This window comes from Bufo bufo, chromosome 10, assembly GCF_905171765.1.
Source record: "Bufo bufo chromosome 10, aBufBuf1.1, whole genome shotgun sequence".
Taxonomy (NCBI): Eukaryota; Metazoa; Chordata; class Amphibia; order Anura; family Bufonidae; genus Bufo; species Bufo bufo.
The window spans coordinates 97728147-97872325 of record NC_053398.1 but is presented as its reverse complement, the minus strand read 5'-3'; the positions used below and the strand labels follow the sequence as shown (position 1 = coordinate 97872325).

General features: G+C 44.2%; 2 protein-coding genes across 3 annotated transcripts; one reads left to right on the top strand and one right to left on the bottom strand.

Moving 5' to 3' along the window:
• Nucleotides 1–83097: 83097 nt before the first annotated feature.
• Nucleotides 83098–119642, bottom strand: C10H11orf68 (chromosome 10 C11orf68 homolog). Of its 2 annotated transcripts, XM_040409955.1 has the most exons (3): nucleotides 119592–119642; nucleotides 119362–119490; nucleotides 83098–84229 (listed from the first exon to the last, which is right to left on the bottom strand). In XM_040409955.1, exon 3 carries the CDS (start codon nucleotides 84217–84219, stop codon nucleotides 83494–83496), a length of 726 nt encoding a protein of 241 aa, XP_040265889.1. In that variant the 5' UTR covers nucleotides 84220–84229; nucleotides 119362–119490; nucleotides 119592–119642; the 3' UTR covers nucleotides 83098–83493. The 2 variants fall into 2 exon arrangements, with proteins under 2 accessions (XP_040265889.1, XP_040265890.1); XM_040409956.1 differs by lacking the exon at nucleotides 119362–119490 and having other exon boundaries at nucleotides 119592–119621.
• A 98-nt stretch (nucleotides 119643–119740) lies between these two features.
• DRAP1 (DR1 associated protein 1) lies at nucleotides 119741–143749 on the top strand. The gene is made up of 7 exons (XM_040409957.1): nucleotides 119741–119907; nucleotides 128019–128091; nucleotides 129132–129225; nucleotides 132090–132209; nucleotides 138045–138135; nucleotides 140559–140647; nucleotides 143468–143749. The coding sequence occupies exons 1-7, from the start codon at nucleotides 119866–119868 to the stop codon at nucleotides 143598–143600; spliced, it is 642 nt and encodes a 213-aa protein (XP_040265891.1). The 5' UTR covers nucleotides 119741–119865; the 3' UTR covers nucleotides 143601–143749.
• Nucleotides 143750–144179: the final 430 nt, after the last annotated feature.

The following is a 144179-nucleotide window of genomic DNA, read 5'->3' as shown; positions in this document are numbered from 1 at the left end:
AATAGATGCCAATCAAACCGTCATTTCATCCCGCAAAAAATGAGACCCTACTTAAGATAATCGCCCAAAAACTGAAAAAACTATGGCTCTTAGACTATGGAGACAGTAAAAAAAAATTTTTGTTTTAAAAATGAAATCATTGTGTAAAACTTACATAAATAAAAAAAATAGTATACATATTAGGTATCGCCGCGTCCGTGACAACCTGCTCTATAAAATTACCACATGATCTAACCTGTCAGATGAATGTTGTCAATAACAAAAAATAAAAACGTGCCAAAAAATCTATTTCTTGTTACCTTGCCGCACAAAAAGTGTAATATAGAGCAACCAAAAATCATATGTACCCTAAACTAGTACCAACAAAACTGCCACCCTATCCCGTAGTTTCTAAAATGGGGTCACTTTTTTGGAGTTTCTACTCTAGGGGTGCATCAGGGGGGCTTCAAATGGGACATGGTGTAAAAAAAAAACTGTCCAGCAAAATCTGCCTTCCAAAAACCGTATGGCGTTCCTTTCCTTCTGCGCCCTGCCGTGTGCCCGTACAGCAGTTTACGACCACATATGGGGTGTTTCTGTAAACTACAGAATCAGGGCCATAAATAATGAGTTTTGTTTGGCTGTTAACCCTTGCTTTGTAACTGGAAAAAAAATGTTAAAATGGAAAACCTGCCAAAAAAGTGAAATTTTGAAATTGTATCTCTATTTTCCATTAAATCTTGTGCAACACCTAAAGGGTTAACAAAGTTTGTAAAATCAGTTTTGAATACCTTGAGGGGTGTAGTTTCTTAGATGGGGTCACTTTTATGGAGTTTCTACTCCAGGGGTGCATCAGGGGGGCTTCAAATGGGACATGGTGCCAAAAAAACAGTCCAGCAAAATCAGCCCTCCAAAAACCAAACGGCGCACCTTTCACTCTACGCCCCGCTGTGTGCCCGTACAGTAGTTTACGGCCACATATGGGTTGTTTCTGTAAACAGCAGAGTCAGGGCAATAAAGATACAGTCTTGTTTGGCTGTTAACCCTTGCTTTGTTAGTGGAAAAAATGGGTTAAAATGGAAAATTAGGCAAAAAAATGAAATTCTTAAATTTCATCGCCATTTGCCAATAACTCCTGTGCAACACCTAAAGGGTTAACGATGTATGTAAAATCAGTTTTGAATAGCTTGAGGGGTGTAGTTTCTTAGATGGGGTCACTTTTAGGGAGTTTCTCCTCTAGGGGTGCATCAGGGGGCTTCAAATGGGACATGGTGTAAATAAACCAGTCCATAAAAATCAGCCCTCCAAAAACCATACGGCGCACCTTTCACTCTACGGCCCGCTGTGTGGCCATACAGTAGTTTACGGCCACATATTGGGTGTTTCTGTAAACGGCAGAGTCAGGGCAATAAAGATACAGTCTTGTTTGGCTGTTAACCCTTGATTTGTTAGTGGAAAAAATGGGTTAAAATGAAAAATTAGACAAAAAAATGAAATTCTCAAATTTCCTCCCCATTTGCCAATAACTCTTGTGCAACACCTAAAGGGTTAACAACGTATGCAAAATCAGTTTTGAATACCTTGAGGGGTGTAGTTTCTTAGATGGGGTCATTTTTGGGTGGTTTCTATAATGTAAGCCTCGCAAAGTGACTTGAGACCTGAACTGGTCCCTAAAAATTGAGTTTTTGTAAATTTCTGAAAAATTTCAAGATTTGCTTCTAAACTTCTAAGCCTTATAACATCCCCAAAAAATAAAATATCATTCCCAAATCAATTCTAACAAGAAGTAGACATATGGGGAATGTAAAGTCATCACAATTTTTGGGGTATTACTATGTATTACAGAAGTAGAGAAACTGAAACTTTGAAATTTGCAAATTTTTCCAAATTTTTTGTTAAATTAGGTATTTTTTGGTGCAAAAAAAATATTTTTTTTGACTTCATTTTACCAGTGTCAGGAAGTACAATATGTGACGAAAAAACAATCTCAGAACGGCCTGGATAAGTCAAAGCGTTTTAAAGTTATCAGCACTTAAAGGGACTCTGGTCAGATTTTCAAAAAATGGCCTGGTCCTAAGGTGTAAAAAGGCAGTGTCCTTAAGGGGTTAAAAAAACAAAAACAAATATCAATGTTAGGCCACATGAATAAAACAGGAACTCATTTAAAATTGGCAATAGGAACACTAAAATAAATAAATATATATGGGAAAGACACAATACAAGGAGAGGAAAGAAGCAGAGTTGCGGCACTCACCAGGATACAGTCGGTAACTTTATTGAAGCTGTTGCAGGCGGCGACGGCCGTTTCGCGCGTGGGATCGCGCTTCCTCAGGCCGCTCCTGGGAAAGACACACGCGTTCCCATAGTGACCGCAGTGCAAGAGCCGCTGGAAGCAGTGGTCACCTTTTTGTGTTTTTTGGCGCCGATTATTTGCCTATATATGGTGTATGTCTGTTTGTTACTGTTATGCAAGTTGTACCTGAAGAAGGGGAAATCTGTTCCCCAAAATGTATTGTGTATTTTGCTGAATAACCCAAAGAAGAATTCACCTACTGAAGAGTTTGTGACGGTTCTTTGCGCTGATGGGCAAATTACTTGTTACAGCCTAAACAGAAACATTGTTGCAATTTCAGAAGTCCAGTAGTTATTCTGGACATAAACAAGTCTTCAGACGTAAACAACAGAGCTAAACCAGACAAAAGGTCAGTGCGTCTGTTTTTTCTCTTCAAAACTTTGCATATTTATAGTAGCTGTGGAAGATTTGTAACTTCTCAGTGCATAGATAGAAAGTCTCAAAGTCTCTCAGTATTAGCATGCTGTACAGTAACCCTCTCATAAAGGCTAGGGCACATTGCAGTCTTGTACTCCACCCGTACCACTGTCCCTACCTACTTGCACGATCCACCCTATATGGCAGCACACAACTTGGCGACAGTCCCTGACTTGACAAAATGCAGGGGCCTAAACCTAAAGGGATAAAACATAAATCAGACAGAAAAAGGTCAAAACCAGACAAATACACAGCAGAGTGAAACCAGAAGATAATGTTAAAGACAAAGTCAGCAAGCAAAGCAAGGTAACAAACAGAGCAGAGTCAAATACCAAATAGCATCCAATATCAAGCAAGGTCAAATAACATGCAGAATCAAATACCTGGAGGTCATGTCAAAGGCAAAATCAGAATAAGAGAAACATACAAAACGCCAGCAATCCAGATGAACAAACACAAAACTAGGTAGAGAGGCAGGAATAGCAATCACAGGCACCTATGGTGAGCAGCTGCCTGTTTAAATAGCCCGCCTTCAGAAAGCATGTGAGACTAGCGCCAAGTCTGACTGGTTCAGCATCTTTGCTTCCTGTGTCACCATAGTGTAGATGGACTCACCGCAGGAGGGCAGACAAGTAAGTGTGTGACAAACTCTTTCCACAGTGCAGATATAGTGCAATAACAGTGTAAATTAATACGCTATACTACAGTAAACATATAAATGCAGTTCAACAATATAAAACAGTCCATAGTCTGAAGTACCTTGTCCCAGGTCACTACAGAATCCCATGGCAGGAGCTGGCAAAATGGCTGAAGTATGTCCAAGTACTACTGGTGTAGGATCAGGTATGATTTAGAGTGCATCAACATAGGAGGAAATCCACTGAACAAACTGGATAATGTCTTGCTGACACTTCCCTTGTTGTTTGTCTTGATCTGCTGGGTCATAAATATCTACTAGAAGATTAATTGCTTGAGCAGCCTTCATTGTTTCTGTGGCCTCGGTATACTGTTAGCTAGGCGTACCTTGAGAGATGGAAACTTGGCATTGCAATTGCGCTGGTGCAGATTAAAGTGAGGTGCAGAATCTTCTGTGATATTCCCAGGTCGCCGTCCTCGGAACAATCACCAATTGCCAGCAAGATACACCAACAATGAAGGAACAGGGCAGTAGTTGTGGGTCAGTGAGACATAACAGTTGTAGAAGGAGAAGTGACGGGGGAGTAAGAAGTCCAAGCTTAACAGAGACTACCATAAATTCCCTCCACGAACACACAGAATACAAATTGTCCTGCAGATTCACTCAGAGAAATAGTACACCAATGTGAATAATGCAAAATGTTATAATAGATATTTATGCATGACATGAAACATAGAAATTCTGGGAATACAGTATTTTTCCTACAAAGGGAGGCACCTTCCATACCCCCAAAGTTATACTTACCTGGCCCTGCTGCTCCAGAGATCCATGTGGGTCTTCACTGTGGATGCATATGCAGTTCCTATGCAGTAGTTCTCATGACCCACATGTAAACTTGTTCATAAAACATCTATCCTTATAACAGACCCCCAAGTTCATTCTCCAGAACAGCTAGGAATAGGAAACTACTCTGGAGGTGGAGTTGGGCACCTTCCCTCTAGGGGAGTAGAACACACAGCTTTTTCTCAGTAGAGCGGGGGTGTCATTTTAATGACATAATATTTTTTCTCACAGTAAAGCAGTCCAAATATGAAATGAGATTCCTCAGTGAAATGTACACTGAAGTGTTTAACACTTCGTAAGTGATGAATAATCTGCAAGACTGAATGACATTAAAGTGACTCTGGCACATTGCGCTAAATGTCAGCTTATTCAGCTTGGCCTTTCAAAGGACTGCAATCTTATTCTCTCCGGCATTCATGCAGAAATACTTTAGAGCAACAGATTTAAGCAGCTGTGACACCAGGAATTTACTCTAACTAAACATTACTTTTACAGGTCATGGAAACAAGTCATTTGTAGACAGTTTGGTTACATAAAAATCTGTAGTTAATACCATAAACTTTAGTCGGTGGATAATATTCATGGTGGAGCTCATACCCACATAGAGTCCCAGTCTGAAGGGGGAGGTTGCTTTAGTGGAGCTGCAAACCCCTAGAGTTCTAGCTGATAAATATTACCATTAGAGATCAGCAAATCGATTTTGAATTAATAGAATTTTGAATCCGAAGCTTGGGCGATTTGTTTCTGACGAATCTCGAAGAAATGTGCCAGCGCCATTTAACTGAGAAAACGGCGGGGAGGATGAAGATATAGGATCACATGACCCAAGGAGGGAGGGGGCTTGCTTTGATTGGCTCAGCGGCTGACAGACATCAGGGGCTGGATTTTGTCAGGCCTTTCAATCTCTAGGCTTGAGAGACACCACTCTGAGTGCAGCTTGCGAGCTGAGAGAATGTGTCTTGAATGTGTCAGGCAAAAAGCAATCACAGACACAAGGCAGCAATCTTAGAGTGTTGTAGGGTCCCTATAGGTACATAGTTAGATAGTAATGTAGATTGAATCAATCGGTAGATACAGTATGTCAGGGTTTTATCAGGGAAAGAATAGGGTGCTTACTCACATCTCTATTTGTGTGTTTCATACTGAGGGCAGGTGCTGGCAGCAAATAGAAAATTCATGTATGAACTGCAAATTCTGCAATCACCAAAATCCTGCACCAACCTAGTTTTTTTTTTTCTTCCTGTACATGAACAGCCAGACTTATTTTTTTTTTAAACCTCAAGTTTATATAGTTCATAAGTGTTTTATAAGCCTTTTCCCAGTACCAGTGGCATATATTTTGTTTCAAACACTGCACAATATGCACTTTTTCCCCCTAAAAACTAGGCATAGTTTTGCTACTGTATGTAGAAAGTATTGGGATGGCTCACCCTCCAAATTGCAAGGAAAGGGTGCTCCCCCTAAAAAGGTTACCCCAAACCTTTAGGGAGAAATCAAGTATGCAAATATGTAAGAGGGGCAAACCTACATCTGATTCACACCAAACTCTACTCAATATTTAATTGTTAAAATTTATTAAATACAGTTTAATAATGTGCAAATATGGTACCTTATCGCTTTAAAATCATAAAATACTTTATTTTATGATTTTAAAGCGATAAGGTACCATATTTGCACAATATTAAACTGTATTTAATACATTTTTTCAATTAAATATTGAGTAGAGTTTGGTGTGAATCAGATGTAGGTGTGCCCCTCTTACATATTTGCATAGTTTTGCTACTGTTTATAATTACTTACTATTAATTAAAATTTATTTATAAGCACTTTAGCGCATTTCAGTGAGCCAATATCAGTGTGTTCATAGAAGGGGGCGTATAATTGCGCCTCTTTTAATTCCTGAAAAAACTGCTGCAATTTTGCTTCCATGTACAGTATAATTAGGCAGTTCATCACATTTTGCAAGCGTGTTCGTAACAGATACTTTTAATTGCACCTCTATTAGTTACTGGAAAACCAGTTTCAATTTAGCTACCATTTGTACTTGATCCCCTCAGAATGGGAACTGCCTCTACACTGCCATTGATGGAAGATTGCAACGTAAAATACTTTGGAAATTTGCTTTTTCTGCCATATGTACTACTATTACTCCTACAATCAACTCAGTAAAGAGACTGTTATTTATTGTAATCTGCAGGCTTGACATTAACTCCACCATCCGCTGGCCACTTCATCTGCACTCCTGTCTTGCACCCAGCCAAATATCCTCCATCAGGGGCGCCCCAGCTACCACCAGGCAAGAGGGTGTTCCCTAAGTGAAGAAATGGTGCGCCCTGCATCCACTGCATGGCCCCAGGGAGTGCCAGAGTAAGTACTACCACTGTGAAATGTGAGTACTACTTCCACTCTCAGAGCCACAACCACCAGTCCATCCTCTGTCCTTTGCCTCCCCTCTGAGTCACTGAATACTCCACCGTGGACTCCTGGAGCAGCTGTTATGGGCAGGGACAGTACATGTCTTTCACAGCCTACTGGGTCAATGTTTTTTGTAGCAGTGGTGAGGTCAGATCCTGTTGACACCTCCACGTTTATGTTGGTCTGGTTTGCACACCAGGTGCTTATCTACCTCCTCCACATCCTCCTCAATAGACATCCTCCTGTACCCAACAGAAACAGGCCAGTGTGTTCTACTCCTCTTGCTTCCTTCCTACCTTCCTATCATATGTGTAAAGTGAAGCATTGTCATGCTGTGTTAGAGCTGATCAGCCTGTGCAGTGACCAAGTGAAATGCTGCTAAAAGTTAATTTTTTGCTTAGTGTTAAATGTTGTGATTTAATGCTAGCAACATTTGTCTCTTTATGCACTGTATATTCTAAATGGTTGTTTATGGACAACAAACAGTTAACATTTACAGTGTTAGCCTAGTTTCCAGGGTGTTGGACTGGTCCTGCTCACTGGCTAGTGAAAGTCTTAGTTGCGGCCATGGAGCGGTGGCCGTATCTATGGGTTTTCAAATATAAACAATGCTGTAAGAGGGAAGGAATTTTTCAGAATGGCTGCATTATAAATAATAGAACCTAATTGCAAAAATAGTCTATGGCACTAGGGAAATTTTTTTAGATATGATCTTAAAGATGGGAATACCCCTTTAACATGTAACTGGAGTATTGAGTAAACAGATTTTTTGGATATCCCCATTAAACATTCATCTGATGGATTTATCCAGAGAGATCTCCAAATGAAAAAGATCTGTTCAAGAAAGGAAGATTTTGCAATGGTCCAATGAATTGCAACACAAATTCATCAATTGTGGTTACATTAATAGATCTTAATCTTGATATTACCACCACAACCTAATAACAATACTGTGACTACTTCCAATTCTACATAGAAAGACATGCAAAGTTTACTTTGAAAATTTTGGTCATTCTTACATTTTGATACTATTTGACGGACGTTACCGCAACAGGTGGCAGGAGATCAGTGAGACTGGCAACACGTGGTTTGATCTGACATGTTTTCCGTTTGGATCAAATGACGTCTATGTTGTTTCTGGTGCTTGCCACACCTTCTTTCGCCAGGTGTGGCTATTAGGGTCACCTTCTCTATTTATAGTTGCTTCTCTCACAATGCTGTGCGGTTTATAGCTTCTGTTTGGACCTTTGGATAGATTGTGGTTGGATCTCGGCTGAGTTCCTGGTGCTTCCATTGCTCCTTTGAAGTTAAGTCTTTCCTTTCCCTTTTGTATTTTGTTTGGGTTCTGTGTGTTGCATTTCCCTATTGTTTGTATTAGGCCTGAAGGAGACTCCTGTTAGTCCTTCCTTTTGGAGGAACAGGTAGTCTCGTACCTGCCAATAGTATCAGGGTCCTATAGGGCTTGATAGGGCTCTAGGTATTCCTACGTATGAACTCACCTACCTTTGGGGTCTGTTCATACTCGTAGTAATTCAGGATTTTGGTTAGGGTTTTCACTAGGAGGTGTCTATTTTCCTTCCCTAGTTCTCAGGCCTGATTCCCAGTTCCCCCCTTCCCTCCTATGGCCGGTGTGGTGTTTCCCTCCCACACTGAAGTAGTTGTGGCGAGAGACAAAAATGGGGAGAGGCGCTCATAGGGTGGTGGGTATCGATAATATGGTTTAAAGAAATGGATGGAGTATGCTCACCTTTTGGTGTTGTGCGTGTGTGCGCACAACGTCCGTAGGGGAAGGTCCACAGAGAGAGGGAGGGGGGGGGATGTCGGTGCCGCCAGTACCCGTTTGGTCCCTTTGGATGGAGTTGCCAAAAACTGCTAGGGACTGTGGAGGAAGTAGTGGGTGGTTTGTGTGCTGGCACACGGTAGGGTGCAAGCACGCACCAGAAGAGGCTCCCAGCCTTCTGGCCACTCTTGCTGCCGACGCCCCTAAGACTTGAGAAAGGAGTTATAAACTCCGAAACGCGTTGTCTACTGCACAATAAACAGCTATTAAACCAAACGTTCCCCAATTGAGGTCGTCTTTTGTGCGCCAAAGAAGTACCCTACCGTGTGCCAGCACACAAACCACCCACTACTCCCACACTGAAGTGTGACATTATAAACAGCCAAAACCGTCATTTTTTGTTTTTGTGTGCAGCCATGGATCCTATTGCTGCCCTGGCAGGTCAGTTGCAAGGGCTATCTTTGGAGGTAGATGACCTCAGCACGACCGTCTCGCAGATGCAGAGATCACAGGCTGTTGGTCCAAGTGGTAGTAGTGGAGACCAGGCCTACCTGGAGCCTTAAATTGCCCTGATGGACAGATTTTTGGGGGGACGTGATATTTTCATTTTGTTTAGGGAGGCGTGCAAACTGTATTTTAGGCTACGTCCACACTCATCTGGGGATGAGAAACAGAGAGTCGGTGTGGTTATTTCCTTGCTAAAGGGGGATGTGCAGTCATGGGATTTTTCTCTGCCGACCGGATCGCAGTCTCTCTGGTCAGTAGATGAATTTTTCGAAGCTTTAGGTCTTATCTATGATGATCTGGAACAGACCTCTGTAGCCGGAACCAAGCTGTGCGGCCTTCGTCAGGGTGATCGTTCCACTGAGATTTATTGCTCTAAGTTTATGAGGTGGACTACAGATACAGAGTGGAAGGATCTTGCCCTTCGTAGCCAGTTTTGTCAGAGAGGCTGAAGGACGCTTTGGCCTTTCATGAAACTCCTGTGTCTCTGGAGGCTGCTATGTCTCTTGCCATACACATTGATAGACGCCTGAGAGAAAGATCTAGGGGCCCCCACTCTCAGGACGTACTATCACATGATGTATCGTCTTCCTCTGACACTTTGGGTGAAGAACACAGGTCCAGTGAACTGATAGCTACAAGTGAAGATACTCAAGCAAGAGCTACAACTGAAATGAGAAATATAATCCACGCCCTACAATAGGAGGAGGGGTGATTTAAAGGCAGGGAAATCAAACGCAGGAGGAACAGCTGGGAGGAAGGAGACAGAAAGTAAAGACTTCATCACAGGGGCGGAGAAACAGAGCAGTGAGAACTCCTCCAAGCTCTAGTAGTGACATCATCACAGGGGTGGAGAAACAGAGCTGTGAGAACGTCCCAAAGCTCTGGTAGTGACAGTACCCCCCCTCTACGGGTGGACTCCGGACACCCAGGACCCACCTTCTCAGGATGAGCCCTAAGAAATGCCCTGATGAGGCGAGTGGCTTTAATGTCCGACACCGGAACCCACATCCTCTCCTCAGGACCATAACCCTTCCAATGAACGAGGTACTGAAGAGAACCGCGGACAATGCGAGAGTCCACAATTCTGGAAACCTCAAACTCCAGATTGCCATCAACCAAAATCGGAGGAGGAGGCAAAGAGGAGGGTACCGTGGGCTGGACATATGGTTTTAAGAGAGATCTGTGAAATACATTATGTATCTTCCAAACCCGTGGAAGATCAAGACGGAAGGCAACAGGATTGATGACTGACAAGATTTTATAAGGCCCAATAAACTTGGGACCCAATTTCCAGGAGGGAACCTTCAGTTTAATATTTCTTGTAGACAACCACACCAGATCACCCACATTCAGGTCCGGACCAGGCACACGTCTCTTATCAGCCACACGCTTATACTTCTCACTCATCTTTTTAAGATTACTCTGAATCTTTTGCCAAATGGTAGACAAAGACGAGGAAAATCTCTCCTCCTCAGGTAAACCAGAAAGAGCCCCTCCTGAGAATGTCCCAAACTGCGGATGGAACCCATATGCACCAAAGAATGGTGACTTATCAGAAGATTCCTGACGACGGTTGTTCAGAGCAAACTCAGCAAGAGGGAGAAATGAACACCAATCCTCCTGGTTCTCTGCCACAAAACAGCGCAAATATGTCTCCAGATTCTGATTGAGGCGCTCAGTCTGACCATTCGACTGCGGGTGAAAAGCAGAAGAGAAGGACAGCCGAACCCCCAGGCGAGAACAGAAAGCCTTCCAGAATCTGGACACAAACTGCGTGCCTCTATCGGAAACAATATCAGAGGGAATGCCGTGCAATTTAACAATATGGTTGACAAAAGCTTGCGCCAACGTTTTAGCATTGGGTAAACCAGGGAAAGGTACGAAATGAGCCATCTTGCTAAAACAGTCCACCACCACCAGGATCACCGACTTCCCCGAGGAACGAGGAAGATCCGTGATAAAGTCCATGGACAGGTGTGTCCAAGGACGGGAAGGTATGGGTAACGGGAGAAGGGAACCTGAAGGCCGTGAACGAGGGACCTTAGCGCGAGCGCACGTCTCACAAGCAGCCACAAAACCCTCCACCGAATTACGAAGAGCCGGCCACCAAAATCTCCGAGCAATGAGATCTACCGTGGCTCTACTCCCGGGGTGACCAGCAAGAACCGTATCATGATGCTCCTTGAAGAGTTTGTGACGTAGCTCAGGAGGCACAAACAACTTCCCAGAAGGACAACGGGCAGGTGCCTCAGTCTGGGCAGCCTGGACCTCGGCCTCCAAATCGGAATATAGAGCAGAAACAACTACCCCCTCCGCCAAAATGGGACCCGGGTCCTCAGAGTTTCCTCCTCCCGGAAAACAGCGAGAGAGAGCATCAGCCTTCACATTTTTGATCCCAAGTCGGAATGTAACGACAAAATTGAATCTGGAGAAGAATAGAGACCATCTGGCCAGATTCTTATGGTCGGTAAAAACGGTGATAGGGTGCCTGGCCCCCTCCAACCAATGGCGCCATTCCTCGAAAGCCAACTTGATGGCCAACAACTCCCTATCTCCCACATCATAGTTTCTCTCTGCCGGGGAGAGTTTTTTAGAGAAAAATGCACAGGGTCGCCATTTGGCAGGAGAAGGGCCCTGGGACAAAACTGCACCCACACCCACCTCGGAAGCATCCACCTCAACAATAAAAGGTAAGGAAACATCGGGATGCACCAAGACGGGAGCAGACGCAAAACTCTCTTTAATCTTAGAAAAGGCTGCAAGCGCCTCCTCCGACCAAGAGGAAAAATCCGCCACCTTTTTTGTCATGTCAGTAAGGGGTTTGACAACAGAGGAATAATTCAAAATGAACTTTCTGTAATAGTTCGCAAAACCCAGAAAGCGCATCAATGCCTTCTGATTCTCAGGAAGCTCCCACTCAAGTACAGCACGGACCTTCTCCGGATCCATGCGAAAACCAGAAGCAGAGAGGAGAAAACCCAGAAATTGAATCTCCGATACCATAAAAAGACATTTCTCCAGCTTGGCGTACAATTTATTTTCCCGCAGAATCTGCAGAACCTGAAAAAGATGATCCTGATGGGTCTGAACATCAGGGGAAAAAATCAAAATATCATCAAGATACACCAATACAAATTTCCCCATTAAATGGTAGAAAATACTATTAACAAAATGCTGAAAGACAGCCGGAGCATTCATCAGGCCGAAAGGCATAACGAGATTCTCGAAATGCCCGTTAGGGGTATTAAAGGCCGTTTTCCATTCATCCCCCTCTCTGACCCTGACCAGGTTGTACGCGCCTCTCAAATCTAATTTGGAAAACACCTTGGCCCCAACAATTTGGTTGAAGAGGTCCGGGATCAGAGGAAGGGGATAGGGATCGCGAATCGTGATACGGTTCAGCTCCCTAAAATCTAGGCAAGGTCTCAGAGAGCCATCTTTTTTTTTAACAAAAAAAAACCCCGCGGCCACAGGTGACTTTGAGGGACGAATATGCCCCTTATCGAGACTCTCGGAGATATAAGTTCGCATTGCGATTCTTTCCGGTTGTGAGAGATTGTAGAGGCGTGCTTTTGGCAGCTTGGCACCGGGAATGAGGTTAATGGGACAGTCAAACTCCCGGTGAGGAGGTAGCTCCTGAACACCGCTCTCGGAAAACACGTCCGAGAAATCAGAGAGAAATGATGGCACAGTTTTAGTAGACACCTCTGCAAAAGTCGCTGTGAGACAATTCTCTCTACAAAAGTCACTCCACTCATTTATTTGCCTTCCTTGCCAATCAATAGTGGGGTTATGTCTAGTGAGCCAGGGTAACCCCAAAACTAGAGGAGAAGGCAATCCGTTAAGGACAAAACAAGATATATCCTCCACATGAGTGTCACCTACAGCTAGCCGGATATTGTGAACAATGCCCTTTAGAGATCTCTGTGAGAGTGGAGCAGAGTCAATAGCAAAAACAGGTATATCCTTTTCTAATGTGCAAACCTGAAAACCATGCATGGCTACAAATTGAGTGTCAATAAGATTGACGGCCGCTCGACTATCGACAAAAATCTCACAAGAAATGACTTTGCTCTCTAGCGCCACCCTGGCAGACAGGAGAAAACGGGAACTGCAGGTCAGAGGAAAAGCATCAATTCCTACATCAACTTTGCCCAAAGTAGAAGATGAAGCAGAATTTGATGATTTACATTTTGAGGTTTTTCTCTTATTATCGCTCTTAGTACAGTTCAAGAATCTCCTAGACGGACAAACATTTGCCAAATGACCTATGCCCCCACAACAAAAACACACCATACTGTGAGGACTAAATCCTCTTTTATCAGGGGCAAGTCGACCTAGCTGCATGGGCTCCTCCTCAGAGGGGAGCGAGACAGGATGAGGCCCCTGCACACTGAATGAGTCCGCACCATTGCCCCTAGACTGACAATGGCTGGACAGAGAGGTCTTGTTTCTTTCTCTTAGACGCCTGTCAAGGCGTACCGCCACTGACTTGGCAGACTCTAAGGACGTTGGTCTCTCATGGAAAGCAAATGCATCTTTCAATCTCTCTGAGAGACCATGACAGAACTGACTCCGGATTGCAGCATCATTCCAACCTGAATCAGCTGCCCATCTCCGAAATTCAGAACAATAAAGCTCCGCAGACAGTTTGTTCTGGCATAAAACACGTAAGTTAGATTCGGCCAGAGCAACACGATCCGGGTCATCATATATCTGCCCCAGGGCCACAAAAAATCTTTCCACGGATCGAAGGGAGGGATCCCCTGATGGCAGCGAAAAAGCCCAAGTCTGAGCAGGGAGATGACAATCCTCAACCTCTGCTCCTCCTTACCAGAGGAGTGGGGACACAAGCAAAAATGGAGTTTGCATGCCTCTCTGAAGCAAACAAAATTCTCACTGCCCCCGGAGAACGTTTCCGGAAGTGAGACCTTTGGCTCGCAACAGACTCCATGAGCCGGAGCAGAGCCCAATGCTTGAAGCTGAGTCATAGATTGACGGAGATCCGCTACTTCCAAAGAAAGACCCTGCATGCGGTCAACCAGGCCAGAAAGCGGATCCATGTCAAAAAAGGACGGTTTTGGTGGATTATAATGTCACGGCTGTATGTGAGCAACAAGAGTATACACAGTAAAAAGAGCTACTGACCGGACCCAAACTAGGGAGGATAAAGGGTGACCCCTGTCAGACCCTCAAAGCTCTCCCTATGCTGCTAAAGCACATGCCCGGATCCAAATGGCGGAACGAGGCATGCCCGCGTACCTAAGACTGATGACCACTGTAACCCCTACAATAGTGGAAGGGGCACGGCCACCGGTGCCCTGCTCAGTATATGGAGGGAACCGTGGCCACCTCAGATCCAGTCAGAAAATAACCAGGTACACAACAATGTTTGCACACTTAGCTGAAGGAGCTGCAGCCGCAGAGAAGACGGATCCATGGACAGCTGGCAATATCCGGAGTGCTTGCTGCAGCAGAACACAGGTCCAGTGAACTGATAGCTACAAGTGAAGATACTCAAGCAAGAGCTACAACTGAAATGAGAAATATAATCCACGCCCTACAATAGGAGGAGGGGTGATTTAAAGGCAGGGAAATCAAATGCAGGAGGAACAGCTGGGAGGAAGGAAACAGAAAGTAAAGACTTCATCACAGGGGCGGAGAAACAGAGCTGTGAGAACGTCCCAAAGCTCTGGTAGTGACACGGGGCTGGGGTGAACCTGATTGATGTTCAGTTCATCCGTATGCACGGGTTGTCACTGAGTGCATAAAAAAAAAACATTTTTGTTTTTGCTATTGATTCTGCACCTCTAATTTAGAAGTGTTTATCTCAAGTGGTGCATGATATCAGATTAAGAGTGGGTGACTTTCATCAAGAATTTATCTCGTATTTTGTGTTGGAGGGTCTTCCTGCTCCGGTGGTTCTGAGTTTACCGTGGTTAAGCAAGCACAATCCAACCATTGATTGGCAAGCTAGACAGATTTTGGATTGGGGTGATTATTGCATTGACAGTTGTCTGAATACATCATTTTTACATCGTTTTAACTACTTTTATATCTGATTTCGCCAATGTATTTTCTGAGAGTGAATGCCAGGATTTACCTCTGCATCGGGAATATGATTGTCCTATCAACCTTATTCCCGGCGCTAATCTAGATTGTATAACCTTTCTGGATCTGAAAGACTGGCCATGAGAGAGTATATTGGCGAGAGTTTGGCTAAAGGACACATAAGACCTTCCAAATCTCCAGTGGCAGCAGGGTTCTTTTTTGTTAAAAAAAAGGACAGAGGTCTTTGGCCATGTCTGGATTTCCGTGAACTCAATCGGATTACTGTCCATGATCCTTACCCTCTTCCTTTGATTCATGATTTGTTTAACCAGATTGTTGGTGCCAAGGTGTTCTCCAAGTTGGATTAAGGGGGGCATATAATCTGCTTAGGATCAAGGAAGGGGATGAATGGAAAATGGCTTTTAATACTCCTGAGGGGCACTTTGAGAACTGGTCATGCCTTTTGGGTTGATCAATGCTCCTGCAGTTTTCCAGCACTTTGTGAATGACATTTTTTATTACCTTCTGAGCAGGTTTGTAGTCGTGTATTTGGATGACATTCTAATTTATTATCCAGACGTGGAGATACATCAGGATCACGATAGACAGGTGCTACAGATAGAATTGAGCGGACAACTGGATGTTCGGGTTCGATGGGTTCGGCCGAACTTCACAAAAAAGTTTGAGTTCGGGACCCGAACTTGACCCCGAACCCCATTAAAGTCAATGGGGACCTGAACTTTTGAGCACTAAAATGACTGTAAAAATGTCATGGAAAGGGCTAGAGGGCTGCAAATGCCAGCAAAATGTGGTTAAGAGTGGATAGGGAAATGACTTTAAATAAATAAATAAAATACGTAAAAATAAAAAATACAAATCTTTACCTAGGAGGAAGAGGTCCATATGGAGTAGGAGGTTTAGGAGGAAGTGGATGTGGCGGTGTAGGTGGAAGCGGCGGTGGAGGAGGAAGCCTACACAGTTTTTTGGTTTTAAATTTATTTTTATTTTTTTAAATTAGGGTACACCCCAAAACATTGGGAAATATAACTTGTGATAACCCCCTCCAGTCGTGCTAAACACACGTTCAGACAATACACTGGCTGCAGGGCAGGCCAGCACCTCCAAGGCGTAAAGGGCAAGCTCAGGCCATGTGCCCAATTTGGAGACCCAGAAGTTGAAGGTGGCAGACCCATCATTCAGTACGTGTAGGCGTGTGCATACATACTGCTCCACCATGTTGGTGAAATGCTTCCTCCTGCTAAGAAGTTCCATATCAGCTGGTGGTGCTGGTTGTTGTGGTGTGCTGACAAAGCTTTTCCACATCTCGGCCATGCTAACCCTGCCTTCTGAGGTGCTGGCAGTGACCCAGCTGTGTTGGCGACCTCTTCCTCTGCCTTCGCCTTGTGCTTCCACTGTGTCCCCGCTGTCAGGTGGGAATGCCACCAGCAGCGCATCTACCAGCGTGCGCTTGTACTCGTGCATCTTACGATCACGCTGCAGGGACGGAATTAAGGACGGTACATTGTCCTTGTAACGGGGATCCAGCAACGTGGCCACCCAGTAATTGTCACCGCCAGCTCTCTGAGAAGGTCTGGCAGACGTTCTTCTGTACCTCTTGCATGATGTTCTTTGTTTTGGTTTCACTTTGTCATCTCCTTTCCTTCTCTCAGCTGTCACCTATTTACACTAATTGCCTCCCTTTATATTCCCTCCCATACTGCCTCACTTTGCGGTTTATACTACTTCCTGGATTGAAGTTTTCACTGCTGGAGACTTCTGTTACTGCTTGTTCAGATAAGTCCTTTCATGTATGTTTCCTTGCTGGCTTGATTCTAGGTGACCCTGACTCCCTCCGTATTAAGTGCAGGGAGCCGGTGGTCGTGTCCCCTCACTATTATAGGGTTTTCATGTGTCACACAGTCTAGGTACGAGGGCATGCAATCGTCTACCTCTGAGACCCTTGTATGTGCTTAGCAGTCAGGGTGAGCTCTTAGGGTTTTATAGGGGTCACCTTTATGCTCCTTAGTTTGGGATCAAGCCAGTCGGATGTTTATCCATAACTTCCAGCTATCTGCAACATCATCCGTGACATTAATCAGCACAAGTTAGAATGTAAGCAACTCGGCGGTCGTTGCGGAGACACTGCAGCATGTAATCACTCATGTGTGCCAGGCTGCCCAGAGGCATCAAAAAGCTGTCCTCTGTGGGAGGTGTATCGTCTGTGTCCCCTGTATCCCCCCAGCCACGCACCAGTAATGGCCATGAGCTGGTCTGGGTGCCACCCTGCTGTGAACAAGTTTCCTCCTCCTTCATCTCCTCCTCCTCATCCTCCACCTCGTCATCCTCCAGAACTGTGCCCCGGCTGGACAATTGTGTACCTGGTGTTTGTGGGTGCAAGAACCCACTCTCGGAGGCACTTGTGAATGAAGGGCCGGAAACCGTATGAAATGATCCCTCTTCCTCCTCCTCCTCCTGTGCCACATCCTCTTCCATCATCGCCAGCAGCGTTTTTTCAAGGAAGCATAGATGTGGGATAGTAACGCTGAGAACGGCGTTATCGGCACTGACCATGTTGGTGGAGTACTCTAAACAGCGCAACAAGGAACACAGGTTTTGCATGGAGGCCCAGTCATTGGTGGTGAAGTGGTGCTGTTCTGCAGAGCGACTCACCCGTGCGTGCTGCAACTGAAACTCCACTATCGCCTGCTGCTGCTCGCACAGTCTGGCCAGCATGTGAAAGGTGGAGTTCCACCTTGTGGGCATGTCTCATATGAGGCGTTGAGCGGGAAGGCCGAAGTTATGCTGCAGCGCTGACATGCGAGCAGCAGCAGGGTGAGAACACAGAAAGCGCGCACAGACGGCCCACACTTTGTGCAGCAGCTCTGACATATCAGGGTAATTTTTAAGGAATCTCTGCACCACCAAATTCAGCACATGCGCCAGGCAAGGGATGTGCGTCAAACCGGCTAGTCCCAGAGCTGCTACGATATTTCGCCCATTATCGCACACTACCAGGCCAGGCTTGAGGCTCACCAACCGCTCATCGGTCTGTTGTTAAAGGCCCGTCCACAGCTTCTGCGCGGTGTGGGGTTTGTCCCCCAAACAGATACGTTTTAAAACAGCCTGCTGTCCTTTACGCCTGGCTGTGCTGAAGTTGGTGGTGAAGGTGTTACGCTGACCAGATGAGGAGCCGGTAGAGGATGAGGAAGCGAAGTAGGAGGAGGAAGCAACAGGGGGCAAACTGAAGCACCCTGCAATCCTCGGTGGTGGAAGGACATGCGCCAAACTGCTATCCGCCTCAGGCCCAGCCGCCACTGCATTTACCAAGTGTGCTGTTATGGAGATATAACGTCCCTGACCGTGCTTACTGGTCCACGTATCCGTAGTGAGCTGCACCTTGCCACAGATGGCGTTGTGCAGTGCACACCTGATTTTGTCCCCCACTTGGTTTTGCAGGGAAGGAATGGCTCGCCTGGAAAAGTAGTGGCGGCTGGGCACGATGTACTGTGGGACAGCCACCGCCATAAGGCCTTTAAAACTCTCAGTCTCCACCAGACGGAATGACAGCATTTCAAAGGCCAGTAATTTTGAAATGCTGGCATTCAGGGCTAAGGATTGCGGGTGGGTAGGGGGGTACTTCCTCTTCAACTCCAGTGTTTGCGAGATGGAGAGCTGAACGCTTCCGTGGGACATTGTGGAGATACTTGGTGACCCAGGTGGTGGTGTTGCTTACAGATCCTCTGTTTGTGGGGTGGCAGGTGGCAATGTCACTCCAGAGGTGGATGAAGAGGCCGAGACTGCAGCAGGAGGAGCCAGAGACCTTTCTTGGTTATTGAGGTGTCTACTCCACTGCAGCTCGTGCTTTGCCCTTAAATACCTGGCCATGCAGGTTGTGCTCAGGTTGAGAACGTTTATGCCTCGCTTCGGGCTCTGATTGCACAGCGTGCAAACCACTTGTGTCTTGTCGTCAGCACATTGTCTAAAGAACTGCCACGCCAGGGAACTTCTAGGAGCTGGCTTTGGTGTGCTCGGTCCCTTGCTGCAGTGGGCAGTAGCAGGCGTACTGTCTAGGGGATGGCCGCTCCGCTTTTGCATCCTGCTCCCTCTATTGCTGTGCTGGTGGCTCTGTGCGACCACCGCCTCTTCCTCCAAACTACATAGGTCACTCGCATGATCTTGATTCCATGTGGGGTCGAGGACCTCATCGTCCTCCACATCATCTTCCACCCAGTCTTCACCCCTGCCCTCCTTGTCAGTCTGCACACTTTTGAAAGCCATAGCAGTTGGCACCTGTGTTTCGTCATCATCCGAGATGTGCTGCGATGGTCCTCCCATGTACTCATCTTGAAGCATAAGTGGTTGGGCATCGGTGCACTTAATCTCTTCCACTTCTGGGGCAGGGATAGGTGGATGGCCTTGGGAAACCCTGCTAACAGAGTCATCAAAAAGCAGAAGAGACTGCTGCATGACTTGGGGTTCAGACTGCTTGGCTGATTTGCAAGGGGGAGAGGTGAAAGACTGATGGACATCGGCTGCAGGTGCCAACTCTGATCTTTCAGCAGGAGACTGGGTGGGAGACAATGTGAAGGAACTGGAGGCACTGTCAGCAACCCAATCTACTATCGCCTGTACTTGTTCTGGCCTCACCATTCATAGAGCCGCATTAGGCCTGACCAAATACCGCTGCAGGTTCTGTCGCCTACTTGCACCTGAGGAAGGGGTTTCACTTGTGCGTGTAGCTGGCACAGATCGACTACGTCCTCTCCCTGCAACAGGAGCTCCACCAGCAGCACCACGACCTGGGCCGAACGTTTACTGAAATGTTCGGGTCCGGGGTCCAAAAATCCAAAAGTTCGGTACGAACCCGAACTTTACAGTTCTGGTTTGCTCAACCCTAGCTACAGATCCTAAAAAATAATAAATTGTATGCAAAATTAGAGGTGTCAATATAAACAAAAATGCACTGGGCACTCTCTGATATCTCGACCAATACTGAATTTATTAGATATACTAAGTGCTACCCTATAGTGAAGGGTACTAGGCACAATAAAATATCTAATATAACATAAAAATCGAGGACATCAACAATAAAACATCACAATAAAATCGATAACATAATCGATAATAAAATCGCTGAATAAAACAAAATGCCTAAGCTGATTTTCGAACCATAAATGCAACAGCATACACAATAGCATAACTCACAGGTGTGGAATGTTCAACCTTTGAATCTGAAGGATCGATGTTTGTTCGATCAAGATTTATAGCATAAAGATAAAAGTCTTAATCCCATATAAATCGCTTTAGAAGAACAAGGTTAGTCACTGGGAACTCAATTTCATATACAACTTGTAGTAAGCTATTCCCCAACAAAACGTCCTAGCACCGTCCCGCTATGTTGAAATCTCAGTGGCGTCCCGCTGAAACAATTAGCTTGTGTGTTCCCAACACACATAAGCCGGCATAAAAAATCGAACAGTCTTACCATTTGATGAAGCGAATGCCCATAAGTTGCTCTCGACGTTGGTCTTGCAGTAAAATCGACCGTAGTCTTACGAATTTCTTCCGTCGGGATCCCCACGCCGGCGACTGGTTTGCATGTGAACCTCGATAGTTGTGCACGGTATTTAATTCGACAAGCTATACCTATTGCGCGGCAGACGGTATTAGACGGGCAATTTCATATAATATTACTTCATCACACTTGGCAAGAAATTCTTTGGGGGGTTTAAACCGAGACGCATTTCGGGGTATTGAATAACCCCTTCCTTAGTGTGGTCTGATTCGTCTCTTCCGCCCCTTTATTGGTGCAGCCGGATGTATCACAACCTTTCATTTTTGAAGTGGACGCGTCCGAGGTGGGGCTAGGAGCAGTTTTATCGCAGGGCCCGTTACCTGGTAAATGGCGTCCATGTGCCTTTTTCTCAGAAATTATGATGTGGGGAACAGAGAGTTACTGGCCATTAGGGTGGCTTTTGAGGAATGGCGTCATTGGTTGGTAGGGATGATTCATCCGATCACGGTGTTCACAGATTACAAAAACCTTGCTTACCTGGAGGCAGCTAAACGACTGAACCCGAGGCAGGCCAGATGGTCTTTGTTTTTCACCAGATTCAATTTCACTGTCACCTATGGTCCTGGGGTTAAGAATAATGATGGATGAACATCGGCCGGGACGATTCATGAACGTGCGTTCGCGATCAAATGTTCGCGAGCCGCGTGTTTGCAGCGGGCCCTATTCACTTTAATGGCAGCCGAACCTGAAAAACCTTCAGGTCATAATTTCAGCCAGCAAACACTTACTAGAAGTACACAAATAGTCCCACAACATGGACAGTGATATACCAGAGGGGGATCATTGGCAAAAATTCCCACAAAAAATATGTATTTTAATCAGGGGCCATTTTTATACGTCTTAAAGAGAAACTCTCAAAAATGTGCCCTGCTAGAGCGTAGAAAATTTTTATTTTAGGCCACGGGAGTACGGGCCCCAAAAATTAGGCATTCACCTGACAGAAAATAACTTGTGATTATGTGGCTGGAGGTACATTAGGTGGTCACTTGCTAAAAATATTATTGTCGGCCAGTACAGGCCCTAAAAATTAGGCATTCACCTGACAGAAAAGAAATTGTGATTCTGTGGCTGGAGGTACATTAGGCGGTCACTGGATAAAAATCGAATTGTAGGCCACTGGAGTAGAGGCCCCAAAAATTTGTCATTCACCGAACAGAAAAGAACATTGGCTGATGTGGCTGGAGGTATATTAGGTGTTCACTGGATAAAAATTTTACTGTAGACCAGTACAGACTCCGCGATCAAATGTTCGCGAGCCGCGCGTTTGCAGCGGGCCCCATTCACTTTAATGGCAGCCGAACCTGAAAAACCTTCAGGTCATATTTTCAGCCAGCAAACACTTACTAGAAGTACACAAATAGTCCCACAACATGGACAGTGATATACCAGAGGGGGATCATTGGCAAAAATTCCCACAAAAAATATGTATTTTAATCAGGGGCCATTTTTATACGTCTTAAAGAGAAACTCTCAAAAATGTGCCCTGCTAGAGCGTAGAAAATTTTTATTTTAGGCCACGGGAGTATGGGCCCCAAAAATTAGGCATTCACCTGACAGAAAAGAACTTGTGATTATGTGGCTGGAGGTACATTAGGTGGTCACTTGCTAAAAATGTTATGGTCGGCCAGTACAGGCCCCAAAAATTTGGCATTCATCTGACAGAAAAGAACATTGGCTTATGTGGCTGGAGGTACATTAGGCGTTCACTGGATAAAAACTTTACTGTAGACCAGTACAGACTCAGAAAATTTGGCATTCACCGAACTAAAAAGAACTTTGGCAGATGTGGCTGGAGGTACATTAGGCGTTCACTGGATAAAAATAGAACTGTAGGCCACTGGAGGAGAGGCCACAAAAATTAGGCATTCACCTGACAGAAAAGGCCTTTTATGCCGCTGTTTATACATAAGACAGGACAGGACACTCGGCGAGGGGCAAGCCAAGAGTTCCATGGCAAATTGTGCCAGCTTTGGCCACAGGTCAAGTCTGCACACCCAGTAGTCCAGGGGTTCCTTGCTTCTCAGAGCATCCACATCGGCCGTTAACCTGATGTAGTCGGACACCTGGCGGTCTAGGCGTTCCCTGAGGCTGGATCCGGAGGGCGGCTGTTGATGGGTTGGTTGCAAGAATGATCTCATATCCATAGTGACCAACACATCTTCAAACTGCCCTTTTCTTGCAGGCGCGGTAGGATTGGTACCCGCACCTGTTTCGCTGTGGGTGGAGATTCCTCTGCCAGCACCCACAAAAGCAGAATGCAGCATCTCTCGCAGCAATGCCTAGAAATGCTGTATTCTGCCAGCCCTCTGTGATGCTGGTAACATGTCCGCCATTTCGTGTTTGTACTGGGGGTCTAAGTACGTTGCCACCCAGTACTGGTTCTTGTGCCCTTTATGCTTTTTATACTGGGGTCCCTCTGCAGACACTGAAGGCCGCCATTTGCACTAAAATGGAAGTTGTGGAGCGCCCTAGCTCCTACTCATCGCCCAGGAGAATGTTGTCCTTGGTCTCCTCCCCCCAGCCACGGACAACACCAGGGATCCTCCCCCCAAGCACCATCCTCCTCTGACTCCTCTTCAGACTCCTGCTGACTCATCTCCGATGGAGTAGTCCCCCCTGGGAATTCATTCAGCATTGTGACCACCTCATCTTCCTGCTCGATGGCTTGATCAATAACACAACGCAATGCACGCTCCAGAAAGAAGGCGTAAGGTACAATGTCACTGATGGCACCCTGGCTGCGACTGACCAGTTTGGTGATCTCATCAAATAGCTGCAGAAGTCTGCATGCGTCGCGCATGAGCAGACACTGGCGAGGTGAAAAGAAACTAATTCCCTAGAACCTGTCCTGCTGCAGAATTAGTACAGGTAGTCGTTAATGGCAAGCATATACAAGGTGGAGTTCCAGCGTGTTGGGCTGTCACAAATCAGACGTCTGACGGGCAGGTGGTGTCGCCGCTGAATGTAAGCGAGGCGAGCCATGGCCGTGTAAGATCTTCTAAAATGTCCAGAGATTTTCCTGGCCTGCCGCAAGACGTCCTGGACCCCGGGGTATTTGGCAACGAATCGCTGCACGACTAAGTTCAGGACGTGTGCCATGCACGGCACGTGTGTCCTTTTGCCCTGTTTCAGCGCGCTCAGAAGATTGGCACCGTTGTCGCACACCACTTTACCAACTGTCAAATTGAGCGGGGTTAGCCACTGATCGGTCTGTGACCGCAGAGCTGAAAGCAGTGCAGGGTCAGTGAAAGGCCTCCGAGTCCACCAGTTTATATGGCAGTAGTTGGCAGGTTAGCAGTTTGGATAAGCCAGCAGTCAGCCGTTGGGCAAGAGGGTTATCCAGCGTCATCATCTTTTTACGCACGAACATTTGGGCCATGGAAGCCTGCCTTATGCCAGATGAACGTGACAATGGCACGGTGGAAGGTGGAGTGGAGGACAAATAAGAGGAGAAGGAGAAGAGGCAGGACGTGGGGCGCTGGGAGTGTGGATTTGTGGGCTCTGACGGCGTTGCTCCCACTGGGCTCGTGTCACACCGGTGACAGGTTTGAGAAGGTCTGAAAGATTATCTGCTCATTAGTGATCTGACAGCATCTTTTGGTTTCACTTTGTCTGTGTGTTGCTTGCATGTCCACACCTCCTGTTCAGGTGTGGATCATGTGACCTTCACCTCCCCCTATTCAGTTTGACTTCACCCATCAATCCTTGATCTGGATAGCTTCATTTGGTGTTGGAAGAGCTGGAGTGTGGTTCTAGTTGAAGTCCTGATCATCCACCATCCATCATCCTTAGAAGTTAAGTGTTCCGCTTGTTGTGTTTTGTATTCCCCCCCCCCCCCCCTTCCTCTGTTTACTAGGTCTCAGTGAGATGCTGTATCCTTCACCAGGGAAGGAGCGGGTTGTCTCTGCCCTGTAATTAAGTCTAGGGAATCTGAAGGCCACCAGGGTTTTCTAGGTTCCTGTGTATGGGCATCTCTACCATCGAGAGGTGCCCATACGGATAGGAGTTAGGGCCAGGAGCAGGGTTTCATAGGTGGTGACCCTTTTCCTTCCCTAGCGGTGAGGCCTAGTGTCTTTTACCTTCTGTCTTGTTGTCTTTTGGTGTTCTCCCCTACTACATCCGTGACAGCTCGGTGATGGGAGGCGAAGTGCCTTATTAAAGCCGTCATCCCTAGGTGAGTGTTGGGCTTACCGCGACTTATGCATTGACAGCAGAGGCGGCAGATGGCAACACTATTGTCAGCAGCTGACACGTTAAGAAAAGCCCACACTGCAGAGCCATGTTCCAGCATCCTGGAAGCGCCAGAAGTGACCTTGCATGGTGGATGGCTAGCTCCAGATACATTTGCAGTCTGATTTTTGCCTAATGTGCCCTGCCAGCTGTGCCTGCTTCTCCTCCTTCTCCTCCCTCTCTGCTGCTCCATCTCTCCCTCTGAACTCCCCTCCTCTTCCTCTCTTGTGGGCACCCACGTGACGTCCATCGACACGTCCTCATCCTCACTGTAGAGGGAAGGGTGAGATTTTAATATATATATGTATATATTTCTAATATATATTGGCCCTGTATGGTTAGTATGGTCCCAGGTTTGTGGAGATAGATATATATATATATATATATATATATATATATATATAGAGATGTATGTATGCCCCTTATATGGCACACATCTGTATGTATATATATGTATCCGTGTGTATATATACTGTATATATATATATATATATATATACTTATGTAATATGGGCTACTTGCCCAGGTTTTGTGTACACAATCTGCTATGTGTGTATATATATATATATATATATATATATATATATATATATATATACACTCACCTAAAGAATTAATAGGAACACCTGTTCTATTTCTCATTAATGCAATTATCTAGTCAACCAATCACATGGCAGTTGCTTCAATGCATTTAGGGGTGTGGTCCTGGTCAAGACAATCTCCTGAACTCCAAACTGAATGTCAGAATGGGAAAGAAAGGTGATTTAAGCAATTTTGAGCGTGGCATGGTTGTTGGTGCCAGACGGGCCGGTCTGAGTATTTCACAATCTGCTCAGTTACTGGGATTTTCACGCACAACCATTTCTAGGGTTTACAAAGAATGGTGTGAAAAGGGAAAAACATCCAGTATGCGGCAGTCCTGTGGGCAAAAATGCCTTGTGGATGCTAGAGGTCAGAGGAGAATGGGCCGACTGATTTAAGCTGATAGAAGAGCAACTTTGACTGAAATAACCACTCGTTACAACCGAGGTATGCAGCAAAGCATTTGTGAAGCCACAACACGCACAACCTTGAGGCGGATGGGCTAAAACAGCAGAAGACCCCACCGGGTACCACTCATCTCCACTACAAATAGGAAAAAGAGGCTATAATTTGCACGAGCTCACCAAAATTGGACTGTTGAAGACTGGAAAAATGTTGCCTGGTCTGATGAGTCTCGATTTCTGTTGAGATATTCAAATGGTAGAGTCCGAATTTGGCGTAAACAGAATGAGAACATGTATCCATCATGCCTTGTTACCACTGTGCAGGCTGGTGGTGGTGGTGTAGTGGTGTGGGGGATGTTTTCTGGGCACACTTTAGGCCCCTTAGTGCCAATTGGGCATTGTTTAAATGCCACGGGCTACCTGAGCATTGTTTCTGACCATGTCCATCCCTTCATGACCACCATGTACCCATCCTCTGATGGCTACTTCCAGCAGGATAATGCACCATGTCACAAAGCTCGAATAATTTCAAATTGGTTTCTTGAACATGACAATGAGTTCACTGTACTAAAATGGCCCCCACAGTCACCAGATCTCAACCCAATAGAGCATCTTTGGGATGTGGTGGAACGGGAGCCTCGTGCCCTGGATGTGCATCCCTCATATCTCCATCAACTGCAAGATGCTATCCTATCAATATGGGCCAACATTTCTAAAGAATGCTATCAGCACCTTGTTGAATCAATGCCATGTAGAATTAAGGCAGTTCTGAAGGCAAAAGGGGGTCCAACACCGTATTAGTATGGTGTTCCTAATAATTCTTTAGGTGAGTGTATATATATATATATATATATATATAAAAAAGAAAAAAATGGCAGCACCGTCACAGTTGAAAAATGGATGAAGGGTGCAAAAGCCCAATATGGATATAAGCCAATCCAGTTGAATACGAGTAATGAAAAGAAGGGCAGCACTCCAATAGATAAAAATAAAAATAACTTTATTTACCCATAAGGCTGTTGCGACGTTTCGGCTCTAACACAGGAGCCTTCCTCAAGCTTGAGGAAGGCTCCTGTGTTAGAGCCGAAACGTCTCAACAGCGTTAAGGGTAAATAAAGTTATTTTTATTTTTATCTATTGGAGTGCTGCCCTTCTTTTCATTACTTATATATACACTCACCTAAAGAATTATTAGGAACACCTGTTCTATTTCTCATTAATGCAATTATCTAGTCAACCAATCACATGGCAGTTGCTTCAATGCATTTAGGGGGGTGGTCCTGGTCAAGACAATCTCCTGAACTCCAAACTGAATGTCAGAATGGGAAAGAAAGGTGATTTAAGCAATTTTGAGCGTGGCATGGTTGTTGGTGCCAGACGGGCCGGTCTGAGTATTTCACAATCTGCTTAGTTACTAGGATTTCACGCACAACCATTTCTAGGGTTTACAAAGAATGGTGTGAAAAGGGAAAAACATCCAGTATGCGGCAGTCCTGTGGGCAAAAATGCCTTGTGGATGCTAGAGGTCAGAGGAGAATGGGCCAACTGATTCAAGCTGATAGAAGAGCAACGTTGGCTGAAGTAACCACTCGTTACAACCGAGGTATGCAGCAAAGCATTTGTGAAGCCACAACACTCACAACCTTGAGGCGGATGGGCTACAACAGCAGAAGACCCCACCGGGTACCTCTCATCTCCACGACAAATAGGAAAAAGAGGCTACAATTTGCACGAGCTCACCAAAATTGGACTGTTGAAGACTGGAAAAATGTTGCCTGGTCTGATGTAAACAGAATGAGAACATGTATCCATCCTCTGATGGCTACTTCCAGCAGGATAATGCACCATGTCACAAAGCTCGAATCATTTCAAATTGGTTTCTTGAACATGACAATGAGTTCACTGTACTAAAATGGCCCCCACAGTCACCAGATCTCAACCCAATAGAGCATCTTTGGGATGTGGTGGAACGGGAGCTTCGTGCCCTGGATGTGCATCCCTCAAATCTCCATCAACTGCAAGATGCTATCCTATCAATATGGGCCAACATTTCTAAAGAATGCTATCAGCACCTTGTTGAATCAATGCCACGTAGAATTAAGGCAGTTCTGAAGGCAAAAGGGGGTCCAACACCGTATTAGTATGGTGTTCCTAATAATTCTTTAGGTTAGTGTATATATATATATATATATATATATATATATATCCTCCTACAGGCGCATTCTAGAGATCCTCTGCCCTTTGATAGCATCTCCGGGAAGGGTGGAGATGCTTTACATAACAGGGACAGGGGAACAAAGAGTTCCTCTGCCCCTGTGTGTGTCACATACGGCATTGTAATTACAGCACCAGAGGTATGCGGGCGCTTCACAGGCAGGAGATTCAAATCATCCCCCGCCTGGAAGCGCCCTCCAGGATGCGCAGGCTGGTGCGGTAATGTCAAATCACCGCGCCAGCCCACGTAGACCTATCTGCAGGCATGTGTGCGCACGCCTGCAGAGTGGGAAGTCGGGAGCGAGCGCGGCTGGGTTTAAATAACTCGGCAGCGCTGCGCTCAAGGAGGTAACCCCGATCCGCCTCCCAAGCAATTTTTACTCTGCTAACACTGATACATAGCCGGCCGGGATGCTGCACAGTGCGGCCTGCGATGTATCAGCGGTGAGGGAGGAGGGGCTGGAGGCTGGCAACTCACAGCAGGGCCCAGTGCAGTCACTGTACTCTATTACATCGGGCCCCACTCACATAAGTATTCATATGTAAAGTGTGACCAATCCATATGTAAAGTGTGGCCAATCCATATGTAAAGTGTAGGCAAGGTAGAGCAATCCACTACTCACTATGAAACTCCCGTACTAGCAGGCACTGCAGGCTGGCCGGTCACTCACTTCGTCACGGCGCACGCTCCGCCTGCTTCATTAATAAAGTGGGAGGAGCATGCGCGTGAGGAAGTGAGTGACCGGCCTACCTGCAGTGCCTGCTAGTGTGGGAGTTTCATAGTGAGTAGTGGATTGCGCTACCTTGCCTACACTTTAAATATGGATTGGCCGCAGTTTACATATGGATTGGCCAGAGTTTACATATGGATTGGCCACACTAGCCTGCCTGCTAGTACGGTAGTTTCATAGTGAGTAGTGGATTGCGCTACCTTGCCTACACTTTACATATGAATACTGGTGTCAGCGTGACTCGGTGTAATAGAGTACAGTGACACCAGTTGCCGGCCTCCACCCCTTGTATTGGGGTCACTATTTACACAGGGACACTGTTATGGGGAGGATCTGTGGATAACACTATAGCATAAGATGCTATATGTATCATCCACAGATCCCCCCATAACAGTGTAATCCACAGATCCCCCCATAACAGTGTCATCCACAGATCCCCCTATAACAGTGTCATCCACAGATGCCCCTATACCAGTGCCATCCACACCCCCAAAAACAGTGCCATCCACAGATCCCCCATAACAATGCCATCCACAGATCCCCATAACAGTGTCATCCACAGATCCCCATAACAGTGTCATCCACAGATCCCCCATAACAGTGCGTTATCCACAGATTCCCTCCATAACAGCGTCATCCACAGATCCCCCATAATAGTGTCATCCACAGACCACCATTAGTTCAAAACCCACCAAAAGCACACCTTTTGGTTCAAAATATCTTTTTTTCTTATTTTCCTCCTCAAAAACCTAGGTGCGTCTTATGGGCAGGTGCGTCTTATAGTGTGAAAAATACGGTACTTATATAAATCTAAATGTGGCCAAATCTACCCCTTTCACGGGTGCCCCCCACCCCCCCAGCCTAATCCTCCTGCAGGCACATTCCAGCGCGTCTGCAGGAGGGAAGTGACACCTAGTTGACTGGACAATCATGTCCAGTTTCGGGTCACTTCAAAGGACAGGGGATCAATAGATCTCCCAAGCAGAGGAAGGAGGGAGGAGAGCGCAGGCAGCACACAGCGCTGTGCTCAGGAAGATTCCCCCAGCGCAGGAAGCGCTCAGGAGTGAACCCCTAACAGCCCCCAGAAGAAAGAGAGCGCAGGAAGCGCTCAGGGAGTGAGGAAGAGCGCAGGCAGCGCTGCGCTCATGGAGGAACGAGTCATGGGTGGCTGAGTAACCCTCCCCTGTATCCCTGTATTGTATTTCTGCCCTGAACCCCAGCACTGCTGCCCCTCTGACAGTAACCCCTGCCCTGTACCTGCTGAACCCCTGCTGCCCATTACCCACCCCAGCCCTGTGTTCAGACCCAGCATTAACCCCTGCATTCCACCATTAACCCCTATTGCACTGTCCTGCAGGTCCTTAACCCCTGCATTTTCCCTAGGGACAGCGTATAGAGTCAGGAGGGTGGGCTGCTGGTATAAAGTGTGAGACAGAGAAGTGCCAGGACAGAGGAGTGGCAGAGGCATAAATGTTTCTGGCGCACGCAGAGGTTGCAGCAGATTAAGGGGCCGTGGCAGCAGGAGTCGCAGCGAGAGGCCTGAGCTCCCAGTGTCATCTACTGGTCTTAACTTGACCAGCAACCCAGCGGTTATTGATTGGTTAACTCGATCATCCAATTCATCCCAAATGACGCCGGACACTCCCAGCCAACAGTCGGTGGGTTCGTCAGACACAACCATTAGTTGGCATGGCCCGGAATCAGGCCCTGTGCCCTCACCTGTCCTCAAACTGCCTCTGTCCGTTGCTATTCCCTCAGCCACAGAAGTACTATCTGCAGTGGGCTCAGCTCTACTATTCAGCGAGGACGAGCTACTCGAGGACATTTAGCAGCTAATGCCCAGCCAATATTTGGAAGAGACATCCACCGCTTCCTTTACTAGGCAGGCATGTAGTGATGAGGAGATTGGCGTGGGAGGTGGTGTTGCGAGCGGTCAGGCTCCTGACCCAGAGAGCGTTGAGGACGACACCAGTGAATTGCAGGCACTACTCCATGATGATGAAGCCAATCGCACTTGGGAGCCGGGTGAAGAAGGGGCTTCATCATCATCGGGACAAGAGGGTGGCAGCTTGTCCACAAGGCAGCGGCTGAGCCAGCAACGTGGTAGCATGGCTGGGAGTCAGCAGGGTGGCAGCAGTGGGAGGTCGGCAGCCAAACGGGCCCGTGGTAGACCACACGCTTCGCAGCAGCCTAGCTGCCCAGAAAGGAGTGGTGCACGGGTTCACGCAAGCAGCGGCACTAGCAGTCAGTCAGTGCGGAGTGTTGGGGGGAAATCAGATACTTGGCGGTGTGGCAGGCTTTTGTCAAGACTCCGGAGGAGGTGAACATGGCCATATGTCGAATCTGTGGGCAGAAGGTGAGGAGTGGCCAGGGGGCCAATGTTGGCACCACTGCCCTGTGACAACATATGCAGCGACACCATAAAGTGGCCTGGGACAATCGTGGCTTTGATGTAGTGGCCCAGCATGCTGCAGCCACCACTGCGTCACCTAGTGGCACGCACCCCATTGCAGGCAGTCAAGGCTCCACCGGCTCAGCAGAAGGGAGCTGTCTGTCCGACCCATCGTCTGCTGGTCCTGAAGCTCCTGCTCCTCCTCCTTCTACTCCTCGTCAGTCATTCCGCCAGCAATCAATCACTGAAGTGATTGCCAAGTGACAGCAGTATGCATGCACGCATCCAACAGCGCAGAAGCTGAACGTGCTCCTGGCCAAGTTGCTAGTGCTGTAGTTCCTCCCTTTCCAAGTCGTGGACTCTGCACCTTTCATAGAACTGATGTCTTGTGCCGAGCCGAGGTGGAGAGTCCCAAGCCGTCATTTATTTTCACAAAAGGCAGTACCAGCCCTGTGCACGTATGTAGAACAGAAGGTGGGCCAGTCAATAAGACTATCTGTGTCTGCCAAAGTGCACGGTAGCGCCGACGTGTGGAGCTGTAATTACGGTCAGGGGCAATACATGTCCTTTACGGCACACTGGGTGAATGTGGTTCCTGCACAGCCACACCAGCAACTTGGCCAGGTGACGCCGCTTCCACCTCCACGTTGTCACACTATTTGTCCTACAACAATGTCCTCCTCATCCTCCACCATGTCCTCAGCCTCCACTGCAGGGACAAGTCACAGTGCCCCTCCAGCATTCCACATGTGCAGGGCACGGCGGTGTCGTGCGGTTCTGCACCTGGTTTGCCTGGGTGAACGTAGTCACACAGGGAAGGAACTGCTCTGTGTCCTTCAACCTGAGGAGGTGGTGATGGTGAGTACAATAAAGGGATTCAAGAGGGGCCTGGATGTATTTCTGGAGTGTAATAATATTACAGGCTATAGCTACTAGAGATGGGTCGTTGATCCAGGGAGTTAGTCTGATTGCCTGATTGGAGTCGGGAAGGAATTTTTTATTCCCTTAAAGTGGGGAAAATTGGCTTCTACCTCACAGTTTTTTTCCCCCCCTTCCTCTGGATCAACTTGCAGGATAACAGGCCGAACTGGATGGACAAAAGTCTTTTTTTGGCCTTATGTACTATGTTACTATGTTACTATGTTACTAAGAAATCGACTGCTGGCTTTCTCAGCGACAACTAAAAATCGGAACCATGGTGACCGACAACGGGAAGAACACGTCAGCGCTGCATCAAAGAAGGCTAAGCCATGCGCCCTGCATGGCACACGTGTTCAATATGGTTTTCAAGCCGTTCCTGAAGTCTTCCACCCATCTGCAAGACATCCTAAAAATGGCCAGGAAACTTTGCATGAGTTTCAGCCACTCATACACCGCAAAGCACACCCTCCTTGAGCTGCAGGGGCAGAACGGCATCCCCCAACATAGGCTGATATACGACGTTTCCACCCATTGGAATTCCACCCTTCATATGTTGGACTGACTGTACGAACAGACACAGACCATCAATGATTTTTTTGATGATCCAAGCGGATAGGAGTACTCCCCTTTGTAACTTCGATGTCAGCCAGTGTCAGCTCATGCGTGACACCTGCCATTTGCTCAGGCCCTTTGAGGAGGCCACGTTATCTGTCAGTCGCCAGGACTACAGGATGAATGCTGTCATTCCACTGCTTCATAACCTGGAACCGATGCTGGTGAATATGGCTTGTCAGGGGACTGGAGACGTGGCGCCTAGATCTCATGGCCACGTGAGCCCTGTGGGGGCTGAACTGGAAGAGGAGGAGGAGGACATTGGAGCACAGGCAATATGTAGCCAATTGAGTGTTTTTTCTACTGAGGTGACAGGAGAGGAGGAGCAGTAGCAGCCGTAGGAGCAAGAGTGTGATGAGGAAGACGAGACAGAGGACCTAGACACACCGTGGCAGTATGCAGTGGAGTCACTTGCACTAATGGCAGGCGGCTGCATGCTCACTTGTTTGCGGAGGGACAGAATTGTCACCATTCAGCAGAGGGACGACTTCGGGCTTTCCACCATGTTGGACCCTCGCTACCATTCCAAAATGGGGGCCTTTTTTAGACCCACTGAGAGGGAGAACAAACTGAAGTACTACAGAGACATCCTATGTAGTCAGTTGGCCTCTGCCTATCTGCGCCACCGTCCATCCTCTTGCAGGTCTGACCAGGGGGCCCTCTGCGCTCACATTCCACTGCCATGGCTGCTGGGGAGGGGTGCAGTGTCAGAAACAGTAGCAGCTCCATCAGCAGCAGCCTGAGTCTAGAGTCCATGATGAGCAGCTTTCTTCACCCGCATAGAGAAGAAACTACTCACCAGCAGCAGAAGGTAGACCTGGAGCAGGACCTGAACCAGCAGGGGGTGGCATACTTGGACAGCACCCTGCCACCCCACATTGAAGAGCCGCTAGACTACTGGGCAGCCAAACTGGATTTGTGGCCGCAACTGGCAGAGTTTGCCCTGGAGAAGCTGTCCTGCCCTGCCAGTAGTGTGGCATCACAGCGGGTGTTTAGTGCGGCGGGGGGAAAAGTTACCCCAAGAAGAACTCGCCTGTACAAAATGTGGAGAGACTTACTTTTGTCAAGATGAATCAGGCGTGGATCGACAAGGATTTCCACCCACGATGCCTGATGCAGCAGATTAGATCATCCATCTCCACACCATGTCACCATGCCACTATGTGGCCTCCTCATGTTGCCATCTCCACACTATGTCACCTTGCCATTTATTTTTATCATCATGCTGCTGCTGCTGCTTAAAAGGCCTTAGACTGATCACCCGCCCCACAATCTAATTTAGGTTTTGGAACCGACAAACCCAACTTTCTTTTGAGGGCTGCATTAATCTGCAGGTTACCGTTGTACAGCTCTACAGATAACTATCCATCTGCATCTTTCTCAACAATGTGTGCCCTCAGTCTTTTATCCAGACTCTGCCATTGTGCCACTCTGTGGCCTCCTCATGCTGCTGCCACCTACAGACTCTGTCATTGTGCCACTCTGTGACCTCTTCATGCTGTTGCCAACTCCAGAATCTGTCATTGAGCCACTCTGTAGCTTCCTGATGCTGTCACCAACTCCAGACTCTTTCATTGTGTCACTCTGTGGCCTCCTCATGCTGCTGCCACCTCCAGAATCTCTATCATTGAGCCATTCTGTAGCCTCCTGATGCTGTCACCAACTCCAGACTCTGTTATTGTGCCACTCTGTGGCCTTCTCATACTGCTGCGAACTTCACACTGTGTCATTGTGCCACTCTGTGGCCTCCTCATGCTGCCGCCACCTCCAGACTCTGTCATTTTGCCACTCTGTAGCCTTCTTGACGCTAACATGGACCTGTAAGACTGAGTTAATACTTAAGTTATTTGGTCAGTTTTGGCCCCGTGACTGCCCAAATAAGGGAAGTGTGCAGTGATTATAATAGCGACGCTTGTCATCTGCATGTCATCTTCACTTACAGTATTATTTCACTAACCCAGCACACTCCCTATGCATGTTACTGCAAGGCACAGTGTTCTACAGCCATATAAAGGCTCTCTGCAGCCCAGAAATAGCAATTTTTTTAACTTGATTTGCCGCGAAATTCGCTCATCTCTAATTAGCACCCTGACCACGCTTAACCTTCTTCCCACATATCCTGCATACCGCCATGCTAACATCCTCCAGCGACTTAATAAAAAATTCCCACACTGTTGAGTACAGCGTTTTACCCTCCCACTCCATTCTGACTGCCATCATTGCTAGTTGCATGCCTAAAGGAGGATGCAGTGGACCTTTCCTGTGCTGGCCTGTAGCTGCTGACTGTCCTCACTAAGCTCGTCCTTGCTGAAAAGAAGAGCACAGCCAGCAGCATACATTATTTCCTGAGCAGAAGGAGCAGCAAAACAACAAGTGAGGGCACAGAGGTTATTCCTGGGCCACACCAACTAAGTGTGGTAACAGATGAACCCACTAATTCCTGGCTGTGTGTCCAGTATCTGTTGTCACTTGAGATGATATTGAAGAGCAAGTCAACCATTCCAGTACAGCTGGATTGTTGGTCAAAATTTGACCGCTGCATGACAGTGGCAGCTCTGGCCTGTTGCTATAGTTGCTGCTACTACCACCCCTTCTTCTGCTGCTACTTGTGATGGCTACAGCAACATTTTTGCCACTGCTTGTTCCTTTTGAGGGCCCAGGCAACTGTCTGTTGGCCATAGTGTACAGTAACTGAATCAGTAATGTAACGGATTAAGTATGAATGGTGCAGCAGATGAACTAGGAAAATGCGCCTATATATTAGACCTTCTGTTGACAATGAGTCTCATGCACAGTAAGACTATGTATAACAGAACTGATTAATTATGAATTCCACAGCAGATGAACTAGATAAACAAGCCTATATATTACACAGCCTGTTGAATATGAGTCTGATGCACACTAAGTCTATGTATAACTGAACAGATTAATTAATAAAAGCGCAACAGATGAACTAGGTAAATGCGTCTATGTATTAGACCACCTGTTGACAATGAGTCTCATGCACAGTAAGTCTATGTATAACAGAACAGAGTCATTATTAAAGGCACAGCAGAGGAACTAGGTAAATGCGACTATATATTAGATCGCCTGTTGACAATGAGTCTGATTAAGTATAAATGGCAAAGCAAATGAACTAGAAAAATGTGCCTATATGTTAGACCGCCTGTTGCTTGCCCTAACCCTAGCTCATTCACTGACTATGATATTGCCTGTTTCCTTGGTGTCACTAAATAGAGACTACTCGAAGAGGATAAATTAAAAGAAAAAATTATTATTATATATATATATATATATATATATATATATATATATATACAGGGAGCGCAGAATTATTAGGCAAGTTGTATTTTTGAGGATTAATTTTATTATTGAACAACAACCATGTTCTCAATGAACCCAAAAAACTCATTAATATCAAAGCTGAATATTTTTGGAAGTAGTTTTTAGTTTGTTTTTAGTTTTAGCTATTTTAGGGGGATATCTGTGTGTGCAGGTGACTATTACTGTGCATAATTATTAGGCAACTTAACAAAAAACAAATATATACCCATTTCAATTATTTCTTTTTACCAGTGAAACCAATATAACATCTCAACATTCACAAATATACATTTCTGACATTCAAAAACAAAACAAAAACAAATCAGTGACCAATATAGCCACCTTTCTTTGCAAGGACACTCAAAAGCCTGCCATCCATGGATTCTGTCAGTGTTTTGATCTGTTCACCATCAACATTGCGTGCAGCAGCAACCACAGCCTCCCAGACACTGTTCAGAGAGGCGTACTGTTTTCCCTCCTTGTAAATCTCACATTTGATGATGGACCACAGGTTCTCAATGGGGTTCAGATCAGGTGAACAAGGAGGCCATGTCATTAGATTTTCTTCTTTTATACCCTTTCTTGCCTTCCACGCTGTGGAGTACTTGGACGCGTGTGATGGAGCATTGTCCTGCATGAAAATCATGTTTTTCTTGAAGAATGCAGACTTCTTCCTGTACCACTGCTTGAAGAAGGTGACTTCCAGAAACTGGCAGTAGGACTGGGAGTTGAGCTTGACTCCATCCTCAACCCGAAAAGGCCCCACAAGCTCATCTTTGATGATACCAGCCCAAACCAGTACTCCACCTCCACCTTGCTGGCGTCTGAGTCGGACTGGAGCTCTCTGCCCTTTACCAATCCAGCCACGGGCCCATCAATTTGGCCCATCAAGACTCACTCTCATTTCATCAGTCCATAAAACCTTAGAAAAATCAGTCTTGAGATATTTCTTGGCCCAGTCTTGACGTTTCAGCTTGTGTGTCTTGTTCAGTGGTGGTCGTCTTTCAGCCTTTCTTACCTTGGCCATGTCTCTGAGTATTGCACACCTTGTGCTTTTGGGCACTCCAGTGATGTTGCAGCTCTGAAATATGGCCAAACTGGTGGCAAGTGGCATCTTGGCAGCTGCACGCTTGACTTTTCTCAGTTCATGGGCAGTTATTTTGCGCCTTGGTTTTTCCACACGCTTCTTGCGACCCTGTTGACTATTTTGAATGAAACGCTTGATTGTTCGATGATCACGCTTCAGAAGCTTTGCAATTTTAAGAGTGCTGCATCCCTCTGCCAGATATCTCACTATTTTTGACTTTTCTGAGCCTGTCAAGTCCTTCTTTTGACCCATTTTGCCAAATGAAAGGAAGTTGCCTAATAATTATGCACACCTAATATAGGGTGTTGATGTCATTAGACCACACCCCTTCTCATTACAGAGATGCACATCACCTAATATGCTTAATTGGTAGTAGGCTTTCGAGCCTATACAACTTGGAGTAAGACAACATGCATAAAGAGGATGATGTGGTCAAAATACTCATTTGCCTAATAATTCTGCACGCAGTGTATATATAGAAAACACAAATAGTGCAGCAGGACAGTCAGATGAGGTGTACCGGGTGCAAATCCCCACAGAGGTCGGCTCTTCCTCCACGAAGTATATCAGATGAATGACGAGGCAGCACTTCCAGTATAGCGTAAACGGGTGAGGACCCCAAATTTATTAAAGCGACGTTTCGGCCTGCTCAATGAGGCCTTTCTCAAGTTACATAACAGTGCAAATAACAAGGTATATATACCCACAATCCAATACAACTCAATTACAGAATGTGGTAGGGCGTATCTTAGTCTAGTCACATGATCATTAACCATATCTTCACATGACATAAGTGCATAGTAAACATTCTCATATAAAAAACATCAAAATTGCATACGTGATCATAATAGTGTCAGGATGCTTCATAAAGTTACAATTACTGTGTCTCCATTACACTAAAGTGGGATATATCTATCCATTCCATACATAATTATACATAGCAACCACTGTGCATAAAGTGACAAGTGCATAAAGAGTTAAAATCACAGTCGCTTGTACAGCTGTACCTTATCAAAAGTTAAAAACATCAGGACGGAGCTCACCACACTTAGACTCTTGAAACACGCCGGCATTGGCGTCTCCTCGTCGACGATGCGCCTGCGTCGAGCCCGACGTCACTGGCCACGCCCCCGACACCACCGCACTCCCACGTGACCGCTCCATGGACCGCAGCGTCATCCATTGGAACGCATCGTAAAGGGGACGGCTGTGAGGGGAGGGAGGCCAGAACATGTGACTCAGCGTCACGCGCACCGCACACGGGGGTGTGTACAAGTAACCATAGTGATGTAAACATTAAGGGGAAGTGCGGACATACGCTCTGATTCCGGACAGCATAACTCTGCACACAATCCAAATGTCAGTATGCCATGAGGTGCATAAGAACATCCAAACGGGGGGGTTAATTGTACAACAGTTGCTCAAAAAAAGTGATTGCTTAGTAAACTGTGATCATCACAACACCACTTAATGTGTATGTGATTTCACCTCCCTTCTGTCTACACCCATGGCATTGATGTATGTGTGTCACCACCGGCCCACAACGGTGCAGCAGGTGAAGTAGCACACACCATCCATACTCTTAAAACCTCTCACAGGCAAATTACGCAAAGTGTGCATCACGCTATCAGTCCGGGCCATCAGTCGCAGTCCTGCAGATCTCCACACTACGGTCACACTAATGTTCAAGTGTTCAAGTTCTGTAGGCGGCTCAATCCAGTACATAGACAAAAAGCTCATCAAGTTCATCCGAAGTCATCTAGAGTAAGAAAATACATATCATTATACATTGTTGATTTTGTCAAAAACATTAACACTGTTAGGTGTCTCATACACCACACAGGGTGGTCGAGGGCCCCCCTAGCCCGCGAGCACTACACCTTTCCATCATCCACACAGCTCCCATCTACATTCAGCATTAAGACCATCAGGCTTCAATGTCTGTAACTTATGTATCCACATAATCTCACGTTGTGTAGACAGAAGGGAGGTGAAATCCATGGGTGTAGACAGAAGGGAGGTGAAATCACATACACATTAAGTGGTGTTGTGATGATCACAGTTTACTAAGCAATCACTTTTTTTTGTGCAACTGTTGTACAATTAACCCCCCCGTTTGGATGTTCTTATGCACCTCATGGCATACTGACATTTGGATTGTGTGCAGAGTTATGCTGTACGGAATCAGAGCGTATGTCCGCACTTCCCCTTAATGTTTACATCACTATGGTTACTTGTACACACCCCCGTGTGCGGTGCGCGTGACGCTGAGTCACATGTTCTGGCCTCCCTCCCCTCACAGAGAAGGATCTCAAGTTTAGGGTAATAGATCACATTCCCCCACTTAAACGGGGAGGGAACAGGGAGAGATTACTTAAACAACGTGAGATTATGTGGATACATAAGTTACAGACATTGAAGCCTGATGGTCTTAATGCTGAATGTAGATGGGAGCTGTGTGGATGATGGAAAGGTGTAGTGCTCGCGGGCTAGGGGGGCCCTCGACCACCCTGTGTGGTGTATGAGACACCTAACAGTGTTAATGTTTTTGACAAAATCAACAATGTATAATGATATGTATTTTCTTACTCTAGATGACTTCGGATGAACTTGATGAGCTTTTTGTCTATGTACTGGATTGAGCCGCCTACAGAACTTAAACACTTGAACATTAGTGTGACCGTAGTGTGGAGATCTGCAGGACTGCGACTGATGGCCCGGACTGATAGCGTGATGCACACTTTGCGTAATTTGCCTGTGAGAGGTTTTAAGAGTATGGATGGTGTGTGCTACTTCACCTGCTGCACCGTTGTGGGCCGGTGGTGACACACATACATCAATGCCATGGGTGTAGACAGAAGAGAGGTGAAATCACATACACATTAAGTGGTGTTGTGATGATCACAGTTTACTAAGCAATCACTTTTTTTGTGCAACTGTTGTACAATTAACCCCCCCGTTTGGATGTTCTTATGCACCTCATGGCATACTGACATTTGGATTGTGTGCAGAGTTATGCTGTCCGGAATCAGAGCGTATGTCCGCACTTCCCCTTAATGTTTACATCACTATGGTTACTTGTACACACCCCCGTGTGCGGTGCGCGTGACGCTGAGTCACATGTTCTGGCCTCCCTCCCCTCACAGCCGTCCCCTTTACGATGAGTTCCAATGGATGACGCTGCGGTCCATGGAGCGGTCACGTGGGAGTGCGGTGGTGTCGGGGGCGTGGCCAGTGACGTCGGGCTCGACGCAGGCGCATCGTCGACGAGGAGACGCCAATGCCGGCGTGTTTCAAGAGTCTAAGTGTGGTGAGCTCCGTCCTGATGTTTTTAACTTTTGATAAGGTACAGCTGTACAAGCGACTGTGATTTTAACTCTTTATGCACTTGTCACTTTATGCACAGTGGTTGCTCTGTATAATTATGTATGGAATGGATAGATAGAAACATAGAAACATAGAATGTGTCGGCAGATAAGAACCATTTGGCCCATCTAGTCTGCCCAATATACTGAATACTATGGATAGCCCCCGGCCCTTATCTTATATGAAGGATGGCCTTATGCCTATCCCATGCATGCTTAAACCCCTTCACTGTATTTGCAGCTACCACTTCTGCAGGAAGGCTATTCCATGCATCCACTACTCTCTCAGTAAAGTAATACTTCCTTATATTACTTTTAAACCTTTGCCCCTCTAATTTAAAACTGTGTCCTCTTGTGGTAGTTTTTCTTCTTTTAAATATGCTCTCCTCCTTTACCGAGTTGATTCCCTTTATGTATTTAAAAGTTTCTATCATATCCCCTCTGTCTCTTCTTTCTTCCAAGCTATACATATTAAGGTCCTTTAACCTTTCCTGGTAAGTTTTATCCTGCAATCCATGTACTAGTTTAGTAGCTCTTCTCTGAACTCTCTCTAGAGTATCTATATCCTTCTGGAGATATGGCCTCCAGTACTGCGCACAATACTCCAAGTGAGGTCTCACCAGTGTTCTGTACAACGGCATAAGCACTTCACTCTTTCTACTGCTTATACCTCTCCCTATACATCCAAGCATTCTGCTGGCATTTCGTGCTGCTCTATTACATTGTCTTCCCACCTTTAAGTCTTCTGAAATAATTACTCCTAAATCCCTTTCCTCAGATACTGAGGTCAGGACTGTGTCAAATATTCTATATTCTGCCCTTGGGTTTTTACGCCCCAGGTGCATTATCTTGCACTTATCCACATTAAATTTCAGTTTCCAGAGTTCTGACCATTCTTCTAGTTTTCCTAAATCCTTTTCCATTTGGGGTTTCCCTCCAGGAACATCAACCCTATTACATATCTTTGTGTCATCAGCAAAAAGACAAACCTTACCATCGAGGCCTTTTGCAATATCACTTATGAAGATATTAAACAAAATCGGTCCCAGTACAGATCCCTGTGGAACCCCACTGGTAACATGACCTTGTTTTGAATGTTCTCCATTGACTACAACCCTCTGTTGTCTGTCACTCAGCCACTGCCTAATCCACTCAACAATATGGGAGTCCATGCTCAATGACTGCAGTTTATTTATAAGTCTTCTATGTGGGACAGTGTCAAAAGCCTTACTAAAATCTAGATATGCGATGTCTACTGCACCTTCACCGTCTATTATTTTATTCACCCAGTCAAAAAAATCTATAAGATTTGTTTGACATGATCTCCCTGAAGTAAACCCATGTTGTTTTTCATCTTGCAATCCATGGGATTTTAGATGTTTCACAATCCTATCCTTTAATAGGGTTTCCATTAATTTGCCTACTATTGATGTCAGACTCACTGGTCTATAGTTGCTCGATTCCTCCCTACTACCTTTCTTGTGAATGGGCACGACATTTGCCAATTTCCAATCTTCCGGGACGACTCCTGTTACTAATGATTGGTTAAATAAATCTGTTAACGGTTTTGCCAGCTCACCACTAAGCTCTTTTAATAATTTTGGGTGTATCTCATCAGGCCCCTGTGACTTATTTGTCTTCACCTTAGACAGCAAACTTAGAACATCTTCCTCTGTAAAGATACATGCATCCAACGATTTATTAGTCATTCTTTCTAGTGGAGGTCCTTCTCCTTTTTCTTTTGTAAAAACTGAACAGAAGTATTCATTAAGGCAGTCGGCTAGCTCTTTATTCTCTTCTACATACCTTCCGTCCTTTGTTTTTAATTTAGTTATTTCTTGTTTTAATTTCCTTTTTTCATTTATATATCTGAAGAATGTCTTATCCCCTTTTTTTCATAGACTGAGCTAGTTTTTCTTCTGCCTGCGCTTTAGAAGTTCTTATAACTTGCTTGGCCTCTCTCTGCCTAATCTTGTAGATTTCCTTATCTTCATTGCTCTGGGTTTTTTTATAATTAAAAAATGCTAGCTTTTTATTTTTAATGATTTGGCCACTTCTGCTGAGTACCACAGTGGTCTCCTCCTTTTTTTTGCTTTTACTGACAAGTCTAATGCAATTTTCTGTTGCCTTCAATAATGCACCTTTTAAGTAGTCCCATTTCTACTGGACTCCATGTAATCCGTTCCAGTCTGATAAGGACTCATTTATGACTAATTTCATTTTTGAAAAGTCTGTTTTTCTAAAATCTAAAACTTTTGTTTTTGTGTGGTGGGACTCTTTCACAGTTCTTATATTAAACCACACTGACTGGTGATCACTAGATCCCAAGGTTTCGCCTACAATGACATCATATACCGAATCCCCATTTGTGAATACCAAATCCAAAATGGCCTCCCTCCAGGTTGGCTCCTCAACCACTTGTTGTAGAGATAACCCCAGTAGGGAATTTAGAATATCTGTACTCCTGGTAGAACTTGCTATTTTGGTTTTCCAGTTTATATCTGGAAGATTGAAATCTCCCATAATGATAACTTCTCCTTTCATTGTCATTTTAGCTATTTCTTCAACTAGTAGATCATCTAGTTCTTTAACTTGACCAGGTGGTCTATATATCACACCTACACGAGTTACTGCATGGTTAGCAAACTGCAACGTAACCCAAACTGACTCTATGTTGGCCTCACCAACTTGTATTAGGTTAGATTTAATGCTATCTTTCACATACAGGGCCACTCCTCCTCCTTTCTTGCCTTCTCTGTCTCTTCTGTATAAAGAGTACCCTGGTATGGTTATGTCCCAGTCATTTCTTTCATTAAACCATGTCTCCGTAACAGCCACTAAATCTACATTTTCAGATGCCATTATTGACCCAAGTTCATTGATTTTTTTACCTAAACTGCGAGCATTTGTAGACAGGACTCTGAGCTTATCATTTCTTAACCTCTATGCTTCTGACCTGTTCTGGCATTGTTTCGGGGGGCAATTGGGCTCTTTTATTTTCACTCTTTTGCCCCCCCTTCCTAGTTTAAATACTCTTTCGCAAATTCTTGGAGTTGTTCACTAAGTACATTTGTTCCTTTGAGAGAAAGATGCAAACCATCTTTTTTGTACAGTTCCTTTCTATTCCAAGTAGAGCTATCATGAGAAACAAAGCCAAATCCTTGCTCTTGACACCATTTACCAAGCCATATGTTGAACTCCTTTATGCGCCTCTGCCTATCATTCTGAACATTATGCACAGGCAGAACTTCAGAAAATGAAATGGTGGATGCAAAATCCTGTACGTCATTACCAAGTGTGATAAAAGATTTTTTCACCTCTGACACTTCATTGCAAGCCAGGTCATTTGTCCCTAGATGGACAAGAACATCCACGTCCCCTTCCTGCTTTGCTTGCTTAACAATATTAATAATACGTCTTCTATCTCTTCTAGCAGTAGCCCCAGGGAGACATCTCACAAAACCATTTTCTTTAAGCTCCACACTTCTTATGATTGAATCACCCAGCAACAGCTGCTTCCTTTGAGACTTCACTTTATCTTTTTTGTTGCATACATTAGACATAGGAGTCGATGGTTTCTCACCCTCTGTGCTTGAGTCCATATCCATGTTGTCCGTACATTCTGAGAGTGCTGCAAAGGAATTATGGAGAACCATCGACTGTGGGACATGTCTTCTATCCACCACTCTAAGACTTCCAGAACCTACATTAACCCATCTGCCATTTCTGGGGGTCCTCTGTGGCAGTGGCATTGCAGCAGTCCTAGCTGGAGTTTGTTTAACAGATAATTTAAATATTTCAGCTTTCAAAAATGCAATTTCCTGCTGCAGTAAGGAGAACTGTCTACAGATCTGACAGCATCCGAATCTCCAAAGAGTGGAACATGAAATAAATGCACAACAATTCCTGCACTGAACCAAGTCTGCCATTTTAAAGAGGAGAAAAAAAAAAAAAAAAAAATTGTAAGGCCAGCTAATGAGTCTGTCTCTATATATACACACACTCCTTCCCAAACTCCTCCCCCAGCAACAAATGTAACACCTTAGTGAGCTAGGCTCATTAGCAAACGCACAATAGCAAACAGCTGACCAAAATCCTTACCTCTTCTCAAGCAATGATCAGCAAAAACAACACAGATGAGCCAGTTGGAGACTCTAAGCCAATCTCTTGCAGTATCTCTGGAATCTCTTCAGTCTCCTGCAATATCTCTTTACTAGTACTTAATGTAGTACTTGCAGCTAATGAATTAGGCCAGCTAATGAGTCTGTCTCTATATATACACACACTCCTTCCCAAACTCCTCCCCCAGCAACAAATGTAACACCTTAGTGAGCTAGGCTCATTAGCAAACGCACAATAGCAAACAGCTGACCAAATTCCTTACCTCTTCTCAAGCAATGATCAGCAAAAACAACACAGATGAGCCAGTTGGAGACTCTAAGCCAATCTCTTGCAGTATCTCTGGAATCTCTTCAGTCTCCTGCAATATCTCTTTACTAGTACTTAATGTAGTACTTGAAGGTAGTACTTGCAGCTAATGAATTAGGCCAGCTAATGAGTCTGTCTCTATATATACACACACTCCTTCCCAAACTCCTCCCCCAGCAACAAATGTAACACCTTAGTGAGCTAGGCTCATTAGCAAACGCACAATAGCAAACAGCTGACCAAATTCCTTGCCTCTTCTCAAGCAATGATCAGCAAAAACAACACAGATGAGCCAGTTGGAGACTCTAAGCCAATCTCTTGCAGTATCTCTGGAATCTCTTCAGTCTCCCTTAGTGTAATGGAGACACAGTAATTGTAACTTTATGAAGCATCCTGACACTATTATGATCACGTATGCAATTTTGATGTTTACTATGCACTTATGTCATGTGAAGATATGGTTAATGATCATGTGACTAGACTAAGATACGCCCTACCACATTCTGTAATTGAGTTGTATTGGATTGTGGGTATATATACCTTGTTATTTGCACTGTTATGTAGCTTGAGAAAGGCCTCATTGAGCAGGCCGAAACGTCGCTTTAATAAATTTGGGGTCCTCACCCGTTTACGCTATACTGGAAGTGCTGCCTCGTCATTCATCTGATATATATATATATATATATATATATATATATATAGTTGCGGAAGTTCAGGGCAGCACTCCTGGTGACCAGTAATTGGGTGCCAGCGATAAAAACACTTTACCAAGGTGTATAACATAGAATAAATAAATGACACCCCAGCACATCCGTTGGTGAAGAAAAAGTGGGATCCTTTATTCACCTATGAGACGTTTCGGTCCACTTGCTGGGACCATTCTCAAGCAATGAGAATGGTCCCAGCAAGTGGACCGAAACGTCGCATAAGTGAATAAAGGATCCCACTTTTTCTTCACCAACGGATGTGCTGCGGTGTCATTTATTTATTATATATATATATATATTTACAGTTGCAAGAAAAAGTATGTGAACCCTTTGGAATGATATGGATTTCTGCACAAATTGGTCATAAAATGTTATCTGATCTTCATCTAAGTCACAACAATAGACAATCACAGTCTGCTTAAACTAATAACACACAAAGAATTAAACGTTACCATGTTTTTATTGAACACACCATGTAAACATTCACAGTGCAGGTGGGAAAAGTATGTGAACCCCTAGACTAATGACATCTCCAAGAGCTAATTGGAGTGAGGTGTCAGTCAACTGGAGTCCAATCAATGAGATGAGATTGGAGGTGTTGGTTACAGCTGCCCTGCCCTATAAAAAACACACACCAGTTCTGGGTTTGCTTTTCACAAGAAGCATTGCCTGATGTGAATGATGCCTCGCACAAAAGAGCTCTCAGAAGACCTACGATTAAGAATTGTTGACTTGCATAAAGCTGGAAAGGGTTATAAAAGTATCTCCAAAAGCCTTGCTGTTCATCAGTCCACGGTAAGACAAATTGTCTATAAATGGAGAAAGTTCAGCACTGCTGCTACTCTCCCTAGGAGTGGCCATCCTGTAAAGATGACTGCAAGAGCACAGAGCAAACTGCTCAATGAGGTGAAGAAGAATCCTAGAGTGTCAGCTAAAGACTTACAAAAGTCTCTGGCATATGCTAACATCCCTGTTAGCGAATATACGATACGTAAAACACTAAACAAGAATGGATTTCATGGGAGGATTCCACAGAGGAAGCCACTGCTGTCCAAAAAAAACATTGCTGCACATTTACAGTTTGCACAAGAGCATCTGAAGAGCAGTACTGGCAAAATATTCTGTGGACAGATGAAACCAAAGTTGAGTTGTTTGGAAGAAACACACAACACTATGTGTGGAGAAAAAGAAGCACAGCACATCAACATCAAAACCTCATCCCAACTGTGAAGTATGGTGGTGGGGGCATCATGGTTTGGGGCTGCTTTGCTGGGTCAGGGCCTGGACGGATTGCTATCATCGAAGGAAAAATGAATTTCCAAGTTTATCAAGACATTTTGCAGGAGAACTTAAGGCCATCTGTCCACCAGCTGAAGCTCAACAGAAGGTGGGTGTTGCAACAGGACAACGACCCAAAGCATAGAAGTAAATCAACAACAGAATGGCTTAAACAGAAGAAAATACGCCTTCTGGAGTGGCCCATTCAGAGTCCTGACATAGCTACAAACCAAATAGAGTACATAAGAGTTTTAGCGTTAGGACCCGTCTTATAGAGATCGCCTTGGCGTGCGGCAGACGGGCTCAAATGATTTTGTAGAAAATGTATTTGCTAAGCATCTCTAAGTTATTAGCATAGCATAGCATTTGCAATATAATATACTTTTGTACTCTATTTGGTTTGTAGAGTGCTGTTGCACTATGTGTTTTTCAGATATATATTTGCAGCCACAAGCAACGTGCACCTGCGCATTGGGATGTGCTGACCCCTCCCCCCTTTTTGTTTGTAGTAGTATTATATTGGAGTTGTGGCTGACTCCTATGGTTGTGCACTCCTGTAGCCCCTCTTCTGCCTCACAGGGTGATTTTAAATAGCATAAGTACATAGTTTGCTCAGCATGCATGCTGGTATTTGTAGTCCCTGGATTCAATGAAGGCCATTTTGGCACCACACAGATATAAACCAAAAGGGGCCCAGCATGCATGTGGGACCTGCACTTCCTGAATTTCATGGTCACTGTCATGGCACCCAACAGGTGAGTTTTAGTGTTAGGACCCGTCTTATAGAGATCGCCTTGGCGTGCGGCAGACGGGCTCAAATGATTTTGTACAAAATGTATTTTCTAAGCATCTCTAATTTATTAGCATAGCATTTGCAATATAATATACTTTTGTACTCTATTTGGTTTGTAGAGTGCTGTTGCACTATGTGTTTGTCAATAAAAACATGGTAACATTTCATTCTTTGTGTGTTATTAGTTTAAGCAGACTGTGATTGTCTATTGTTGTGACTTAGATGAAGATCAGATCACATTTTATGACCAATTTATGCAGAAATCCATATCATTCCAAAGGGTTCATATACTTTTTCTTGCAACTGTATATACATTTGTACTGTATTAGCCAGTAAATATAAGATGAAAGAAGATTGAGATTCCTCACTGGTTGATACCTTTATTCATTAAAAGGTATCAACCACTGAGGAATCTCAATCTTTTTTTCTACTCCAAGAGGTGGCATCCTGGTTGTATCCCTTTAGCAGAGACTAGATCCCTTTAAAGGAGTGAGAGGATGAAGACTAGGAGGCCACTTAGATAATGCCCTTAGGAGTTGACCTAAGACAGATCCGTTCAGTGGCATGGTGGGTCCAAATCTACACTTGCGGCGTAAAAGATGGTGTTTTTTTAAGTCATAACATTGTCAATTGCTCAAATCCTGATTACTAGAACACTTTCATATACCTCTATGGTGCTCTTACTTCATATTATTAGAACCGTGGAAGAGCTAGGACTTACAGCTATAATACACTTTTGTGAAACTGGCCTTGTACTGTCAATTTATTACACTCTGAACATCATAATGAAATCATCTATCATTGTGCCCTGTATGTATATATATACTGTAACTCATTTTCAGTTCTTCATTAGTGATGAGCGGCAGGAGCTATATTCGAATTCGCAATATTTCACAAATATTTTGTAGAATATTCGTCATATATTCGCGAATTTCAAAAATTCTATATTATTTTATTGAATGCGAAAAAACGGCAATGCAAAAATCGCATAATGCAAATTCGGAACGCGAAATACAGGGGTCACTTTGGCTACATTTTTCAAGCTGCTAGAAGTTTCATGAGTTTCTCCTGAGACTGGAGAAAATGGTTAGCACGGCAGAACATTACAATAGCTTTATATGCAGATAGAGTGCTCCAATATACTAATCGGCAGTGATTAGAATATTTTTTCGCACTACGTGCAACTTCACATTTTAGCAGGTCTGACTACAGATTACTGATTGGTGCACTAAGTATTGGTGTGAACTTGACATTGCTTCCTTCTCATTGGTCCACAAGTAAGAAGCAGAGAGGAATCATGTGTTCAGATGGAAAAAAAATGCTGAATATTCGATATAACGAATAACTAAATGTTTGCGAATTCTCGAAGTGGCGATATTCGCGATAAAAATTTGCTATTCGAATATTAGTGCTCAACACTATACTTCACCAAAGATGTAAAACTAAATCCACTGCTAGGCGGTGACATGCAACCTACAGTATAGAAAAATAGAGAGCTATTTAACAGGAAATATTGCCACCATGTGGTAAAATATATAGTGCAGCCTAAACATTACAATGCCATATTAACTACTGTAAGGGATACAGAGGGGAAGTAGGGCATCATATAAAACCCCTGCTTTGGGCGCGAAAAGAGCTTCTCCATCCAGTGTCGCTCTGTAATTCAATTTAGATTCAAACAATCTGAATTCTTATGCAGAATGCTACTAATAGTGTTGAGTGAATCGAATTTCATTAAGTGGACTTCGCTCTGAATTTCAGGAAAAATTAGATTAGCCGCTAAGCCGAATTTCCTCGTGCCTCATGGTAACTAATCAATTTTCCTTGAAATGTCGTTTAAAAAAAAAAACATACTTACCTCATCCATTAGAGCGTCGGCCATCTTGGTTGAAGATCTCGTTCAAAATCTTGTATGCGGTGACGCCGGACAACGTGATGACATCATCACGAGAATTTTAGTGCTGGATCTTCAACCAAGATGGCCGCAGCGGCCTCTTTGAGATCAAATGGATGAGGTTTTTAATTAGCAACTGCTAAAATCCTTTAATATGGATCACAGATGCCACAATCAGTGATGACCACAGCATTTGAAGGGTTCAATGACAGGGGGGACGGCGCAATCACCGTTTTCTGTCATTGCGCACACTATTTACAAAGAAATACGCATTGTGATGAAGTAAATAATCATGAAGCAAATTTTTTTATAAGATTCAGTGAAGCAGCCAAATTGAATTTTTGAGAACTTTGCTCATCTTTAGCTACTACATGACCCCGTGCTTTCAAATTCAGAACCTAAACTGTAAAGTGTAATGAATCATGATTAGACATTTTCTCCATGTTTTAAACAGGGAGGAAGTAAAATTGTGAGAAAAACGTAGCTGCTCAGGTAGGTGTATCACTTAAAAGCTTCCACCTGCCTTTAACTGCTTTCATACGAGCGTAATTGAAATCCGTATATGACACAAATTTTGTTTACTGGAATCCACTCCTAATGTAAATGAATAGGACTGTTCACATGGGCATATCATTTAAGTCAGTATTTGAAATCCACAGCATGCCCTAGTTTTGTGCGTATTTTATTCTAAATACGCCCATTATCGTCTATGGGAGTGCATCGAAAATGCAGGAAAGAAGTAATACGCATGTAAAACCAGATGAATTACTGAAGCAATACTGATGACAATAGGGGAAAAGTGACAGTGCAGCTTATAGTCCGAATGCCAATGACCACTTCTATTATGGGGAGGCATGAGGAGGTGAGCGCTGCGCTGGCTGTACTCACCTTCCCTGGTTTTCTTCCGGGTCCTGCTGTAGAGTCGTGACTGCGCACAGTGTCAGGACGTAGTGCATGTAGGCATGCACTATGACCTGACACCTGTGCCCTATAAGGTCACAGTGGAACCAGGATGAAGCAATGGAGTGGTGAGACCTGGATCTGCAGCACAATCTGGAGCAAGCAAGGTCAATTTATTTATTTATTTTTTGTAATGTCTGATCTGAGGTCAGATGGGGGCTGGAGGTCCGATCTGAGGCTGATTGGGTTTGATTGGAGGTCCGATCTGAGTCTAATGAGGGTTAGGGGGTCTGATTGGGGCTTATCTGAGGCTGATGGGGACTGGGAGGTCCGATAGGCTGTTTGGGGCTGGGGGGGTCTGATCTGAGGCTAATGGAGACTAGGGGTCTGAACTGAGGCTGATGGAGGTTGGGTGTCTGATCTGAGGTCTGCTAAAGAATGGGGATCTGATTTGGGGGTCTGATGAGGATTGGGGGTCTGATGAAGAATGAGGATGTGATTTAGGCGTCTGCTCTGAGGTCTGAAGGAAAATTTTTCTTTCTTATTTGCCCTCTCCAAATCATAGGTGCGTCTTATAGTCCAGTAAGTCTTGCAGTCTGAAAAATACAGTCTGTTGTGTTTATTTGCTTCATTCACTTGTAACCCAGAAAAGGGTACTTGCAAAAAAGATTATTCTTATTATGTTAATTGGTCTAATGTTCTGATTCTGAATGTTGCTGCATTGTACACTTGATGGTTTTGTATGGATAGGTTATGGTTAACAATCCTGACCCTGCTCCTTCTAGAATAGTAGGAAATGGATTTAGGTTTGCACCTAGTTCAGGGAGTTTGAGTGTAGCTGAGGAAGAGTGGGGAGCTGCATGTGCACACTTCTCAGAAGATTGGGCCTGAGTCACAGAGAACCACTGTCAAGTAAGCCAATGCTATATTAAAATGCTCCAGAGAGAGAAAGAGGAAAGGAAGTACTAGAAGGTCCAGAATCTGCAAGGCCATGCATTGGAGTCAGTCAGTAAGGTTTTGTGCTCGTTTAAGGCTGTCAGAGACTTTACTTCTGTGAATGAGGACATTGCTAATACACCCTTCTACATTTAAACACAGTTTGGTCAGCCATCTTTTAATTTTGTACCCCTCATCCTGGGAATTCTAGACAGGTTTCGCAAGACCCTTATGTAGTGCCTATGTAAATGTTATGATATATATCTTGTTCATTTGCAAGGCTCTGTGGAAAGGGTTAGTAAATAGTGAGAGACTTTTGGGACTTTGAATGAGAAGCTGGTAATTTTCCAGAGCTGCCATAGGGTTTAAAGAAGAGCATGTTTTGGAAACTTGTTTACAACCAAAACCAGACAAACTGACCTTTTTAATGTCTACTTTAGCTATGTTGTTATGGCTGAAAACCTGTTTATGTCTGTAAAAAACTGTTGTGTCATTGCCATTGAGCATCAATGAAGCTCTAATGTAAGTCTATGACAGACGGGAGTTGTAACAATGTATCTGTTTTTGCTGAGTTGCTCAACTCCACCCCTCACACTAGAAGGTTCTAGTTCAGTCATAAACTATACAGGTGAAACTCAAAAAATTAGAATATTGTGCAAAGTTCATTTATTTCAGTAAGGCAGCTTAAAAGTTGAAACTAATATATGAGATAGATTCATTACATGCAAAGCGAGATATTTCAAGCCTTTATTTATTTTAATTTGGATAATTATGGCTTACAGCTTATGAAAACCCCAAAGTCACTATCTCAGGTACCCTTTGTTCAGGGGGTATGGATTAATTACCTGACTAGAGTGTGACACTTTGAGCCTAGAATATTGAACCTTTTCATAATATTCTAATTTTAAGTTGCATTACTGAAATAAATGAACTTTTGCACGATATTCTAATTTTTCGAGTTTCACCTATAGCAGTCAGAACCCCTAGTGTTCTGAAGTTAAGAATCAGTGCTTGGAGAGGGAAACTCATGGCAGTCTGCATGAGTGACCAGAAGAAGACACTGAGATGGGGACGCTGAGCCACAGACAATTGGTCACCAGCCCTGTGACTAAGGAGCCACCTGGACTACTGAGCTACAAGTCCATGGACCTTCAGCCTTTGACCAGGGTACCAGCCTTCTGAGAGAGAGGGACAGCTAGCTCAGGCCTTTTCTCAGCATCCAACCCCTCTGCCAGGGAGGAGACTGGAGAAGCCAGCCCTATGCCTCACCTGTATTGTGTTGCAACTGACTTCCTACAGTAAAGAAGCACAATGGTTTACTGCAGACTCTGACTCTCTGGACTTATTTCCCATTGGGGTGCACCACGTCTTACCATCCCTTCTGGAGAGCAGCAACACATGGTGACTAGTGTTGGTCGAGCACCAAAGTGCTCGGGTGCTCGAGTAGAACACCTCGGGATACTCGGGTGCTCTACCGAGCACCCGAGCACAATGGAAGTCAATGGGAGAACCCGAGCATTAAACCAGGCACCCCCTGCTCTGAAGAGGGGAGGGTGTCTGGTGCATAGTAAAAGGTCAGAAATTGATGGAAACACCACTGAAATTGTTCGGAAACATCATAGCGAGGATGTCTGGATGCATATTGGACTCCCAGGTCTCTGCTGGGAACGATGTTGTCCGAGTAGTACGCCACTTTTACAGACTGACAATAATGCGCACCAAACCGAAGATAAAATCAATTTTAGAGGAAATTGTTAGGAAACATTCTTTCCTGTATATTTACTTGCATATAAAGTGCAAGTGCAGCCAAAAATTACAAGGAAGAGGCACTCCAATACAACCTGTATATCACATAAAGGAGGGCCTCATTAACATTGTGGTACAATTGTTTAGGTATTGAGAGTCCTACACTCATAAAGCCTATGCACTAAGGGAAAGGACTGCCAAAAATTACAAGGAATCGGCACTCCAATACACCCTTTATTACATATAAAGGAGGACATCATACACACCCTTGAAAAATTATGATTGCTTGCCTGCTGGTGACCTTCTAAAACATTGGGGGCGAGGGCCTGCTGTTTGTCTGACAATCTAGAACATTAGGGGTGAGGGTCTGCTGCTGAGCTGACCATCTAGAACGTTAGGGGTGAGGGCCTGTTGCCGAGCTGACCATCTAAAAAAATTTGTGGGTGAGGGCCTGCTGCCAAGCTGGCCATCTAAAACATTATGGGCGAGGGCCTGCTGCCGAGCTGACCATCTAAAATATTTTGTGGGCGGGGGCCTGCTGCCGAGCTGACCATCTAAAAAATGTTGTGGGCGAGGGCCTGCTGCCGAGCTGACCATCTAAAAATTTAGGGGTGAGGGTCTGCTGCTGAGCTGACCCTCTAAAACATTATGGTTAAGGGCCTGCTGGTGACCCTCAAAAACATTTTGGGTGAGGGCCTGCTGGTGACCCTCTAAAACATTAGGAGCGAGGGCAGCCTATTAAGCATGTTGATATGCTTGAACCATATACCCTTTTTAGTGGTGGAAGGGGTGCATGGGAAAACAGTGTATTCAATACACCATAAAAGCCACATTTAGAGTGCCTTTATGTTCAGCCGGTTTCCTCTGGTGGAGTAGAGAAGTCGGGGCAATCCAGGCCTTGTTTATTTTTATATAAGTCAACGGGTCAGCAATAGTGATGAGCAGCAGGGGCAATATTCAAATTCGCAATATTTCGTGAGGGGGGAGGGATCCGCAGCACCGCAACAGGCTGGAAGAGGCATATTTTGTAGAATATTCGTCATATATTTGCAAATTTGAGATTATATTCTTGATTGCGACAATCGGCAATGTAATATTTGCATAATGCGCGCGAAATACAAGTTGGTATTCTGAGACTGGAGAAAATGGTTGGCACGGCAGAACATTAGAATAGCCTTATAAGCAGATAGAGTGCTCCAAAATGTTCGCGCTTGCAAATTTTCTGCAATATCTGATGATTACCTGATGTGTACTGTGTTAAAAAACAAAACAAAAAAAAGAATATTCGTCATTACGAATATATAGCTCTATATTCTAAAGATTCGCGAATTCTCGAAGTGCCGATATTGGGGATAAAAATTTGCTTTTTGAATATTCGCGCTCAACACTAGTCAACATTTTCAGTTGACATGCGGATGCACTTATCAATTATTATGCCCCCAGCAGCACTAAATACACGCTCTGACAAAACGCTGGCGGCGGGGGAGGCCAGCACCTCTAAGGCGTAGAACGCCATTTCGTGCCACGTGTCCAGCTTGGACACCCAATAGTTGTAAGGCACACAGGGATCACGGAGGATGCTGACACGGTCTGCTACGTACTTCTTAACCATCTTCCAAAATTTTTCCCTCCTTGTGACACTAGGCCGAGCATCAGGTTGAGGGTGCTGGCGGGGTGTCATAAAACTGTCCCAGGCCTTGGAAAGTGTTGCCCTGACTCTGTTGGAACTGCTGTGTGTTCCGTTCGTCTTCCCTCCTCGGTTGGCCAAGGAACTACGTACTCTGCAGCCAGCGTTATCAGCTGGAAATTTTTGGAGCAATTTTTCCACAAGGAACTTCTGGTATTGCACCGTTTTGTTCGTCCTCTCCACCAGAGGAATGAGAGATGAGAAGTTCTCTTTGCAGCGGGGGTCAAGAAGGGTGAACAACCAGTAATCGGTGTTGGCCAAAATACGTACAACGCGAGGGTCACGGGAAGGGCAGCCTAACATAAAGGCGACGACCGCATTGCAGCTGGTTTTCCACTACTGCCCTCTGCTGCTCACAAAGCCTGGCCAACATGTGGAATGTGGAGTTCCAGCGTGTGCTCACGTCTCACAACAGTCAGTGAGCTGGCAATTGCAAGTGCTGCTGCAGCGTGGCCAGACCGGTGGAAGCTGTCGATGACATGCGGAAATGGGCACACACGCGGCGCACCTTCATTAGTAGCTCAGGCAAATTGAGGTAGGTTTTGAGAAACCGCTGAACCACTAGGTTGAAAACGTGGGTTAGGCATGGTATGTGTGTGAGCTTGCCGAACTCCAAAGCCGCACCAAGTTACGTCCATTATCAGACACAACCATGCCTGGTTCTAGGTTGAGTGGCGAGAGCCACAGCTCAGTCTGGTCCCTTATCCCCTGCCACAGCTCTGCGGCGGTGTGCTGTTTGTCACCTAAGCAGATCGGTTTAAGCACGGCCTGTTGCCGCTTCCCCACTGCAGTGCTACCCTGCTTCCATCTACTGACTGATGTCTGTCTGGTGCTGAAAGATGAGAATTCAGAGATGGAAGTGGAGGAGAAGGCGGAGGAGGAGAAAGGAGGCTTGCAGCCACTAATGTAGGTGGTGGCGGAAACCCTGATGTAAGTAGGGCCAGCAATCCTTGGTGTCAGTAGCACCTGTGCCATCCCAGGGTACAACTCGCTCCCAGCCTCCACAACATTTACCCAGTGTGCCGTTAGGGAAATGTAGCGTCCCTGGCCAAAAGCACTTTGTGTCAGTCGTTAAGTGGACCTTCCTAATAACTGCATTGGTCAGGGTATGGGTGATGTTACGGGACACATGCTGGTGTAAGGCTGGGACTGCACACCATGAAAAATCTTGGCGGCTGGGGGACAGAGTACCATGTGACAGCCGCCGCCATCAGGCTGCTGAAAGCCTCAGTGTCCACAAGCCTAAATGGCAACATTTCCAGGGCCAGCAATTTAGAAAGGTGTGTATGTAGTGCTGTGGTCTGAGGGTGGGTGGCTGGATATTTGCGCTTTCGTTCAAAGGCCTGGGGTATAAACATCTGTACGCTGTGCTGGGACACAGAAGTTGATGTGGTAGATGATTGTGCTTGCGAAAGTCCAGGTGCATGGCGGGAGGCATCCAGGCCTGCATCTTGGACAGGGGATTGGCCAGCACGTAACACAGGGGAAGAGGAGGCAGTGGTGTGACCCGCAAACACTGATTGTGGACCCAGGTGTTCGGCCCACCTATTAGGGTGCTTTGATGCCATGTGGCAGATCATACTGGTGGTGGTGAGGTTGCTAGTGTTCACGCCCTTGCTCATTTTGGTACGGCACAGGTTGCAAATGACAATTCTTTTATCGTCCGCACTTTCCTCAAAAAAGTGCCAGACTGCGGAACACCTAGCAAGGAAGATTGCTGCAAGGTGGTGCTCCAGGGAACAGTTGCGGGCCTGTTTGGTGTGGCCCGCCTTCTCCCTTTTGCCACCCCACTGCCTCTTCCAGCCTGTTGCGGTGCTGCGGATCCCTCCCCCTCTGTACTGCTGTCCTCGCTCGGCTTGCCACCTTCCCAGGTTGGGTCAGTGACTTTATCGTCTAGCACCTCCTCTTCCACTTCCTCACTCTGGTCATCCTTCTTGTTGATCTAACAACCTCAGTTATTGACAACTGTGTCTCATCCTCATCATGAACCTCTTAAGACACTTAAGGCCAAAATTAAGGAATGATGAAAACAGCTCCTCGGAATTTCCGAGTGTGGGATCACTTGTTTGCCAAGACTCTGCATGGTGGGTGAAAGGAGTATCAGGGTGAGGATTCTGTTGACCAGACTTTTGGCTACTGAGACTGGACTTTGTGGAAGACACGGTGGTGCTTAACCGACTGGAAGCATTATCTGCTGCAATCCTTCGAGAGTGGTGTCATGCACCACCCTGCAAACTGGGACATGAAGCTAGGTATTATGGATGAGTGTGTTTCTTGTGCTCTGGCAGCAGGCACAGTTTCGCCACGGCCTCTGCGTGCACCATCAGCAGCACGTCCACTTCCTCGTCCCTTACTGCTTGCCTTGAGCAAAAATAAATGTTATATATGCTTGCAAGTATGTCACACGTACAGTAGCACAGGTTTTGGAAGTGTGTGCGCAAATAAAGTACACAGAATGTCACAGATAATTTTAGGATGCGCACACATTAAACAGGAGGTATAGCGCAAGTATTGTCGCTGTCACCACCGCTTAATAAAAAATTACACTGAATGAATGTCACTGATATTTAGGATGCGCACACGTTAAACAGGAGGTATAGCGCAAGTAATGTCGCTGTCACCAGCAGCTAATAAAAAATTACACTGAATTAATGTCACTGATATTTTGGATGGGCAAATGTTATACTGGAGATGTAGCGCAGGTAATTTCACTGCCACCAGCAGCAAAAAGATTAGACTGAATGTCACTGATATTTCGGATACGCAAACGTTATACAGGAGATGTAGCGCAGGTAATGTAACTGTCCGCAGCAGACTCCGTCTATGGAAAAAGTACACTGGATGTCACGGATATTTTTAGGCTGTGCACATGTTACACATGAGATGTAGCGCAGATAATGTCGCTGTCTGCAGCGGCCAAACAATTGCAACCTATTTTAGCGCAGGTTCCGCTAAAAAGATATATTGCTGCCGGATACAACTATAGTCCTTAAAATTACTTTTTCGTCTCTAACAAGTTTTAGCAATTTAGTGCAGGTTGCACTAAAAATATATATTGCTGCCACACACAATAGTCCTTAAAAGAACTTTTGGGTCTATAACAAGTATAAAAACTAATATATTGCTGTTTCAATACCTACACTATCTCTCCCTTCTGCTCTCCAGCTCTCCCTAATACTGAGCCGAACACGTGTCATTGGGTACTAGCAGCCAACATGGCTACGGCATTACAGTGAATAGCAGTACTTAACTGCACGTTTATTGGCTGCATAGCAGCCAACAAACGCGCGGATAGGAGACTCGAGCATCGCACTCGAGCACACACGGTATTCGGCCAAACACCGCAATGCTCGGCACATCGCTATGCTCGAGCTGAACTAGTGTTCGGCCGAGCATGCTCGCCCAACACTAGTGGTGACACCTTAACGGTATCCAGGGGACTCAGCACAGTGTTTTAGTAGAAATAAATTACTCCCGAATCTAAAGTTCTCAGATTGCCCTGAAAAGTCACATATGACATTCTGAGGTCTCCAAGGACTCCATTCAACCCCTTTAAAGCTCAGACTTATGTCTGTGATTGTGATGTTTTCTGTAAATTAGGCTGATGTGGATGCCATTTTGAGCTATTGGTATGCACCCGAACGCTAAAGTTTTGGATTCACTGAAATCCCAAAGTTTTGGGAAATCCTAAACAAATTTGTTTAGTTAAGGATTTGCTCATCTTTACCAACAACTTTTGCTTATTGCTGTCTGTGCAGTGACCAAGTGGGGAGAACCCACACTTCATAAGGCAGTAAAATGCTGATGCAAATGGTAGTGCAGTGAGGTTTTGCGGCGACTGATCCACAGGGGTGTAGTGGTTGAGTGTGTGTACTAGTGATGAAGTGCCGAGGATAGTAGTACTCACAGTTAAGTTGTCCCCTGGGGCCGGCGTGCAGTGGATGGGAAGACAGCACTAAATCTTCCGGGGCACTCTCGATTGCCGGGAACACCAGCCAGATGGAAGTTGAGGTGCCCTTGATGGTGTAGGTGTTTAGGGTGCTTTGGTGGCTGGTCCCCTGAGTTTGTGACGCCAGCACCGTAAGGTGCAAATGTTGAGTGTAGTAGTAGAAGTAATGAAGAGTCAGTTGTTGTAAAACAATTGAACATTTACTTGAATCAATAGTCTCAAAGCAGTTGTTACAGTCTATCAATAAAGTGCATTCATATGGCACCAGTAATGATTCAGATGTTAAGGCAATTGTAATCCTTATATCAGATTTAGGCAATTGTCAATGGAGGGATTTTCAAATGCTGTTACTTGACATGCAAAGACTGAGTATATTTACTTTAAGTCCCGACTATAGCACTCTGGTACTAAATATGCTGTTTTCCACTTATCTTGAGCTATCCAATAAGGGCGTTCTCCCTTGTGGCAGGCATCAGTCTTCTGCTACATTATTTGTAGGATGCTCTCCTGACGTAATCAGGTTTTTAGGTTTTCACTATATCCTGGAAGGCTTCTAGTGAATAAGGACAATTCTGCAGATCAATTATCCATTCGAGTCCCGGCACTTGGAAAGTTGCTCTAGAGCACTTGTGCTGATGAGGTCCATAAAGCTAGATTCAGCTGTAACCCTTACTAGGCTTGCTTCATATTTAGACATACACTCATGGTCTTGTGCTTTGCTGCTGTAGATAAATGTTCACTGTACTCCGTTAGCCTGGCCATGACCAAGGGGTAGAAATAGCAGACTACATGGTGGACGATGCCCGTTTCTCTCCTCCATATACACTCTGTACTAACTAACTTCACTTCTTGTTCTACTCTCTCTAGGCTAGCACACCCCAACTATATATATTATGTGGTGCCAGCACCACCTAGGGGCGAATGGGTGACATGACATTGCCAGCCTGATAATGGGAAATACCATACAATGCAAATAAATACATAAATAAGCAGATGTTTAAAGTGTCCCATTTAAACACATATGTGGGACGCTGCAGTGTGATGATGAGACTGGGTTTAATGCAACAAGTTCACTGTACTAAGTGCAGTTCAATAGCTGGTTCAAACAGGCACTATACACATTAAATGCAGTCTTTACAGCTAGCATATGAAACTTCTCAAGGTTGTGTGTGGCATGAAGTAGGCCAAGTAAAAGTCCTCTGAGTATCTGTCTATATAACCTGCACAATCTTCTAAAATCCGGCCAGGGAGAGCAAACTTTCTCTCTTAATAACTCTGGAATACTCCACTCACAAATCTGGCACTACTACTCTTTTTTGTTCAATAAAGATTTCTGGGATTCCGACTGAGGGGCAGATTAGAAAAGATTCCCAGTGTGGGGACTGAGAGTCTGATACTTCCCTCCCTTAACACAATGCATTGAAGTTCATAACACACATATACACAGTCGAGCCACATCATTGACCACTTCCCTCTTTTGACGTTGGCTGCATGTAGCTCATGAAGGAGGTCACGTGTCGTGAGCTGACTTGGTGGGTATATAAGGTGCACGACAGGCTGAATGCAAATCCCTCTTTGATGTCATGGGTAAAAGGGTTGATTTACCAGAGTTGCAAAAAGGAATGATTATTGGCAGTATTTCTGATAGTGTGCAGTTTGTGAACTGTTTACATACTGCTCTGGTGAAAGTGTATTGTTAGTGAACAAATGGCACCACTGCACATAAGCGACATAGAAACTGTGCAGCACTACGTGGCATTATTGTGAACATGAACGACATCTGCAAAGGTGTGCAACTGCCAAAATGAGCCAGAAGGCTACTAGACATGTGTCGAAAATAACAGTTCAGTGAACCCTACTACGTAGGGGGCTCCAAAGCAAACAGATGGTCACTGCACCTCTGCTAACAAAGTTGTATCGGCAGAAAAGGTTTCAAGTTTCTCAGCAGTATTGGAATTGGACATCTGCTGATTGGCAGAGGATTGTCTTCTCTGATGAGTCACATTTTCTGCTTCATCTGAGAGGGCACTCAACAGCATTTCAACAGACGGATGTTGGTGTGTCAGGCAAGAAACATCAGAGAACAAACACCCTACAACAATTGCTGGAAGAACATAAGCTGGTTGTAGCAGCATTATGGTCTGGGGAATATTTTTTTTGGTATTCTCTGGGCCCACTCATTGAGGAAGGCACTCTCAACCAATTTAAGTATGAATCTATCCTTGCAGATCATGTACACCTATATACGCTTTTTGTTTTCCTTGGAGCAGATGGGATCTTCCAGCAAGACAATAAGATATGTCACATGGCTAGAAATGTCCGACATTGGTTGGAAAAGCATAACCAAGACTTACAAGTTCTATACTGGTCCCCTAATTCCCCAGACTTGAACCTAATTGAGCACCTTGATTGTCCTGTTCACTCTATGTATCTCTCTCTGTGCAGCCTCCATCAGCTGTGGGATACACTGGATTCAGCATGGCTCCAGATACCTGTGACAACCTACCAGGACCTTATTGAGTCACGCTCAGCCTGTGTAGCTGCTGTCCTGTCCATGCTGCAAACTGTGATTACTCTGGATATTAGCTGGTGGGCATAATAATGTGACTTGATTGTGTACTTGAGATAGGAAACCCCTTTACCCCCTTCCCATACCATAATAGTATATCAACGGCTTTAGTTCAGACACCTTGGCCCTAACACATCAAGGCAATCATACAAACATTGCTCCTGGGTACAATTTTGGCCTAACCTGTGTAAATAACAGATGCACACTTCCTGCAACTGCTGAGATCATAAATTACTCTGATCCTAGCAATTTATCCATTCAGTGTCAGATGCACCATAGAATGCACATGGAGTGTCTACACATCTGTAGAATGGAGCCACAGATACTTGTGTGCATGAAACCATGACCCTGTGAAGAAGAGTGGTAAATGACAAACATTACAGCAAGAAAAGAAATAGTCAATTGTAGCTATATGACAGAACAATATTCACGTTAGAACACAGTTAACTCAAATGAAGAGGTCTGTGAATAGTATGCAATAGACTTGGACGGTTTGAAAGCGACTGCGGCTTTAAGGGCTCTTGTAGAAAAAAAAGTGCTAAAAACGGTGTGTCATTAACAATTCCTTAATAGATGCAATTCTGGCAAGTTAAAATCATGTTAGTTCTTTGAAACAGGCCAGAGAAAGTCTATCCCACTTTCTGAATCTTCATAGGATTTTTAGTGCTCATTTTACTTTTGCCATGATCAAAGCAACTGCTCTCGGTTTGCTTGTTCCTCTGATAAGTGATAAAAGATGTCAGGGAAACTAATGAGAAATGCCTCTAGCTTCTTTCATGAACCCTGTAGAAAAGAATCTCAAAGTACTATCAAACCTACCGCCTTCTGTGGGAAGAAAAGAAGGAAGACAAAGAGATATATGCAATGGAGTCAAATTAGTCACTAAATGTAAAAAGTTTCATGCTGTAATACACAGCCTTGGATTTTCTTCTCAACCTGCTGTTCTCTAGCTTTGGCTTGACAATGCACCTTCCCACCCTAACCGATCATGTCTGATTTATCATAGAATAACACCTGAAATACTCAGTTATAATGTCATGATCAAGAATGTAAAAGCAAAACTGCAAAAGCTGCTGACAATCATATTCTAAGTTAAAACTGCCTTGGGTTCTACTAATCCTAAAATATTCAGAAATCATACTTTAACCCCCTCACAGTTACATTAAAATTGGAAAACCCTCCCAAAAATGTGACTTTTTTTATTGTAGATTTTTAATATGTGTCTGAAGTAAATCTGGTTGGCGCACAATCACATTTTTAACCCCTTAGTGACATAATTCATTTTCGCCTTAAGGACAGTAAAATGTTCCTACTTTGTGGTACAGCAGTCATAACTTTTTAATTTTTCCTTCTAATTTATTTATTTTTGCGGGATGAGTTGTAGGTTTTTTAGGAACCATTTTGGGGTATATATAGTGCATTAAATTACTTTTATCATTTAATTTTAGGGAGAAAGATAAAATAAATGTTCCATTATTTTGTGGAATTTTTTACATCGTTCACTGTGTGGTATACATAGTATCATTTTATTATGTGGGTCAGTACAATGATTATAATGACAAATTCCTGTATATTTTATTATTATTTTTTGTTTCATCCTGCAGGCTGTCGGCTCTGTAACTGTTCCCTCCTTCTCCTCCAGACTGAAGGGGAGGGGGGGCAGCTGTTTTAGCTGCACATATCTCTGGATAGGTAGCGGCTAGAGATATGGGCTTTGTATTGTTAGGGAGCTGGCATTTATAGCATTATCTTCAGTATATGTAAAGATATTGCTGTTAAAAATTGGGATGCAGTGAATGCAGCTGAAAGTAAAAGCAGATTTTACTGTGTTTATTCCCAGTGATATCTCCTGCTGATGTTCTACTAATGCTGTCATTTTGGTCTTGTATGGAAGTCTGGAATCTAGAGATATGAGCAACTTAAGTAGCCCCACCCTCTCCCTTCCCCTTCTGACGGAGCTGTACTTGGGTAAAACAGCTAAGTACTTTTAAGGCAAAACAGTTAGGTGGTTAAAAGGGTTTTTACAATCTCAATAATATATGCCATATTCACAGCATATACTATAGATCAGGGGTGGGCAACCTACGGCACAGCTGTTGTGAAACTAGAATTCCCAGCATGCTCCATTTATTTCTAAGAGAGTTCTGAGAAGGGTGAAGCAAGCATGCACGCTGGGAGTTGTAGATTCACAACAGCTGTCCTGCAGATTGCCCACTCCTGCCATAGATGATTGATAATTAGGGACTCACAACTGGGACTCCCATATTACTGGAGACCAATTGATGAAGCACACCATCTTCACAGTAATTAAGAATATGCTCTGCTCCTCTTTTAGATATAAATTAAGTAAGAGTAAGCTGACCGTTGAGATTGAAACCCCACTTTATATAAATTCTTGAGATTGAAACCTTGCTTTTACCCCCTTAAATACTGGGCCCATTTTTTGTTTTGCATTTTCAGTTTTCTTCCCCATGTCCTATAGCCATAACTTTTTACATTTTCTATATATATAGCCAAATTAGGCTTATTTTTTGCGGCATAAGTTGTATTTTTTTAAGGGCACCATTTCATTTACCATGGAAAATAGGAAAAAAAAAATATTTGTGGGTTTAATTGAAATAAATCCACAATTCCACCAAGGTTTTTGGGGTTTTGACATCACCGTTCACTGTAAACTAAAAATTACTCTGCAGCTCAATACAAATACAGTGATACCAAACTTGTATAGGTTTATTGTTTGTTTTACTACTTTTGAAAAAATAAAAACCTTTGAAAAAAAAATCTGAATTTTCTATGCATCGTCATATTCTAACAGCCATAACTTTTTTATATTTCCATCCACAGAGCTGTATTAGGGCTTGATTTTTGCACGAAGAAATGTAGCATTTATCGGTACCAGTTTTGTGGTATGTACAACTTTTAGATGACTGTTATTCAATTTTTGGGGGGGAAAGGGGAAGGTGACAAAAAACAACGAATCGTGGGTTTTTCATTTTATTCAGTTACAGCATTCACCGCACAGGAATTTTTTAAAAATATTATAATAGTTGTGGGATTTCGATTTGGTAGACAGGATTAGCGGACGCAGTATAGAGGCAACAACAAGGTCTTTGGATCAAACAGTTCAGTGTTTTATTCACACCTTGCGGTGTTCGTGGTAATTCACCCCATGCGGCAATTCTGCTTTAAAGAGTCCTTGACCATAGCAGCACCAACCTGTTTTCACACCAAACAGGTAGCAAGCTTACATCCATACACAAGGCTCCCAGATCCCAACACAGGGACCTAACTTCTGAGCCCAGCTGCCTATTTAAGGACAGTCTGGTGCTGCCAAAACCCAGATCGGCACTTAAAATCTGGTCTGGTATTTGACCATACCGGTCTGTAAATCAGTCTAGCAGCATATGCTGGGAGGAAAATACTTGCTTTCCCAGATATAACCTCTCACAGGAAAATACCTCATATAAAATTTTTTAAAACAATAAAAAAATAAACATATGTAAAATTAGGAAAGGGGAGTGATTTAAACTTTTACTATTTTAATGTTTTTTTTTTACTTTAAATTATAATAAATTTAAACCCCCTTAGGGATCTTTTGATCCCTTGTCCCATTCACCCTAACAGAGATTCTATTAGGGTGAATGGGATTTTTTTTCTTTCAGCTGCTCTGAAATTCATTGTCAAGACTACTGTGCATGCGCATATGTGTTCTCTCAATTATGTTAGCACAGTAGTTCGTCTGTGTGTAACACCCCAGAGTTGTGTTACAAAACTGTTTTACCCTGCTACAATCTCCTAAGAGCATTAACCTTGTCATCTGATGTAATTTTACCTTATATCCTCACAACTGTGCATTGTAAAGCTTGTTAAATCTAATAATTTCTGTAATTTCCATGTTCACCAGCAGGTAGCAGCAATGTGTTAGCAAGGACTTAGGTTCAGTTTAGTATTTCTAAGCTGGAATAGTTTGTTCCAGCTTAGCTCCCCCTCTGTGAGCAGAGTGGGCTGCGCCCATATCCTGCAGCATGGGGAGAGAAGGAAGTTAGTTAGTGTGCCAGCCACCCCTGTTGGGGAAGGCTGTGTGTTAGTCTTCAGGAGTCTCCCTGAATAGGGAACCAAACCAGGATCTTGTCTCAGCTGAGACATTGATCATCATCCGCAGCCTGAGCCCTGCAGCCTCGGCTGGACGAAGCAAGCGGACAACTCCAGTTACAGGAAGAAAGCATACCCTGAGATGATAACTGTGAGTAAAGTCCAGAGACCCAGGAGAAGCCATATTCCTCCTCAGCTAGTCAGTCCCCATACAGCAGAAGATAGAGAGTGCAGAAGCCAAATTCCTGCCACAGTATAGAGCTAACAAGCAGACATCTTTTGCTGCAAGCTCCAGGTTGATAGAGCAGAAGATAAATCCCTGCCAACCATTGCCAATACCTGCTGGGACCTAAGACAATAGCTGTATCTTGCTTGGATGAAAGTTACAATCAGTAAAGACAAGTTTTAACTTCACCTAAAGGTCTGGATCTCAATTTCTACTGAAAATTCCTCTATTACTCGTACTAGCACTACACTCAATTTATTGCAAGTGAGCCAGGATCCAGGAGTCCAGCCGTACCCAGGTAGGAGACATCGTTGACACAATTACCACTAACATACAGAGACATTACACCACTCTGGCATTCTAAAACTGAGACATGCATTATACCATCTTTGAAGGACCCTGTGACAGTACCCTGCCTCCTGCAATTGGCGTCACAAACAAAACTATAGACTATCACCTACACCTGACCCAGCCATTGCATAATTTGGCGTCAGAGTGCATACCCCGGTCCTGCTCACTGCATGTGTATTTCAGAACAGCTTTGAGCATTAACAGTGGGTTAACCAGGGGCAGTAGGAAAATTAACAAATAGCTACCTGGACTCCCTACCTGCAGCACTACTCTTATCTCAGATAATAGTCCAGAATCATGGTGACAAATCCCCCTTAAACATCAGAAACATAAGTCCACATACATATGTCCCCCCAAATTTTTTTTTTTTATAAAATAATAATAAAATTTGAGATAAGCAAATCAATTTGAAATGAAGGAAATTCAATGGAGATTTTTGTAAAATGCTCTGATTCTAACAATCTAATTTTGTGTGATTTGGGAGAATCATAATGAGAGAAATCATCTCAGCTCAATTTATAACAGTATACCTCTTAATGATTTAGTCACCAAAATAATTGTCATGTCCTACTGTAGTTCTATGCAGGGGTGTTGCTAGGTTAAAATATTCAGGGCCTCCTGATGTTTTGTCCCAGGCCCCGAATGTCCTGCCTGCCAGCTAGATACAGCTGTATTGCTCTCCTCAGGACGGCAATACAATTGAATCTAATGCAGTGGAAGAGCTGAAGGACCTGTGGTAACATCACAGGTCATGTGACCAGTAAAACAGGCGGTGGTTGAGAAGGACCTGAGATGATCTCACCATCATGTGACCAGTGCAGGACAGGATGGCAGTGAAGAGGACAAGTCATGGGGAAGAAGCTGTGGTGATGTCTGCTACATGAGAAGAGGTAAGTGAAGGGAAAGGCAGAGCAATGGGGTAGTTGTGGTTATTTAAATGAGACTGTATGTTAGGGCTGAAGGGAGGGATGTTATTTACATGGAACTGTGTGTTGGAGGTGGCTGGGGAAGGGGTCATGTTATTTAAATGGGACTGCATGTTGATTGTGGCTATAGGAGGGAGTGATGCTATTTACATGGGACTGTATGTTGATGGCAGCTGTGGGAGGGAGTGAAGTTATTTACATGGGACTGAATATTACAGGGGTCTGATGGAGAGAGTGATGTTATTTACATGGGACTGAATGTTGACAGGGCAATGTTATTTACATAGGACTGTATGTTGAAGGTGGCTGGTGGGGGGAATGATGTTATTTATATGAGACTGAATGTTGAGAGGGTGATGTTTACATGGGATTGCATGTTGGAGGTGGCTGGGGAGGGGGGATATTATTTAATTGGGACTGTATATTGAAGGTGGCTGGGGAGGAGGTGATGTTATTTACATGGGACTGTATTTTGGAGGGGGCTGTAGATGGAGAGGGATGTTATTTACATGGGACTGTATATTGGAGGGGGCTGGAGAGATGGTGTGATGTTATTTACATGGGACTCTATGTCGGAGGGAGGGAAACAGTGTTATTTACATGGGACTGTATGTTGGAAGGGTAGAAGGGAGGGCAGTGATGTTATTCACATAGGACTGTATTTTGGAGGGGGCATGAGAGATGGTGTGATGTTATTTACATGGGACTGTATGGTGGAGGGAGGAATATAACTACAGGGGGCACTGCAAATCTATGTGCTGCTGTATAGCAAGTACAACAAAATGCAGTGTGTGTGTAGGGGAGGGGGGTGACTTAGAGAACTGGGCCATATTCATTGGGTCCTAGGCCCCAGATCTTTTAAGACCCTAGCAACGCCCCTGGTTTTATTAATTTACATTCAGTGACTCACAGGTGTCATCTTTTATATTAGGCTATATTCACATCACGAAAAAATACACACAAAATAAATATGTTCTCAAGGACAGGCAGTCAAGCCAAAGACGTAGCTAAAACATTAAACACGTTCATAAAAGGACTGGGCTTTAATTAAGCCTCAGTATGCTTACAACTCACCAATACCTCAAAGTACATGTAGAAACAATAATAGTGGAGCTCAGTGGCTAATACTTGACTAAAAGTGGCTAAAAGTCTGTGACACTGTCACACCACAAATATGTACACCACCAGTGTAGTGGTACTTGTTGCGGAAGCAGAGCACTCTATTGGAATTACAGACTCGTTCTCCTCAAATGCAGTTGTTTGTGACCTGTAGAAATTATTGTGCAAAAGCAGAGCACCCTCTTTTGGAATTACAGACTCACTCTCTGTTCAGTCCAGAGGTAATTAGCATCCTTTTACATGTTGACCAATCCCACTACTGCTCATTTGCATGTATTTGCACATAGGACAACTTGAAAAAAAAAAAAAAAAAAAAAAATGGTGGCGCTTTTCATTTTAATTTTGGCAAATAAAATGCCTACAGGTGATGGAAATGAAATCTCAAACCGTTGTTTTGCCTTTCATTTAGGCATTTTTCTTTTTAATTTTGACAGGAAAATACCACTATGGGGATGAAAATTAGATGACAAAATTAAAAGACAAAAGGCTTTTTTAATTTTCAGTTTATTTTTGTCACATATTACACATGCTTGGAGTTGAAAATGCATTTTATTTTTAATTTTGGCATTCAGTTTGCAGACAAGGGTTGAAAATGAAATGTTAAATCAGGATTTACAGAATTGCCACAACCTCTGCAATTTGAACTGCATACAGGTTGTCAGGGATCTCCTGATGTCTCAATCCAGACCATAAGTAATTAGAAAGGATAATCTACCAACAAAATCTATTCCAGGGCGAAGTCAATCTTTCTAACATGGTGCAAAAACACATGGATAACATATAATCCTTCATCAGTTATTTCAGTCCTGGTGTCATTGCAACAAGAATTTGAAAAAGGTCTAAGTCCATCTACCTTGGAGGTCTAGATTGCTGCTCTATCTACCTCTTTTGGAAGAGATATGCTCAAGTTCATCTGGTGAAGAGATTTTACAAGGCAATCTCTAGACACAGGTCTAGAGTGCTCTAACAGATATTCTCCTAGTTTCTTCGGTTGCTCTATCAGAAGGTTGTGTGAGCTTCTTCAGGAATACTCTCTTACTTCTCTCTTGGAAGGTTTCCTTCCTGTTGGCAATGATTTCTGCCAAAAAAGTTAGTGAACTTGAGACCTTTAATATCCTGAGCACAGGCCAACAAGGAAATCTTCCAAGGACACTCAGAAATGGGCGTTGCAAGCTTCCAGTGTATGCCTCCAGTGTACAGCGCCCATTGGACGGACTATCAATAGATTTGGCTTTCAGTACCATCTCTATGCTGGCAACACCCAACTATACACTTCTACCCCTGACATCTCCCCTCCTTTACTACAAAACACCAGTAATTGTCTGGTAGCTGTCTCTAACATCATGTCCTCTCTGTATCTAAAACTGAATCTTTAAAAAAAAAAAAAAATCGAACTTCTTGTCTTTCCCCCATCTACTAACCTAACTAAAGTTAATATTTCAGTTTTAGTCTGCGGCACTGTCATAACTCCTTGGCAGCATGCCCGTTGTCTTGGGGTCACGTCTGACTCAGATCTTTCCTTTGTTCCCCATAACCAATCATTTGCTCTTGTCATCTGCAACTCAAGAATATCTCCAGAATCCCCCCTCTTATTACGGTGGAAACGGCAAAAACTCTTGTTGTTGCCTTGATTCATTCTTGTCTTGACTACTGTAATTCATTACTAATTGGTCTCCCTCTCACTAAATTGTCCCCCCTTCAGTCTTTCCTAAATGCTGCAGCCAGGCTCATCTATCTTTCCAACCAACCGCTATAATAATGCTTCTAGCCTGTGCCAGTCACTTCACTGGTTGCCAAACCACCCCAGAATACAGTTTAAACGTCTCACCCTCACCCACAAAGCTCTCTACAGTGCTGCACCTCCATACATCTCCTCCCTCATCTCCTTCTACCACGCTACTCATGCTCTCCGTTCTGTTAGTGATCTAATATTAACATCCTCCATAAATCCTACCTCTCACTCCTGTCTTCAAGACTTTTCTCAAGCTGCACCTACTCTCCGGAAGGCTCTGCCCCAGAATATCAGGTTATTTCCCACCTTCCCTACCTTCAAACGTGCCTTAAAAACAAATCTTTTCAGGCAGGCTTATCATGCTTCCTAAACTGACTGCTTCCCGAGCAAATTTTACAACTAACAAATCCGTTTATACATACACAAACAATACATAAAAAAAAAAAAAAATCACATAAAATAATGTAATTATAATACAATTTAAATTAATTCTTGGAGAAAAAGGGAAATCAGAAATGAGAGATTTAAAAATACATTTATTACCCAATACAATAGAAACGTGGGGTCCATTAAAAAGATGATCAAAAGCATTGGGCAGTTTAAAAGGGGACCCAATTTTGGGGGATGTTTTTCCTGATCATCCACCTTTTGTATTTTCCAGAGCACCTACTATTAAAAATAATGTAGTGAAGAGCTGTCTTAAAATGAATGGTAGTCTAAACTGCCTGTAAGCCTGCAAAAATTGGGAGCCTGGAAATAGCAGAGAACCAATGTAGTTTTATCCCCGAGTTTAACACCAAATTTAGTGTTTTGGGTAATAACTGTTGTGAACACATGGGCGTTGTGTAGATGCTGGAGTGCTTGTGTAGACTCTAGTATGTGTGATGCAATGTACACCAATGAATTTAATACTGGGGAGGGACGGGGGCCGCACTGGCCACCAATGATTTTAATACTGGGGAGGGAGGGGGGCCGCACTGGCCACCAATGAATTTAATACTGGGGAGGGAGGGAGGGGGGGGGGGGACGCACTGGCCACCAATGAATTTAATACTGGGGAGGGAGGGAGGGGGGCGGGACGCACTGGCCACCAATAAATTTAATACTGGGGAGGGAGGGAGGGGGGCCGCACCGGCCACCAATGAATTTAATACTGGGGAGGGAGGGGGGCCGCACTGGCCACCAATGAATTTAATACTGGGGAGGGAGGGGGGCCGCACTGGCCACCAATGAATTTAATACTGGGGAGGGAGGGGGGCCGCACTGGCCACCAATGAATTTAATACTGGGGAGGGAGGGGGGCCGCACTGGCCACCAATGAATTTAATACTGGGGAGGGAGGGGGGTCTGGCCCCTGCTGCCTGGCAGCACCTGATCTCTTACAGGGGGCTATGATTTAATACTAGGGAGGGAGGGGGGTCTGGCCCCTGCTGCCTGGCAGCACCTGATCTCTTACAGGGGGCTATGATATGCACAATTAACCCCTCAGATGCAGCACCTGAGGGGTTAATTGTGCGGATCACAGCCCCCTGTAAGAGATCGGGTGCTGCCAGGCAGCAGTTATGTACACAGTTCTTAGTATATTCTAACTTGAAGCGTCCCCATCACTATGGGAACGCCTCTGTTAGAATATACTGTCGGATCTGAGTTTTCACGATCTAACTCAAATCCGATGGTATATTCTAACAGAGGCGTTCCCATGGTAATGGGGACACTTCAAGTTAAAATATACCATCGGATTGGAGAAAACTCAGATCCGATGGTATATTAATAGGGACTCCTGACTTTACATTGAAAGTCAATGGGGGACAGATCCGTTTGCAATTGCACCATATTGTGTCAACGTCAAACGGATCCGTCCCCATTGACTTGCATTGTAAGTCAGGACGGATCCGTTTGGCTCCGCACGGCCAGGCGGACAGCAAAACACTGCAAGCTGCGTTTTGGTGTCCGCCTCCAGAGCGGAATGGAGGCGGAACGGAGCCAAACTGATGCATTCTGAACGGATCCTTATCCATTCAGAATGCATTGGGGATGAACGGATCAGTTCGGGGCCACTTGCGAGAGCCCTCAAACGGATCTCACAAGCGGAACCCCAAACGCAAGTGTGAAAGTAGCCGTTAGAACTTTTGTTTTGTTGAAGTTTTATGCAAATAGACTTCGGATGTTTCATCCGAAGTCGATTCGCTCATAGTAATAATAAAAATATTAAGGTGAGCTACCAGAGGTGTAGAATATCAAAATGCCAAACTGTAGGTAAATAATTAATTATACAGTACAGGTGATGCATAGAATATATGAAGTGCATAGTAACCCTAAATCCTATATACAGAAAAAACCCTCCCACCAAAATATCTATCACTATAAACATAAAGGAAATTTGTAGGAGTGATTGAGCAACAACCCTATAATAAGTCCCTCCACAAAAACGTGGTGGGCCTTAACTCTAAACCATCTTGTGGTAATTCTTTATTTACATTACTTATATATCGCTGACATATTCTGTAGTGCTTTACAGATATCATCATCACCGGCTGTCCCCAGTGGAGCTCACAATCTATAGATTGACAGGTCTAACTTCAAATCAAAGTGGCAGCACCCATTATAATTTGCATAGATGGAACACTGTGCGCGTCACATTGGGGCCCCTCAGCATCCAAGGACGATGACATCACAAAGGACCCAGCTGTTTACATCTGTGGTAGCAGCTATGATGTCTTCATTCATCAGTCAGAAGTAAAACCATGCACATCAGCAGGAGGTGGTGCCATTGTGTTTAACCTCTTAAGGACACATGACGTACTGGTACGTCATGTACAGTTCCGATCACCGCGGCCCGGCGGGCGGTGATCGGAACCTAGTGCCTGCTCAAATCATTGAGCAGGCACCTTGGCTAGATGCGCCGGGGGGTCCTGTGACCCCCCCCCCCCCCATGTCGGCGATCACAGAAAACCGCAGGTCAATTCAGACCAGCGGTTTTCTGCGTTTCCGGGTTTTTCGGGTCTCTGAGGACCCGATAACCCGGAACAGGATGGTGATCGGTGGTGTGATTTTACCCCACCAATCGCCATCCTGAGAGCTGACGGTGACATCACCTCTCAGGATCGCCTCTGATTGGTAGGTGGGCGGGCCGGCGGGAGATTCAAATGTTGCCAGCGCTCCTCTCCTCCTTTTGTGTCCGGAGCACGAAGAGAGAAGAGCACTGCCTGCACGTCGGTGGGATCTGAGCCAGCATCACCCCATCTGTGCCCCAGCATCCATCCTTGCCCCCCAGGACCCGATCTGTGCCCCAGCACCCCCCCATCTGATAAGCAGGTAATTAGGGAAAGGTTGGGCTAGGCAGGGATAATAAAGGGAAAGTTACTGTGAAAAAAAGTTTTATTGCATCACCGTAAGTAGGGTGTCTGGGGTCCACAGCACAGCGATGATGAGCCGCAAAGATGGCAAAGACGCCGCCAGGCGGAGCAAGGGGACCGCCATGTTAGGGACCCTGTGGCCCACCCTAGTACGAGCAGCTCTGGGGCTCGTACTAGTTTTCCGGCCCACCAGTTAAATCCACCGGAGCCCCCTGCCGGTGAACTTGTCTGGTGTACCCCAGAGCGATTTGAGCCCGTGATTCCTGATTTTGAAGGCCAACCAGGAATCCAGATTTCCATAGAAACATAGAATGTGTCGGCAGATAAGAACCATTTGGCCCATCTAGTCTGCCCAATATACTGAATACTATGGATAGCCCCCGGCCCTATCTTATATGAAGGATGGCCTTATGCCTATCCCATGCATGCTTAAACCCCTTCACTGTATTTGCAGCTACCACTTCTGCAGGAAGGCTATTCCATGCATCCACTACTCTCTCAGTAAAGTAATACTTCCTTATATTACCTTTTAAACCTTTGCCCCTCTAATTTAAAACTGTGTCCTCTTGTGGTAGTTTTTCTTCTTTTAAATATGCTCTCTTCCTTTACCGAGTTGATTCCCTTTATGTATTTAAAAGTTTCTATCATATCCCCTCTGTCTCTTCTTTCTTCCAAGCTATACATATTAAGGTCCTTTAACCTTTCCTGGTAAGTTTTATCCTGCAATCCATGTACTAGTTTAGTAGCTCTTCTCTGAACTCTCTCTAGAGTATCTATATCCTTCTGGAGATATGGCCTCCAGTACTGCGCACAATACTCCAAGTGAGGTCTCACCAGTGTTCTGTACAGCGGCATAAGCACTTCACTCTCTCTACTGCTTATACCTCTCCCTATACATCCAAGCATTCTGCTGGCATTTCGTGCTGCTCTATTACATTGTCTTCCCACCTTTAAGTCTTCTGAAATAATTACTCCTAAATCCCTTTCCTCAGATACTGAGGTCAGGACTGTGTCAAATATTCTATATTCTGCCCTTGGGTTTTTACGCCCCAGGTGCATTATCTTGCACTTATCCACATTAAATTTCAGTTTCCAGAGTTCTGACCATTCTTCTAGTTTTCCTAAATCCTTTTCCATTTGGCGTTTCCCTCCAGGAACATCAACCCTGTTACATATCTTTGTGTCATCAGCAAAAAGACAAACCTTACCAGCGAGGCCTTTTGCAATATCACTTATGAAGATATTAAACAAAATCGGTCCTAGTACAGATCCCTGTGGAACCCCACTGGTAACATTACCTTGTTTTGAATGTTCTCCATTGACTACAACCCTCTGTTGTCTGTCACTCAGCCACTGCCTAATCCACTCAACAATATGGGAGTCCATGCTCAATGACTGCAGTTTATTGATAAGTCTTCTATGTGGGACAGTGTCAAAAGCCTTACTAAAATCTAGATATGCGATGTCTACTGCACCTCCACCGTCTATTATTTTATTCACCTAGTCAAAAAAATCTATAAGATTTGTTTGACATGATCTCCCTGAAGTAAACCCATGTTGTTTTTCATCTTGCAATCCATGGGATTTTAGATGTTCCACAATCCTATCCTTTAATAGGGTTTCCATTAATTTGCCTACTATTGATGTCAGACTCACTGGTCTATAGTTGCTCGATTCCTCCCTACTACCTTTCTTGTGAATGGGCACGACATTTGCCAATTTCCAATCTTCCGGGACGACTCCTGTTACTAATGATTGGTTAAATAAATCTGTTAACGGTTTTGCCAGCTCACCACTAAGCTCTTTTAATAATTTTGGGTGTATCTCATCAGGCCCCTGTGACTTATCTGTCTTCACCTTAGACAGCAAACTTAGAACATCTTCCTCTGTAAAGATACATGCATCAAACGATTTAATAGTCATTCTTTCTAGTGGAGGTCCTTCTCCTTTTTCTTTTGTAAAAACTGAACAGAAGTATTCATTAAGGCAGTCTGCTAGCCCTTGATTCTCTTCTACATACCTTCCGTCCTTTGTTTTTAATTTAGTTATTCCTTGTTTTAATTTCCTTTTTTCATTTATATATCTGAAGAATGTCTTATCCCCTTTTTTCATAGACTGAGCTAGTTTTTCTTCTGCCTGCGCTTTAGAAGTTCTTATAACTTGCTTGGCCTCTCTCTGCCTAATCTTGTAGATTTCCTTATCTTCATTGCTCTGGGTTTTTTTATAATTACAAAATGCTAGCTTTTTATTTTTAATGATTTGGGCCACTTCTGCTGAGTACCACATTGGTCTCCTCCTTTTTTTGCTTTTACTGACGAGTCTAATGCAATTTTCTGTTGCCTTCAATAATGCACCTTTTAAGTAGTCCCATTTCTCCTGGACTCCATGTAATCCGTTCCAGTCTGATAAGGACTCATTTATGACTAATTTCATTTTTGAAAAGTCTGTTTTTCTAAAATCTAAAACTTTTGTTTTTGTGTGGTGGGACTCTTTCACAGTTCTTATATTAAACCACACTGACTGGTGATCACTAGATCCCAAGGTTTCGCCTACAATGACATCATATACCGAATCCCCGTTTGTGAATACCAAATCCAAAATGGCCTCCCTCCGGGTTGGCTCCTCAACCACTTGTTGTAGAGATAACCCCAGTAGGGAATTTAGAATATCTGTACTCCTGGTAGAACTTGCTATTTTGGTTTTCCAGTTTATATCTGGAAGATTGAAATCTCCCATAATGATAACTTCTCCTTTCATTGTCATTTTAGCTATTTCTTCAACTAGTAGATCATCTAGTTCTTTAACTTGACCAGGTGGTCTATATATCACACCTACACGAGTTACTGCATGGTTAGCAAACTGCAACGTAACCCAAACTGACTCAATGTTGGCCTCACCAACTTGTATTAGGTTAGATTTAATGCTATCTTTCACATACAGGGCCACTCCTCCTCCTTTCTTGCCTTCTCTGTCTCTTCTGTATAAAGAGTACCCTGGTATGGTTATGTCCCAGTCATTTCTTTCATTAAACCAATGTCTCCGTAACAGCCACTAAATCTACATTCTCAGATGCCATTATTGACCCAAGTTCATTGATTTTTTTACCTAAACTGCGAGCATTTGTAGACAGGACTCTGAGCTTATCATTTCTTAACCTCTGTGCTTCTGACCTGTTCTGGCATTGTTTCGGGGGGCAATTGGATTCTTATTTTCACTCTTTTGCCCCCCCTTCCTAGTTTAAATACTCTTCGCAAATTCTTGGAGTTGTTCACTAAGTACATTTGTTCCTTTGAGAGAAAGATGCAAACCATCTTTTTTGTACAGTTCCTTTCTATTCCAAGTAGAGCTATCATGAGAAACAAAGCCAAATCCTTGCTCTTGATACCATTTACCAAGCCATATGTTGAACTCCTTTATGCGCCTTTGCCTATCATTCTGAACATTATGCACAGGCAGAACTTCAGAAAATGAAATGGTGGATGCAAAATCCTGTACGTCATTACCAAGTGTGATAAAAGATTTTTTCACCTCTGACACTTCATTGCAAGCCAGGTCATTTGTCCCTAGATGGACAAGAACATCCACGTCCCCTTCCTGCTTTGCTTGCTTAACAATATTAATAATACGTCTTCTATCTCTTCTAGCAGTAGCCCCAGGGAGACATCTCACAAAACCATTTTCTTTAAGCTCCACACTTCTTATGATTGAATCACCCAGCAACAGCTGCATCCTTTAAGACTTCACTTTATCTTTTTTGTTGCATACATTAGACATAGGAGTCGATGGTTTCTCACCCTCTGTGCTTGAGTCCATATCCATGTTGTCCTTACATTCTGAGAGTGCTGCAAATGAATTATGGAGAACCACCGACTGTGGGACATGTCTTCTATCCACCACTCTAAGACTTCCAGAACCTACAGTAACCCATCTGCCATTTCTGGGGGTCCTCTGTGGCAGTGGCATTGCAGCAGTCCTAGCTGGAGTTTGTTTAACAGATAATTTAAATATTTCAGCTTTCAAAAATGCAATTTCCTGCTGCAGTAAGGAGAACTGTCTACAGATCTGACAGCATCCGAATCTCCAAAGAGTGGAACATGAAATAAATGCACAACAATTCCTGCACTGAACCAAGTCTGCCATTTTAAAGAGGAGAAAAAAAATAAAAAAATAAAAAAATAAATTTGTGGGCGTCATTTTTTCAGTGACCAACTGGTAAATCCAATGGTGGAGCAGACGAACCTGTACGCCCAACAGTTCGTTGCTCAACACCCGAGCTCCTTTTTGGCTAGGCCTGGTGGCTGGATGCCGGTCAGTGCAGCCGAGATGAGGACATTTTGGGGCCTCGTGCTGCATATGGGCCTAGTTAAGAAACCTAGTGTCAGGCATTAATGGACTGGGCACGTCCTCTACCAGACCCCACTTTACAGTACGGCCATGACACGCTCCCAGTTTGAGGCCATCCGGAAATGCCTGCATTATTCAGATAGGTGATCCTGCCTATGACCGTCTATATAAGATACGGCCGGTCATCGATCACTTTGGGGCCAAATTTGTACAGGCCTATGTACCTGGAAGGGAGGTCGCGGTTGAGGAGTCTCTCATTGCGTTCAAGGGGAGACTTATTTTCCGCCAGTATGTTCCCTCAAAGCGGGCAAGATATGACGTGAAGCTGTACAAAATTTGTGAGTACCTCAGGGTACACTTACAAGTTTCGTGTGTACGAGGGGCGAGATTCCTGTATTCAACCCCCAGAATGTCCCCCCACTCTGGGTGTTAGCGGGAAACTTGTGTGGGACCTTATTCACCCACTGCTAGATAAGGGTTACCACCTGTACGTGGATAACTTTTATACTAGTATCCCCTTGTTCCAGTCCCTCGCTGCCAGATCCACGTCCACTTGTGGGACCGTGCGGAAAAATCAACGCGGCCTCCCTGCCCACCCCCTCCAGATACCTATCCCCAGGGGTGAGACCCGTGCCCTTACCACTGGAAACCTGTTGCTGGTCAGATATAAGGACAAGAGGGATGTCCTTGTACTGTCCACAATTCATGGTAACGGCATCACCCCTGTCCCTGTGCGAGGTACCGCGGCAACGGTCCTCAAGCCCGATTGTATCGTCGACAACGATCGGTATATGGGAGGAGTTGATCTCTCTGATTAAGTCGTCAAGCCATATAATGCCATGCACAAAACCCGGGCATAGTACTAAAAAGTTGCGGTCTACTTGGTGCAGGTTGCCATGTACAACTCTTTTGTACTGTCCCGGAGCGCTGGCAACACAGGGACATTCCTTCAGTTCTATGAGGCAGTCCTCAAGGCCCTGATCTTTTCGGACCGGGAAAGAGAAGGCCGGAGTACCTCGGGAACTGGAGGCGCCCGGATCGTCCCTGGCCAACACTTTCCAGGTGTGGTCCCCCATACTGGAAAAAAAGGGACGAACCCAAAAAAGGTGCAGAGTGTGTCACAGGAGGGGGATACGGAAGGACACCACTACTCAATGTGATACGTGCCCCGATCATCCGGGCCTCTGCATTATTGGTTGCTTCAGGGAGTACCACACTTCCATGGAGTACTAAATTTATATCCCAATTTAGCCACTGACATCGGATAAAAAAAAACTATGGTTCTCAGACTTGACACCAAAAAAAAATTGTAAAAACTAAAATAAATTTTAAAAGTATACAAAAAAGGATAATATAGTCTAAAATTTAAATAAGTGTAAAAAAAAGTAGACTTATTAGGTATCGCTGCGTCCGTAAGAATCTCCTCTATAAAAATACCTCCCCAGATTAACACGGTCCAAAAATTTTTTTAAAAACTGTGCCAAAACAGCTATTTTTGGCACTTTTCCATTTCAATCCGTTTTTTCCGGTAACAAAGCAAGGGTTAACAACCAAACAAAACTTATTTATTACCCAGATACTGCAGTTTACAGAAACGCCACATTTGTGGTCGTAAACTGCTGTATCACTAAAAGGCAGGGCGCAAAAGGAAAGGACAGACATGGTTTCTGGAAGGCAGATTTTGATGGCCTTTTTTATTGACACCATGTCCCTTTTGAAGCCCCACTGATGCACCCCTAGAGTAAAAACTCCCTAAAAGTGACCCCATCTAAGAAACTACACCCCTCAAGGTATTCAAAACTGATTTTACAAACTTTATTAACCATTTAGGTGTTCCTCAACAGTTAATGGCAAATGGAGGTGAAATTTCAGAATTTCAATTTTTGGTAACCTTGCCTCACAAAAATGTAATATAGAGCAACCAAAAATCATATGTACCCTAAAAATAGTCCCAACAAAACCGCCACCTTATCCCTTAGTTTCCAAAATGGGTTCACTTTTAGGGAGTTTCTACTCCAGGGGTGCATCAGGGTGGTTGAAACAGGACACGGTGTAAATAAACCGGTCCATAAAAATCAGCCCTCCAAAAACCACACGGCGCTCCTTTCCCTCTACGCCCCGCCGTGTGGCCTTACAGTAGTGGACAACCACATATGGGGCGTTTCTGTAAATGGCAGAGTCAGGGCAATAAAGATACAGTCTTGTTTGGCTGTTAACCCTTGCTTTGTTAGTGGAAAAAAATGGGTTAAGATGGAAAATTAATTCTCAAATTTCATCCCCATTTGCCAAAAACTCTTGTGCAACACCTAAAGGGTTAACAAAGTTTGTAAATTCTGTTTTGAATACCTTGAGGGGTGTAGTTTCTCAGATGGGGTCACTTTTATGGTGTTTCTACTCTAGGGGTGCATCAGGGGGGCTTCAAATGGGACATAGTGTAAATCAGGCATGGCCGACCTGAGGATCTCCAGCTGTTGCAAAACTACAACTCCCATCATGCCCGGACAGGCTACAGCAGGGCATGGTGGGAGTTGTAGTTTTACAACAGCTGGAGAGCCGCATGTTGGCCATGCCTGGTGTAAATAATCCAGTCCAGCAAAATCTGCCTTCCAAAAACCATATGGCGCACCTTTCCCTCTACACCCTACTGTGTGGCCGTACAGTAGTGTACGACCACATATGGGGTGTTTCTGTAAACGGCAGAGTCAGGGCAATAAAGATACAGTCTTGTTTGGCTGTTAACCCTTGCTTTGTTAGTGGAAAAAAATGGGTTAAGATGGAAAATTTGCCCAAACATTTTATCTCCATTTGCCATTAACTCTTGTGGAACACCTAAAGGGTTAACAAAGTTTGTAAAATCAGTTTTGAATACCTTGAGGGGTGTAGTTTCTAGAATGGGGTCATTTTTGGGTGGTTTCTAGTATGTAAGCCTCGCAAAGTGACTTCAGACCTTCTAAGTAAACTTCTAAGCCTTGTAACATCCCCAAAAAATAAAATATCATTCCCAAAATGAAGCAGACATATGGGGAATGTAAAGTAATAACTATTTTTGGAGGTATTACTATGTATTATAGAAGTAGAGAAATTGAAACTTGGAAATTTGCAATTTTTTACTAATTTTTGCTAAATTTGGTATTTTTTTTATAAAAAAATGAATATTTTTTACTTCATTTTACCAGTGTCATGAAGTACAATATGTGATGGAAAAAAAAAACTATCTCTGAATGGCTTAGATAAGTCAAAGCGTTTTAAAGTTATCACCACTTAAAGTGACATTGGTCAGATTTGCAAAAAATGGCCTGGTCCTTAAGGTGAAATAAGGCTGTGTCCCAAAGGGGTTAAAGGTCAAGCGAGGGAGCTTGTCCATAGGGAGATGGAAGTTGTCTAAAAAGACATATTTTGTGCCGATAGGAATACTGGCGCAGTGAATTTTGGCAGAACCAACAATCCTCCTTGTCCATCTCATGGGACGCCCTCTAGACTTGGAAACTGCACTGGTGCATGGTCATCCATTCAAGAGAGAACCAAATGACCACTGCTGTTTCTGAACCATTTCTGGTTTTGCTTCCTGGCCCCTGCGTTGCCAATGCAGACCAATTTAGTACCTATGCTGCAAACCTCTCCCTGGGATACTATACAGTCTGTGGATTATTCGGCCACGGAAATGGAGAACACACCTGTCTGTCAAATAGGGAGCGCTGTAGACCCGCTACATTTATCTTTGCTCACCCCAGTTTTCTGGCATGAAGAAAGACTTAAAGGGGTTCTGCACTTTCATTTAACTGATGATCTATCCTCTGGATAGATCAGCTTCTGATCGGCGGGGGTCTGACACCCGGGACTCCTGCCGATCAGCTGTTTGAGAAGGCAGCGGCGCTCCAGCAGCGGCGCGGCCTTCTCACTGTTTCCCTCCGGGCGGCCGGCCCACTGACATCACGACTAGTATCGACTAGCGTGGGCGGGGCTAAGCTCCATTCAAGTGAACAGAGCTTAGCCCCGCCCACACTAGTTGATACTAGTCGTGACGTCATTGGGCTGGCCGCCCGGAGGTAAACAGTGAGAAGGCCGCGCCGCTGCTGGAGCGCCGCTGCCTTCTCAAACAGCTGATTGGCGGGGGTCCCGGGTGTCAGACCCCCGCCAATCAGAAGCCGATGATCTATCCAGAGGATAGATCATCAGTTAAATGAAAGTGCAGAACCCCTTTAAATCTATGGCAGCAAGGAGGCTGATGTAGATCTAACTGTGCTGCATAAATCTGGCCCATCCTACAGCAGCATAGGCGGAATTAAAACCATCGTACAATACTAGAACAAAAGGATAATTTTATTGTGGAAAACCCTACAAGTGAAAAGAGGATCTAGTACCCTGTAGGGCTCTCTCTAGCCTGGATACAAGAAGAGACACGGTTGGACATAGTGTCACACAGGTTCCGTATGGTTTACTACAGCAGAAGCTGGTGTCCCGACTGGTCCCATAAACATTAAATTAGTGATAACTCTGGAGACCAGGCTGCCAAGGAACTGCTGCAATCTGGTGGAGATATTCCTGGGAAACCCTTGCTGTGTGTGGGTGAGAATTAATCTAATCAAAAATGGCAGTTGGAAGCCTTACCATGAGAGGCATCTCATCTAATAGGTCAACTAGGCTAAAGGTCTCCGAATGCATTGTACAGGTGTATCTAGCAGTCAACATCTCACCAAGAGATACACTACCCAAAAGTAGACCTCTTGTGGCAAGACCCAGTGACCAAGCAGATGACACCTGTAATGATTTACATATCTGCCCGAGACATAACCTCATGCCGAGTTTTGCAGCAATACAACATTTGTATCTTGGCGAGTTATTTTTATTTTTGCCAATGAGTTTAGACCAAATATGTGAAGACACATCCTGTCTTCAACAAATATCTTTCTCGAGCACTTCAACAAAGGCACTGAATCCTCTGACCATTACTCTTTTGGCACAAAGGTATGAAACCAGGCTTTGAGCAACACTTTGCCTCTCTTTTCTGATTGATTTAAAGTACTAGGGGTGCAGGGGAAAACAAATCTAGACTTACCTGACTGTGTCTTTTACCCAGACTCCATAGGAAACACCATACTAACCAGTGTTTTGGTCTCAGTTAAACTTATATGGGAAACAGCATTAAATAGTTACTATACAATTATGATTTTTTTTTTTTACTTTTAATTTAGTTTTGTTAAGAAAATGTGTTCTGCTCAGGAGTTATAGCAGGGGTGCTAGCACATCTAATTTCAGCACATATCTAATTAAAGAAAGTATTTGAAGATAGCAGATGGAGGCTGGTAAACCATTTCTTAAAGGGGTTCTGCACTTTGTTTAAAGTGATGATCTATCCTCTGGATAGATCATCAGCTTCTGACCCCTGCCGATCAGCTGTTTGAGAAGGCAGCGGAGCTCCAGCAGCGCCGCGGCCTTCTCACCGTTTACCGCAGGCCCAGTGACGTCACGACTAGTATCAATCACCTGGGTGCGGCTAAGCTCCATCCAAGTGAACAGAGCTTAGCCCCGCCCAGGCCAGTGATACTAGTCGTGACGTCACTGGGCCTGCGGTAAACAGTGAGAAGGCCGCGGCGCTGCTGGAGCGCCGCTGCCTTCTCAAACAGCTGATCAGCGGGGGTCCCGGGTGTCGGACCCCCGCCGATCAGATGCTGATGATCTATCCAGAGGATAGATCATCACTTTAAACAAAGTGAAGAACCCCTTTAATGCCCCTGGCGACCAACTATGCACCAAGAACCACTGGTGTATAGCTGAAATGTAGCCATTTAGTCCAATTTGCATACAACAATTCTTACTACCCTATATGTGTGCAATAAAGGGATGCAACGCACAACAACTAAATAAACACCACATTCAAACACATTTATAATAAACACATTCACAAAGGGAAAAAATGAGAATATTTACTTAATATTACAGGCACAATACTGTTAGAGGGTCAGGCAAAATTAATAAATGAACAGACCAAAATTTTTACTTGAGCAGTAATAAAAATTATATTGAGTTATATTGAGATTTCTTTAAGTCACTTCTAAGTTGGTTACCTTGTTGGTAACTCTGGACCGTCGAGGAATGCATTCTAAATCAAATCGGCTTTCATAGATAGTGGGGCATATCTGCCACTGATTGTTTCTGTAAATGCCTAAATAGGAGTACACATCTGGCTTGTAAGTCAGTAAACATTTTACACCTGAACTCCGAATTACAGCATCTGTCTGCATGATCGCTTCTTCATCTGTGAAGTCTTCAGTGTACACACATATAACATGCTTACTTTCATGATGGCGAGGGCTCACTTTGGCTACACTAAGCCGACCTTCTACTACTGCAGTAGCTATTCCTTGCCAGGCATAGTCAACTTTGAATCCAGTGTCTAAATGAATAAGCCATTTCCCAGATATTACTCCATGATTAAGAGCTAATTCACGAACAATGTCATAATCAATCTTGTGCCCTGTACTCTGGACCTTTTCCCAAGCATCCTGAAGCTCCTTGACACCTTCAGCCTGTGGGCAGTAACCTGGGCCATACACTGCTATCCACCCTACTGGTCCAGATTCTTCTTCAGGGTCACCAAAACGAGGGACCCTAGAAGGACGGTACGTTTCTAACCACTCATGAAACTCTGCTCGTGGGGTCTTACGAGCATCAAAGATTATCCAGGGATCCATATCTGCAGCCATGGATTCAGCAGCATAGTCTTCTGCTCCTTTTGATCCTCGTTCACCATCCTCCCAATGCAACATGTTTAAACAGCTGCAAAGACATAAAAATTTTTAGAATAATGAAATCACTCATGTAAGGATACCAATGATACAATTTTTTTTAACCCCAGGATCCAGTTTTCTCAAAAAATTCCCCTGCAGAAAGACTGAATCGTCATTACGACGGAGTATAATGGAAATGAATAGCTTATTCAAAATTAGATGCTTCATTATCTTAAAGGGGTTGTCCATTGTTTTACTATTGAAGGCCTGTCCTCAGGATAGGCCATCAATTCCTGATAGGTGTAAGTTTGAATCCCTGCACCCCACAATCAGCTATTTCACAATCTCATCGGGTATACATCTCACCGCAGCGGGGTTTTCTGTGGAAAACCACTCCGGCCCAAAATGACGCCCCCCCCCCCCCATGCAGATCATTGTTAATGGTTCTGCACATCAATATAAAACTTTTCCACATGTATTAGAAATTTCACTACTTCTTACTTCCTCACAGTGACCCAACACTATTCTGGGGTCTCTTTGGAATTTTGCCAGGCGATATATCCATTCAGTTCACGATGGAGAAACAAATGCTTTTTCTCATCACTGCAGTGGCTAGAATAACCATCCTTCATGCTTGGAAAACCCCAACATGACGTACCGGTATTTTCTAGGAGAAACTGTCCCTTTTTTTTTTTCTAAGGACTGAGCGAATCTATTGTAATAGAACATTATTATTTGTTTTCTGAGAATTTTTTATATCATATAAAGTCCCTCTGTTGGACTTAAATCTTAACCTGTTCCGGACACAGGGCGTACCGGTACGTTATATGCATTTTCGATGACCGCTGCTCGGCGGGCGGTGATCGGAACCCGGTGCCTGCTCAAATCACTGAGCAGGCACCTTGGCTAAATGCGCAGGGGGTCCCGCGATTGCCGCAAACCGCAGGTCACTTCAGACCTGTGGTTTGTGGCTTTTCAATGTTGCGGCGGCGGCGGTGCAATCGGGTCCCTGTGGGGCTGTAGGGGGGACCCGATGGCATGGAAGGCAGCGCGATGCCTTCCTGTGACGAGCCCCCTGGATCTCACAGGCCGGAAGCTGTATGAGTAAGACTCACCGTATTACTCATACAGCCAATGCATTCCAATACAGAAGTATTGGAACGCATTGTAAAGGATTAGACCCCCAAAAGATGAAGTCCCAAAGTGGGACAAAAAAAAAGTGAAAAAAAAAAAAAAGTTGAAAAAATAAAGTCGTCCCCCCCAAAAAAAAAAATTCAGTTTAAAGTAAAAATAAAAAAAAACATAATTTTCCCCAAATAAAGTAAAAAAAAAAATTGGTAAAAAAAAAGTTGACATATTAGGTATCGCCGCGTCCGTATCAACCGGCTCTCTAAACATATCACATGACCAAACCCCTCAGATGAATACCGTAAAAAATAAAAACTGTGCTAAATAAACAATTTTTTGTCACCTTACATCACAAAAAGTGTAATAGCAAGCGATCAAAAAGTCATATGCACCCCAAAATAGTGCTAATCAAACCGTCATTTCATCCCGCAAAAAATGAGACCCTACCTAAGATAATCGCCCAAAAACTGAAAAAACTATGGCTCTCAGAATATGGAGACACTAAAACATGATTTTTTTTTAACTTATGTAAAACTTACATAATTAAAAAAAAGTATACATATTAGGTATCCCCGCATCTATGAAAACCTGGTCTATAAAAATATTACATGATATAACCTGTCAGATGAATGTTGTAAATAACAAAAAATAAAAACGGTGCCAAAACAGCTATTTCTTGTTACCTTGCCTCACAAAAAGTGTAATATAGAGCAACCAAAACTCATATGTAACCTAAAATAGTACCAAAAAAAACTGCCACCCTATCATGTAGTTTCTAAAATGGGGTCACTTTTTTGGAGTTTCTACTCTAGGGGTGCATCAGGGGGGCTTCAAATGGGACATGGTGTCAAAAAAACTGTCCAGCAAAATCTGCCTTCCAAAAACCGTATGGCATTCCTTTCCTTCTGCACCCTGCCGTGTTCCCGTACAGCGGTTTACGACCACAGATGGGGTGTTTCTGTAAACTACAGAATCAGAGCCATAAATATAGAGTTTTGTTTGGCTGTTAACCCTTGCTTTGTCACTGGAAAAAAATTATTAAAATGTAAAATCTGCCAAAAAAGTTAAATTTTATCTCTATTTTCCATTAATTCTTGTTGAACACCTAAGGGTTAACAAAGTTTGTAAAATCTGTTTGTTTTGAATACCTTGAGGGGTGTAGTTTCTAGAATGGGGTCATTTTTGGGTGGTTTCTATTATGTAAGCCTCACAAAGTGACTTCAGATCTGAACTGGTCCTTAAAAAAGAAAATTTCAGAAAAATTTCAAGATTTGCTTCTAAACTTCTAAGCCTTGTAACATCCCCAAAAAATAAAATGTTATTTCCAAAATCATCCAAACATGAAGTAGACATATGGGGAATGTAAAGTAATAACTATTTTTGGAGGTATTACTATGTATTATAGAAGTAGAGAAATTGAAACTTGGAAATTTGCAAATTTTTCAAAATCTTGGGCAAATTTGGTATTTTTTTTATAAATAAAAAGGAATTTTTTTGACTCCATTTTACCAGTGTCATGAAGTAAAATATGTGATCAAAAAACAGTCTCAGAATGGCCTGTATAAGTCAAAGCGTTTTAAAGTTACCACATAAAGTTACACTGGTCAGATTTGCAAAAAATGGCCTGGTCCTTAAGGTAAAATATGGCTGTGTCCTTAAAGAGGACCTTTCACCATAATAAAACCTCTAAACTAACTATACAGACGTGTAGAGCGGCGCCCAGGGATCTCCCTGCACTTACTGTTATCCCCGGGTTATCCTGCGGTTATAGCCTCCGGTATCTTCATAGTTAGGCTCCACCCAGGGGAACCTGACGCCGTCTCTTTCTCCTATGCTGTAGCGCTGGCCAATCGCAGCGCTCAGCTCATAGCCTGAGAGGTTTTTTTTCTCTCCCAGGCTATGAGCTGAGCGCTGCGATTGGCCAGCGCTACAGCATGGAAGAATGAGACGCCGGCAGGTTCCCCTGGGTGGAGCCTAACTATGAAGATACCGGAGGCTATAACCGGAGAACGGAGCGGCGCCCGGGGATAACAGTAAGTGCAGGGGGATCCCTGGGCGCCGCTCTACGCGTCTGTATAGTTAGTTTAGATGTTTTATTATGGTGAAAGGTCCTCTTTAAGGAGTTAAAAGAGGACCTTTCATCTGTTTTACTTATAAGGAGCTAAATACCTGTACTTGCGGGTTACCCCCCGCTGATGCAGTTTATGTCTTTTAGAACATCGCTCCTATGCCCTGCTGCGCCCTCCTGAAGTTCTCGTGCTCAGTATGCTAATACTGAGCATCGGAACAGGGAGGAGGAGACGCCATGGTTTCTCAATGGGCTTTTCCTTCTCCCTGGCTGTGCCGCGATCCAATCACATCGGAGAGAAAAACCTACCTGGCTGTGACGCTCTCCGCTGTGATTGGATTGCGGCACAGCCAGGGAGAAGAAAAAAGCTCATTGAGAAACCCTGGCATCTCCTCCTCCCTGGTCTGATGCTCATTATTAGCATACTGAGCGCGAAAACTTCAGGAGGGCGCAGCGGCGCATAGGAGCGATGTTATAAAAAAATAAAAACGGGTGGCAGCATCAGCGGGGGGTACCCAAGTACAGGTATTTAGCTCCTATAAGTAAAACAGATGAAAGGTCCTCTTTAAGGAGGCCTCTCTAGCATTGGGGTGCTCAGTAGTGCAGTGTACAGCTTGTCTAGGGCTGCAGTAAACGATTATTTTAGTAATCGATAATTTTTTACGATTAATCGAGTAATCTAATAAGAAAAAAATAACTGTTTTCCTTTATAAAAACTCAGACCCCCTGCCATTAGTCCCCAACACCCTTTGTTCCCCACTGTGCGATCAGCCCAAGTGCATCAGTTCCCCCCAGTGCCATAAGCTCCACTATCCCCCATTGCCATCAGCTCCACTATCCCCCAGTGCCATCAGCTCTGCCCCCCTTGTGCCATCAGCTCTGCCCCCATTGTGCCATCAGCTCTGCCCCCATTGTGCCATCAGCTCTGCCCCCATTGTGCCATCAGCTCTGCCCCCATTGTGCCATCAGCTCTGCCCCCATTGTGCCATCAGCTCTGCCCCCATTGTGCCATCAGCTCTGCTGCCATGCTCCTCCTGACACCCGGATTGCACAGCGTCACTGGTTTCTATGACGCTGTGCACTCCAGGCGCCTGGCCTTAGTTGCGCCCCCACCCTCTCGGTTTTACCAACTTACCTTCCCAGCAGGGGCGCTGCCGACACTCCATTGTTCTGCGCTGCTCCTGACGTCACACAGTGCGTCAGGTCACGGCGTGTGTACGTCAGGAGGTCAGAGCAGCGCGGGACTATGGACGTACTGTGGAGTGTCCGGAGGCCGCCTGCTGGAAAGGTAAGTATTCCAAGCGCCGCGGGAGACCACGGAGCGGGAGTAATAGCAAGCGCTTCACTCCCGCTCCGTGGTCACATGGCACAAACGAATCTTCGATGCAAAAAATTTGCATCGAGGATTTTTTTGTGTCGAATTACTAGATTTAATAGAATAATCGTTTCAGCCCTAACCTTGTCTTTAACAGATTTCAAATTCAATTGAGTCTGGTTCCTTTTTTGTCAAGGTTTGACCTTTGGTTCTGCATTTGTTTTGCAAGGATGTGTTGATATGTTGTATATGTTGCCACTCTGTATATAAAATCCCCCCAATAATGCCCCCTTTATATAAAATGTCCCACAATAGTGTTCACTAAGAATAAAAAATACATTATATATATATATATATATATATGTATATGTATGTTCCGCGAAAACTCAAAAACGCAACCATCCACGTCAACGAAACTTGGTATAAACATCCCTTGCTACCTGGAAAGAAATCTTGCGGGGGGTCTCTGCTCTCTAGGATGTTCTGTTCCCGAGATATTCCCAAAAAATTAACTGCATTATCCAATACAGTCATTGAGTGCCCCTGTTTATAATTGTTAAGGATTCTCTAGGGACTGGTACAGTGGCAAGTGATTGGCGCAAGGCCAACGTGGTGCCCATATTCAAAAAAGGATCAAGGTCCACCACAGGTAATTCTAGACCAGTTAGTTTAACTTCTGTTGTGGGAAAAATGTTTGAAGGAATCTTAAGGCACTATATACAGGAGTATGTCACTATTAATAATATTATAAGTGATAACCAGCATGGGTTTACCAAGGATAGAAGTTGTCAGACTAACCCGATTTGTTTTTATGAGGTGAGTAGTAGCCTGGACAGAGGGGCGGCTGTGGATGTAGCGTTTCTGGATTTTGCTAAGGCTTTTGATACTGTCCCTCATAGACGCTTAACCCCTTAAGGACTCGGCCCTATTTCACCTTAAGGACTTGGCCATTTTTTGCAAATCTGACCAGTGTCACTTTAAGTGCTGATAACTTTAAAACGCTTTGACTTATCCAGGCCATTCTGAGATAGTTTTTTCATCACATATTGTACTTCATGACACCGGTAAAATGAAGTAAAAAAATAATAATTGTTATTTTGAAAAAAAAAATGCAAATTTCCAAGTTTCAATTTCTCTACTTCTATAATACATAGTAATACCTCCAAAAATAGTTATTACTTTACATTCCCCATATGTCTACTTCATGTTTGGATCATTTTGGGAATGACATTTTATTTTTTGGGGATGTTACAAGGCTTAGAAGTTTAGAAGCAAATCTTGAAATTTTTCTGAAATTTTCAAAAACCCAATCTTTAGGGACCAGTTCAGGTCTGAAGTCACTTTGCGAGGCTTACATAATAGAAACCACCCAAAAATGACCCCATTCTATAAACTACCCCCTCAAGGTATTCAAAACAGCTTTATATCTGTGGGGGGGGACCCGATGGCATGGAAGGCAGCGCGATGTCTAAGGAAGGCATCGCGCTGCCTTCCATGCTATCGGGTCCCCCCCACAGCCCCATGGGGACCCGATGTCACCACCGCTGCCGCACCAGGTAAAAGCCGCAATAACGCAGGTCACGGGACCCCCCCCCACGCATTTAGCCGAGGTGCCTGCTCACGGATTTGAGCAGGCACCTTGTTCCGATCACCGCCCGCCGGTGATCGGAACAACACATGACGTACCGGTACGTCATGGGTCCTTAAGGACTCGGGAACCATGCCGTACCGATACGTCATGGGTCCCTAAAGGGTTAATAAGTAAAGTAAGGTCTATTGGCTTGGAAAGTATAGTTTGTAATTGGATTGAAAACTGGCTGAAGGACCGTGTCCTGGGAGTTGTGGTCAATGATTCCTATTCAGAATGGTCCCAGGTTATAAGTGGTGTACCCTAAGGTTCAGTGCTGGGCCCTTTATTAATTTAATTTATTTATTAATTATATTGAGGATGGGATTAATAGCACCATATCTATTTTTGCAGATGACACTAAAATGTGCAGTTTTTTTTTTGTTTTACTACTTTAAAATTATTATTTTTTTATTAAAGTCATAAAAAGCAATTACATAAATAATCAAAACAATATAATTTTCTCCCCAGACCCACCTCGATCATCCAAACCCTAACCACCCATCCCCGCGATGTGTCTCATTCTCTTATGAAAAAATAAACAATATAAAAAAAGAAACATAATTGGGTGGAGAGCGAGAAGGGAAAAAGAGGGGAGGGTTGCAAAACAAAGCCCTACCAATTCCAGTCTCCCTAAATCTTAGACCGTTTATCTTTAGAATTCCTCTGGGTATACAGAATCTGCTCATAACTCTTGACCTTGTTAACCAAACATAACCAATCACTGAGTTTTGGAGTGTTTTGAGAAAACCAGACTCGGGTAATTAATAGTCTGGCCAGGAACATATTGTTAACCAAAATAATCTTTCGATGCTTATGGCAGATTACATTACTAATATTATTCAAGATCCAACACTCGGAATTACTATCTTCAATTTTTGGGCAATAAAATTGCAAATTGACCAATATATTTTTAAATCTCGACACAACCAGAAGAGATGGAGAAAGTCTGCCCCGTGTGACCCGCACTGAATCTCATAAACCACATTTATTAAGCTAAATCAGCGTGATATATACTCTATGTATTATATTAAACTGAATCATTATATTATTAGAGTTGTGAAAAACCAATTTCAGGTGAATTAATATATTTCCCTATTGCTGTGCTGTAAGCTTCAGACAATCATTTTCCCAGGCCCTCTGACCTGGTGATACACCTCTAGAAAAGATCCCAAGACAACATTCAAAGATGAAGAAGGGTCTATCTCCAAAGGAGTTCCTTGTTTAACCTTTAACAGAGCTGAACGCAACTGACAATATCGAAACCAAACTTAAATTGCCTAAGTTCCCCAATAGTGCTAGGCTCAAGAGAGGCAATACCTCCCCCTGCTTCACCACTTGTGAGACATACTTAATTCTACTTGTTAACCAAAATCTTTCACCAAGTAATTTATCAACCTCTTGTAAAAAAAAATAATAAATTGTGCCACAAAGGAGTACATTGAAGTACATTCTCTGATAGTAGTCCACACTCTAGAGAATAGTTTCCCAGTTACTCTATATTCTTTTTCAATATTAATCGCCCCGATTCCAATAGAGTAAACAAATTGTCAAAGGGAGATCGGTTCACCAAGGTCTTACATAAGGCACTTTTCTCCCAATGACAATATAAAAGTAACTGCCCAGCAATAAAATAACCCTTGAAATAGGGAAGATTCAATCCTCCCTGTTCCAATGGTTTATAAAAATAGTCTAATTTTAACCTCACTCGCTTTCTTTCCCAGAGTAAGTCATTCATTATCCTTTCAAGGAGTTTGAAGAACTTGTCCTCGATCCAGACTGTGGAGTTCCTAAGAATGTAAAGGAGTTGGGGCAAGATCACCATCTTAATTAAAGATACTCTATCAGCTCTGGTCAAAAATAATTGCGACCAAATAGCAATTTTAGATCTCAGCTTGCTTATCAGTGGTATCCAATTAAGCTGAATATAATCCTCAATCCTGGGTGGTATCATCACACCAAGATATTCTACTGTTTCGGTTACCTTTAGCATTGCAATGGGGGCCTCACTCAAGTATTCAAAATTATCCAATAACAAGTGTAGTTTTAGACCAGTTAAAGGGCTTTTGCAGTTTGTTTAAACGGATGATCTATCCTCTGGATAGATCATCAGCATCTGATCGACGGTGTTCCGACACCCAGGACCCCCACCAATCAGCTGTTTGAGAAGGCAGCGGCGCTCCGGCCTTCTTACTGTTTACTGCAGGCCCAGTGACGTCACGACTAGTATCAACTGGCCTGGGCACGGCTAAGCTCCATCTCAAACACCCGGGACCCCCGCCGATCAGATGCTGATGATCTATCCAGAGGATAGATCATCAGTTTGAGGTGCACAACGTTTTCTGGTTGGTGGCCACATTGCCAAACTGAACCAATCATGAGGGCCGAAAATATAATTTAAAGGGGTATTACCAACTGAAATACTGTATTTCTGTCATATTGAACACAGAGTATACACCATTAATATCTATTTGCTCTTCTAGAACTCCCATCTAATGGGCGAAATAAATGAAGAATGCATGTGAGCAGCCACAAGACAAACATACATGTCTGTTACCAGATGGTTTGGGGCCGAACGGAATGGTATTAAGGGCCGCATGTGGCCTCCGGGCTGCAGGTTGTGCACCCCTGGAACTTTCAACAAACGGCAGAACCCCTTTAATATCAAGTCCAGAGACTTCCCCGAAGTATTTAACTAATTGGACAACTCTTGGAAGAGTAGTATTAGTTTATAAAAAAATAGTACATCATCCGCGTATAAAGAAATCCGATCCCCTATTCCGGATACTCCAAAACACTCTATGATTGTATCTTGTTTAATACTGAGTGCTAAGGGCTCAATATAGATATTAAATAATAATGATGATGATAGGGGACAACCTTGCAGAGTACCTTTAGACAACGAAAAGCTAGACAACGAAAACCATGCAAAAAAAAAAGCTGCATGCATACTCATAGGGGAGGCCGTCTGAACCAGGAGAGGATTTTCCTGAACAAGCTCCTAATGCCGCCTCTAGCTCCGGTGAGGAAAATTCTGCCTCAAGGGAGGTCCTCTGGGCCTCAGTAAGGGCTGGGAACTTAACGGAGTTCAAATAGGCCTCCATCTCTTCATCAGTTTTATTATTGCTAGATATATATATTTCCGCAAAGTGCTTGGTAAAGGCTCTGATACTGACCTCAGGTAAATCGAATACTACCTATTTGTATTTTTTTTTTACTCCTGATTAGATATCACTTTTGTCAGAAGTTTTCCTGGGCGCCCTGCTTCACAGAATTGTTTTGTCCCCTAAAAAAGAGCCTTTGCTGGGCCTTGTCCAGAAGAAAATCAGAGTACTCCTGACTAGCCCTCTGCATAACTTCCCTATTTTTGTCAGTTTTTTCCCTAGAAAACTGCTCCATCCCATAAGACGCTGCCACTTTTAAGGCCCTCTCTATCCTCCCATACCCCCTTCTTAGATGGAAAATGGTACTAATAAAAATAATAATAATAACTAACCGTGGCCTTAAACGCATTGGGTTTTAGCTGATTAATAGTTAACCTTCCAATAGTGTTTCATCCAGTCCAGTGTTTTATCTCCTTTTTCATCCAGTCATGGTTATCTATCAGGGAGAGCCAGTAAGGGTTTATTCTAAAGAGGGGTACTAACGATTCACTTTCATCAGACAGGATAACTTCAAGGAATACCGAAGCATGATCTGATAGCGACCTGGCCTCATGTCTCATGTGCTTAATATATCAAATAAATTTCTCATTTACCAATGCCAAATCGATCCTGGACATACAATTCCCAGATCTAGACACACAAGAAGAAGTGTCCCTGTCCCAGGACACTCCATACATCAACAGGGCGGGACTCTTGACAGAATCGAGCCAATTGAGACCCTTGATTAGATACAAATGCCCCAATGTTTCCATCCATAGTCATCCGATCGCTGTTAGGATTAATAACACACAGTAGAAGTCCCCTTTTACTAGGGTAAGACAATCTGGCCACTTCTCCCTAAATTTTTATAATCGATTAAAGGATAACTGTCATATTTTTATTTATTTTTTTGGAGTATTGGATTGTGGCGATTAATATCACCTTGGTGGCCCTATTTCAACTTTTCAATGTGTATTCAATTCCCCCTTAATTCCACATTTTTGTTCCCTGTACTGCCTACCTTTATCTGTGCTTAAAATAGGGTTGCTAGGCATGGTCCATCTATCTGTTGAAGGACAGAGCACGCAGCGTGCAAGGTCACATTACTGACAGCCAGGGACTGTAAGTAAATGATTAAAGCCAGGTCCTCCCCAGCAGCTGATAACAGTGCCTGGGCTGTGTGCACTTCTCCCTGTCCCTGCGCTTGGCAGACGCTCCCTCACTTAGCAGAGCTGAAGAATGCAGAGTTGGAGCAGCGCAGACCAGGGAAGGGAGATCTGGTAAGAGGACCCCTTTGTGCTGCAGGAGATTAACCCTTTAGGGGGGAGGGCTCTGGTTACTGACACTTTTGGGGGGCTATTGTTACTGGCTAGTGAGGGCAGGCGGGATTAGCCTCAGGGTGAGGGCAGTGGCGGCCATCTTAACTGAATAGTGAAATTGCAGTTTTATGCAGAATGGTTGCTAAGGGCTGAATCGTATTAAATATGGGGCAAGTCAGTCTAATAGTAACTGATTCTGGAATATCATGTTATTAGTAATTACATATATGCAAATTGAAATTAGGGTCTAACTGTGACAGTTATCCTTTAAGTACATCAAACGAGAAAGGGGGAGGGATGTAAATAAAAGCTAAGATGGATAATCTGCCAAAAAGTTTCCCATGTAAAAAAACAAACCTCCCCTGCTTATCAATAGAAGATGCTGTGCAGACAAAATCAATCCTGTTATGTACAGTCGTGGCCAAAAGTTTTGAGAATGACAAAAATATTAGTTTTCACAAAGTTTGCTGCTAAACTGCTTTTAGATCTTTGTTTCGGTTGTTTCTGTGATGTAGTGAAATATAATTACACGCACTTCATACGTTTCAAAGGCTTTTATCGACAATTACATGACATTTATGCAAAGAGTCAGTATTTGCAGTGTTGGCCCTTCTTTTTCAGGACCTCTGCAATTCGACTGGGCATGCTCTCAATCAACTTCTGGGCCAATTCCTAACTGATAGCAACCCATTCTTTCATAATCACTTCTTGGAGTTTGTCAGAATTAGTGGGTTTTTGTTTGTCCACCCGCCTCTTGAGGATTGACCACAAGTTCTCAATGGGATTAAGATCTGGGGAGTTTCCAGGCCATGGACCCAAAATGTCAATGTTTTGGTCCCCGAGCCACTTAGTTATCACTTTTGCCTTATGGCACGGAGCTCCATCGTGCTGGAAAATGCATTGTTCTTCACCAAACTGTTGTTGGATTGTTGGAAGAAGTTGCTGTTAGAGGGTGTTTTGGTACTATTCTTTATTCATGGCTCTGTTTTTGGGCAAAATTGTGAGTGAGCCCACTCCCTTGGATGAGAAGCAACCCCACACATAAATGGTCTCAGGATGCTTTACTGTTGGCATGACACAGGACTGATGGTAGCGCTCACCTTTTCTTCTCCGGACAAGCCTTTTTCCAGATGCCGCAAACAATCGGAAAGAGGCTTCATCGGAGAATATGACTTTGCCCCAGTCCTCAGCAGTCCATTCACCATACTTTCTGCAGAAGATCAATCTGTCCCTGATGGTTTTTTTTGGAGAGAAGTGGCTTTTTTGCTGCCCTTCTTGACACCAGGCCATCTTCCAAAAGTCTTCGCCTCACTGTGCATGCAGATGCGCTCAAACCTGCCTGCTGCCATTCCTGAGCAAGCTCTGCACTGGTGGCACTCCGATCCCGCAGCTGAATCCTCTTTAGGAGACGATCCTGGCGCTTGCTGGACTTTCTTGGACGCCCTGAAGCCTTCTTAACAAGAATTGAACCCGTTTCCTTGAAGTTCTTGATGATCCTATAAATTGTTGATTGAGGTGCAATCTTAGTAGCCCAAATATCCTTGCCTGTGAAGCCATTTTTATGCAACGCAATGATGTCTGCACGTGTCGCTTTGCAGGTCACCATGGTTAACAATGGAAGAACACTGATTTCAAGCATCACCCTCCTTTTAACATGTCAAGTCTGCCATTTTAACCCAATCAGCCTGACATAATGATCTCCAGCCTTGTGCTCGTCAACATTCTCACCTGAGTTAACAAGATGATTACTGAAATGATCTCAGCAGGTCCTTTAATGACAGCAATGAAATGCAGTGGAAAGTTTTTTTTGGGATTAAGTTAATTTTCATGGCAAAGAAGGACTATGCAATTCATCTGATCACTCTTCATAACATTCTGGAGTATATGCAAATTGCTATTATAAAAACTTAAGCAGCAACTTTTCCAATTTCCAATATTTATGTAATTTTCAAAACTTTTGGCCACGACTGTATATACACACACGACACTCCTCTAGAGTGACTGGTAAAAGTGGAATGATATGCCTGCGCAACCCATCCCCTAGTGAATCGTGTCGCAGTCTATTCTGTAAAATGAGTTTCCAATAGACAAATAACCGCAGGTAGATAGAGGTCTCTGAACCAGATCAAACACGGCCTGTCTTTTTAGTCCCCTTACATTCCATGTTAAATCTTTAACAGACATATGATCAACGATTCAGCAGCAGTCCCTTGCAAACCCCACCCCTCTCGCTCATCCATCTTAAGAGACGCATCGCATTCCACCCCCCACCCGCAATGATGCATAACAGAGAAACAGACCTCTTTATTTAGGCCCCTTGCAGACGAGCGTGTCCGGATAAGGTCCGGATGCTATGCAGCAAACCCGTGCGAGTAGGTACCCAATTGCAGTCAGTTTTGACTGCGATTGCATTCCGTTGTTGTGTTTTTATTGCGCGGGTGCAATGTGTTTTGCACGCGCGTGATAAAAAACTGAATGTGGTACCCAGACCCGAACTTCTTCACAGAAGTTCAGGTTTGGTGTTGTGTAGATTGTATTATTTCCCCTTATAACATGGTTATAAGGGAAAATAATAGCATTCTGAATACAGAATGCATAGTACAATAGGGCTGGAGAGGTTCATTTTTTTTTTTAACTCTCCTTAATCCACTTGCTCGCGCAGCCCGGCTTCTCTTCTGTCTTCTTCTTTGAGGAATAGGACCTTTGATGACGTCATTGCGCTCATCACATGGTCCATGACATGATCTTTTACCATGGTGATGGATCATGTGACGGACCATGTGATGAGCGCAGTGACGTCATCAAAGGTCCTTTTCCTGTGCACAGCAAAGAAGAAGACAGAAGAGAAGCCGTGCTGCGCGATCAAGTGGATTAAGGCGAGTTATATTTATTTATTTTTTTAACCCCTCCAGCCCTATTGTACTATGAATTCTGTATTAACAATGCCATTATTTTCCCTTATAACCATGTTATAAGGGAAAATAATAATGATCGGGTCCCCATCCTGATAGTCTCCTAGCAACCGTGCGTGAAAATCGCACCGCATCCGCACTTGCTTGCAGATGCTTGCGATTTTCACGCAGCCCCATTCACTTCTATGGGGCCTGCGTTGGGTGAAAAACACTGAATATCGAACATGCTGCGATTTTAACGCAACGCACAAGTGATGCTTGAAAATCACTGTTCGTTATCAGTTCACGTAACGCATTTCACACGAGCGAGTTTTCCGCGCGGGTGCAAGGGGCCTTACTAAGACCATCCCTCCCCCTCTCCACCAAACCCGCCTCCACAGAAGAAGAAAAAAGGGCAACACAAAAAGTATCTCAGTTTCAGACATTATTCCAGTCTAGCCAATCAGTGGCCAGATCCGGGGTGTCCAAAAAAAATATATATTACTACTCTATTAAACTTAACCCTTAATTTGGCTGGATACAAAAAGGAGCATTTAATGTCCTTGCCCTGGAGACGTTTTTTATACAGCCAGAAAGGTACGCCTATTATCTTGAACGTCTTTCGTGAAGAGCGGAAAAAACGAGAGAGTTTGCTACAGTTATACAAAACAGAAGGGCACTCCAGTGCTCGCTTTCAGATCATATCTCTGTCCCGAGAAACAAGCATCTTTACCAGTAGTACCCTTGGCTGCCTTCCAAGAATCAATTTACTACCAGGAATCCGATGTGCCCTTTCAATTAGAAACAAAGGTGAAAAATGTTCCTTCCCAAAAATTATATTATAGTTATATTATAGTTCTCAAACATTATAGATTTTAAATAATACGGGAGGCTCCTATTATATGCAATCTCTTTCATTTAATTTTGCCACAGCAGTAAGGGTTAACAACCATAGAGAATGAAAAAAAATAATAATAATAATAATTTAACAGATAGTCCCATATGCAAATGTCAACATAGCCAATCAGGTGAGATCAGAGTCTATAAATGTCTGTGTAATCACTTCCAATTCCTCTTTCTTACTGCTGGCCACAGATGAATGTTTTTTTTAGTATTTAGTTACTGTATACTATATTGTTTGTTGATTGAGATATATATATATATATATATATATATATATATATATATATATATATATATATAATTTGCAGAAAAGACCAGCACTCGCTGTAAATAAATCTTGAATTTATTCAGTCACATGAAGATAAGTCTGATGAAGGTGCGGTAGCACCGAAACGCGTCACTTATTGCCTGTATATGTGACTGAATAAATATAAGATTTATCTACAGCGAGTGCCGGTCTTTTCTGCAAATTCTACATTAAGACGCCATCCCATATATACTGAATATATATATATATATATATATATATATATATATATATATATATATATATACACATACATATATATTATGTGAATTGTGAATTCCGGCAGCACTCACTTTAGAGATTATCCGGTCTCGCCTTTGATAACAGGCTTGTATATTCATAGAAAATCAACGCAGCACTCTTCTTGTAAAAAAAAACGCAGTGTCTTTATTCACACATGTGACACAAAATAGGCAACGTTTCAATCCACTTGGCTTGAGAAGGGTCCCGGAAGGGGATTGAAACGTTGCCTATTTTGTGTCACATGTGTGAATAAAGATACTGCGTTTTTTTTACAAGAAGAGTGCTGCGTTGATTTTCTATGAATATACACTGCTCAAAAAAATAAAGGGAACACAAAAATAACACATCCTAGATCTCAGTTAATTAAATATTCTTCTGAAATACTTTGTTCTTTACATAGTTGAATGTGCTCACAACAAAATCACACAAAAATAAAAAAATGGAAATCAAATTTTTGACCCAATGCCAAACCGGTCATGCTGGAGGATGTTGCAGGCAGCAGAACGTTCTCCGCGGCGTCTCCAGACTCTGTCACATGTGCTCAGTGTGAACCTGCTTTCATCTGTGAAGAGCACAGGGCGCCAGTGGTGAATTTGCCAATCTTGGTGTTGGCAAATGCCAAACGTCCTGCACGGTGTTGGGCTGTAAGCACAACGCCCACCTGTGTACGTCGGGCCCTCATATCACCCTCATGGAGTCTGTTTCTGACCGATTGAGCAGACATGCACATTTGTGGCCTGCTGGAGGTCATTTTGCAGGGCTCTGGCAGTGCTCCTCCTGTTGCTCCTTGCACAAAGGCGGAGGTAGCGTTCCTGCTGCTGGGTTGTTGCCCTCCTACGGCCTCCTCCACGTCTCCTGATGTACTGGCCTGTCTCTTGGTAGTGCCTCCATGCTCTGGACACTACGCTCACAGACACAGCAAACCTTCTTGCCACAGCTCGCATTGATGTGCCATCCTAGGTAAGCTGCACTACCTGAGCCACTTGTGTGGGTTGTAGACTCCGTCTCATGCTACCACTAGAGTGAAAGCACCGCCAGCATTCAAAAGTGACCAAAACATCAGCCAGGAAGCATAGGAACTGAGAAGTGGTCTGTGGTGACCACCTGCAGAACCACTCCTTTATTGGGGGTGTCTTGCTAATTGCCTATAATTTCCACCTGTTGTCTATCCCATTTGCACAACAGCATGTGAAATTGATTGTCACTCAGTGTTGCTTCCTAAGTGGACAGTTTGATTTCACAGAAGTGTGATTGACTTGGAGTTACATTGTGTTGTTTAACTGTTCCCTTTATTTTTTTGAGCAGTGTGTATATATATATATATATATTATTTTTTTGGTTAGTTTTCCACTGCTCACCGCGTGTATTCATAACTTTTCAAAACATGTATTACTTAATTCTTTCAGTCTGTCTAATCCTTGTTATCTTATCTTACCTCCTTAATGTTTGCTCCTCCATAGCTATTTTTAGCACAGTTACCAGGGTATCTCGGCAGATTGTGATAGTCGGTAATCAGTTACAGTCACATCCCCCCCCCCCCCATTTACCTCAGAAGTACTGCGTTTCCTCTCACCTCACTCGCTCTGCTGCTCCGTCCTGCGACAGTCAGTCTCTCTCTGCTCCGTGACGATAGCTGGTTGTATTCTCTCAGAATTATATCTTATCCAGTTTTGCCCCTATTGGTTGCTTCTGCTTACCACAATATATTCTATATACTTACCAGACAGGTTAACATTACTGCTTTATAGTAGCCAGTTTAAATTTTGTGCTGCTATTCATTATATCATTCTTGTCAGTTTATTCTCACTGCTATTTTGTTCAGTATACCCTCTTCATTTTGTCTAATAAGGAACATGTTACACCTATGGAGGTTCCTGAAGCCTCAGGTTTATTATCAGAAGAGCATATTAAGTCTCTGGTTAATCCATCAGTACAAAAGTCTGTTCAGTAAGCTTTTCACTCAGTTATGACTGGCATGTAAGACTCAATTGCTAAGACTGTATCCCTGGCTATATCCCAGGCAAAACCAATCCTGTCACCTGCAGTTATTCCCTCTACCCCGTCCGATCATTTTTGGTCGGTGGAGGACTCTACCTCAAACATGGTCCAGGGCTTTAAGAAGTCCTACGAAGAATGAAGCAAAAGAGGTGTATTCCTCAGACTGATCCCTCACCCTCAGCCGGAGGGATCAGGTGGCTGTTGATGGCTCGCTATTACAAAGCGACACTAATACTGGTGTTTCTCACATACACCCCAGACCCTCTACCCGTGAGGAAGAACATAGTAAATGGGTTTCTAAGTCTTCACGTCGGGAAAAACCGAATTCATATAGAATCTCTTCCGGTAACTCTTCTGACTAAGATGATTCATCTCCCTCTGAAGTAGATTCCGACTACCAAGATTTTTCGGAGAATGACGGTGACAATGAGCCTAATACTGTAAATGAGTCAGGTTCAATCCTGTTAGATTCTACCGGGCAACCATATTTTGACCCAGGTTCAATAAAACTTCCCCGGTCTGGGGAGTGGCTCCCATGCCCTCAAATCTCAAATTTTATAAGCTCCTGGATTAAGAAACCACTTGACAAGGCGGACAATAAAAAAACTGGAGGCCGAATGTCCGAGGCCTATCCTTCCCAACCATCTCGCTGATACACCTGAGATCGACCCCACACATTAAGTTTTTCATGAAAACTAGGAAAAATCCCAAAAAGGGGATTGACCGCAGACTTAGGTTTTGTAAAGATTAGCTCCTTGACATGTTAGGCCCCATAACAAAAATTTTGGAGCTATCTGAGCAGGCCGCGGTTTCGGGTCAGCCGGTAGACACCTCGATTCTATGCGGTTGGGCCCATAGATCTATGTGCCTTCTGGGCAAAGCAAATGCGGCCTTATGTGCCGAAAGGAGGAGGTCCTTGCTTTTAAGACTGGACCCTCAACTGATTCAACTGGCCAACACCGAGCCTTCGGTGTCCCCTAACGGTCTCCTGTTTGGGGACTCGTTCATAAAAGAGATCAACCAATATGTAGGACTTTTTTCCACTTTAGAGAGAGCTCAGACATCTCTGAAAGGTTTTCCACTCCAGAGTTTTTGGCAGAGCAGGAAAACGGAGGGGCCGGTACAGAAGCCACCCTACATACCTCCACTGCTTTCCAGCCGTCCCTGTTCTTCCCCACCAGACAACGACCGCGGAGGGCAAGGGGATATAAAGGCTACCCGCGCTCCAGGCCATCTACAGGTAAGCCCAACGCTTCAACATTCTTCCCAGCTACCATTGGGAGGAAGGATAATGCTTTTTTTCCCCATGCTTGGAGCCTCATAACTTCAGATGCTTGGATACTAAATACCATCCTGGGATATCAGATAGAGTTCATCTCTACCCCAATTCAGTCGATATTTCCTCAACCTATGGTATTCTGCAAAAAAGATCACAATCTTATATCTCAAGAGGTCATGGAACTCTATTCCAAGGGTGCTATAATACCAATCGCTCCCACAGATATGTTTTTTCTCAGCAATATATTCATTGTGAGCAAGAAAGACGGTGGCCACAGGACAGTCATAAATTTGAAAACATTGAACAAATATGTCACTTACCAACATTTCAAAATGGAGGGCATGCACTTATTAAGAGAGCTCCTTTTACAGGGCGATTGGCTTGTGAAGCTAGACTTAAAGACGCATATCTCACAGTCCCTATGCACCTGTTGTCACTAGGGATCGACCGATATTGATTTTTTAGGGCCGATACCGATAATTTGTCAACTTTCAGGCCGATAAAAATACCCAGAATATCGGTATAAATTATTTTTGAGGAAAAAAAAAAAATTTCCTACACAAATCTGCTGAAAATTAATGTTTATTGTTAACGTGTATTATTATTTTATTTTTTTTGTAAATCTTTTTCATTTATACTTAATATTTTTGTGTTGTTTTTTTTTTTATACTAACTTTTAGCCCCCTTAGGGACTAGAACCCTTGTCCTATTCACCCTGATAGATCTCTATCAGAGTGAATAGGATCTCGCACTCTCCCTGCTGCTCTGTGCACACAGCAGCATGGAGCTGACTATGGCAGCCAGGGCTTCAATAGCGTCCTGGCTGCCATGGTAACCGATCGGAGCCCCAGGCTTACACTGCTGGGGCTCCGATCAGAGGAGCAGGGGAGAGGGGATCCTGTGGCCACTGCCACCAATGATTAGAACTGGGGGGGGGGGGGGGGGCGCACTGCGCCACCAATGTTTTTACTATGGGGGTGGGGGGCGCACTGCGCCACCAATGACTAATACTAGGGGGCTTAAGGGGGGGGGCGCACTGCGCCACCAATGTTTTTACTATTGGGGTGGGGGGCGCACTGCGCCACCAATGATTAAAGGGAATCTGTCACTAGCAATGTTTTAAAAAATTTTTTTCATGGATCCATGTTTAATAAAGTACCTTTTTTCCATCTGTGTTCTTCTTTTCCATGTCAGTCTTGTCCTTTCTTCTAAAAATCGATTCTTAGGAGGATATGCAAATGACGCTGTAAGGAGCCCAGAGGGGCGTTTTTCTTTCTCCACGGTGCCCAGGAACGCCCCTCTGAAGTGCCGTGCCCGCCTAAATATGAAAACTACTAACGCCTCCATGTTTAGCTGAATCGCCTCCCAGAGGCGCGGCTAAGTCCTCAACACCCCCCCTCCTCCTCCTCAGCGCCGCGCTCTGCGAACACCCGATCCTCCTCTCGTCGGCGTCCCAAATCCCGCGCAGGCGCAGTGCCGGCGATTGCCTGCGCTCTGATAATACGGCTGAGGGCAACAGCTTCAACATCGTCACTGGGCATGCGCCGAGCCCAGTGACGATGTTGAAGCTGTTGCCCTCAGCCGTATTATCAGAGCGCAGGCAATCGCCGGCACTGCGCCTGCGCAGGATTTGGGACGCCGACGAGAGGAGGATCGGGTGTTCGCAGAGCGCGGCGCTGAGGAGGGGGAGGGAGGAGGAGGAGGGGGGGTGAATGTTGAGGACTTAGCCGCGCCTCTGGGAGGCGATTCAGCTAAACATGGAGGCGTTAGTAGTTTTCATATTTAGGCGGGCACGGCACTTCAGAGGGGCGTTCCTGGGCACCGTGGAGAAAGAAAAACGCCCCTCTGGGCTCCTTACAGCGTCATTTGCATATCCTAAGAATCGATTTTTAGAAGAAAGGACAAGACTGACATGGAAAAGAAGAACACAGATGGAAAAAAGGTACTTTATTAAACATGGATCCATGAAAAAAAATTGTTTAAACATTGCTAGTGACAGATTCCCTTTAATGCTGGGGGGCTTGGGGGGGGGGGGGGCGCACTGCGCCACAAATGATTAATACTAGGGGGCTTGAGGGGGGGCGCACTGCGCCACCAATGAAGATACCTCTCTTTCACATACAGGAGGAGGGAGCTGGCTGCAGAATCACATAGCCGGCTCCCGACCTCTATGAGCGGTAGCTGCGATCCGCGGCACCTAAGAGGTTAACTACCGCGGACCGCAGCTGCCGTTCATAGAGGTCGGGAGCCGGCTATGTGATTCCGCAGCCAGCTCCCGCCTCCTGTATTTGAATTAATGAAAGACTCATCTTCATTGGTGGCGCAGCGGCCACAGCCCCTCCCCTCCTCTTGTCTTCCGTCCTGTCATTGGAGGCAGCGGCAGCAGCATCACAGGGGGAGGAGACACTGCTTCCTTCTCCCCTGTGCTGCGGAGGGAACACAGAACGCGCTGCTCTCAGCGCGTTCTGTGTTCCCAATACGTTATCGGTATATCGGCAAAATAGATGCCGATAACGTTCAAAATCCTCAATATCGGCCGATAATATCGGACAAACCTATAATCGGTCGATCCCTAGTTGTCACTACCTTATCTTCAGTTTTCATGGGAAGACCAACTATGGCAATTTACCAGTCTCCCATTCGGACTCTCCTCAGCCCCATGGCGTTTCACCAAACTGTTGAAACCCGTGGTAGCCGCATTACGGAGCCGAGGTGTACGACTTATTATATACCTAGACGATATTCTAATCAAGGCCCAGTCTCTGCCTTCCATTCATCTACACATGCAATGGACATTATCCCTTCTATCAGATCTTGGTTTTCTGATCAACAATCAGAAGCGGATTCTGATTCCTACAAAAGAGATAGACTATCTGGGTTTTCTAATCAATTCCGAATCTGTTATCCTAAGTCTCCCTACCAGTAAATTGAAAATGATTCTGAAGGAGATTCGTTCAACATTGAACAAAAGTTTAATATCGTTACGAACTTGCCAGAGTCGTGGGTCTACTCTCTGCCTCCATACAGGCCATTTTCCCAGCTCCCCTTCACTATCGGGCCCTACAAAGATTAAAAGCTCAACAATTAAGAGAAGGTCTCGCCTACACGGGCGAAATATCCCTTACACCAGAGACCAAGGAAGAACTTCTCTGGTGGTTGCATCATATTCAGGAATGGAATAGGAAAGCAAGATCCCGTAGATCTTAGACGCGTTTCGAAATAGATCCCTATTTCTTCCTTACTGAGGAAGAAATAGGGATCTATTTCGAAACGCGTCTGGAATCTACGGTTTATTCATAAAGAGTCTGAAACTTCAAGCATGGCCATGCACTGTTGAAAGACACCTATGAAAATACCTTCTTGAAAGTATGAATGAAGATTTATAGGTGATTGAATTTAATAACGTCAATATTCGAAAGGAAGGCAAACTTCGACTTCAGTGAAATAAAGGTTGAAGATTTATTGCAACTTCCAGCTTGCTATTTTTCAACTTGCAATTTCTTGAGCCTGTATTACATATTATACGAAAAAAAGGTAACAGCTCGTCTCGCGAGAATAGGAGCTATCCATCAGAGCTCCGATCTAAGTTATCAGCAAGCAACTATATCCTGCCATCTATACCTGAGGTAAGCGCCTTGACACGTGGGACACCACAAGCAAGCGCACAACTAAACAGTGAGTACTCAAGTTATATTATAAGAATGATTGCTACGAACTATATCAAGTCCCAAAAGTAGGACAAAAAATTAAGCGAAAAATAAAGTTGAAAAAATAAAGTTTCCCCCCCAAAAAATTTTAAGTTTCAAGTAAAAATAAACAAAAACATCATTTTCCCCAAATTAAGTTAAAAAAAATTGGTATCGCCGCGTCCATATCAACCGGCTCTAAAACATATCACATGACCTAACCCCTCAGATGAACACCGTAAAAAATAAAAACTGTGCTAAATAAACCATTTTTTTTTGTCACCTTACATCACAAAAAGTACAACAGCAAGCGATCAAAAAGGCGTTTGCCCACCAAAATAGCACCAATCTAACAGTCACCTCATCCTTCAAAAAAATGAGCCCCTATCTGAGACAATCGCCCAAAAAATTATGGCTCAGAATATGGAGACACTAAAACATCTTTTTTGTTTTAAAAAAGCTGTTATTGTGTAAAACTTACATAAAATGAACACCGTAAAAAATAAAACGGTGCTAAATAAACAATTTTTGGTCACCTTACATCACAATAAGTGTAATAGCAAGCGATCAAAAAGTCATATGCACCCCAAAATAGTGCCAAACAAACAGTCATCTCATCCCGCAAAAAATGAGACCTTACCTAAGATAATCACCTAAAAACTGAAAAAATTATGGCTCTCAGAATATGGAGACACTAAAACATGATTTTTTTTGCTTCAAAAATTAAATCATTGTGTAAAACTTACATAAATAAAATAAAAAAGTATACATATTAGGTATCGCCGCGTCCGTGACAACCTGGTCTATAAAAATACCACATGATCTAACCTGTCAGATGAATGTTGTAAATAACAAAAAATAAAAACTGTGCCAAAACAGCTATTTCTTGTTATCTTGCCTCACAAAAAGTGTAATATACAGCAACCAAAAATCATATGTACCCTAAACTAGTACCAACAATACTGCCACCCTATCCCGTAGTTTCTAAAATGGAGTCACTTTTTTGGAGTTTCTACTCTAGGGGCGCATCAGGGGGGCTTCAAATGGGACATGGCGTAAAAAAAAAAAAAAAAAAAAAAAACAGTCCAGCAAAATCTGCCTTCCAAAAACCATATGGCATTCCTTTCCTTCTGCGCCCTACCGTGTGCCCGTACAGTAGTTTACGACCACATATGAGGTGTTTCTGTAAACTACAGAATCCGGGCAATAAATATTTAGTTTTGTTTGGCTGTTAACCCTTGCTTTGTTACTGGAAAAAATGGAAAATTTGCCAAAAAATTTTAATTCTGAAATTGTATCTCCATTTGCCAATAACTCTTGTGGAACACCTAAAGGGTTAACGACATTTGTAAAATCAGTTTTGAATACCTTGAGGGGTGTAGTTTCTCAGATGGGGTCACTTTTATGGAGTTTCTACTCTAGGGTTGCATCAGGGGGGCTTTAAATGGGACAGTCCAGCAAAATCTGCCTTCCAAAAACCGTATGGCATTCCTTTCCTTCTGCGCCCTGCCGTGTGCCCGTACAGCAGTTTACGACCACATATGGAGTGTTTCTGTAAACTACAGAATCAGGGCCATAAATATTGAGTTTTGTTTGGCTGTTAACCCTTGCTTTGTAACTGAAAAAAGAATTATTAAAATGGAAAATCTGCCAAAAAAGTGAAATTTTGAAATTGTATCTCTATTTTCCATTACTTCTTGTGGAACACCTAAAGGGTTAACAAAGTTTGTAAAATCAGTTTTGAATACCTTGAGGGGTGTAGTTTCTAGAATGGGGTCATTTTTGGGTGGTTTCTATTATGTAAGCCTCGCAAAGTGACTTCAGACCTGAACTGGTCCCTAAAAATTGGGTTTTTGAAAATTACTGAAAAATTTCAAGATTTACTTCTAAACTTCTAAGCCTTGTAACATCCACAAAAAATAAAATATCATTCCCAAAATGATCCAAACATGAAGTAGACATATGGGGAATGTAAAGTAATAACTATTTTTGGAGGTATTACTATGTATTATAGAAGTAGAGAAATTGAAACTTGGAAATTTGCAATTTCTTACAAATTTTTGCTAAATTTGGTATTTTTTTTATAAATAAAATGATTTTTTTTTTACTTCATTTTTCCAGTGTCATGAAGTACAATATGTGACGAAAAAACAATCTCAGAATGGCCTGGATAAGTCAAAGCGTTTTAAAGTTATCACCACTTAAAATGACACTGGTCAGATTTTCAAAAAATGGCCTGGTCCTTAAGGTGAAATAAGGCTGTGTCCTTAAGGAGTTAAATATCAATTTTAACATTATTTTGAGAGATTTATTTTCACGGTATTCACTGTGATATAACTTAATTCTATGGGTAGAGCCAGTTGTGATGGCAAATGTATGTAGTTTTTATTATATTATACTACTTACATAACAAAAACAGCTGTTTTCAGAAAATAATCTGTTTACGCGTTGCTGACCAAGACCCAGAACATTTTTATAATGCTAACATAAGGCTACATTCACATCTGCTTTGGAGGCTTCCGTCAGTCTAAAATAGAGGAGAGAAAAGTCCTGCAACTGAAACTGAAGGGACCCCATTATAGTCGATGGGATCCGTTAGGCTTCACTCCTGTCAGGTCCTGAATCCACAACTTCCATTAATTTAGTTTTTCTGCTCCTATAATGGAGCAGAACAGAAATACAAAGTGGTGATGTGAAAGCAGCCTAACCGTGTGAGGACCAATATATTACACTCCTCTCTAGTGATAATAGTGATCAATATTACTGTAGCATGCAAACGGTGCTGCTAGAAGAGGTATCCTCATATTGTGTGGTAACAACAGGAAACAGACAGGAGGGACAGTGTAAATCGTAAACTTTATTGAAGTTTGTGTTGGGTGAAGAGGCGGTACAAGAGTTTGGTGTGACTTATTTGAGACCATGATCTGGATTCTGGTAAATATCTGGGTCATGGGGTCAACAAATGGCCTAATTTTGAGAAGAGGGGTGGTTAGATGGACAAGTGCTCTTCTTCTTGAGCCTTTCCGGAGGGAAAAAAAGGTCCCTTCGTGACAATCAGAGAGCAAACATGCCCTATGATTGATGGAATAAAGTGGAGTAGGTGACATGCACAAAGTACATGCTACCCCCCAGGCTGACTGAGATCGCAGCCAGCTGAACAGGTAGGGCTACTTTAACCCTTCGTATCTCAGGCTCTGTAGGAGATGTGAGCTTGCTCCTGTTTGAAAGCTGAGAAGTTAAGTATTAAAAGAAGACCAGAATCATTAGCTGTTGTAGGCAGGGAGAAATAGCCTTTAGCATTTGGGTCAGGAGTGAAAGCAGCTGAAAGCTTTCAGCTGCTATCACTCCTGAATATTTCTAAAGGGCCCATTCACACGACCATATTTTTGGTCTGCATCAGATTTGCATTTTTTGTGTATTGCACATGGACCCATTCATTTCTATGGGTCCACAAAAAAAAAACATATGCTGTCTGCATCTGTATGTCCACTCTGCAGTCCCGCAAAAAAGATAGAACATGTCCTATTCTTTTTCGTTTTGCAGACAAGAATAGGCATTGTCACAATAGGTCCGCAAAAAAAATAAAAATAAAAAATAGGGATGCAAAATGGACGTCACATGGATGGCATCCGGATTTTTTTGTGGATTCATGCTTTGAGGACTGCAAAATAAATACGGTCGTCTGAGTTGACCCTAAAGGCTATACTTCCAAATGCAGAGGAGCTAATGCTTTAATCCTGGTCCTAAAGCTTTGGTTATCAGCTTTCAAACACGACTAGGCCCACGTCTCTAGCTTCTACAGGGCATGAGATATAAAGGGTTAAAAAAGTTCTCACCCTTAACTCTGCTGCCCAAACTCTGCTCAGCCTGAACTGTTAGGTCTTTTTCTCAAAGCCCGAGCAAAACTTGTAGGCTACATGCACAAGACACACGTCTATTTTAAGAACAATGGTAGTCCATGGGGTTGACACGGTCAGTAAATAACCGATGTCAAAAAATACTGATGTTGTGTGAATGTAGCTTTAGGGGGTTAAAGGGGTATTCCTGCTTCAGAATACTGAAAGGACACAGTGACACAAAGGATAATGTACAAGAGTGCCGAGAATAGAATGGATGGCACACAGACTGAACACTGATACATTACAGTCAATGGGCCACTTCACGTTTGATTTTCTTCAGAGCATCGTTCATTGCAGATCAGGTCGCACCGTACACCATTTTGGTCGGATTTTCACACTAGACTCATCCATTGAAGTCAATGAGGGACATTTATTAAGCTCTTTATGCTACTACTGTTTTGTAAAAAAGTAGCACATTATGGCACATGCCATGGGTGGACCATAATTTGCAACTTTTTCAGTTTCACAACCTTTTTCTGAAGTACCGAGAAAATGGGAGTGGTTTTGCGGGATGGGCGTGGCTTTGTGCCATCCGTCATTTACTGTAGCTTTTGCCAGCAGATGCCTCTTATTCAAATCGGGCACATTTCTGCCCTGCTGTGCCCGATTTAATAAGAGGCAGCTGCCTCTTAATAAATTAGGCCTCATGCACACGACCGTTGTGTGCATCTGTGCGTCCGTGATCCGTGGCCGTAGGCTACTTTCACACAGATCCGTCTGCATAAAAGCTTTTTCAGAGCTGAGTTTTCACTTCGTGAAAACTCAGATCCGACAGTATATTCTAACACAGAGGCGTTCCCATAGTGATGGGGACGCTTCAAGTTAGAATATACTAAGAACTGTGTACATGACTGCCCCCTGCTGCCTGGCAGCACCTGATCTCTTACAGGGGGCTGTGATCCGCAAAATTAACCCCTCAGGTGCCGCACCTGAGGGGTTAATTGTGCGTATCATAGCCCCCTGTAAGAGATCGGGTGCTGCCAGGCAGAAGGGGGCACACCCCCCTCCCCAGTTTTAAATTCATTGGTGGCCAGTGTGCCCCCCCTCCCTCCCCTGTATTACATTCATTGGTGGCCAGTGCGGCCCCCCTCCCTCCCCTGTATTACTGTATATTCATTGGTGGCCAGTGGGCCCCCCCCTCCCCTGTATTACTGTACATTCATTGGTGGCCAGTGCGGCCCCCCCTCATCATTGGTGGCAGCGTAGAGTTCCGATCGGAGTCCCAGTTTAATCGCTGGGGCTCCAATCGGTAACCATGGCAATCAGGACGCTACTGCAGTCCTGGTTGCCATGGTTACTTAGCAATTTTTAAAAGCATTATACTTACCTGCGATGTCTGTGACCAGCCTGGCACTCCTCCTACTGGTAAGTGACAGGTCTGTGCTATAAGCAATGCGCCACACAGACCTTTCAATTACCAGTAGGAGGAGCGCCCGGCCGGTCACAGACAGCGAAGGTAAGTATATGCAGTAGCATCCTGGTTGCCATGGTTACCGATCGGAGTCCCAGCGATTAAACTGGGACTCCGATCGGAACTCTCCGCTGCCACCAATGATGGGGGGGGGGGGAAAATTTTAATTAGGAGGGGGAGCCCACTGGCCACCAATGAATGTACAGTAATACAGGGGAGGGAGGGGGGGGCCCACTGGCCACCAATGAATGTACAGTAATACAGGGGAGGGAGGGGGGGCCCACTGGCCACCAATGAATGTACAGTAATACAGGGGAGGGAGGGGGGGCCCACTGGCCACCAATGAATGTACAGTAATACAGGGGAGGGAGGGGGGGCCGCACTGGCCACCAATGAATTTAAAACTGGGGAGGGAGGAGGGTGTGCCCCCTCCTGCCTGGCAGCACCTGATCTCTTACAGGGGGCTATGATATGCACAATTAACCCCTCAGGTGCGGCACCTGAGGGGTTAATTGTGCGGATCACAGCCCCCTGTAAGAGATCGGGTGCTGCTAGGCAGCAGGGGGCATTCATGTACACAGTTCGTAGTATATTCTAACTTGAAGCGTCCCTATCACTATGAGAACGCCTTTGTGTTAGAATATACTGTCGGATATGAGTTTTCACGATCTAACTCAAATCAGATGGTATATTCTAACATAGAGGCGTTCCCATGGTGATGGGGACGCTTCAAGTTAAAATATACCATCGGATTGGAGAAAACTCCGATCCGATAGTATAATAGGGACTCCTGACTTTACATTGAAAGTCAATGGGGGATGGATCCGTTTGCAATTGCACCATATTGTGTCAACGTCAAACGGTTCCGTCCCCATTGACTTGCATTTTAAATTAGGACGGATCCGTTTGGCTCCGCACGGCCAGGCGGAGACGAAAACGACTTTTTCCTTCATGTCCGTGGATCCTCCAAAAATCAAGGAAGACCCACGGAAGAAAAAACGGACACGGATCACGGACCTACGGACCCTGTTTTTGCGGACCGCAAAAAAACAAAAACGGTCGTGTGCATGAAGCTTTAGGCGCATCTTGTGCAAGGAGATCAAGACTAGTATGTTGATGCACCAGTCTTGATATATCTCCCCAAATGTGTCCATTGGGGGGGGGGGGGGAAATGGGACGACGACACACAGACAAAATACAGACGCAATCTGCGTGAGGACGATTTTTTACATATTATACACAATAATTAAACATAGGAATCTCCCCAGAATATATGCTGGTGCTCTGCCCGCTATAACCACTTAGCCAAAATGGAGAAAAAAAAATACATATAAACAGCGAAAATAACATTCAACAATTTATTCAATTATACACCAATATGAAATATATAAAATATGTGGCATACTACCAAAGAATATAAATCACAGTCCCTAAATTGTATCCTATTTGCGGATCTTCAATCAATGGTCACGATATGTGACTGTTATTTCAATAATATGACGATTATTATTTTAATAATATGTTTGACTATGCTTAATCACGGTCTTAGTTTATACAGTTGCAAGAAAAAGTATGTGAACCCTTTGGAATGATATGGATTTCTGCACAAATTGGTCATAAAATGTGATCTGATCTTCATCTAAATCACAACAATAGACAATCACAGTCTGCTTAAACTAATAACACACAAATAATTAAACGTTACCATGTTTTTATTGAACACACCATGTAAACATACACAGTTCAGATGGAAAAAGTATGTGAACCCCTAGACTAATGACATCTCCAAGAGCTAATTGGAGTGAGGTGTCAGCCAACTGGAGTCCAATCAATATGATGAGATTGGAGGTGTTGGTTACAGCTGCCCTGCCCTATAAAAAACACACACCAGTTCTGGGTTTGCTTTTCACAAGAAGCATTGACTGATGTGAATGATGTCTAGCACAAAAGATCTCTCAGAAGACCTACGATTAAGAATTGTTGACTTGCATAAAGCTGGAAAGAGTTATAAAAGTATCTCCAAAAGCCTTGCTGTTCATCAGTCCAAGGTAAGACAAATTGTCTATAAATGGAGAAAGTTCAGCACTGCTGCTACTCTCCCTAGGAGTGGCCGTCCTGTAAAGATGACTGCAAGAGCACAGCGCAGACTGCTCAATGAGGTGAAGAAGAATCCTAGAGTGTCAGCTACAGACTTACAAAAGTCTCTGGAATATACCAACATCCCTGTTAGCGAATCTCCGATACGTAAAAAACTAAACAAGAATGGATTTCATGGGAGGATATCACAGAGGAAGCCACTGCTGTCCAAAAAAACATTGCTGCACGTTTATAGTTTGCACAAGAGCACCTGGATGTTCCACAGCAGTACTGGAAAAATATTCTGTGGACAGATGAAACCAAAGTTGAGTTGTTTGGAAGAAACACACAACACTATATGTGGAGAAACACAGCACACCAACATCAAAACCTCATCCCAACTGTGAAGTATGGTGGTGATGGCATCATGGTTTGGGGCTGCTTTGCTGCGTCAGGGCCTGGACGGATTGCTATCATCGAAGGAAAAATGAATTACCAAGTTTATCAAGACATTTTGCAGGAGAACTTAAGGCCATCTGTCCACCAGCTGAAGCTCAACAGAAGATGGGAGTTGCAACAGGACAACGACCCAAAGCATAGAAGTAAATCATCAACAGAATGGCTTAAACAGAAGAAAATACGCCTTCTGGACCTCAACCCAATTGAGATGCTGTGGCATGACGTCAAGAAAGCGATTCACACCAGACATCCCAAGAATATTGCTGAACTGAAACAGTTCTGTAAAGAGGAATGGTCCAGAATTACTCCTGACCATTGTGCACGTCTGATCTGCAACTACAGGAAACGTTTGGTTGAAGTTATTGCTGCCAAAGGAGGTTCAACCAGTTATTAAATCCAAGGGTTCACATACTTTTTCCACCTGAACTGTGAATGTTTACATGGTGTGTTCAATAAAAACATGGTAACATTTAATTCTTTGTGTGTTATAGTTTAAGCAGACTGTGATTGTCTATTGTTGTGACTTAGATGAAGATCAGATCACATTTTATGACCAATTTGTGCAGAAATCCATATCATTCCAAAGGGTTCACATACTTTTTCTTGCAACTGTATGTATACTGGATAACACAATCCAGATCATCTATATGCTTACCTGTTAGGTCCCTTTCACACGGGCAAGATTTCCGCGCGGGTGCAATGCGTGAGGTGAACGCATTGCACCCGCACTGAATCCGGACCCATTAATTTCTATGGGGCTGTGCACATCACTTGTGCGTTGCGTGAAAATCGCAGCATGCTTTTCTTTGTGCGTTTTTCACGTAACACAGACCCCATAGAAATGAATGGGGTTGCGTGAAAATCGCAAGCATCCGCAAGCAAGTGCGGATGCGGTGCAATTTTCACGCACGGTTGCTAGGTGACGATCAGGATGGGGACCCGATCATTATTATTTTCCCTTATTATAACATGGTTATAAGGGAAAATAATAGCATTCTGAATACAGAATGCATAGTACAATAGGGCTGGAGGGGTTAAAAAAAATATATATAATAATTTAACTCACCTTAATCCACTTGTTCGCACAGCCGGCATCTCTTCTGTCTTCTTTTGTGAGTAATAGGACCTTTGATGACGTCACTACGCTCATCACATGGTCCGTCACATGATCTTTGTGAGATCCCTGAAACTAATCTCACAAGCGGACCCAGAAACGCCAGTGTGAAAGTAGCCTAACTCTGCAGCTAAACGGGGAGACTCTGGCCATTGGGAAGCGGCACTGTTGTATCAGATATCTGGTCCAATTTACCGGCCACATGTGACATAGTATTACCACCATTACTGAAATTAGGGATGAGCGAATTTCATATTTTGAAGTTCGTGTTGTAGTATTTACTGAATTGTGTTATGCATTCCATTACCACGGTACCATAACGCAACTCTATGACGGACTGCATAACGGAATGAAATTCGCTCATCCTTAACTGAAATCAATCCAAATATAGAGGTGGTGTATAATCAGCAAAGGTGCTTTGAAACCTATTCACACCGGCTACAGAGCGCACAGCGGGATAGGCTGGTCCTTGATGTCGACAAGTAACGCAGTTATATGATACATTGGGCCAATGTGAAAAATGGATGATCTACTGATGCCACATGAAGGGAAAATAGTCAAATGGAATCCAGTCGGAGAGAACTGGTTCTACATGGACATAAAATGATCCGTTTTCAGTGGATAAACTACTGAAAAGTTTTACAACGCTCCTCTGAATGAGCCCTAAAAAGATTTAAATAAAGATGTAAAATAGTAATCCCTTTAACGTGATTTTCAAAAATGTACAAAAAAAAAGTAGTAAAAAACAAACAAAAAAAATATACGAATTTCATTGCACACACACATATTACATAAAAATACCATACATCCATTAAAAATAAATGCCAAAAATCAAATTTTATACAGTAATTATACAGTAATTAATATGTACTGACAAACTTTTTCCTGCATAAAACAAGGCCACATCAATGGAAAATTAAAGGGGCTGGGTAGTGCTACAGTACTGATAACCTATCCTCAGGATAGGTCACCAATATTAGAGAGGTAGCGGCGCTTGTGAGAGCTCTGCTTCCTCTTCAAATTTAGGCTACTTTCACACTGATGTTCCTGGGTCCGCTTGTGAGATCCGTTTCAGGGCTCTCACAACAGTCCAAAACGGATCAGTTCAGCCCCAATGCATTCTAAATGGATAAGGATCCATTCTGAATGCATCAGTTTGGCTCTGTTTGGTCTCCGTTCCGCTTTTGAGGCGGACACCAAAACGCAGCTTGCAGCATTTTGGTGTCCGCCTGACGATGCGGAGCCAACCCGATCCGTCCTGACTTACACTGTAAGTCAATGGGGACAGATCAGTTTTCACTGACACAATATGGTGCAATTGAAAACTTTCAATGCAAGTCAAAACGGATCCGTTAATGAATAATGCAAACGGATCCGTTATGAACGGCTACAAGCATTTGCATTATCGGTGCGGATCCGTCTGTTCAGATACAAGACAGATCCGCACCGAACGCGAGTGTGAAGGTAGCCTTACCTGTGCGCCGTCTCCTCTGCAGCGACAGTGCACTGTAATTACAATATACTTGTATGGCACGAGCAGTTGTAATTGCCCTGCGCCGCCTCTGCAGAGGAGATGAGGAGCAGGTAACACGAGCGCTGCTGCCTCTTCAAACAGCTGATCGGCAGGGGTGCCGGGGGTCAGATCCCCACTGATCCGATATTGATGCCCTATTCTAATGATAGGTCAACAACACTGTAAGGCCTCTTTCACACTACCCTTTTTTTTTTCCCGCTTTGCGGTCCGTTTTTTGCGTTCCGTATACGGTCTGTATACGCAACCATTTATTTCAATGGTTCCGCAAAAAAAAGCAGAATGTACTTCGTATGCATTCCGTTTCCGTTGAAAGATAGAACATGTTCTATAATTGCCTGCAAATCACGTTCCGTGGCTCCATTCAAGTCATTGGGTCCACAAAAAATGCATCCGTATGTCTTCCGTATCCGTTTTTGCAGAACCATCTATTGAAAATGTTATGCCCAGCCCATTTTTTTCTATGTATTTACTGTATATGCCATACGGAAGAACGGAAATACAACAGAAACAAAAAAACGGAACAACGGATCAGTGAAAAACGGACCGCAAAACACTGAAATAGCCATACGGTTGTGTGAAAGAGGCCTAACACTGCACGACCCCTTTAACTATAGCTGCTAGAATGCGGAGACAAAAACATTTACCTGGCCAATAAAAGCCAAAGAGGCCTGATCATTAAAGAGGCTCTGTCATCAGGATCAGCCCTATTAAATGGGTTTTCTGAGATTTTTATAGTGATGACCTATCCTCAAGATAGATCATCAGTATCTGATTGGTGGGGGTCCAACACCCAGGACGATCAGCTGTTTGAGAAGGCACCGGCACCACAGCCTTGCTGTAGCTTGCCAAGCACAGCGCCGTACATTGTCTCATTTACGTCAATACCAAGCACAGCCGCTATATAACGTACGACGCTTTGCTTGGTAAGCTGCGAGAAGGCTGTGGCACTGGTGCCTTCTCAAACAGCTGATCGGCGGGGGTCCCGGGTATCAGACCCCCACCGGGTCAGGAAACCACTGTTCTCATGATAGGTGCAGGTGATGGGAAGACCCCATTACAAGGGTTTATCCGTGAGATAGGCCATCACTAGCTGATCAGCAATGCCCGACACCCCACCGCTGTTCTCCCGAACTATTGTGTAGTGGGTGGTGCTGGTCCTACTGAAGGAGGCCACAGAGTGGCGCCACGTGCAGGGATGCTTCCTATCTGATCCCCTGTGCTTCGACTACACACTTTGGTGACATTCATTGCAATTTCATCTTAAAACATTGTTTTGTTATCCATTTGTATTTCATTTTTTGGTGTTTTGGCATGTCTGTGGGGGTTTACATACAAATAATTTGTATAGCATTTGATTTGTAGCTGGGGGGTGGGTCACTCAATATGGTGCATGCCTCCTGTTCTTTTGCGTTATGGTGGTGATTGTCTTTTAATTGTGGTCCTTTGTGTTGTAATATAGGTTACATTTCTATATTGGTAACTGTTGGTCCATTATCGCAGGCCAGTACTATACTCAGGCTAGGCAATCACATGTAAAATCCTGGACAAGCCCTTTAAGGGTACTTTCACACTTGTGTTAAACTTTTCCGGCACCGAGTTCCATCCTAGGGGCTCAATACCGAAAAAAAAAAACTGATGGGTTTTATCCCCATGCATTCTGAATGGAGAGCAATGTCTTCAGTTCAGTCACTGTACGGCTTTTGGACGGAGAAAATACTGCAGCATGCTTCGGTATTTTCTCAGTCCAAAATTCCGCAACACTTGCCAGAATGCCGGCTTTATTTCCCAACTGTTCCGGAAAAATGGATCCAGTTTTGCGGTCTGCGCAGACCTTTAAAAATGTGAAAAAGATAAATACCGGATCCGTTTTTCCAGATGACAACTGGAGAGATGGATCCGGTATTGCAATGCATTTGTGAGACGGATCCGGATCCGTCTACAAATGGTATCCGTTTGCATACGGATTTCCGGATCCGGCAGACAGTTCTGGCAATGGAACTGCCTGCCGGAATCCAACAACCCAAGTGTGAAAGTACCCTAAGAAGTTGTCAAAGACATGACACTGACACTGTTCCCTTTATGACCAGCTTCATTATGAATCCACTGTGTAACGGATCGGAGCAGATCCTGAAGTAGCCCATACACTTCTTAACCACATGGTAAGGTGCAGTAGATAATGAATGGAGCTGAATGTCAGTGGACAGCCGCCCACACCGCAGGCCCCGACATTACCTCATACAACTAGCCTGTAAATGTGCACATAAACATTGCTGCCGCCATCATGTATCACATAAGGTGCTGGTACATCCAGCCGTCACATGACCACAGTATGGGCCATCGCCGTCACATGACCACAGTATGGGCCATCGCCGTCACATGACCACAGTATGGGCCATCGCCGTCACATGACCACAGTATGGGCCATCGCCGTCACATGACCACAGTATGGGCCATCGCCGTCACATGACCACAGTATGGGCCATCGCCGTCACATGACCACAGTATGGGCCATCGCCGTCACATGACCACAGTATGGGCCATCGCCGTCACATGACAAGCAGTATGGTGACTGCTGGATATGAGGCAGTGGTAGGGTTAATTCACAGGGTTGGGGGAGCACACACCGCCTATTTTAATGACACACACAGTACTACACATAACGGAAGCTTTCACTGGTGACTATGGGTGATGTGTGCACCGTCTGATAACCCCCCTCCCCTCATCTCCAGCGACCCCCACAGCCCCCCTCACAGCAGTAACACGCGAGTGGAAGAACCTTACTCGTGGCAAGTCTCCGCGGTCACCTGTCTTCAATACTAAACTTCCGGTTCTAGGCCTCCGGTTACCTAGACGACATCAGCCATATTTGACGTTTGGAGGCGGAGCTTTACTGGTTTCGTCACTCTAAAACTTTATTAAAAACATCAAAAACAAAAATGATGAGAAAACCGAATGCACTCGTGAAAAGCAACAACGAATCTTATGGGTTAAACCATTCAGTTATAGCTTACATGGGTCTGTCCCGACAAACGCGGTTCAATACCGAACACGGTCGCTCCTCCTACTTCACCACAGAATGCGGCTTTTTTTTTTCCTTTAAAAAAAACTTTATTGTCACGCACAACCCACTGCTTTGCACCAGGAAGTATTTTTTTTAACAACAGAATGAACTTTATTAAGCGGCTTTTGGCGGACATCGGTTGACAGCGTTCTCAGCGGTTGGGACCTGTGAATTGTTCTGGTCTTTCGCTCCCTCAGTGGGTCAGAGTCCACCTCCCTGACGCGATGCCGAGCAAGAAAAAGAAGTACAACGCTCGTTTCCCGCCGGTGGGTTTGTGGCCTAGTTCTCACCTCTCTTCTGTTCAGCCCTGCGTTTTCCTCATGCAGCTAGCCCGGAAATCTGCTTTCGTCCTTGACGGTTTCATCGTTTTGCCGGGCTGTTGGTAGCTCGTTGTGTGTGTTGTGCCTTCCCTTCCATCCTCTGCCATTGCCGCAGGACCTGGATGCTGTTGTCTCGCGGTTTCCTATTGCGTTTTACCTGCGCTTCCATATGTAGTGTTTGTAGGCAGAGCCGAGCTCGCTGTATGTTTGGTATTGGCGCTATTCCTGCAGGGCTATGGTATTACTGGATGGCAGATGCTTGTTATGGCGCCACCTGGTGTTTCTGTTATGTCCCCTCAGAATGACCACCTATAGTCCTCAATACACACTGGAATCCTAAGGGGGTGTTCACACAGCCCCAGATTTTGCCCCCAAAATGAATTCAGGAGGTGGATGCATGGTGTCTGGCTTCCATTGTTTTGAATTGAAGGCAGCGCTGCAGCCCAGCTGTTAATCGCGTTTTCAGGACTTTATCCTCAGGATAGGCCATCAGTAGTGTTGAGCGAATTTGTTATGGATTCCGCTACCACGGACCATAACTAAATTTAGAATTCATAACGCGATTCTTCGATAACCCGAACTTTAAACACAAGTTCGCTCAACACTAGTCATCAGTATCTGATCAGTGGGGGTCTGACACCTGGAACCCCCGCAATCAGCTGTTTTCAGAAGGCACCGCCGCTCCTGTGGCCTTGTCTCTTTTATACAATGTACGGCGCTGTGCTTGGTGTTGCAACTCGGCCCCATTCACGTATATGCGCCTAGGCTATGTGACCGATGAATGTGACATCATTGCCCTAGGGAAAGCTACGCGAAGGCTATGGTGGTCCCAGGTGTCAGACCCCCACCGATCACATTATCTATCCTGAGGATAGGGCATCAGTATTTAAAGAGGTTATCCTCTAATCTAAAAAATCAGACATCATATAGGACACGACAATCTCTTTCTAACAAAGCTAGAACCAGCCCTGTACCTCACATGGATCCAGAGATCTCTCCATTCATTGCTCTGCTAGATTTAAACTCAGCTGACAGCTCAAGGGGAGTGTCTTTTTTCTGCTGTGGCTCAGGAGGCGTGCCCATGGCGACCCTATCACGGCTCAGGAGGCGTGCCCATGGCGACCCTATCACGGCTCAGGAGGCGTGCCCATGGCGACCCTATCACGGCTCAGGAGGCGTGCCCATGGCGACCCTATCACGGCTCAGGAGGCGTGCCCATGGCGACCCTATCACGGCTCAGGAGGCGTGCCCATGGCGACCCTATCACGGCTCAGGAGGCGTGCCCATGGCGACCCTATCACGGCTCAGGAGGCAGTTGAAGGATGAAACTGAGCATGTGCGGCCATCTCAGTGAGGTGGACATAGAAATAAGAAAACAAACAGCAGGTGGCGCTATACAATAATTAGAAAAGTTTTCAGATCCAGGTGCTGGTTTGAAAACTGTGGAATGTTTTTTTTTGTGGGACCACCCTTTTAAGTCTCAGAAAACCCCTTTAACAGTCCTAGTCTAGCGCCATTCATTCGCGCTAAGCTGCGAACGCATCACCTGCATCTGAGGTGACCAACCGATGCAGCGTCAAAACACAAGAGCGGGTTTTCAAACAGAATTTCCGCATTGATTTTTGTGCAGATTTCTCTGCTTTTATGCACCAAATCTGCATGTTACTGACTGACTTTTAATGCATTTTTTCCAGTCCCTGTAAAGGGTGAAATCCACACAAACCAATTGATGTGCTGTAGAGTTCAAAATCCACACGGCACGTCAATCTCTGCACAGTAAATATACTTAAAGGGGTTATCCAACCCCACCAAATGCCCGGGCCCCTCACACAGACTGTACTTGCCTTGCTCCTAAAGCCCACTGCATCTCCCCGTCACGTGGATCAAAACATTCGGTGACAGGGGGCAGCCAATAGCAAGCCGTGACGGGAACAAGCCTACCTAGTGTCACCTGTGATGCCAGGGAGCCGGGTAAGTACAATCTGTGTGAGGACCCCGGGCATTTTTATAGAATGTGTCGGCAGATAAGAACCATTTGGCCCATCTCGTCAAATCTTTTTGGGGTTGGATAACCCCTTTTACATGAAATTTGTCAAATCTCATTCATTTTGCTTGTGCGTCTTTTCCTGCACGAAAGTCTGCATATAATCTGCAACGTGTACAGGTAGCCTTAGGCCCCTTTCACACGGGCGAGTATTCCACGCGGATGCGATGCATGAGGTGAATGCATTGCACCTGCACTGAATACCGACCCATTCATTTCTATGGGGTTGTGCACATGAGCGGTGATTTTCACGCACCACTTGTGCGTTGCGTGAAAATCGCAGCATGCTCTATATTCTGCGTTTTTCACGCAACGCAGGCCCTATAGAAGTGAATGGGGCTGCGTGAAAATCGCAAGCATCCGCAAGCAAGTGCAGATGCGGTGCGATTTTCACGCACGGTTGCTAGGAGACGATCGGGATGGAGACCCGATCATTATTATTTTCCCTTATACCATGGTTATAAGGGAAAATAATAGCATTCTGAATACAGAATGCATAGTAAAACAGCGCTGGAGGGGTTAAAAAAAAAATTTAAAATTAATTTAACTCACCTTAGTCCACTTGATTGTGGCCCGGCATCTCCTTCTGTCTCCTTTGCTGAACAGGACCTGTGGTGAGCATTAATTACAGGTAAAGGAACTTTGGTGACGTCACTCCGGTCATCGCATGATCCATCACCATGGTAAAAGATCATGTGATGACCGGAGTGACGTCACCAAAGGTCCTTTACCTGTAATGAATGCTCACCACAGGTCCTGTTCAGCAAAGGAGACAGAAGGAGATGCCGGGCATCGCGATCAAGTGGACTAAGGTGAGTTAAATAGTTTTTTGGTTTTTTTTAACACCTCCAGCGCTAGTTTACTATGCAGTCTGTATTCAGAATGCTATTATTTCCCCTTATAACTATGTTATAAGGGGAAATAATACAATCTACAGAACACCGATCCCAAGCCCGAACTTCTGTGAAGAAGTTCGGGTTTGGGTACCAAACATGCGCGATTTTTCTCTCTCGAGTGCAAAACGCATTACAATGTTTTGCACTCGCGCGGAAAAATCGCTGGTGTTCCCGCAACGCACCCGCACATTTTCCCGCAACGCCCGTGTAAACCCAGCCTTAAACTGCATCTGCCACTTCTCTGCCCAAGCCTCCAATCTATCCAGATCCATCTGTAGCAGTGCAGTCGTGGCCAAAAGTTTTGAGAATTAATTAGATAAATATTGGAAATTGGAAAAGTTGCTGCTTACGTTTTTATAATGGCAATTTGCATATACTCCAGAATGTTATGAAGAGTGATCAGATGAATTGCATAGTCCTTCTTTGCCGTGAAAATTAACTTAATCCCAAAAAAAAACTTTCCACTGCATTTCATTGCTGTCATTAAAGGACCTGCTGAGATCATTTCAGTAATCGTCTGTTAACTCAGGTGAGAATGTTGACGAGCACAAGGCTGAAGATCATTATGTCAGGCTGATTAGGTTAAAATGGCAGACTTGTCCTGTTAAAAGGAGGGTGATGCTTGAAATCATTGTTCTTCCATTGTTAACCATGGTGACCTGCAAAGAAACGCGTGCAGCCATCATTGCGTTGCATAAAAATGGCTTCACAGGCAAGGATATTGTGGCTACTAAGATTGCACCTCAATCAACAATTTATAGGATCATCAAGAACTTCAAGGAAAGAGGTTCAATTCTTGTTAAGAAGGCTTCAGGGCGTCCAAGAAAGTCCAGCAAGCGCCAGGATCGTCTCCTAAAGAGGATTCAGCTGCGGGATCGGAGTGCCACCAGTGCAGAGCTTGCTCAGGAATGGCAGCAGGCAGGTGTGAGCGCATCTGTACGCACAGTGAGGCGAAGACTTTTGGAAGATGGCCTGGTGTCAAGAAGGGCAGCAAAGAAGCCACTTCTCTCCAAAAAAACATCAGGGACAGATTGATCTTCTGCAGAAAGTATGGTGAATGGACTGCTGAGGACTGGGGCAAAGTCATATTCTCCGATGAAGCCTCTTTCCGATTGTTTGGGGCATCTGGAAAAAGGCTTGTCCGGAGAAGAAAAGGTGAGCGCTACCATCAGTCCTGTGTCATGCCAACAGTAAAGCATCCTGAGACCATTCATGTGTGCGGTTGCTTCTCATCCAAGGGAGTGGGCTCACTCACAATTTTGCCCAAAAACACAGCCATGAATAAAGAATGGTACCAAAACACCCTCCAACAGCAACTTCTTCCAGCAATCCAACAACAGTTTGGTGAAGAACAATGCATTTTCCAGCACGATGGAGCACCGTGCCATAAGGCAAAAGTGATAACTAAGTGGCTCGGGGACCAAAACGTTGACATTTTGGGTCCATGGCCTGGAAACTCCCCAGATCTTAATCCCATTAAGAACTTGTGGACAAACAAAAACCCACTAATTCTGACAAACTCCAAGAAGTGATTATGAAAGAATGGGTTGCTATCAGTCAGGAATTGGCCCAGAAGTTGATTGAGAGCATGCCCAGTCGAATTGCAGAGGTCCTGAAAAAGAAGGGCCAACACTGCAAATACTGACTCTTTGCAAAAATGTCATGTAATTGTCGATAAAAGCCTTTGCAACGTATGAAGTGCATGTAATTATATTTCACTACTTCACAGAAACAACTGAAACAAAGATCTAAAAGCAGTTTAGCAGCAAACTTTGTGAAAACTAATATTTGTGTCATTCTCAAAACTTTTGGCCACGACTGTATACTGTCCTCTTCCGTGTTAATTACTTTACACAGTTTAGTGTCATCTGCAAAAATTGATATTTTACTATGCAAGCCTTCTACAAGATCATTAAATATATTGAAGAGAACCCAATACTGACCCCTGAGGTACCCCGCTAGTGACAGTGCCCCAATCCAAGTGTGTACCATTAATAACCACCCTCTGTTTTCTATCATTGAGGGAGGAAGGGATGAGGGGGCAGCGGCGGTGTTGGGTAAGGAGGAGGGGTGGCCGTGGTGTGGGGGGAGGGAGGGGCGGGGTGAGTTAAGGAGGCGGGAGCTTTCAGACCACCTGTAGGCACTCTAGCTTAGGCTACTTACACACTCTCATTTTGTACGGATCGCTCTTGTATCTGCACAGACTGATCCGCACCGATAATGCAAACGCTCGTATCTGTTAACGGATCCGTTTGCATTATTCATAAAAAAAAAAAAAGTCTAAGTCAAAACGGATCCGTCCTGACTTACATTGAAAGTCAATTGGGGACGGATCTGTTTTTAATTGCACCATATTGTGTCGTGAAAAACGAATCCATCCCCATTGACTTACATTGTAAGTCTAGACTAGGGCTGCACGATATGGGAATTTTGTGCGATTGCGATTAGGGCCCTAAAAATTGCGATAACGATATGCGATATTTTAAGGGAATTGTGCTAGAGGTCTATTTGCTTGGATTTTCCCATATGAGCCGCTGACGCGGCTGGGTATGACAGTTATAGGGGATCTGTGGATGGCACTGTTGTGGGGGATCTGTGGAGGACGCTGTGTTGGTGGGGGATCTGTGGAGGACGCTGTGTTGGTGGGGGATCTGTGGAGGACGCTGTGTTGGTGGGGGATCTGTGGAGGACGCTGTGTTGGTGGGGGATCTGTGGAGGACGCTGTGTTGGTGGGGGATCTGTGGAGGACGCTGTGTTGGTGGGGGATCTGTGGAGGACGCTGGGTTGGTGGGGGTTCTGTGGAGGACGCTGGGTTGGTGGGGGCTCTGTGGAGGACGCTGGGTTGGTGGGGGCTCTGTGGAGGACGCTGGGTTGGTGGGGGATCTGTGGAGGACGCTGGGTTGGTGGGGGATCTGTGGAGGACGCTGGGTTGGTGGGGGATCTGTGGAGGACGCTGGGTTGGTGGGGGCTCTGTGGAGGACGCTGGGTTGGTGGGGGCTCTGTGGAGGACGCTGGGTTGGTGGGGGCTCTGTGGAGGACGCTGGGTTGGTGGGGGCTCTGTGGAGGACGCTGGGTTGGTGGGGGCTCTGTGGAGGACGCTGGGTTGGTGGGGGCTCTGTGGAGGACGCTGGGTTGGTGGGGGCTCTGTGGAGGACGCTGGGTTGGTGGGGGCTCTGTGGAGGACGCTGGGTTGGTGGGGGCTCTGTGGAGGACGCTGGGTTGGTGGGGGCTCTGTGGAGGACGCTGGGTTGGTGGGGGCTCTGTGGAGGACGCTGGGTTGGTGGGGGCTCTGTGGAGGACGCTGGGTTGGTGGGGGCTCTGTGGAGGACGCTGGGTTGGTGGGGGCTCTGTGGAGGACGCTGGGTTGGTGGGGGCTCTGTGGAGGACGCTGGGTTGGTGGGGGCTCTGTGGAGGACGCTGGGTTGGTGGGGGCTCTGTGGAGGACGCTGGGTTGGTGGGGGATCTGTGGAGGACGCTGGGTTGGTGGGGGCTCTGTGGAGGACGCTGGGTTGGTGGGGGATCTGTGGAGGATGCTGCTGGTCCCCCTCATGGCCCTGTGTGTCCCCTCATGTGTCCTAAACTGCGCACATAACTGGCTTTGTGTGTAAAGTATTTTACTAGTGTCTAAAACAATCTCTCTCCTATTGATAACATGGCAGCCTCTGTACTCACTGTCACGATGAATGCACTGCAGCAAGCGGGAGCGAGCTGGCCGACCGCGTAACTGACGTCACCTAGTAACGCTCCTCCCACTTCAGGAAGCAGGAGCGTTACTAAGTGACGTCAGTCACGTGCCGGCCGGCCAGCTCGGACCTGGGCTGGACCTGTTATCAATAGGAGAGAGATTGTTTCACACACTAGTAAAATACTTTACACACAAAGCCAGTTATGTGAGCGGGGCCCCTTCATATATAATTGCGGCATTTTCGGGTCGGCCAAATCGGCATATTGCATTTGCCGATTATCGCGATTCGATTATTTTTTCGATTTCGTTTGGCTCCGCATAGTAAGAAAAAATGTAGGCGTGCTCAAACCCTGCCACACCGAGCACGGACCAAGCCAGGAACCATGGCGTTGCCAAAGCGAAAAAAGAAAAAGGGTCCAGCTCTATTAAAATGTTACCTTTATTTTTCAGTGCGGGTAAAAGCCAGTTACATGTTTCGGATCAGGGACAATAGCGATCCTTCCTCATGACAGCAGTCATGAGGAAGGATCGCTATTGTCCCTGATCCGAAACGTGTAACTGGCTTTTACCCGCACTGAAAAATAAAGGTAACATTTTAATCGAGCTGGACCCTTTCTTTTTTCGCTTTGGCTCCGCATAGTAAGACTGTCGCCAAAACGCTGCAAGCTGCATTTTAGTGACCATCTAAAAAACGTAACAGAGACCAAACGCAGCCAAATTGATGCATTCTGAACAAATCCTTTTCCATTCAGAATGCATTAGGGCAAAACTGATCCGTTTTGGGCCGCTTGTGAGAGCCTGGAAACGTATCTCGCAGGCGGACCCAGAAACGCCAGTGTGAAAGTAGCCTAAACTATAGTCGCAGCTCATATTATGGCCTAGGTCACACAGTGTTTTTCAGGAGTGGAGCCTAAACAGAAGTTAGAATGGAAAAGACCTGTTCTCTGGTCTGGACTGGTGTTGGTAGATTTGGATTCATCCTGCTTTGGACAAATCCAAATCTTTTTGTTGCTCTCAGTAAACATTGAGTTCCCGGTCGACGTGCCTTCATTATAATGTATTGGCTCCACCGTGGCCAAATGAAGAAGGCCACTAGTAACGCGAGACTAAGTGAGTCTCGTGCATGCGCCGTTACGTAAGTATCGCCACATGCTGAACTGTATTACAAAACGATTTGTTATGGATTGCGCTGCACAGCGGGACAAATCCGACTCTACCACACTAGTTTTGACCTGTACTTAGTTTTAGCTCACAATCCCTGATCAAATGCTGACCAAAAACTGAAGTGTAAGCTAGGCATAAAGATAAAGAGCAGTCCAGGAGAAAATCCAAATAGTAAATGGCAGGTAGCAGCCATTATAGGTCTTGACTTACCCGAATTTCCATTTTTAACTTTAATATCATTCATTTTACCCCCTTTTTTTGTAACTAGGCAAGAATCAAGAAGATTATGCAGACTGATGAAGAAATAGGCAAAGTTGCTGCAGCTGTTCCTGTCATTATCTGTATCCTTTCAGAATGTCATTTTTAATGATAGGTATTGTATTAGTCGAATGTTTATTATTCATTTTTTATTTTTTAACTTTGATGGTTTAAAGAGGACCTTCCATGCGATTTTATTAGGGGAGATATATACCTGTACTTGCGGGGTACCCGATGATGCCACCCTGCTTTATTTTTTTTTTTAATGTGCCCTGCCGGTTTTCTCCCGCTCTGTATTCTAATGCTGAGCATCGGAGCAATGCGGAGGAGACTGAGTCTCCTTCTCCCAGGGAGGTTTTTTTTTCTCTATTTCCTCTTTCTCTTATGTCATGTGTCACCGGCTCTCCTCTGTAGTGGTCCTTTCTTTCTCTATCACCCCATATCATACTTTAAAGAGGACCTTTCATCAGAAAAAAGTGTGTGCAATTCTTATACTACCTTATCGGGCTGCTGCCACTGATGTCCGGACCCTTTTTTTATTTTTTTTTATAAAAGGACCCCTCGTTCGCCCGCTGTGCTCCCCGTTAGTTTCATCGCCTCATATGCAAATGAGGCGACTTGGTTATAGTAGGCGTTGACATTTTAGTTCTGCTGGGCGCGGTCATCTTCTCCCTGGCAGTGAGCGCATCCAATCGCAGCACCCGCTCTTAGCTAGGGAGAAGGAGCTCAACTTGAGCTTGTAGACATCCGGACCGAGCGCGAGAACTTGAGCTCCTTCTGCCTGGCTAAGAGCGGGTGCTGCGATTGGATGCGCTCGCTGCCAGGGAGAAGATGACCGCGCCCAGCAGAACTAAAATGGCAACGCCTACTATAACTAAGTTGCCTCATTTGCATATGAGGCGACGAAACAAACTGGGAGCTCAGCGGGCGAACGGGGGTCCTTTTTGAATAAAAAAAAAAGTGTCCGGACATCAGTGGCAGCAGCCCGATAAGGTAGTATAAGAATTGCACACACTTTTTTCTGATGAAGGGTCCTCTTTAATGACATTGTTACTTGACAACACCCCCCCCCCCCCTCCTTTTAATTTGTTACCCACTATTAAACTCCTTGACATTCTGCTAGCCCGAGCACTTGAGCTATTCCTCGAGTCACTGCTGAAGAAAGCTTGTCAGGTGACACAATCTCGAAGCGCAAAGACCATGACTACTTCACATCTGTGAGTTTTTTTTTTTTTTTTTTTTTTTTTAGATATATATATATTTTTTTTTCTTATTCCTTTGCTCAAAAAGAACTGTCTGAGTTGGTTGTGAACTAAAGCTTGTAATTAAAGTAACGCCGCCGCCCTCCTCCTCCGAATCCTGTCACTGTCTATGATGCAGCTGGTAGGAGCACCAGCCTCCCTTCTGCCCTGTCTGCAGCCGGAAAAAGATTAGAGAGGGTGTATCACTTCAGCAAGTGGCATTGATCATGTAGAGAAAGTTAATACGAGGCACTTACTAATGTATTGTGATTGTCCATATTGTCTCCTTTGCTGGCTGGATTCATTTTTCCATCACATTATACACTGCTCGATTTTTAGGGGATACAGCTACAGCGTGGATAGGATAGGAGCTGCTGCGCATGCGTGTCTATGCTTACACCCACGGTCCCAACCACCAGAGAGCATGACTCTTTTTTCCTATAGTGTGCAAGCACGACCACCGCTGCTGGATTACAGGGTGGACATATCCCCTGGATCCCAGCTGTTTGTAATGTGATGGAAAAATTAATCGATAGAGCTGCGCCTTTGTTCAAACAATCACTGATTGATAGGAGGCCAGTGGGTCCGACCGGTCAAACATCCCATTCATGGCAAACCATTTTAACTGCACCATATATGCCTTCTTTATGTTGTATAACTGAGACTTTCTGATTTCCTTAAAGGGGTTGAGTCACTTCAGCAAATTAGAGAAAGTTAATACAAGGCACTTCCTAATATAATGTTATTATCCATATTGCTGTCTGGATTCACTTTTCCATAACATTATACGTTGCTTGTTTCCATGGTTACGACCACCCTGCAATCCAGCAGAGGTGGTCGTGCTTGCACACTTTAGGAAAAAGTACCAGCCTATGTGCGCTCCCTAGTCCCAGACACCAGAGAGGCCGTAACCGTGGAAACGAGCTGTGTATAATGTGATGGGAAAAATGAATCCAGCCAGCAAAGGAAGCAATATGGACAATTACTATACATTGGTAAGTGCCTTATATTAAATTTCTCTACATGATAAATGCCACTTGCTGAAGTGAGACAACCCCTTTAACATTAATAGAAATATAGGAGGACGTTGATTGAGAAGTGCTAAGCCCCGACCTCTTTTTGCACCACTTTTCTGAAGCTTAAAAAGTTGCAAATTATGGCATAAATATGTACTGCAACATAATTTGCGACTTCTTAAAGCCATAATAGTGGCGAAAAAGCTTTAACAAATGTCCCCCATAGTTTACTTGTTTGGTACCTTGTGTTGCACTTTAATTAGCCAAGTCACAGTTGATTCTTAAATCTGACCGGTCACCACAAAATGCAGGGCAGTCTGCAGGCAGCGTGTTATAGAGCAGGAGGAGCTGAGCAGACTGATATATAGTTTGGTGGGAAAAGAATCAGTGAAACTTTTGTATTTTATTCATCTAAATCTCTGCTCGTTCTAAACTGAAGAGTCATGTGGGCGGTCCTGCTCACTGCCAGTCTTCCCTGGACCAGTGTTTACACAGCTGTCAGTCACAGACTAGGCCCGCCCACATGACCCTGTTGTTGATAGGAACAGGATGCGCACACACACACCTATCAGACATTTAAAATGGTTTTCCCGAGATTATCCTCAGGATAGGTCATTGGTATCCTATAGGAGGGGGTCCGACAACCAGGATCACCTGTTTGAGAAACCATTGGCACTCCTATGAGTGACTCTGCCTTTTCTGTGCTTACCAAGCACAGCGCCGTATATTGTATAGTGGCAGTTATTGGTATCGCATTCAGCCCCATTTTCTTCTATGGGACTGTGCTGTGCCTAGGCCATGTGACTGGTGAATGTGATGTCACTGGCCTTGGAAAAGCTGCGAGAGGGCCTTCTCAAACAGCTGATGACCTAGGGGTGGGCGATATGGCCTAAAATCTATATTGCGATTATAATTTTAGGCATGTGCGATATATATCGCAAAATATGCTATAATTCGGGGGTGGGGGTTACATTATTTTTTTTTTTACTTTTTATTTAATAACTATTAGTCTCCTTAGGGGCTAGAACCGTTGTCCTATTCACCATGATAGACATGACATGTGCCCCATGGCATTTGCCATCATCTGCCTCAGACATGTCCCCCATAGCCAGTGCCATCAGATCAGCCCCATGGCCATCCTTTGCAAATAGATTATCCCCCCCTCCCGAAGAATCACTATGCTTACCTTTCCTGCAGGGTGCTCGGCCAGTCGGCAGGTGTCGCGTCTTCTTCCCAGCATGCATTGCAGGACCTGACGTCACACACAGCGTCAGCGAGCGGGCTGACGCTGTGTGCACGCCAGGCCCTGGCCACTACAGTACAGCGCGGTTCGGAGTCGGGAGCCGGAGCCACGGAGCTGTGAGAAGTTTCGTCTATTCACTACCGCTTCGTGGTCATATCGCGATCCGGCGATATATGCTATATGGGCAAAATCTGTATCGTTGCACAGATTCATATCGTCCATATCGCATATATCGCCCACTCCTATGATGACCTATCCACGGGATAAGTCATCAGTATAAAAATGTTGGAAAACCCCTTAAGTCTTATATCGATATGCCATACAGGTCCCAGATCAGAGTACCCTTTTAACGATCATTGGTCTTGACATAAGGGTCCATTCACACGTTCACAAAACACGGACACTGGCCTTGTGCGTTCTGCATTTTGCGGACCGCACATGGCTGGCACTATAACTAGCTATCAGCTAGTTAGCCCCTAACCTGTGGATAGGGGATAACTTACAAAAGGGTTTCTTCAAAAGTAATGTGATTTACTGCAGATATTCCATTTACAAACCATAACTTTATTCATCCCTCACAGGAAACAGTGTATAGAACTCGAGCAGCAATTTGATTTTTTAAAGGATCTTGTCGCCACTGTCCCAGATATGCAGGGCGAGAACGAAGACAATCACACAGAAGGGGAGAGGATGCCACGGAGGTAGAAAGTCTTCTTTTTTTTTTTCTCTCTGAACATGGAAAAAAATACAGTATGTATGATCTCTATATATCTGTATATAGGTATTATGCTGTTCTCTGCCCTCAATTATGTTACCGTAATGTATTGTAATGCTGAGCTCCTCCCTTCCCGTTAGTAACCCTTTTACCAACTTTCTGATCTTCTGGCTGTTTTGTATGAGGGGCAGTGTGCCCGGTTATCACTTCCCCATTCCTCAGGGGCACCCATGATTATATGGCTGTGGTGCTGAACTATTAAGTAATCAGCTCCATCCGATGGGAAACTGACCAGCCTAGCATTGCTTTACTCCTATATTCCATCCGTGGACCGATCTATCACGTCATACACTCTTGAGGCATGGTGTCCGGCCCTCCTTTGGGTTATAAAACCTGCTGCACAGAGCATTCAGTCTGATGTTGAAGGAAACATTGAAGAAAGAAGAATCTAGCAGTGAACGGGAAAGTTGTAGCACTAGAGCGGCAGCAGCAGAAATGTCGGAGCAAACAAGAGAGAATTTTAGACTGGAAAGAGCCCATCCCCAGAAGAAGAGCCACAGCTACAGAAGAGTCCTAGTGATACCACTCAATGGATATACTGCCCACCAGAAAAGCCAAAGCGGAGGAAGCCATCCAGCAGAGCCCAAGAGGTAGCAGCCACCGTCCGCCTCAGAAAACCTGAGCTATACGCCTCAGCAGCCTGGCTGCAGTCTTACAATAGCTTGTGTATAGGTTGTGGCTGTGATTAAATTAGCGACAGTGAATAAAAACCTGTCTGCAGGATGAAGAGCAGGACAGAACAGGTAAAGTGAACGGTGCCAAGTGACATCCCCTTTCAGAAATAGACAGCACCACCTACAGGCCAAACTGTGAAGGATCAGCCAGTCAGTGTAGAAGTGTTCAGACGGTAAGGAACAGGGAGTGACTGGTAATACTGAACAACAGTGGTAATTTTATCCTATAGATGCATTTTACAGGTCTAAAATGGACTGTACCATTTTATTCAATTTTTTCTTTAGTGTAAGGGTACTTTTACACTTGCATTGTTGGATTCCGAAAGGCAGCTCCGTCGCCGAAACTTCCTGCCGGATTTGGCAATCTGTATGCAAACTAACTGATACCATTTGTAGACTATCTGGAAAAAACGGATCTGGTATTTATCTTTTTCACATTTTTAAAGGTCTGCGCAGACCGCAAAACCAGATCAGTTTTTCTGGAACACTTGGAGCCGGATCCGGCATTAATGCATTTCAATGGAAAATAATGCCAGATCCAGCATTCCGGCAAGTGTTCCCGAATTTTGGACGGAGAAAATGCTGCAGTATGATCTCCGTCCAAAAACCGTACAGTGACTGAACTGAAGACATCCTGATGCATACTGAACGGATTGCTCTCTATTCAGAGTGCATTAGGATAAAACTGTTCAGTTTTTTTCCGGTATTAAGCCCCTAGGACAGAACTCGATACGGGAAAAGTTTAACACAAGCGTTAAAGTACCCTAAGGCAAATCCACAGATATAATAAAGGTCTGAAAGCAACATTTTAAATGGATGTAAATTAGAAAATTGTTTTGGCATCCTATTCTGTAAAGAAATAAATGTAATCATTAAAACCGGAATCCCTCTAAGTAACAAAGTTGGGAAGTCAATATACTATATACAGTACATTGATGGATAAGAGTCTGTGTTTTCTCTCTCAGTGAATGTTAGCTCAGTGATTCTGATAGGGAATTATTAGGGATGTCCCGATACCATTTTTTTAAGACTGAGTACGAGTACCGATACTTTTATTTAAGTACTCACCGATACCAATTACCGATACTAATTTTAACAATAAAATACACACACATGTATTTTCTGACCACTGACCAACCAAAAGGCCCAAAAACAGAACTATAACATTCCAAGGAGACGTTATACTGTATGGGGGCAGCCACAAGGAGACGTTATACTGTATAGGACACTGGGGCAGCCACAAGGAGACGTTATACTGCATGGGGGCAGCCACAAGGGGACGTTATACTGTATGGGGCAGCCACAAGGAGACGTTATACTGTATGGGGCAGCTACAAGGAGACGTTATACTGTATGGGGGCAGCCACAAGGAGACGTTATACTGTATGGGGGCAGCCACAAGGAGACGTTATACTGTATGGGGGCAGCCACAAGGAGACGTTATACTGTATGGGGGCAGCCACAAGGAGACGTTATACTGTATGGGGGCAGCCACAAGGAGACGTTATACTGTATGGGGGCATCCACAAGGAGACGTTATACTGTATGGGGGCAGCCACAAGGAGACGTTGCACAGTATGGGGCGGTGGGCCATAAGGAGACGTTATACTGTATGGGGGCCACAAGGAGACGTTATACTGTATGGGGGCCACAAGGAGACGTTATACTGTATGGGGGCAGCCACAAGGAGACGTTATACTGTATGGGGGCAGCCACAAGGAGACGTTACACTGTATGGGGGCAGCCACAAGGAGAGGTTATACTGTATGGGGGCAGCCACACGGAGACGTTATACTGTATGGGGGCAGCCACAAGGAGACGTTATACTGTATGGGGGCAGCCACAAGGAGACGTTATACTGTATGGGGGCAGCCACAAGGAGACGTTATACTGTATGGGGGCAGCCACAAGGAGACGTTGCACAGTATGGGGCGGTGGGCCATAAGGAGACGTTATACTGTATGGGGGCAGCCACAAGGAGACGTTATACTGTATGGGGGGCAGCTACAAGGAGTCGTTATACTGTATGGGGGCAGCCACAAGGAGACGTTACACTGTATGGGGGCCACAAGGAGACGTTATACTGTAAGGAGTCAGGACAACAATTTTTGAAGCCCCCCTCCTCAGTATAATAGTCTTGTGGCCATCATTCAGTAATGTATATTTCTTCTTGCCCTAATGCCTGCTTTTAGAGATCAATGTGCAGCTTGCAGGCAGGAAGGGAAGGACCAGGCCATAGAAGACAGACACTATCACCTTTGGAGGGACTCGCTCCTGGCAAACACAGCTCTGCTGCAGGGAATGCAGTGGAGCAGACTGATGTAATTACAATGTATAGTTATTGCAGGGACTCAGAGAATCGTCTGAGAGTTTATTAGTTAAAACGAATCGAATGAGTCAGAGACTGTCACCCCAGGCTTCCTGCTCTGCTACATGCACCCTGTACACACACAGCTCCACTACATGCTATGCTAATAATGCCCCCCCTTCCCCCGGACGGACTTACAGGGAGCAGCAGAGCAGGAAGCCTGGCACGGACTCGGTGACGATTCTTTTAACTAATAAACTGTCAGACGATTCTCTGAGTCCCTGCACTGTGAGTCAGTGCTGGTTGCCTCTGATTGGTTGGAGGGCGGGGAGGGGCGGGGCGGAGCTATCTTCCACTCTAGGCTCCAATTACACTGCCTGCTGCTGCCTCTGAAGCTGTTAGCTGTGGGAGATGCAGGGGCTGCGGACGGACACAGAAGCGGTGCACAGGTATCGGCAGTGGTATCGGGGACATTTGCACGAGTACATGTACTCGTGCAAATGCCCGGTATCTGTCCCGATACCGATACTGGTATCGGTTTCGGGACATCCCTAGGGAATTTAAATATAGTGAAATACTCAAATCGGCTTAAAAAAATTAATAATATATCTCTAATTCACTGAAGATACTATAAGAAGCAGTATTTATTCGTTCACTTGGAAATCTGCAGGATAAATATAATCCACTAGAAAAGACTTATCCATAAGTGTACACTAAAGAATGCCACCATATCTGGCCATTGTATTATTTAGATATGGATTTTTTAGCAGTCTTTTCCCCTCTGCAGGCTCCATCTCTAATTCTTCTTTCTCCAAAGAGGAGCACGGAAGATATTAGAGAAGTACTGAGCGGTGTAGCCGTAAACCAGTAGCTGTGAGACAGTAAAACACTTATACTGGCTATTGAACATTGTCTGTCTCTCTCACTCTGCAGCTCACTCCTCTCTCCTTGGACTTATATGGCCAGTTATAATTTGATCTGTCTGTGACCCAACATTCTGTCTTGGTTTCTCAAGATGGATTCAGATTGAATATCAGTTTAGGAAAAATGTAGGGAGGAGGAAAGGAGTTGATAAGTGAAGGAGGAGGCATTTTTTTTCTGGTAATATACATTACAAAGTTTTTATACATACCTGTACTATTAATTTATGCAGCGTTCTGTTAAAAGTTAGTGCCTATATTGCTGGCTGTTCTGATCCACTTTCATACTATGTCCTGGTCCTCATGCACTATTCATGGAGCAGGAGACCCTTGCTGAAAGAACTACTCATTGTGATAATGTTATGTGTATGAAATATACCAATGGATAAACTATAGGTGAGCATTATCAACCCTCGTTTTCTGGTGGAAATGATCTGGCATAAATTTCATATCTGTGCATGTCCTGATGCTTCCTAGAGCTGCATAGTACGGACTTCAGCCATTGCCAGCATCAGGGCTGTTCCGCACATGCTCCAATTCCTGAAGCGGCAGCGGAAGGGCGATAACGCAGGGCTAGGGGAGATTACATTGCCGTGGTCTGGCTCTGTCACTCTGAGCAGGAGGCGGAGCTAAGAACAGTGGGGGAGGAAGCTGTTGCTGAGACGAGGTGCAACAATGATGCCATTGGTGCACCAAACAGCTCACTTGCATAATACAACAGGCTTCGTTTCTCAATAAATGCATTTCAATCAGTAGACCGTGATGAAGCTATTCGTTTATTACTCAGGTACAGGTGCTCTTTTTAAAATCTTGACTCCTTATTACTGTTACTGCATTTTATATACTGTATATGTTGTGATATATATCCTGTTCATTATCGGTGTATTTTCATGGCTCTGTGGAAATGGTTAATGAATGCTGAGAAACTGTTAGGACTTTGATTGAGAAGCTGGTAATTTCCCACAGCTGCCATAGGGTTTAAAGAAGACTATGTTTTGGAGGGATAAATCCAGGCTTGTTTACCACCAAAAAGCAGACAGCCTGACCTTTTGAATGTTTAGTTTTAGCTATGTTATGTCTGGAAACTTGTTTTTGTCTGGAAAACCTGCTCTGTCATTGCCATTAAGTATCATTGAAGCTCTAATTTAAGTCTATACTAGACGGGAGTTGAAACAATGTATCTGTTTGTGCTGAGTTTCTCCACTACACCCCCTCCCACTAGAATGTTCTAGTCTCTCCAGAAACTGTGTATAAGGAGAGCAATCGGAGCCCCTAGTGTGCTGCAGTTAGGGAACAGTGCTTGGAGGGGAGACTCTGCCAGACTACTGAGTGACCAGATGAAGACGCTGGGCCCTTGACCAGGATGTCAGCCTTCTGAGAGAGAGAGGGACAGCTCCGCATCAAACCCTTCTTCTGCCAGGGAGAAGCCAGCCCAATGCCTCTACTGTTTTGTACCTGAATTCCTCCAATAAAGTAGCACCCTGGTTTTCTGCAGACCCTAACTCTCACCATCCCTTCCGGAGAGCAGCAACACGTGGTGACACCTTGACGGTGTCCGGGGGACCCATCGTAGCGTTGGGGCCACCCCAAACCTGGCCACTGCACATTTTCTTTAATTGTAATCCTGCCCTAGGGTGATGATGAGTACTTTGTAGGTCATATAACTCTTTCAGGACGGGGGTGTTTTGGGCCTTTTTATTTATTTTAGTCTTCCCCCTAAAAAGTTCCCTGCTTCAGTCTGTGTTGGCTGACTTTGCCACATTAATCAAATGTCTCATGTTTGATAAATGTCTATAAATTAGCTATTGCATTGCCTTTTACTTTTAATCATGTTGATCTATATACTTATATTGTTTAAGGGGCCGAAAACCAGGGAGCAGTCGAAAAAATGGAGGTACAGCAATGAAAGGAAAGGATAAAAAGCAATCTGAAACAGACTCTGAGCAAGAGGTGAGCATATATTTTTATTTTAAATAAATGATTGTCAGAATTGCTTGAACACGTTTCTTACAAGCCGTTTTTTGTAGTTGTTCTTATATGGTAACATTTTGTACGTGTATTTTTCTGATGTAATGAACTCTTACAGAAAAAACTATGGAAGGAACACCCTACCCAAAAGGAAAATGAACACCCCAGAAACGTTAAAAATAAAAACTTGTGTGGACTTTTCAGTATTTTTGATGTAACTGTCATGGATTAGCTTGCCCTAAAGGGAACCTGTTATTAACTTTGTGCTGCCCATACTAACACCTGAATAAAGTAGAGACAGGTGAGTTGATTTCAGCAGTCTGTCATTTATAAGTTAAAAGTAAGTGGTTGCCTAGAACCAACATCACAATCATTGCAGACTGGGCCTGGAGAAGAGTCCCGGCCACCTGAGAAGAGTCCTGGTTATTCATGAATTCCTGCTCTCCTGCCCACCTGCTGATGACTGACCGTCTTCTACCTAGTTTTCTCCCTTTCTCTCTAGGAGAGAACTGACAATCATCAGCAGATGGACGAGAGAGCAGGAGATTAGGAATAACCAGGACTCTTCTCAGGTAGATTTGACTCTTTTCAAAGCCTGTGCTGCAATGATCATGATGCTGGTTCTCGGCAAGCACTTACTTTTAGCTCATGAGTGACACACCGCTGACATCAGCATTTCTGTCACTAATTTATGCTGCCCGCAGTGAGGTCGGCATAAAGTTGATGACAGGTTCCCACATAATGGTGAGTGCGTAGGCACAAAAGCTGCACCCACACAGTTACTACACAGGAATGACCGACCGCTAGGCTGCTAAGTTGTATGTGCAACAGTCAACAATATGTCAGTCTGCAAAGCACAAGCCCTTATGACTATGTCTACAAAATATCCATGTTATATTGATCCTCCGGATAGGTCATCAATATCAGATCTGTGGTGGGGGACCTACTCCCGGCACCCCCCGATCAGCTGTTTGAAGAGTATGCAGCACTCGTATGAGCGCTGTCTTTTCTTCAATGTTTACCTGCTCGCCATCAACATTGCAGTGGCAAGCAGATGTAATTACAACTCTGCTGACCCCATTTACATTATTGTGACTGCTCTGCTATATTAATTTAAATAGGAGGGAGCCTCCTATAGAAGTGAATGGGACGGCTGAGGTGTACTGTAGAACGGCGAGCAGGTAAACATTGAACACCGTGCTCATACGAGTGCAGCGTACGCTTCAAACAGCTGAGGGTAGGTCATCGATATAAAAGCAGACAACCTCTTTAAATAAGGCTTACCTAAGAGCTCTGTAGACAAAAATCTAGTTTTAGGTGTCAAAATATGGCGGTGTAAAATTTTTGCTTTATTCAAAGGTTTTTAATTCTATAAAAATAGTAACATAACTATATAAATGTATATTAAGTTAGTCATATTTTTAGTGCACAGTCAAAACAAAACTCACAAAAACATGGCAAAACAAAAAAATATATATATTTTTTCAACAATGAACTGTTTCAAATTATTTATTTTTTAGTAGAAGGTATACAAAATTTTAAATGGTGCCCTTAAAAAATAAATGATGTCCTACAAAAAAAAAAAAAACACTCCTATATGGTTATGTGGGCCGAAAAATATAAAAGTTATGGCTCTTGGAAGGCTGAGAGGTAAAAACAAAAATTGATCTGATCCTTAAGGAGTTAAAGTGACATCTAGTCTGGTGGTATTTTTCACCCATAGAGAAGGTGATGTGAATACACCTGGAAAATAACATGAAGAGCTACAGCATGCTGTGTTTTTGAAAAAGAAAAGCCCAAAAAAAAAAGCAGAAAACACTTGTACGTCCTGCGTTTCATATTTCCCATAGACCTTCAGCTAACATCTGGAGCCGGTGTTTTTACTGGGAAAAAAAAGGCCACTATAAATGTAAAAGTGCACAAAAACATCTGCAAAAATCTATGCATGAAAGCAGCCTAAATGTGGTATTTAAGTATACAAAAACGGACTCCTATTGAAAGGATGTGGTACAAAGTGTGGATTTCAGTAGTTTTGCCACATGATCGCTCACCACTTACCGCAGCCTAGGGTTACAACCTGTATTAAAAAATAAAAATACAGAGCACTCCAGCCCTTATAGATCCTAGCAGGCCACTGCTAGTGTCACGTCCTCCCCTGTGGTAATGGATACAAGATGCAGGGCTGCTCCGTTCTAACCGTAGTGTAACTGGAAACTATTGTAAGGGGCTCAGCAGTGAGGGAGCACAATATGGAAGCAGCAGTGTAACAAAGTAATTATAACCGTTCAGGATGTAATATCAATGTTTTATTGTAACTGTGTGTAATAACCCTGCAGGTTTCTGGTCTGAATGCTGGAATACCCCTTTAACTATAAATAATAAAATGTTTTATTTAATGGTAACAGGAGGATTCTGAAGGCACAGAGACGGAAGGCGAAGAAGAAATGTCTCCTGCTCCAGCTGCAAATATTCAGTCACAAATCCCATTTCAAAGGTAATTTAGGGCATGATCTGAAGATGACGCAAGAGCCCCTTATCCCTTGAAATGTCACCCGGGTCAGACTGGGAACTTAAAGGGAACCTGTCACCTAGATTTTGGGTATAGAGCTGAGGACATGGGTTGCTGGATGGCTGCTAGCACATCTGCAATACCCAGTCCCCATAGCTCTGTGTGCTTTTATTGTAGAAAAAAACTGATTTGATACATATGCAAATTAACATAAGAGTCATATCTTACTTGTGTGACCAGAGAAGAGTCATATTTTCAAGCTCTGACTCATCTCAGGGTAATTTGCATATGTATCAAATCGGTTTTTATACACAATAAAAGCACACAGAGCTATGGGGACTGGGTATTGCGGATGTGCTAGCGGCCATCTAGCAGCCCATGTCCTCAGCTCTATACACAAAATCCCGGTGACAGGTTCCCTTTAAAGTCGCCATGGAAAAAAACCGAAAAAGTGGACCCATGTTGTAGCCAGGTCCAAATTGAAATAAGGCACGGTCAAGAAATATGCAGGGCCAGCGATACTGTAGTGCAGCACAAAATACTGCCCCAACAGAACCAAATGCCACAGTCCAGCATAAAATACTGCCACCCCAGATGCAGTATAGAACTGTTTCGCTGTCCAGTTGAATGCATGAGGGCACTTTCCGCCGCCACCCAGGTGCATAAGTACCTGATCCACCTAGCATTATTTTAAGGCTATGTACACTTTTCGGGGCATTTTTTCTTTTACTATTATTGCATTTTACTTATTTTGAGCTAAAAATAATTTTTTGAATTGGTCTTTATTAAAAATATGACCACTGCACACTATAGTAAAAGTGCCGGCCTCTCTGTTCCTGGGACCATGGGAGCACCTATAGGCACTCGTGTGCAGCAGCTCCCATCCCAGCCACCTCATATCTGCGCTTCTGCAGCGGTGGCCGTAAACCCTGGAAAGGAGCAGTGTATAATGTGATAGAAAATGAATCAATCCAGCAAAGGCGGTAATACGGACAATCGGAACCGTGGAACGTTCTCTCGCACGGCTTGTATATTTTAATTCCAAACCTGGACAAGGAATTTTACACTCCCTTTTCAATTTATAAGGGACATGTCTACTCAGTTTTTGTGGAGGAGGGTGTACACCTCAGCAAGTGGTCATGGACTGGCCTGATTTTAAATAGACGATCAAATCGTGGGTCATTTTATGCCTGCATTGTGTTACTGTAATGTAAAAAATTTCTAGTTTATATAAATTGTGTCTGGGTCATGGCCGTATGGTAAATTGGAGTCCGATACAAAACATCTACACTCCAATACTGCCTACTTGAATTTTTATTTTTTTTGGGTGCATGGTGATGCATGTTCAAAAATTGTAGTATAAAAATTTACTACAGTAAAAAAATAAAAAAATATAAAAATCGACACTGACTAAAAATCTATCTTGAACAAAAGATTGTGCCAAAAAATGAGCATGGATGAAAAAAATAAAAATAAATCCTGCGCACAAAACTGAGCACAGGGGCTGACCAGTGATGTTCGCCCTGATTAGTGCTTGGCAGTCACAGCTCTGACGCAGAAAAACCGGTGCAGGCTTGGGGAAAAAGGGACAAACCATGCTGTCACGGATGGGGTGGGGGCGATGGGAGGGAAATAGGGACAGGAACTTGAGGATCTGGAAAACCTTCCTTTTTACACCAGTATTGAAGATCACTTTGGTGGTGCACCACAAGTCCCAGCCATCTCACTGTACAGAGGGAAACAGAACCTCTCTGCTTGCAGTTACCTATTAGAATGGCTGCGTGCAGAGATTCTTCCTGTTTCCTCTTCCTCTCTAGTTCGGCCATTGGCTGGTATAGCAAACCAGCCATTCGCAGCGCTGACAGGGGACTGCCAAACACTGTTTTCCCCTTTCCAACCTTGGGGGTGATGGGTCCATTTCAACACCATTCACCCCCCATTATAGTCCACGTGCATCTCCCTCACTGGTTTTATCAGTGAGAAAGCTGCAATGTTTAAAGGCAGAGGGGGGAGTTTACCTCCCTCCTGAAGCGCCAAAGATGGCTGGCTGTCAGGGACGGCTGCCATCTTAGCCCAGTCACTGTGCAATTAGGCACGGTGACCATTTTTAGTAGCATGGTGAAATCACCCAATGCATTGTGATCCATTCTGCATGCGCTAGCCTCCCATGCCTTGTGCAGTGTTATTCAATGAAGGCAACTAAATAAGAGATTTGGTGACATGCCCCTCCATCACCGACCACAGTAAGGGCAGGAACGCAGCTGAAACAGTTTAGCAGTGTGAAATTATAGGGAATCTGTCATCAGCGACCTCCCTATCAATCTATTTGCATCAACACATAGCTGTGGTTCATCTGATTAAAACGCAGTTTTTCTTTTGTTGATCCGAGGCTCCGTTTCAGAGTTATGATACTTTCGTAATATGTAAATTAGGTCTTTGGGGCAATGAGGGTGTCACAAGTATATATGTCACTTACTACTTGTGCGGGTTTCAGCTCATTTGGAAAAGTAACGTTAGAGTGGCCTAATATTTAGGAAAAATTTGCAATAGTTTATCAAAATGTCGCATATCCCTAAATACTCATAATTATCTGTCTGCAATGTCCACAATGCTATGTACAGGATTGAGCTTGATCTCTCCTTTTGATGAGTAAGTCACCATTGGAATGTACTCCAGTAGAAAATTTGGAAAACGTGCATTTGTTATTCAGAGTATGTATTTGTAATTATTCACTGGTTTGATGTTAGGACTTCCTTTTTTGTCTTTTTATTTTTTTTATTTTCTCCTTTTTTGATTCTTTTGCAGTACTCCTCCAGCTCCATCCTTCCTACATTTTCAATCTGTACCTGCAATGCGCTCGGCCCCTGCTGCTCTGCCCACCATGCCAGCCCCATCGCTGCCTGCTGGTTGTGACGAAGAAGAGGATTATGACTCGTAGCCTCTGGACAAACCAATTCAATTTTCATTTATTTGCTTTTGGTTTTGTTCTTTTATTTGGTTTTTAAATTGGGCCTGGAGGCCCTGGGGCATGGGGGGTGGGGGGGTAAATGTGTTCTTAAGTTTATTAAAAAAGGAGGTGGAGGAAGCGGACTTTTGTTGTTTCACTAATGCATCTCGCAAGATGGTCATTCACATACTATGCTGATACTTCCAATAGTATTTATTAATCCAGCGGAAAAACAAGCAATGTTGCAATAAGCATAAGGGTCTTTTTTTTTTTTTTTTTTTTTTTTTTTATTGCTTGAAAAAAGCCCCTGTGTAGGTCGAGATATTGCTAGCTTTTATGATGGATTAATAGACCCCTAGATGGATGCTGTCACGTCCTACATGTACTGGTGTTTTATTTCCCCCAATGGGTTCTTGTGTGCTGTGAACTTTACTACTAGTGCTTCACAAAATCTAGGGATATTTTACATAAAGGGGTTCTCTGGGAATTAAGAAAATGAAAATACTTCAATATTAGTTTATTATAAATATATTCCCAAATACCTTTCATTATACCTTTCGTTATAATGGC

Coding starts and splice junctions, on each gene's coding strand:
- DRAP1 (XM_040409957.1), top strand. CDS start 119,866: ATGCCGAGCAAGAAAAAGAAGTACAACGCTCGTTTCCCGCCG. Junction 119,908..128,018: donor ACAACGCTCGTTTCCCGCCG/GTGGGTTTGTGG, acceptor TTTTGTAACTAG/GCAAGAATCAAGAAGATTAT. Junction 138,136..140,558: donor AAACAGACTCTGAGCAAGAG/GTGAGCATATAT, acceptor TAATGGTAACAG/GAGGATTCTGAAGGCACAGA.
- C10H11orf68 (XM_040409955.1), bottom strand. CDS start 84,219: ATGTTGCATTGGGAGGATGGTGAACGAGGATCAAAAGGAGCAGAAGAC.